The sequence below is a fragment of the Solea solea genome, chromosome 2 (assembly GCF_958295425.1).
Source record: "Solea solea chromosome 2, fSolSol10.1, whole genome shotgun sequence".
Lineage (NCBI taxonomy): Eukaryota > Metazoa > Chordata > Actinopteri > Pleuronectiformes > Soleidae > Solea > Solea solea.
In genome coordinates, this window is record NC_081135.1 from 19514390 (window position 1) to 19630608 (window position 116219).

Genomic DNA, 116219 nt, shown 5'->3' on the forward strand with positions numbered 1-116219 from the left:
TGTTGAGCTTTCTATTTCAGTCTAGTGGTAAGAAGGGACACAGCATTGCCACATGATGAATGGAAAATGCATATATCCAGCTCGAAACACACAAGTTAACATCTGACAAAGACATGTCACCATTGTGGATGAAGATTGTTCTCCCCACCACCTCAAACTAAATATCGTCGAGTGTAATTGTGCAGTATGTGGGCCTATAATACACACCAGACTATCATTAAAAGAAGAAAGGATTGAGTGTGTTATTAATTCTTAAGGGTGAGCATAAAATTCTCATTATCGTGACAAACTCAGCCATGGATGTTGAGGAAGCGCCATTCATTCACTCCTCACATACACATTTTTTACCTGCCAGCTGAGGGAAGTGAAGCAGTAACCTTTCAGAGTCAAAGCCACTATACCATAACCTCTATGCCACTGCTGCTCCAGACCTACTGCTAAGCAGGGTGTCAGAGAACCCGTGATTTAGAAGGGAAATTGATGAGCAAATAATTGAAGGGGAAAAAGAGAATGGATACATGGATTATCATACAGCAGTTGACTTATTAATCATTAGATCAAATAAGTATTCCAAGTCTACACAGATAAAACTATATGTATGGTGTATGTTCTCCCTGACGTCATGCAAGGAGTAATATGGTGAAATTAAAAAGTAAAAGTGAAAAAGTAATTTTGCACATATTTAACCTGTATTCTCTTGACTGTCCATTGGGGGTGACTACACTGGTTGCAAAACGTATGCTGTCTATAAGCAAGGCAATGAGAAAACTTAATAAGAATGAGAACAAGTTAGTTCATATTTTTCTGTTTATGGAGTAATATAAAACAAGGAATGCTTTGGCCCATGGCTATGGTTTGACTAACACAAAGGCCAAAACACAATTGACACACAATATCTGACAAAGCATGACAATACAACAAAACACTAATTTTGGGAAAAAAAAATAAAACAATGAATTTGACCTTCAGGGCCACCATAGATGGTCCTTTCCCAGCTCCACCCTCCTTGTTTCAAAACTCCAAGATGGCACTGGCCAAATTGCTAAACTAGAAACTTCACAATGGCTGTAGGTGATGTCACAGTCACAGGTGATGTTCCCTCACGTCGGTTCATTCTACGCAAACACAAGGTAAGCTTACCCAGTTTTATTTATACAAACAATTATAAATTAACACCTATAATTATTAAACGTTTAAACGTAGGTTAAAGGTTTATCCATTACAACTGTTGCTATGCACATTGCTAGCACAGGAACCATTTTGACAAACATAGCTGTATTTAGCTTGGGTGACATGCTGGTTTACTATCACACTGTACTGACTCACATGAACTGAATAGAGTCATCCTTTATGTGATAAATAACACCCGTGTTTTCCTGCTGAAACATGGCAAAATAGCTGCTGAGCAAAGAACCTAACGCATTTTCAAAGGCTAAAGTTAGCTTTAAAGCTAACTTTAAACATAAAAGGTGAAGGTAGCAGATTTTGGTGGCTAAAGCTAGCCTAATTTGTTATGACAGGATTAATATCGGATAAGGGTAGAGATGAGGTAACGGGACTTCAACATAAGCTCCTTCAACATCAAGGTAACTGGTTTCTGGGTTTAGGTAAAGTTTGTCTGCATGTGAGTGACAATAATAACCATATTGCACCTGCAAAACTGTTCATGGAAATGTAATTAACATGGGGCTAATGTTGAACTATGGACATGTGTATCATGGTAATAGTAGCTACAGTCTGTGTTTACCAAGTAGCCATGACATTTTAATCAGCACATATTACATGAGACTAGAACTTAAATTTATATTACAATTATATTAAGTAATATATACATTTAATATAATTAGTAACATTAGGTGAAGCAAAAATAACATTGCACATTAATGTGGCCATATGTGGACTTTAAGGAGCGACTTAAACATTTGCAGTCTGATTGAATTAAGCTGTGAGGAGGTGTGCAAAGCATTTAATGTTGATTTATAATTTTGATTTTATAGGTTATTTTTGGGTGACAATTTCCCATAAGGGGCTGCATGTTGAACAAAATACTAGTTACCTATGTTATGTTACGGACCTTAGAATGCTCAGGAAATTTAACTAAACGACTGTGAGTGATGTGGATAATTCTAACAACCTGATGTTGACAGTATGCTTTGATTTTACAGTTTTTGGAAATGTCCGAGCAAGTGGCTGCTACCCCATCCATCCATCCATCCATCCATCCTCTCTTTCTGGTTTGAGAATGTTGCCCCCTAAAATGATGCCATATCAACCCCAGGTCAAGGTAACTAATTGTCAGCAGATATGCATGCATTACCTATACTGTTCCGTTTGTTGCATACTATACTATGCAAAAATAAGACTTAGTCATGATAATTTTTATATTTACATTTACACTCAGCATGGAAAAGAGGTGAAAATACAGTTTAGGTGTCTGATTACTGGAAATATGGAGCTATCACTTTATAAACACACAGGGATCGGCTTACACACATTAACATGCACATGCAAAAACATGAATGCTTGCCCACATTTGCTACCAAAACTTTGAACAGTGAAGCTTGGTTAATATCACACACAGCATGAGTGTGGTTTTGTTTTCTGCTTAGTTTTCTCAGATCTACTGCACTTTATCTTTTCATAAAAAGTTGTTGGTTGTAATATTTACATTTGAACTCTGTTGTACAGTAACATTTAATGGTAGGAAGCAGATTTAATATTGTGTTCAGTACAGTTATTTAATCCCAGCTTGAGCTGTCATACACATGTAATGTTGTACAAATGATTAATCTTTGCCACTCCATTTATGACAAATAGTACAGCTCACAACAGTAAGGGTAGAAGCTGCTGCTAGGTTTGGGGAAAAGATGTGTGGACTGTGCCATCACATTAGTTTCAGATAGTGCTGGCTTCCTCCTGAACTCCATCATATCACTAGCCAGAATGAGGCCACTGTGTTGGCATAGCAGTTGAAATGTGAGGTTATCTTTACAGTGGAGCTGAACCTGGCCCTACTCTTGCTACAGTACAGTGTAACTTGAACAGGGTTATTCTAAAGTTTACCTTGGAATCAAGTTGTAAAATCCATCCTAATAACATGATAAACCACTGTGCATTGTTTTGGCATCTGATAAGCCTTCAAACATACAGTATTGATCTAATGTATTACTCACTTCAGGCCTCATTCTTTGTATTTCCTGTTTTTTTATAACAATTCTTTGGATGCCCACTTACTGTCGAACCAGATTATGTTTCACAACATTCCAGGAAGAATTTACAAAGTCCTACAATAAGCAAATCTTAATACAATTTTCTTTCAAGAAACACCTAAAACCAGCAGAAATCCTTGATCTTGTGTTAGCTGTTAATGTTGGTTGTTTTTCAGTGTCAGATTTTACAGACAGATTACAGACAGGCAGACCCATAAAGAGCTTGCTGATTACTCTATAACGCACTGTGGCATGTAATGTTACTATAATTATAGTGTCAGCAGTAACACATTAAAATAAAAAAGCATTTCATTTATTTATTCTGTTCTTGTTAAGTTTTCATGGCCAGGAAATTACTTTCTAGGTTGGTTAAAGATAAGGATTTTCTGATACCTTAACTTCATTTTACAACACACCTTAAATTCAATTTACTATTGAAAGGAGTGTTTTATATATTCATGTCATGAATGTTTAGCAATAAAAGTTAATTATTAATTGTAAAGGTTGATTATTCCCGCTCTCTTACAATTTGCCTACTATAATGGTGTTTGGGTAAATAAGACAAAATGAATTAAAACTCAAAGAAATCAAGTGCTTCAGGCATCTAAGTAAGATGGACTGAAACCTGCTCTTTTTTGGGACTGGGCAGCTCTGCTTTGGACAAATTAATCTCCAGTAAAGATGACTTAGATCAACTTTAAAAAACACTGAGATGAAAACCCATAAAATTATTATGAACGGCACCCAGAATGACAAGTATTATCAACAAAAATTAATCAGGTGCATCTTTTCATGAACTCAATTAATAATGTGCAACAACGGGGTCTTTTTTCCCTGGAATGAAAATTAATTAGCAGGGGAAGGTCACTCGGAGATGCTGACATCACTCATCAGGCTGCTGTGGCAGTTCTAATTATTTGTCTTCCAGGCTTGACTGATCAAAAATTATTGCCATACCTGAGCAACATTTAGAAAAAAAGCTTTGTTTAAAGCGCTTTTAATTAGACCTGCTATTTGATTAATGCCGTGTAAGCGCTCAGGATCGGCCCTCTTATCAGCATTTCTGACAAGTTTGCTGGGTATTGTTGTGTGAAAGACATTTTACTGACGCTAACCGACTGTTTAGTATCTAATTCGTTCATTTTAGTTGCAATTAAAAAGCTATTTACTGCTGCAGCACTTGTTGATATTAATATAGATGTTGTAAACTTTGACAAAGCACTCTGTATCGATACTTGAAATAAATGTGTCATTATGTGCTTATAAGTAACTAAGCCTGTATTAAATAGATTGAACTTAATAAAGAGTGTAGTTACCAACAATATCACACACAAAGTGTTGTTGTGAATTGTAATGTGATCCCTACAGGTTGCTCTCTGCACATTCTTAGAGAGAGCAAGCATAGCTTTAAGGTCCCACAATTTATTGCTATTTGTCAGCTATAATTAATTGCAAAAGACAAAGGTCGCTGTATAGGCCAACATTATTACCTAACCCCTGCCTGATAACATATCTAGCCACTACCAGGCTCCTTGGTCAAATAGAGCGAAGACATGTCACAGAGACCCGTTTTGATCAAGGCTTTATCAAGCTCATGCGCTTACCCCCCCCCCCCCCCCCCCCCCACACGCACACACACCCATACAGAATTATTATGTTGACTTGTTGCCTGAACTATCCTCAACCCTTACTACATCAATTCATATTACCTGCAAATTAGCAAAGTTCTACTTTCAAGCTCACAGTACATTTGATCCAAATAGACTCTAAATGCCATTTCTGTTCCTATTAACCTACGGATCGGTGTGGCAGATATTTTCATGAGGTTGCTGGGGAAAAAACACAAGGCTAATGGCTTGGTTGTGACAGCTCTATTCATGATGATTTATGATTCTGTGTTTAAGTTGATTACTCCACTGCTGACTCGGAATACTATTTCAATTAGTGCACTGAAGGTCACTCCACGAAATCCCTCCATAATCTATTCCTATTAACACTAATGCGGCGAGTATCCATATCTGTTCACCCTTGTTGATTCAAATCATCCCCACTCCTAACGGCCAGCTTGTTTACTAGTTTACTGGTTCGGACGTATCCTAGATGGTAATTTTCTCTCCTCCGTGTATCATTAATGTCTTCAGTTTTGACACATAGCTAGGAGGGACATCTCAATAGAGCTTGGGTGCATTTTTATGGCTTTTATTATTTCTAATTTGTTTTACAGATCAAGTGATATTTATGCTGAATGAAATTGATCCTGAAAGCCCTATAGGCAAACTTGGTAATATTGCGAGGATAGAAAGCAACAACGTCCTATTACTTGTCATCATGAGTACCAAAATAGCCTAGGCGTGATCAAAATTTTAGAGGTCTAAATTAATTTTACATCACTTTCATTCAAACTCCCACTCACCCATGCAGAGGAGGAAATTAGCTACCTGTATTTAATCTAATATGTTCCCTCTGTAAGCGCTGGTGGACATGATAGACTTAATCAGTTCACACTGAATCAAAAAGCTCACCAGACTGTGCTTAGTGAGGAACAATGTATGAAGTTTCAAAGACAGGATTTTCTGGGCTTACTGGCCAAAATGAAGGCTTAATCTTACGAGAAACATTATTACCACAATACATATTGGCCATGCATTCATTTTAGTTGTTTCTAATTTGCAAATAATTTTCTACCAAATGTTTGTTGCATATTTGTGCATTAGACTTTAAAGTCTCTAGCTTTGATTTGTGCTAAACCATACTTATTCATTTTAAAAGGGTAGACAGATATCTGTAACAAAAAAGGTCAAAGCTTTAACACCTCTTATCAGACACAACAGGCCCGTAGGCCTGAAGACAGGCAACATCCTTTTTTGAGTGAAGGGTAAAAGTGCTGACATTGTCACCAGTTGATGAGACTCTATCCAAGGGATAGGTGAAAACACTTGGGCACAGTGACATCAATTTTCAAGATGATTTAACTCCATGCTCCTGTGTTGGAGGGAAGAAACTTCAGACCCCTGATTTACCTCCGATGACAGCCACGCGGCCCCCGAAACAATGTTTCCAAGGCTACTAGCGAATGACGAGTGGTCACGTCTGTACAGCCATCCCCATTGGTTTGATTTATGTGACCGGGATCCAATAAAAATGGCAATCAAATCAACCCAGCCACTTTACAGGTAGAGGGCTGTCTGATTGAGTTGTCGAAGGCATGGCTGAGGCTCAGAATGATTATGCCAGGAAACGGAGAAGGGTCCATCTCTCTGCACCCAACAAGGACACCATACATCTCCCATGCAGCTTTCCTACTCCACTGTGAAATGTATCCAAAATAACTGCACACCTACTGCTTGCCTGCCTCCCCTCTCTGAAGGTTATTTGTCGTCTGAAGGACTCTCCCTGTCAGAGTATGATGAATACCATGTACACAGACAAGAGCAGCGTCAGGTCCAGGATTAGCTGGAAAACTCACTGATCTGTGAATAACCTAAAAAAGAGGAGCTGAAGATTAGCAATGATGCTTTTAGGAATGATCCATCAAACTCAACTACCTCAGTCACTCAAATGAATCATCTCACTTGATTCCTTAACCCAGGAGAAGTGCGAGTGACTGCTGCGTTACCCGCAGGTCACAGAGATCATTTTGAGGATGTTTATTAAATCAGTGCTATCAATTTTCTTACTGATCATCTTTTATCTGTTCTGTCCTTGGGGATGAGTCAAGCACACAATGATGTTAAAGGTTGAGGTATTCAACTTATGGCTTACCCATTCAACCTCCATAGCTCCGCTGGCAATATTGAATTACAGCCATTGCCATAACATACGAATTGATACCTGAAATACATCCCCTACTGCGAGGGCCTGTCACTTAAGTTAACTCAGTTCTGTTAACAGAGCCAGTGAACAAAGCAGAACAAAAAAATGAGCAAACAATAATCATGTGAACTATTTGCCTTAGCTTTGAACTAATGACAGTTTAGGCAGGCCTGTTTACTGTGCATGAGGAAGCACACATTCAGGAAGTAAATTGGATCAAAGTACAAGCAGCTGCTTAAGTACTTACTCGCTTCGATAAGCAGAGTGAAATCACCATCATTGTTGCATTAGAGTGACTTGCTTCAGTCACCGCCAGGAAAGCAGACAGGAAGAGGAGAGGGGAGCTGATAGTGTACCAGCTCCATGTGTCATGAAGGAGCCACTGGCTCACAGCCAGCCTGAATGAGAACAATTGAACATCACCGTTAAGTCCTTTTTGTGTTGGAAACACAATCACCTCTTTGGAGAACAGAATGCATTGTACAACAGGTACAAACACATCCTCTGATGTCTAGCACGTTAAACAAACCTATATCAGTCAACACAGTTAACATAGATTCATTTTTCTTTAGTTATGTCGCTATTATTTCACTGAAAAGTTTGCCACAGCAAAAGTCACCAGGATACACATTTAATTGAAAACACTGAATAAGCTTGTTATTCTTTTTATTAATCCAATAAGTAAATGTTGACCAAATGTGAAACAAAGGTCCCTTCAATATTTTCGTTTCAAGGGTCAAGGCATTGAGTGAAAAAACAACACCAACAAAAATGTCTCTGTTCTGAAGAATCTGAAAGGATCATCTCAAGTTTCCAATGAACTCTGAAGACCTTTCCTCTCCAGCAAAGAGGACACATGGAAAGTTCAAGGATTGAGCAAGTCAGTTGGAGAAACATGCCATGCAACAGGAAATAGCCATTCATTGATTTTGTGTGTGTCCAGAAAGATCAATTTTATTCTTCCTTTGTTTTCAGACTACAATGCACTAAAGCTCCTGCCGCAGCAGGATGTGTTTCGTACAAGCACGATCCAAATGAAGCTATAAATCACGTGTTGGAGCAGAAACACACAATGTCATCCCCCACAGACCATGTGCTGTACACTACCACACCTCAAACTCCTCTGTTATGCTTTCATTCTGCCTGTACAAACAGTCCGACAATGTCCGACAAACTAATCAGTATGAGTGACAAAATAGGAAAACAAGGAATATGGAAAACTGTTCATAGGACTTCAGATATTCTTGATTTTGGATGAACAGGTGTGATCTTATTATCAGTTCCTCAAGCACAACTTAGTCCGGGCTACACAGCACTGTGTTGCATTTACTTCTTTATGATCTTTCTGTCATGTAGTTTGCTGATTGAGTGTGCACGCGGACATTTGCGTGTGCGCACAAACTGACACTTCTTTAATTGTATTGCTCTCGTGTTATCTGGCGCTGGAGTTAACTCGTAAAAGTGAAGTCTCAAGCAGATTCCCAGCGTCTGCCTATTTAAGATTCATAGAAAAGACCATCCACCCCAATCAATATCTACTTGAGATTTAAGTTGCATTATGTGTCCCCTTCACAGGCATGATTTAAAACATCAGCACAAAGTATTCTTAATTTTATTGCCTGCCGTAAATTAAAATTAATGATGCTGACATCCACAATTAACAATGAAAAATGCAGATTCTTATAATTACTTTAGCAGTAATATTGTTTTCAGCCCAGACTCAAGGTGCTCCTCATGTGCTCCTCAACATTCAGTAAAACACAAAAAGACAGCTTCATTACATTTTATTTGCTATAGGAAACAAAAAAAGGTCTAACAAAAATCCACAGCTCATTTGGGAATATTTCGCCATGCATAATTAAGCAAATTTGATTGGAATTAAGCATGACTTCTTTTGGTTGGGTTTTAATGAATGCAAATCAGGCATCTACATCCCTAAGATTAATTTCAGCCAATTAAAAAACAAAGCTTGTTGGAAAGTGTAAAAGTGTTCAAAGCAGGGCAGCAAAGCAGTTTCTCTCTCTCTCTCTCTCTCTCTCTCTCTCTCTCTTCATCTCATCTTCATAACTTACACTCAGGAGAATCCCCCCCCCAACTTTGATCATTAGCATGAAGTTACAGGCAAACAGCACACATTCAAATGTGGCAGAACAGCATTGCCAAGATCCTCACACCTTTTTAATCCCAAACTTGTACGTCTTAATGGATTCTTTACACAATTTTTGTTTGACTACTTTAGTTGAAACGCTGACAGGATCGGGAGGATATTCTTGTATACGTACGTATATGTATACGTAAATTGACACACTACACTTGTTTCTCAAACTTTTAGCACGTTAAATATGTTATTGTTCTGGCTTTTGACAGGACAAAGTATGACAATTATTCTGCATTAGTCTGCCCGCAGTAATGTTAGCACAACCTGAAATCAACCTTTATCAGTGTTCAAGAGCATTCAATCCATCTGACTTAAGCACTCAGGAGATCTCATCGTGGTATTTTCCATGTGAAAGCACCGTTGCACACCAGACCAGTGACAAATAACAGCTCACACCAATAACAAATGTCAGTGTCAGGCAGTGTCTGTGGCTTATGTAGGTGTTAGTCTCATTATGACAGCCTTACATTACCCGCCATCTAAAATGTTAGGCTGTTTTTGCACCTATCAATACAGCACGCAACAGCACTGAGTAAATCCTGATTATTTAGAGAGTCAGACGTAAACGCTAATGATTGAGGGCGAGCAGGCACCTTCAGGCTAATGCTAATCTGCCTGCACATTGCTCGGAGAACGCTGTGCACATTGATTTGATCTCTCACATCAAAAGACAAACAGTGGTGCAAGTCAGCACTTCCCCAGTCAATGTCATTCCTTGAAGTGATTCCCCCACACGTGCATCAACATGGGGTTGGTGAGGGAGGGAGGGAAAAGAGAATTAGGCAATCAGATCTATTGGCATTTCTTTAAAGGAGATTCATGGTGGGAGGAAGGAGTAAGAGTGAGGAAAAGTGTTTCCCCATTCACCTGATAACCAGTGCCAGTTCTTTGCTGTCTGTGTTTAGATTGCATTAATCTCTCTGTCTCTACCTGTTACAGAGCTTTCATTAATGTTGTCTTTTAACATCAAGTCTCCTGCAGAGTGGGGAATAAGTTGAGAGCACTCAGAACTCTGCAGAAAGTTCAAAGCGCCACAAGAAACCCTTTATGTGTTCCCTTAATCATTCAAAAGCCCATCCTAGTATGCCACTTGCGTAGCTCCTCCATATGACGCAAAGAATTAATATTTGGCCTCTGATGCATTCCTTTTTGAAAGAATAAAGGAATGTGAAGGAAAAGCATTATCTATTCGAGGAGCGCGGGGGAATACTCTGTGTCTCAGTTCTGTTGTAGCTGCTGCGTCTCATTTTGTCTGTCACAGATCACAGGGCTGTAGACTGGTGTGTTTCTGAGGGAGAATGGAAAGTGGGAAATTGTACTGTTTTATTAGAGCCCTGTGGGAGAGTTTTGTAGAGGCAGGCATGCCAGTGAGCCTATTTGCATCATGCTAGTAGTGAATAGATATGATAATATTGTGATACTTTGGAATCACAAAAGTGGTTTATGTGATGTTTTTTTTGTGGCAAGAGCCTCTGGCTGTGGCAGGATGTCAGAAAGATAAGCCCACACTGCCATTTTATATTAATATTTTTTTTTATTTCCTTAATCATTACGGAGCTACACGTTTAGAATTGAACTGACAAATGCTGTCTCAGTGAGAAAGACTTGCATAACCATTATTTCTCCAGTGTTCTCTATCATTTGTTCTAGTTCATTTCTTAGTATTTCTTGTATGTTACTTTTCTGCGTTAATGTATTAACTTTGATGCCTTAGGCTTTTCATTTCATTCAGTTAAAGCCTCATCGCGGTGGAGTTGGCCTTATGCTTACTTTATGCACCAAGGACCACACATTCAAGTTCACTAGAGCAAGCCTATGTGCCTTTTGAAACATTTGGACCACGTTATTATGGAAGTATAGTGTTCGTACATTTGTAACTGCAATTGCGACTCAGCCATCAGTGTAAAATTTGCTATTCTAAGGTTCCTGAATGCAGCCAGACAGAGAGAGAGAGGGAAAATGTGTATACCTTTTATTTTCACACATAATAACACAACAGAGATTATTATTCAAGGGGGCAAAACCAGTGAAAGCCTTTTCAATACAATAGTTCCAGATTGTCCTTGTTGGGGAAAAAAAACACTGAGAACTGAAACATTTTACAGAAAGCCTTTAAACAGTATGTGCATTTAGAGGTGGCTTTAATTAATTTTCATTAAATTGCATTGAACTGTTGAAAAAGAGGGTACTGTGGAGAAAAAAAAAAAAAATCTTCTAGGTGTGGGGCTAAATTGTGTGGAGTGAAGAGATCTTAGTGAGAGATGGGAAACCCAAGGGACAAGCGGGAGGACAATGCTGTCTCCTGGGAGAATTTTTGTGCTGCTGAAGTGAATTTGAAAGGAGAACTCCGGTTAAAAAGAAAGCGGGGGCACGGCATAGCCTGCGTTCTTGAGGTCTCTTGTGTGGAACAAGAGGCAGATTGCTTCATGTTTTTTTTTTTCACTCTAGCCCTATTCTCGGTGACTAATTTTATACGGTAAGGTCTGTATTTGTGCCATGAGTGTATTCACTCATTAACTGCATTTTGTATCCCAAGTTCTCACACTTTAAAGTGTGAATTTTGTTTATCTTCAGAGTTCAATAATGTCTAATCATTAATCACCACAGCAAAAGTACGTTACAGTTGCATTATAATACGGTAAAGGTATTAAGATGTGTGAAGATTTATTGCTTCCACTAAAGAAGTTACGTCTCACTGACTGGTTAGTTTGTTTTATTGCCTCTCTCTCTCTCTCAGCTAGATATCTGGATAGATGTGTGTCATATGTCAGCTGTAAAACAAGAGATGTATGCACTATCTTTGTGTCTCATAGTTGTAAATATGCCCTGATATGTAAACTGTAAAAATACACAGCCAAGATTATATAACACAGAAATAAAACAACAAAAAATACAAAACATATTTGTATCGGCACATTTTCCTGCTCAGGCAGGCAACGCCCCACACATTCTCCCTTCTTAGTTTTCCTGTTTGGTCTGCCCTCTTTACTTTGTCCCTTATCTGAGCATCATTCATTCCTCCTCTGTGATCCTGCACTTGGCTGTGGTCTGCGTGGCTTGGCACCCTCCCATTCCTCCTCTATAACACTAAAGACACTGCTCTGCACTGTTCTTTGTCTTCAGTTAAAAGCAGAGGGGTTGGGGTGCATTTTTTTTTTAATATGCAGCAGCCTCACCTGTTTGCATTCCACCTTTCCATAATGCGTGTCTGCATCGCAATCTGTTGCTATATGTAGCTTAGAGTCTCACAGGTTGATGCTGCCACACCATACATATTTTCATATCAGTTGATATTGATAATTACTGAAACAAATCCCCCATAAATAAAGATTCATTTTTGCCTTTTAATGAAAGTTAAAGAAACCAGTACATTTTGGTTGTAAACAATCTTTTTTTGGCAGGAGAATTACAAAAATATTTTTAACTACATTGCATGAATCTGAGGTAAAAAAAACTGAAAGCAATTATGTGACTTGTCTCTTAAAGTATATTAAAACAATGCTTCGAGACATCGATATACTCTGTTGAATTGCTACTGAAAAAAATTAAATAAAAAGTGATTTGCACAACCCTGTTTCATTAAAACTGACATTAAAAACATACTTTAATGTAAAACAAGTATTATAATATTTGCTCAAACCAAAAGGTGTCTTAATTGTTTTTGAGTCAGATTCAAGGATCGCAACAGAAATCAAAAGCAACAGTAATGTTTTATAGCATTTATAAGAGCAACCTTCATGCTCTGTTTGTGTGATAACTCATAAATGAAGCAAAAATTCAACAGTGTAGCAGCAACACTGACTTCAAGGTTTTAATATGCACATTCAGGGTCTATAAACTGGAAATATGTTAGAGAATGACAGAATCAAGTAACGGTGTTAAAGTGAGCATGAATTTCAGTTGATGTGCTTTGTGTTCCTGCAGAGGTCACTGTTGTGTGGTGCCTCCGTGTCACATTGCTGTCAGCAGAACCCGGTGCCTTCCCTCATGGAGTCTGTAGTAAGCAGTGTGACATTGAAATGGTGTAAGAGAATGCGACCAAGAGAAGGATTACAAAGTTAATTTTGTTTGCCGAGCCACAATGTCTAGTACAAACAACGTTGTTATGAAAGGGGGGAAAGTTTGCTGGCGTTTAATCTGTACAGTGATGAGCAGTAATTATTCTCTATGCCAGACTTAATCATGCTGTAGGAGTGGTAAGTTAATTCGGACCAAATAAGAAATCTTATGTACATATGTCTGAAGTCATCTTAGAATTGTAGGATTATTTTCTCTCTGGAAGGAAACACTTCATGATAATCACAAAATCCCCATATTTGTGTATCTCCGAGACGATTGCGGGGAACAATTATGAGCTGGCTCTATTACCACAAACACAAATTAGATACTATGATTGAGTTCATCCCAAACATTTGTATGTGCCATTTAACTCTGAAATCCTTGTTTATTAAACTCCATTTGCACATATGAATCAAGTCTTTGGCATTAATCATGAAGTACAAGGGCCCAGATGGTACATTCTTAGCCAAGCTTGAATTAATACAAAAGGTTGAATCACTGCGGCATCGAGATCCTCTCAAGGATGTTTGAAGAATGACATGAATAATCATTGTTGTTGGATGCATAGTTGATGAAGTCACCAGAGCATAGTGACCTACTGCAAACTGAGAGATATTATAGCACATGGTGCTGCCCTGCCAAGACTTTTTGATGTATTGCAGCTTTGATACTAAAATGAAGAATGGCTTCTTATACTCACTCATAATATAAATTTTTAGTATCATATCATGCATCATAACATCAGTATCATACGGTGATAATCATAAATAAACATTAACATGACCATGTGACACCGTATAGGATCAGATGATGTGGCCATGCATCACTGGTTGCTTTCATTTTGACTGTCTGATGATGAGGTTGAACTGGTGAGCAGCTTGTGTTTAGCTTTGTTTGCCAAACCGTGGAATTATGTGAAGATTCTCTGTTAACGACACCAATGTTTACTAGTTTGGTTTTGGCCATATCTGAACAATCCATATGGTTCACACAGTGCTGCAATGGCTAACATTGTTGCCTCACGGCAAGAAGGTCGCCAGTTCGGCTCCTGGTTCAGCTGAGGGCCTAACTGTGTCACATTTGGATTTTTTTCCCGTGTATGCGTGGGTTTTTTCCGCAGTCCAAAAAAATACAGAGGTTAATTGGACACTCCAAACTGACTGTTGATGTGATAACGATTGAAGGGTGGTTCGTCTCTAGAGCGGCAATGTTTATTTGATTAATTGATTATTTATCAATTACTAAATTAATTGTCAAATTTTGATAATCAATTAATCAGTTCAAGGTTGTTTTTTTTTTTTTAAATAATTAAAACAAGCGCTCTGATTTGTCAGCTTCTTAAATGTGAATATTTTCTGGTTTCTATGCTCCATGAAACAAAATCATTAACACTGAATAATTTTGGTTTGTGGACAAAACAACACATTCAAGAACATGGGTTTTAGCTCACTCAAAGTTGTCTCTGTCAGAATGTGGTTTGTGCACCCAAAATCAGAAAAGACTTAACTTTGTCCAAGCACATTTTATTTATCCTGTAGAATGACCTCGTTTTGTTGACCCACTGATCCGTTCCAACCAACTCCTAACTTACAGTTTGCCAGTCTTTGTGCTACGTTATCTAACGTCCATCTTCCTGTCATAATTTTAACAGACGCTACAATTTGCATAATAATAAATGGTAAGTATGGGTCATTATAAGCTGCTGGCACAGACAACGTGAGGGATTGTTTTTCTCATATAACTCCACCATGTCCAATCCCATGTATCATATACAATCTAAGTTATAAACTAGAATAGTATAAGGATAAATACTTGTTAGACGAATATCTAAAATTGTTCTTGTGTCTTTTTGACATATAGCAGCTCCATTTGCTGTGTCACACAAAATCATTAACCAAACATAACAATCACATGAGAAAGCGAGAGAAATCCTTTCACCATGTAATTTACCTTGTTTTAAGCTTTTCATAGAGTTTAAGGATGGAAAACATGTTTCAGTGTGATCCTAATAAATTGCAGGACCCTATGTCTTACCAAACAAAAGGGAGAAAGTGTAAAAGTGACGTATGTTTTTTAATTAATCCAGTCCAGTACATATAATATATATAATATAATATAATATAATATAATATAATATAATTAATCCAGTCCAGTACAACAGGCTGGTGTGAAATCAATCTTGGAGATCATTCTCTATTGATGTATATACTTTTATTGATCCTGTTACATTTGTTCTTTTCTAAAACAGTCCTTGTCTGCTATGCTTCAGTCTGACACTTATACCAGCAGAATGGATTTTTTGATTCCAAAGTACATTTCATCTCATTTCATGTCACATGTCCTAAATTCCTAAAGGTACAATTAGCATTTTGTTTGATGAAATATTGAAAGGTTCCTAGATTGATATTTGGAAAAAAATGTAGGTTTTTTTTTTTCTCTTCCAAATGCAAATTTTGACATTTATTAACTTTTATTACAGATACCCTGTTTATGGATTGTAAAACTCTGCATAGATTTAATGGGAATAAAAGTAAAATTACAATGTTTAAACACAATCAGTATGGCAAACCAGCAAGTGTGTAATTTAGTGTTGTATGGCAATGAAATGTTTTACGGGCCTTGATTTATGTCCTGTGCATGGCATTTCTAATGAGAGAGACCAACATTGCAGTGCGCCTGTGTTCCAGGAAACTACATTTACAGCAGATCTTTTTTCTCAAGAGTGTTTTTCCCTTGTGAAATAATGTCAGCACTTTCCCACCTTCAAAGTCCTTTTGTTTCCAGATCTATTAAGAATTCTAATTGTACAGGAACACTTGTTAAGTAAGGCTGGTAAATAAAGCAGGAAACGCATTATTTCCTTTTAGTGCAGATTAAAGGTACAGCTATGCTGGGTTGAAACACATTAATGAGGTTTTAAATAAAAATGCTGGCAGGGAATTTACACCGCTGACTGGTTTAACTGCAGTAAGCAGTTGATTTTCCTTGATTTTAAAGGGGAACATTATTTCACCCACTAATGAAAAATACATCTTTCCACCCTCCTATCTGTTAATTAACATGTTTGTGTTAAAGGGTTTTCAAAAAGGAATACAATCGCTTTCAATCTGATTAAAGTAAGTGATACATAATAGGGAGGTTGTTTTCCTTGGGTCTTTCTGTTAATTGAATAGCTTTGTATGAGTCGGAATGTTTTTCCTAGTCATAACAATTCTCCTGGACCTAGCTGCTCGGGATGCCCCTATCTTAATTGCGGATCGTTTTCCAAATGTGGTTCAATTTCCTCTGCAGGACAGTTTCTGTTAACTGCTATTTTTAAGGCCAATAACAACGTCAAAGCTAGAGATGATTAAAGCAATTAAAGTTTCCCTTTGTTTTCTAAGCACAGTAAGATAGGCCTGCCTGTTTGTACAGCATTTATTAAACATTTACTAAATGGAATTGAATCTGTCATCGATGAAGTTTTCCGAGACAATTACCTTTTAGCATAGCAAACACTGTTTCGCTCAGCCAACGTCTCACAGCTTATGGCTGTGATTAGCCGTTTGATTTCATCAAGCCAAACTAAAATCCTCTTGCAGTGAGAGAGCACGGGAGAGAGAGAGCGAGAGACAGAAAGAGAGAGAAAGAGAGAGAGAGGTTTAAATATAATTTTACCATCGGAATTTCTCAATTAGCATACCACATTTTCTCCATTAGATAAACTGCCTTTAGAGAGCCGGCTGGTTTAATCTGTTTAATGTCCGTGTAAACTATAATCTCCTGATTCTAAAAAGAAATCCCTTAAGGACATCATTCGCATACACTCTTCATAAGACAGTTTTTTGAAAGGCGTGATCAAGTGCAGCTTTTAAAATGGGGCTGAATGATGAGGGGTTGTTATGCCTATCGTGTCTTCTTTTTTTTTCTCTTTTTGTGTTGCACGGAGAGCGCAAGTTGTGGTTTCACTCGCTGGAGTTTAGCTAATCATTAGTAATTACAGTTTTACAAGCTTGTCCTTGCTTTACTGTCACAAGAACTTACAGTGTTGCTGCCTTTGCATGGGTTTATGTAGGTACTCAGTCTTCCGCTTAGTAATTCTGCGACTGTCGCAATATGTTCCCGAAGTCACGTGATGTTTTTGTGGCAAAGTACCTGAATGAAACGTCGATCTCAGATTGAATCAGATGTGCGTCAGGCTGTTTGTACATGCACATCACTGCCAATCAGAGCAGTGTGCATTGGGCAGTTATGTGGTAATAAAAATTAGGATTTGTTGTTATCCTATTGAACGATGAGCAGAGAGAAATCAAAGTGTTTACACGCATATCATTGCCTTCCATCATACACTGCAGGCTGTATGAATTCTCCTTGCATCACGCCAAGAGTCACTCCATTGATTACCCTTCCCTGCACCCAGGAAATGGCTCATGCATCTCATGTACATTATAACAAATGTTCTCTTTGCATTACAATTGAATTGTGATTGTTATGTTCAATCAATGGGGAAAGGTCACAGGATCGCTCCTGCCAGCGCTTTAATGGAGAAGTCGATGAGGATTCATTTTAATCACTGCGGCTGTGGCAGAATGAGCACAACACTGAGAGACTGTCAATGGCCCGGTAATTACCGCTGTTTATACAGGTTTCTGCTTTAGCAATTTAGATATCCACAAATCTCTCTGTTTCCTGCACCCCAGTTATATTGGAAGCTGTGTGGCATCAAATGAAGTACTGAAGGATGTGGGCCGTGACTGCTGTAATTGTGGAACTTGGTGAGGCTGGCTCTTTGAAAAGGAAGTGAGCTCCATTTTCTCCCCTTTTGAGGTTACCAGGAGGCTGTAGAGGCAGAGAATTGTGCATGTACACCCATATTTACAGTTCACTCTCTGTTAAGGTTAACGTCACTGTGTATAAATCAGCTTGTTTGGGTGATATTTCCGATCATCTTTCCGATCATCTTATTGTGTCATCTTATTGAGATTAGCTAAATCTACACAAAATGATGTATCCACAAATTAACACCAGTTTTTGTTTTCCATTGTTGGTCACTTTTTTAATGTGTGCCCTTTAAAAAATGCTTTGCTTTGAGTTTACACGCAAAAGTCAGTGTAAGTTGGTGAAGTGTGTATGCTACAAAAAAGTATGCGCTACAAAAGCAGTTTCATGTCAACTGATAAATCTGCTTATTCAGTTTAAATGAAATGGTCAATAAAATGTCAGAACATGATCAAATGTGTTCAGATTCAAGGCTGATGCCTTATTCTGTCCAACAAGTAAAAAGGAAACGGATAGTCTAAGGAAGAGCCTGATGTGGTGGAAACATCAATAAACAATACATAAATAATTAAAATGGGAGCGCCAAGGTGTGAGTGTCTTTACCTTCCTTTTTTACTGCTACCAATTTTTTTGATTGATTTAGCACCCTTTTTACTGGATGTGGCTGTCCTTTCTATTATTTTTTAAAAATGTTCACTTTTTGTCCAAGTCCCAAATAAAGTCCACATCCCACATTGTTAGTCTAATCACCACATCAGCTGTTTCAGATATAATGTAGACTGTTACAGGATCACATCATCACACAATTCCAGAACATATGCTCCAGAGACTGTTAACTTTTCGTGTAACTCGGGTTCTTTTATTCATAATCGCAAAGAAAGGAAGGTGGTCAGTGTAGAATATTATCACACACCCTGCCACCATCACGGTGCTCTATGACACCGCCCCCTTTACCCCTAGTGGCATGTTTGTGTTGGACGGAGTCTAAGGATAGATGAGGTCAAGGAAGTGTAACCTTGGAGAAACAAATATTCATGATCAATAAGCGTTTAATTCCAAGCATCTAAATTATTCTTGCGTCCAAAGCTGCTTCTCTCCCCGCTTTATTTGGCAATGCAGGGAAAAACAGTTTATCAGAAGATTTATGCAGACTAGGTAAAAGGACATTATAAAAGACTACACAGTATCACTGCTTTCAAATGTCATGTAATCATAGGTTAGAGGAGAGTGCTGGGCACAGAGAGCTAAGTGATGTTACAGATAATGAATTGCCTCTGAAATATAATACATCGTGAGTATGATTCTTTGTTCCAAGCTCTGTACACTAACTCTGTACAATTAAAGTTATTTATCTCTCTCGTTTTTTAAGTTCATCAATTATATTGTGATACACTTAATGTCCATAAGAGGATGATGTATGATTGGTCTAATTATTTCTTATTCACTATGCTTTCTAAAGCATATCAATTTTGTTAATACCATGTAATTAAAACACGTCAGTGCGCTACAAGTTGCCAGCAGTATTAATGACTATGAAAATTATTTTAATTAAATAGCCAATTATAGAAAAATCCTAACCATGAGAATTGACATTTAAATGAATTCAATTTAAATTGCTTTTCAACATTGTTTTATCAAAGCTTTATGGGGTGAATAAATTATGACATCAAACAATATACTGTGTCATTGATCATACACAAGTCTTGTCCCATATCTATACGTTTTCAAAACACTTTCCTGATGCCATACATCATGCCGGGTGATTACATTTTGACATAGTCATTTGTTTACTTCAATCTCACATGTACTGTGCTTTAGTGTACTTTTAGCAAAACTCTTTAACTATTTATGTCACTTAGTTTGGTCACGCTGGAAACTTCATGCTGCTTATTTTTAACTACAGCAAAGAACATTTTTAAAGGAGCCACAATGACTGAAGGACATATAATGACCCATTTCCAGTTATAATTTCCCTGTATTTCCATCCAAGATACTGCAGGTTCCCACACTTGACTTTAGGTTATTGCACTGCATTAGATCAACAAAGGTTTGTTGTGTAAATCACTGTACCACTATAGTGACTTGTGTTTTTGTCTTAGACAGTGTTTTCATAAGTGGGGGCCAACACATTACAGCCCACCCAGTCTGTTGAAAGGCCTCTGTATCTAAAAACATCATACATATCCTGTGGAGCCTTTTAATACCTATCAGGCTCCTCATGCTCATATATTTCCCCCCGTTTTTATTTTCACCCACGTAGTGTTAATTTAAGTCATCTTTCAGGCATTACAGGCGCAATGATTTGCAGTTAACCCATGCAAACAAGAGAAATAGTGGGCAAACTGTTGTGACATTCATTGTATATAATGAAATCTTAATATGGTGCATATTTAAGTGAAAGGTTAGCAACATAAAGGGCAAATGGATTGCCTGGCAATGAATTTTAAGCAGCTATTGATTTTACACTACAAGCTACCTCTTTCCTTGAATGATAATTTTGAAATGGCACTCTGCTGCTTATCTTAAAGCTGATCGGACACAACAGGACAACAGGGATACACGGACTATAAAGGCAAATGTGCTGTTCTTAACGACTTACGCGCTTCCATCATGTGTTCCCACGTTCCAGGTTAATTGGAAATCTAAGGAAATGGGTGCCACCTATATAGGGTAGGAAAAGTTGAAACCTTAACATTTGTGCTTATGCAAGCAAATGTCGAAACACCACATTGATTTCTGTAAAAGTACACACACTCTGCCTGTAAATCAGTTTGCTGAGCCACTTGTAGTTTTCTGCCATACCAAAAAGATACATTTTTAGGTCATATTGTGTTAATGAATTGTCTGATTTGTTTTTTATTTCTCCTGCCTCTTTAGGATCCCGGAGTTGTCTAGTGTTGCACTGACTGATGGATTTGTGAGTAAATACTCTTGACTTTATGATGTAACACAGAGGTTAAATGCTACGTAAAGTGGCCCTTACTTTATATAAAGTCGACCGTTGGTACAGTGCTGCATTTCCTCCCTCTCTACCTTTGTCCCCTTTTTCCCCTCTGCACTGTCTGAAATTGAGATTGATGGAAAGTTTGAGAGTTCACGTTCCAGCTGGGTCAAGCTTTGTTCAGCAAGCTTTGTTCAGTGCTTGGCCTCATAAAATAGTACAATCCTAGAACAATATGATATTCTGTCTGGAGGTTGTGCAGTCGTTGACATCAACACTTAACCATTTTTATTACCAGTGTAAGTGTTTTGTTTTTGGAATATTTGGCGGTATTCTCACACCATCAAATTCTGAAATGCAGTTTTTGCAACTCCATCTCCAGCAAAGTCCAGCGATCACAAGGAAATTCAACAACATTGCTTGAGGACACTGGATAACTGGAATGTATGATGTAGCACCAGTAATGTATGACTTACATTAGATCACAAGTTTGCTAAGTAATGCACTTAATCTTTACTTATATATAAACACTTTGTACAATACAAAGTCTAGTTTGTGTTTAGTTTTTAAACTCTTAAAAACAACTACTACCTTGTGTTATGCCGTAGCCACTTTGGCTGTGTCAATACAACAACTAGAGAAGACTTATTGAAAGAAACAGTTTTCCCTCTCACAGATAGAACGTGCCTTGAACAGTGACTCATTATACAGCAGGGTCAGAGTATATGACATGAGAATTAAAGTTATAAAAACATTTTGAACAGTAATAAGGCCTGAGTGAAAACAAATGACAAGTTTGAAAAAAAAAAAAAAAAAAAACAACAACAACCAAAAACGCACAAAGAGTCGTTGGTTGTGCAAAGATTGTTCTGAACATTTTGGAGTTCGTAGGGAAAAGCTGTGGTGCAGTGGATTTGCATATCTGCTGTGGGACAGCAGGTGTAACCTGCATGGATGTGGAAGTGGAGTTAGGAGCATAAGCAACCAAACAAACAAACTACCATCTGAATTTCAGAGGTGTTTTTGACCAAAAACACCTCACGTGCGTGTTAGTTAAACGGTCATACCCGGATCCCGAAACAATGCAACGTCTTTACAGACGTTTCATTTCAGCAGTAGCCAGCAGCAGCAGCAGCCAGTGTATCTGTTCTTCAAAAGGCTTTCGCTGTCCCCTAGCTCCTCCCTCTCTGTACCGTGTGACAACAACAACTCATCCACAGAGCGGAGCTGCACTTTTCAGCTCATTTTCCTCCTGTCATTCCTCCTCCTATCTTTGATCATTGTCCCGCCGCTCAGCCCCCCCAAACCCTCACCCAGCACGCCCTTTTTTCGGCACAGCTCTTTTTACTTCCAAACTTATCTGAGGAGCTAAACTCTGGTGGATTCTTTCATTTCGGGGGTGTCTCGGCAGGCTGGGTTTTCTACTTTGAACTTCGGCTCCTCTCTTTCCCCTCCTGTAGGTGACCATGGCCGTACCGGCTGCTCTGATCCCACCAACTCCTCTGGTCCTACCGCCACCGATGTCGACTTCCTCCGCAACCACGTCCCCGCCGTCGACAACTTCATCGCCATCTCCATCCCTGGCTCCTCCATCCGGACCCGGACAGAACCTGTTCAGATCAGAGCTGCTCGCCACCAGCAGCCCGGGGATCCCGAACCCGAACGCGGCTCTTCCACCCGGCAAACCCGTGTACTCGACCCCGTCGCCAGTTGAGAACATACCGCAAAACAATGAGTGCAGGATGGTCGAGTTGCGCGGTGCCAAAGTAGCCTCTTTCACCGTGGACGGCTGCGAGCTCATCTGCCTTCCTCAGGCTTTCGACCTGTTCCTGAAGCACCTGGTCGGCGGACTGCACACCGTTTACACCAAGCTGAAGAGACTAGAGATCACGCCGGTGGTGTGCAACGTGGAGCAGGTCCGCATCCTCAGAGGGCTCGGCGCCATCCAGCCAGGGGTGAACCGCTGCAAACTCATCTCCAGAAAAGACTTCGAGACGCTGTACAACGACTGCACCAACGCGAGGTGAGTGGAGAGCTGTATTTGGCTTAGATGTCTTTAACCGAGAGCCGCGCGTAAAAGCGCAGCAGCAAGGAAGGGGGAGACCGTTTCCCCTGCATGAAACAAGTGCTTCAAGCGACACGATTAACCTAATCAGTCGAAATTTATAATCGATTGTTACAGTATGAATGTGCATAACTTCATCCAGACGCTCAAACACCGTGTGTGCGTGTGAGAGAGAGAGAGCTGGTGCGTCTCTGTCGGAGGGAGACGCGCGCAGCATCAGTGAAAAAGTTTCGTGAAAGTTTTCAACACGTGCAGGGCAAAGCTTAGCCCATGATGGATAGCCTGTCCGTCTCTGAACAAATGAATCGATAATGTAGGCTACACCTCTGCTGAGTTTCACAATGCTGTTGAACAAACTTGAGGTGTGTGAGGTGGTAGACCTGCTGCCACTGCAAAGACAATTTTAGAAACAGCAGCCTTGTCATTTTTTTATGAGCCACACTTACTTCAGTGTCACTGATTTTAAGGCAACTTCTTCCTCAAATGTATTTTTAAATAATTGAAATTAAACTGTAATCTGCCCACTATTTAAATATTTTAATAGCGATAAAAATAAACAAGACAATACCCAATTGTCAAAATTAGATGACAGGTAATATTTTGTATTTATTATATTATTATTACATTTCTTAAAAGTTATAATGGAATACTTTTTTTCACAGAAAATATTAAGATCCTATTTTTTTATGAACACACTCAAGTGTGTGCCTTTAACCAACAGCTTTAATTTCCTGACCTGGATGAGCAACTGCACATGTGTAAATCAGTGCATAATCATGAATCAAATATTTTGAGCTTTATATCATTTAATGGAATGATTTACATGGGGATCAATATTTGATTAAAAGCTATTTTTTACTGTTCTGCTTCTCCTTGCTTTGATGTATCACCTAGTCTCTGAGGATGGTTCAGCCTGGTCAAATTTACCATCTCACCTGTCACTATGATTGATTCCATATTGATCTTTTAGCCAGAAATGAGCTGGAAATGCAAATTTGATGGAAAGGCTCACATCAGTTTGGAATAACAATCAACACACAGGGACACTTTGAGTCACAGGTTAAAAGCATGTGTTCTTTTAAAAGAACCAAACAAACAAAACATCTGAGATTAAACTTGGTTCTGACTTTTAGATGCAGCATTACATTCGTACACATACAGCAACATGTTTGCTGATTATTTTGCGTTAATACATATTTATCCCAAAATTTGGTAAAAATATGCTAAACGATAAAATTAATTCCCAATATATTTTCGCATGTAGTTTATTTATTTATTTTTATGCTTTCCCTCTTTACTCTTTATGATTTAAGCTCCATTCCAGTAGCATTCGTCTGGACAGTTCACTTTGTTGCTTATAAGCACCATGTGCATAGATGGACACATATTGTATGGTGATGCTCCTCTGAAGCCTGATGTGGGGCTTCAGGTGACAAAGTATGTTGTTGAACTCTCCGGGTTGTCAATGGGGGATGGCCAGCTATGGGGTTAAAGGATAATGCAGTGCCTCGCGTCGCTTTAATGACGCTAAAGTGCTGGGCTATTACGGGCACATGGACAGGACTGTAATTGTCTCTGAAAGCAGCCAGGTTCTCCTGGTGCTGGGCTGAAATCAATCACTCAGACCTGGCCTGCTTGCCTGCCTGCCCCATTTGGAGAATTACATCATGGAACAGTGAGGCATCCGCTGGATAAAAGGCTTCTGTTACTTAGAATAAGTTGATTTTATTTGCTGGGATGTGTGCTTTGCTCTGTCTGCCGTTGAATTGCCGCTGACAAAATGATCAGAGTGACTATAGAGGATCGCCTGCAGGTGAAAAACGAGTTACCTCTCCAAAGCCAGCGTTCCGTTTTGTACTGACTTACTGTGAGATAACGAGTATCACCGGAGAGTCCGACGGTTAACCTGCTTGGGTTTCACAAACTGCTGTCTGAGATAGTTTAGTTTTCACCACAGTGTCACCGCTCTTTTTACACAGTGGCAGAGTCGTAACAATGAGGTGGATAATACTCCTGTACAATGGGTCTTACTATTTCACATGCTGGATTTTTTTTTCACTCACACCATCTATTGTCATAAAGCAGCACAACTCTCATTTTGCACACCGTGTCAATGTGAAAAGCATCACAGTGCTCAGCCGCTTCTCGCTGGTTTTGCTTTTCATATGGACGCAAACAACCTGCAACCAAATTGTGCCCATTTTAGCATTAATTTTATACAATCATTTCTCAGAACTGTAATGTTTTTATAAGGGGAATAAAAATGTACAAAGAAAAAATGCTTAAGTTACCTGTATTTTAAGAATTATTGCGTGTTTTTTTAAATGAAAAAATGACTATATTTTTTCTTTTCTTCACCCCCTCATTTTCATATAAGTACTCTTGTGCCACATTAGCAGTGTAGGCTCTTGCTCCCGTGCTGACCCAGGTACAGTAATCTCCCCTACATTATGACTCTGGCCCTCCAGGAGCCCTCTGTTCCTGCTACTTGTTTTCCTTTTCATTTTCCCTGCGGTGGGATGGAAAAGGTTCTTATTGCTGTGTGACACTTGAACTCTCTGAAAGGTTATTATAACACGGGGGGGGCGGTGCAGAGATATCGCATATCTCTCATTGGTCTGCTTTGTGGAGGCAGGCTATCCGATGCTGGGGCGCAGAAATACAGCAGTTAATTGACAATCATTGTCTACCCCTGAAGGTTAACCACACGCCCCAGACAATGTCCCACCACTGGGAATGGGACGGCTTTTCACTTACATGCCCTTCTTAAATAGATTTTCCCTGGCGCTGCTCAGTCAAACAGATCTGACTCTGAAATGTTACAAGTGACAGGTCACAGTGAAAAGAGTTTTTCTTTAATAAATATATCTAATTGATACTGATATGACAGCAAGTGTTATGAGAGCTATCACCTCTCTTGTTCTTACTTCAAGAGTGTTTATGCCTAAACACACATATTTGCAAATGATGGTAATTGTTTTGTTTAGCGCTCAGTGTGAGCTGCCACCGAGGGTGCCAGCTTGTCTCTCTCTCTCCCGCTCCCACCTCTCCTCGGCTGAGCTCTCTTATAATATATTTGTTTTCTACAAGGCACGGATGTGTTTACAGGTACTCAGGGGAGATTTCTGGATTCCATTCAAATCATTCCCAGTCAGAGTGGGTGCTAAGATACCCGTCACCCAGCAACCACATCCAAGAGGGAGCTTGGGCGATAATAACTTCAAAAACAGAGTGACAGATGCCTGATTAGAGAGAGGGAAAGGCAGAGAAAGAGAGGGAGAGATATATATAATGGCATACAAAGCTGTTTAAAATCCAAATCTATTCAAGTTCTTTCTTGAAAGTCAAATTGGACCCCATATTGTGTGTTGTTTCTTTATGACACACAAAAAACAAAGTTGTTTTGTTTTTTTTACACTTTTAATCCTTCAGTGGGGCTCTGCTGAATTTGATTAGGTACAGTACATGTGCTCAAGTCAACTGTGCAGTTGGCAGATGGCAGCAAGGTGTTTTTTGTTTTTTGCAAACAAATAGTCTCCTTGAAAATCAGATTTGCTTTATTGACTTGATATTCACGCAGCTGGAACTACTGCAAATTAAAACATATTTTCAAAATAAATAAAAAAAAGTGACAATGTAGATCAGTTGTAAAAAAAAAGAAAAAAGTATCATTTATTTTCCTTAAGACTTTTAGAATCATATTTTGTAGCTGACAATAAAGCTGAGCCCAGACTCATGAAGCTGCAGATTTCACTTGTTAAAGAGGCTTTGTGTGACACTGTCTAATGTCATTTGTGGATTTAGAGGCTATTTGCATGGCAAAGAGGCCTGTATTGTTAATTTGCCTGTCGGATGCATTAGTTGCCCATGCTCCTACCTTATTTGCATGCCTTTACTGGATCGACAACAGCAATTGAATTACCAATTAATTCTTCTACCAAAATGAAAAAATCAACAGCAGGTCTTTCCACACTGATCGTGTATATTGAAATGACCTATTTTTCCCTCACCATAGAGAGGTATTAGCTTTGATTTTTTTTCCTTTGTCTTTTTAAACAGACGTCCGACTAAAGCTGTTTAAAATATATCTGTCAATATGACTTATCCAGCATATTAAACTACATTTGTTAACACTGATTTTACCTGATGATTTTACACTTGAGACTGATTGCCTGGCAGAGCAGCAATAGATTTTGGGTCACTTTGATTTCTGCTCTCCTCTTTCCTCAGCCGGAGCTCTGCCGCTTGTCTTTACTCACAGGCTCCTTCACATTACAGCACATTTAGGGAGCACAGCAAAAGTCACTGACGCTCATAGCAGGATGTTAAATGCTACTGACAGAAGTTAGAGGGAGCAGATGAGATTTCCTGATTGTAGAAGGAATGCAAGCCCGTGCCTCGCTCTGTCTAATATGGTCACATAGAGAAATTGATTTTCTTCAGAAATTAATTAATTTTTCATATAGCCCAAAGCTGGAGTTTAAAAAAAGAGTGCACACTTGCTGGTTTCCTATTTTCCCCCTTTTTTAAAGAATTATTGCCTAATCATATTAATACTTTTGCCCCAAGGATGAAAAGATAATTGTACAAATGCATTTGGAAATATGTATCACTGAGTATTTATGATTAAATTATGCAAATAACTCAGCTCCCATCCTTCGTGGGCCCAGATTGTCTAATTAGGATTGATATGGCGAATAGATGTTGGGGAATCTGAATACAAGCATGTCCAACGAGCAGAAAATTGAAAATGACAAGGCTGGAATCCTTAAAAAGTGTGTAGGGTTTTTTTTTCTCCTTCCCTTTCTGTCTAATTCAGCGTAGCTGTATCAGGAGTTAATTTTCCCTGGCTTCATTTCTTGTCTGAGCTGACAGGAAAAGGAATCCATCAGGGAAGCAATCTCAGATGGGATTCCACAAATTTCCTTCACTTGTTTTTTTGTCTCCCTCTTCATTTTCATGAGGGCTATCAGGGATGAATCTTCTCCTGAGTAAACATGCAGATGTTATTTCTCCAGTGTCAATGTTTTTGGAGCTCTCTACTCAATACAAAGGACTCCTCCTCAATAATTGAAGTATATTAAGAAAGGAATGTCATGCAACAAAAAGCCCTTTGTACTTTTGGAATTTCAGTGAAGGAGCTCACCTCACGGAACAAACCCCTTTTTTTTTTATTAAATGCACTGAATGTTGGAAACACTATTTTCACATATGCACATGTTCATATAAATATGATATTAAATAATCTAAAAGACACCCTGTGTCAGGTTTAGTCAGACTGTTTTAAATGGCAGATGATTGCAGTGTAGAAAAATTCAAATGATCACAATAATGAAATTGATTTTAAGATTTCTTTCATTGACATGTTTTAATAAAGCCCACACTGAAAATGTACCATGTCAAATTTTAGTTAACAGGGGCAGTCGGGCAGATAGACACACAGTACACTGTCACCAGTTTGAGCTAATAGTTAAATGTAATTTAACAACAGCCGTGTTGCTGGGCTCAGTGGTACATTACAGAAAAGAAACCAGGGAGGAAATGACATCGGTTTTCACTCTCTCTTCTTCTGTTGTTAGCCTCAGATGAATGGCACAGCACAGGAACAACTCCAGTGCCTCCAAACAGTATCTATTAAAGGGCTGATTGTTATCTAATCTTTACCTGACGCTAGCTGGAAAAGCCCTGAAGCTAATGACACTTGAGACTTGCAGCATATTCTGTGGTGGTACAAAGCAGCTGTTCAGTCAATACCTTCTGATGAAAAACTAAGAAAATGGCCCCACAGCTATTTATGTGAAGTCTGAATTCTCTATAAGACACCAGAAACACCTTTTTTCAGCCAGTTTGTAGCACTGAATCATAACAATGTGTGTAAAGTGAGCTTCTGTTGAGCCAGCAGTCTAGACGCGGATATGCTCTTATTTTAAATTCAGGCAACACAGAGCAATGAATACAAATTGAATAAACAGTATAAGTGTTACTGAAACTAAATCAGCATTAGTGACTAATTATGTGATGCCAAAGTGAATGTCTTGATTTTATTTTACAATTTGTCCTGAGATGTGTGTGCTCTGATATCGATAGCAGCCACATATGGCACTTTACCAAGACAGACTTTTCTCTTATTACGTTTATAGGTCATATCATGATGAGTAGTTCTGGCAGTGCTGATCAGCAGATTGTTCCAGATCTGTCCTTCAAATTATGAAAAAAAAAAACCCTGCAATAAATCTGCTTAATCCTAAGGCTAATAACTACGGAAAATTAAGGAAAGAAATTATCAGGTCACCCCTTTTTATAATCATTTAACTTTACTCCCATATTTAAATGATAAATACCAAAAAATCCCAGTCTTAAAATATTATTTGTACAGTAGTTAAATATTCAGTAATTCAGCTTGTTTCATGTACTATAAAATGACAAGGTCTGCAATTCTGGCTTTTATCCACAGAGATAGATTGCCACACCCAGAGCTGCTTCCTGTCGGCGTGGTACACCTGTAGAGGTTATGAGTGGGGTATCAATATCACCAGGTCAACACATTTTCATCTAACACTGACATCTCTCTCTGCCTTTCATGCTGTCTCTCTGCTTCTATCTCTCTCGCTCTAAGCCAAGTGAGAATATCAGTGGGAGTCTTTATTGGTTGCAGCTCTTGGGTTTCTCTCCTCGTAGACTCAAATGTCACCGTCTCCCTGATGTTTCTTTAAAATCGCCTGTGCCACCACTTGCTGTGGCGCCCGGCTATTATTACCCTCCTCTTAAAGAGTGACAGTTGGGTCCTCAGAGATGTGACACAAACCTCTGTGGATGGAGCTGCGGTGCTGTGTCAAGTCGATGCTTCCAGCCAATCAGATAGCACAAAGTAGACCTCGCTGCACCTTTTATGCTATGAGGTTAGCGCGGAAGTCAGTGTAGTGTGCAGTGTCCACTTCTGTTTCACAGTTTTAAATGAATGCTGGTTGCCTCTTCTTAAAGAACACATACATCATGTTGTCAAATGGTAAAAAAAAAAACGGAAAAATCACTTTAACTGTGATTGTCAGACTGTGATGTGCATGTCCTAACGCCTTGAAAATAATATGTTCTAACAGTTATGTTGTATATAACACGAATGAGGAATACACAGGTTTTATGGGAACAAGCACAGTTATGACAATAAAGCAGCCCTTGGCTAAAAAATTGACCTTCTACATACATTAATCTCATGGATCCTTCACATTAGGAGCGCGCAAGTGTGTGCATGTGTGACTTCGATGATCAGTGAGAAAAAGAGTTTGTGAGAGAGAGAAGGAGAGGGAGAGTGTCACAGAGAGAGACTAAGAGAGAGAGAGTGAGAGGGAGAGAGCGAGAGGGGCTCTCGCACAACTTCACATGTGAATGGTCTTGTGTGAAAAGGAGGATGAATTGAGTCAAGCTGACATAGCATGCCAATAAGCTTTGTCTCATTTCCAATGCCGTATTCATTTGTGCCACAGAGAGATTTATTGCATGATTGACAATTATGAGAGGGTGACCTAGTTCTTTGTGATGGAACAAAAATGGTTTTCATCAGTTGCCTTTGCTGTCTTTTGCATTGTGTGAGTGTATGTGACGGTCCCTGGTAAAGAAAGGGGATCTTTTTTTTTCTTTCTTTTTTTTTACTCCATCCAACTATTGAAACTCATGCGTTTTTCTTGTAATGGCTTCATATATTTTGCATAGAATCACATCATCCACTGTGTCTGTTCCACAGCAGAAAAAAAAATGAATTTCTTACCCCATTAAGCAACGTGAGCTGTCCAAATGGATCACGTTAAGGAGACATTTTTACGAATACCCTTCAATCTCCAACTTTGCTGTGGAAATAAAAAGAAGTCATTTTGATATCTGTATGTGTGTGTGTGTGTGTGTGTATATATAGCACTACTGTTTTATCAGCTTCATCATTGCCATTACTTGACAACACTCACACTCATCTTTTTAACGTTGTGACTGTCAGCAAAGGGCTTCATTAGCCCCATACATTTCCTGATGCCTTCATTCCTTTATGGTTCATTCTACCTGTGTATTGTGTGTGTGTGTGTGTTTGTCAGTGTGTGTGAGTGAGTGTGTGAGAGATAGAGAGAGAGAGAGACTGTGTGCGTCCAGTCAAGCTTAGATTACTACGACTGTGAGGAGGAAGTCTCTGCTCCTCCTGGGACTCTTGCTTGACTGGCCCCACAAATGATACAAGCCAGGGTTTAGTTGGGAGTTAATATCCTGCAAAATTGTCCTGCACAGCCTCGGCAGAATGTGGATGATTAAATGACACAAGCATATCAAAAACATTTTTCTCAGACTAGTGGCTGTTAAGTGTCGCGCTGGTGCAGCCCGTCTCCCAAGGTTACCATTAAAAAGAAAGCAATATTCAGTGGGAAGTGGGTGTCATTGAGCTTGGATTGTATGTGTATGTGTGTGCATGCTTTGAATGTTTTGTATAACACCCTGTTTGAGTGGTAATAATATTTCAATAGGATTTCAGGGTCTCATTGAGAGGTTTGGTAGAAGGTTGAGAGGACATATGCTAATTGTGCTTGAGAAGGCTGGTCTCTCTCAGAAACATATCCCACTAGACTTTTCCTTGTACACTGGATGACTTCCCCAGTGACAAAAAATGCTTGAGGCTCCAAAGCGATTCATTTTATCCTTTCTTTTTCAAAGGATGCGATGCTTTGTTTTAACCTCCGCAGGAAAGGAGATGAAAGGCAGTGTAATAAAGCCAAAAGGTCTTTCTGTAGTTATCAAATGGCCTTTCACTCCTGACCTTTTAAGAAGCCACAGTAGGAACTGGAGACAATGCTAGAAATACAGATCAGATTTCAGACATCAAACACGTCTGTGTATAGTTTACTTGCATGGAGAAGAAAAAAAAAAAAAAAAAAAAAACCTTTTGCAGTCCATCGCCATCGTTTGAACATAGAAAAGTAAAACAAAAACAGAATTCTGAGGTGTGCCTTTATTTCATATTATACGTAATCTATACTACTCACAGCAGTGGGATCGTTCTGATTTATGCTGCCCACCAAAGGGTTTTGCTATGGATTTGAATAAGAAAGACCAAACCAACAGATGAAATGGATTTATGAGATGTCAAGTTCACTGCACTTCTATTAAAAGTACTTGGTTAACCCATTGAGTATAAGGCACCCTCTAAAAATCCTTCTTATACCTTCTTAAACTGCCTCCTAATACCTGAGGGTGTACTTAAAAAAAGACAAAAAAAACTGCTTTTTTTAAAATAAATAAACAAATAAATACATCTTTTTTTAAAGCTATTGATTAGCATCAGAGCAAAGGCAGGGATTTACAATAAAAGCCCAAGTTGTAACCTCTGAAATGGTGTTTTACGTTTCTATTTGCTTCAAAAGGCTGAGAAATAAAGGTTTTAGTGAGTCAGTAACAGTGTAACATTGTCGGGCAGGTCAATCTTTACCACTGCCTTGCAGTGATACTATTCTACCTCTCTGAATCCCACTCGTCTCTCATCCGTTAGCTGGCTAACGGCACTGCAGTCAAGCCAGGGTCTCAAATCAATTTTTAAAAACTTTTTTCTGCTGCCAAAAAACAAAATAATTACATTTCTCATAACTGTATGAGAATGTCATATCTGGCTCAGAGAGGTGAAGCATGCAGACATTACATCCGGTCTTAAAGACTGACACAGGCTTATATTGCTCATCCGCTCTTGGGTTCATGTAAAGTTTTTTGAGCTGGACTGCACTCTCAAGCCTTAAAGCCACAGTTTACACTTCTTGCATTATTATGTCTTCTGTTGCACAATTTACAGTTAATGGTTATACAGTACGTGTGACGTGGGAGGTTCAGGACTAGGTTGTTCAAAATGACAAGCTGCTGCACTGTCATGACAGGCCTACAATACCCAGCAGCTGATTTTTTCTGTCACATCCATGAACTGGCTGAAGACCAAGACAGCTAATAATGCTCTTAGATGTAGAACATTATCAGGATGCATGATGGCACCCAGCATTCTTGTCATTCTCCAGATTCTACAGCGCAGCACTTGCACTCTGTGCGTGGAGTGTTGGTGCCTGTGGCCCCCGAAGGGCTCGGTGTGAGAGGCCCAGTCGGGGCCTGCTGGGCCCGGCCTGTTGACAGTTCCTTGGCACTGTTGTCTCAGCAGGAAGACATCAGTTGGAGCAACACAGAGTCTGTGGATGAAGGCCGTCTGGTCAGCAGAAAGAAAGAAGTTGCAGAAGATTAGGCTTCACCCACAGGTCATTGTGTTCCCAGCGCAGGCCCAAGCCCTTCGGCCTCAGTATTGTTAAAGGGAAAGGTCGGGTCCAACAACCAGACTAAGCCTATTAAACAGCCCGCACAGCTTCTTCGCTGAAACCTGACTGTGCTGTCTCTTAACTACCGAGGAGGGGAAAAAATCAGCTTCGAACAGCTGAGGTCGGCCATATCCTGATGTGAATTGGAGACCGTAGCTAATTGAAAAGAATATTACTGTATACTCATATGAAAGCATTGCAATCATGCCTCCTTATAACACCAGACAGCGATTTCATAATGCATGTTTCCCCCTTTTTTTTTTTTAAGTACTTCTAATTGTTTTCCAAAGCCCTCCCGGTTGGTATGCTGTGCAGTATGTGCGCTAGGCTGCTCTGACAGATCCTACCAGTGTCGAACAAATCCTCACATTTATATCCTCTCAGTACTAAATGCTTGTGTGCCGCATTCATAAGGTCGTCTGAGCCCCAACACGCTCCCATAAGTCTCCTTTAGCTGTAGTGATGGCTGATGTCAGGGATGTCTGCTGAATGAAAGGAAACACAGGCAGATAGCGTTTGATCCGTGATGGAGATGAGTCCACATAGGAGTCGAGCTAGTGATTAATAATGGTGCATCTGGGTAAAAAGGATGTCATCCCCTGGACGTCTAATGAAAGCTCTTGAACGTATCTGGGAGAGGCGATATGTTGACAGTGGATGATGCAAATGAGGCTAAATGTGAGAGGAAACCTGAAATGAATCACCCCACTGTCTCTGTGGCGTTTGTGTGAGTGTGCGCGCAGCACACGCGCGTGTGTGTATGTGCCCCGACTAGCAGCCAGCCGTTTACGCTGTACAAAGCTCGGTGTGACACTCTCCCTCCTTTGTCTCAAACTGCTAACTGTATTTAATTTCACATCTTATCGGGCCGGGCTTTGTCTGTCTGTGAGTCTCTGCACAGTGGAGGCGACCCCCGGAGATAAACTCTGTCAGGCTCTGGGGTGATTTATTAAATTCTGATTTCTGTGAAGGACTTTAATGTCGAGGGGGTGGGAAGAGCGGGAGGGTGGATGTGGTGTTGGCGGGAGGGGGGGGGGGGGGGGGGGGTGGCAATAGAAAATATGTCGCAGGTGTCTCTGCCAGCTCCGGGCACTGTTCTCTCTCCATTACCAGCATTGTTAGGTAAAGAGAGGCAGGAGAAAAGAGAGAAGTAGGAATCTATGCTGGATTTCCTGTCTTTGTTGTGGCAGTGGGCTTGTTTTTTTTCCTCTGTTCCAGCCCAGAACAGCGGTATCAAATCTCACTTGTTTGGACTAGAGATAGTGAGTGGAGTGTGGAACGTGGGTCAGTTTCATTGAGGGCTCGACTGAGCTCAGGTTGGCGGTTATATTTTCATGCTAATCTTCCTCATGACACTTGAATACGTCTATCCAAATCTATTAGGTAAATCCTCTGACCCTATCGGCCTCCTTATCCCCAATGATATTTGAATAAAGCCCAATGTCAAGACTTGTGTGACATTTCTTTTCTGACAGGTTCAGCGGATTTTCTGGGCTGCTATTACAGTCTATCCGTTCTTCATTTCAAAATGTTCTCTTAAGCACACCTCGCAGGTCAATTGTGACAATGCCGCACTCACTGTGTTACATTTAATATAATTTTATTCATTCTTAAATCAGCTCCACACCCTTGAAATCTATTTTACATTTCTCTTTCATATCACTCTAATCTAAATTGATGTGTTTGCATACATGGATCTCAGAGGAAGGGATCAAATGGTGACTGTCATTGGCGGTTGGCGAACTGTTTTTTTGAACATAATTTGGTCCTCTGCATTATAAAATGCACTTTAAAGGCTTACGTCACAAGGTGCTCTTCATATGACCCTTCCCTTTTTGTGAGGATTGTTTTTAAACAGATAACAGAAAGTGATGTGTTGCTTCCACTGATATCTATGAAGCAGTTTGATCAAAGGTAATATTGGCGAGGGGCTTTGTCTCCTACACGTTACTTCCCAAGGGACTCCTTCCTCTGTGACACCTTGATTCGCAAAGGCGATGAGTGGCTGATAAAGAGTTGTGGATTCCATGTATGTATTTACTGCTCGCATTGAAGAAGTTAATAGAAGACTCTGGGCCGTGATGCGTGAAGGGCTGCAAGGGACAGGACTTTTTGTCTTAGATGCACAACTATAGAGTGCCAGGCTGAATGCATACATCAAACCACACAGATGTGCACGTACACAACTACCCACGCACTTATATAGTGATACTCTATATCAAATAGTTGACCCCCCCTCTTTCTTTCTTTGCCCATTTTCTTTTCAAACTAAGAATATGAAATCAAACCTACAGAAGATGATGACTTTACAAAGCCAGAAATTCTACACAATCCTGCTTCTATTCCTACAGAACTAAACTTAAAGACCCCCCCAACACACACTTGTGTCTTACTTAAAAAATAGCCTAGCAAGATCGGTTTAACTACACATTGTGTCTTACAGAAGCAGAATTTGTTTGACCTAGTACGCAAACCCTGGTTAGCAGGTTTGATTGAGTGGGGCCATGGATCCTAGGGCCGGCTCCTCTGATACCTATGTCTCCCTGTCTCTATTGTTCTCTGCAAGTCAGCATCTTTTGTCTTTGCCACTGATTTGTCTTTTGATCTGTGCAAGTGATTTATCTGCATGGAATCGTTTCTCTCCCCGTTCCCCCTCAGGAAATTTGGGATGAGGCTGGCCTAACCTTGCCAGGGCCAAACAAAGCCCGATAGCTGATCTCATGTATTTTGATGCCGTTTGTGAAAATGACACACACACACAAACACACACAAACATACACACACAGAGACGAGCACAGGGGTGTGAAAAAAGAGGGAAAAAAAGCATCCCAATGGTGTCCGCTGTTGTGTCTCTCTCTAACAGATGTGAGTACCTCGAGCACAATTTCACTGGAAGTGACGTATTTCAAACACACAATTATGAAATGGTAAGTGAGCGAAGTTAAGTGGAAAATGTTTCATGAAGGCTACTAGACAATACATACAGAGGCCCTCTGGGAGTGTGAACTCTGAGATCACCAGGTAGGGCTGATGGAAAGGGAACCCTGATGTCTTCCGACTGCAACAGTTTTTCCTCTGTTTGCCTGGTTAAAAACGCCAGAGGTTGGGGAGATCGGAGTTGACAACCCTGAGGGGATTGGAGCTGTTTGCCTTGTGTGCTTTTTTTTTTTCCACCCGCCCTCATGTGCAGCTGTTATAGCCTCCTCCCTCCTCCTACCAGCTGCCAGGGAGAGGGAAAGAGAGACACACACAGAAAGAAAGACAGAGAAAGGGAAAGAGAGCCTTGGTGAGAGGGACGGGTAGGAGGGAGGTGGTGGGGGGGAATAAACACAACCACTCAACACCTGCTGTCCGGTGAAGAGAAAAGGTGTGCACACGAGAGACAGGAGAGGGGGGAGACAGAGATAGGTGGTTAGGGAGAGGCGACGTGACTACAAAAGCCTGAGAATGTGTTAATGTGGGAGTGGGGATTGTGAAAAAACAAAGATTAGAGCAGAGACAGGTGGGGAATATGCAGGTAGGCTACAGTATCACACTCTAAACCCTCAGTGTTCTAAATGTTCCCTTCTGCTCAATGTCTGGGCTATCTTTAGTTGTAATCTTTGAGAAATATAAATAGAATATCTTTGTTCCAGAGGCAGACATCTCTTTGCTCCAGATGTTTACGTGCTTTGATCAACATTGTTTTGGGGTTGAGGCCCAGCATGTTTGTCTGAGATCTCTGTGAGAGAGAGGAAACTTTTTTCTAAGCAACACTAATTATTTTTCCATCACTGCTTCCATCACCAGTGAGAACCCTTTATGTCCACTTTGCCTCTCAGGCAGCAAACAGAGGACGTAGCACAGGGAAAGCATAAAGCTGTTGTGAGTGTGTTTGCTCAATTAATGCTGTGGAGATAGCTTTCTTTCTTTAACAGTTTGCTTGCGAATTTAACAAATACTACAGTGTGATACCATTCGGACATTAATGATAAGATCGGCAGTGAAGGTTTGTGCATGCTGAGGTATTTGATTCCTGTCCAAAATACACATACGTATTTAAATCAAATGAGGTAAGCAATCTTTCTAATCAGCCATTTTCTCTGTATCAGAGAAGTGCACAGTTCCCCCCTGTTCCGTTTGGGACCGAATTGTCAATTGGCTGACATTATCTAAACAAGAAATATTAAAACTAATTAAAGAAATGTCTCTGTAAAATCTTGATAAGGCTGAGGTTATTTTTCTCTCTCTCTTTCTGACTGCTGCTCTGTGCTCTGTTAGGAGACTTGCCACAGGCTTGTCTAAGCAGAGGAAGTTATGAAACTCCTACCGTCATATCATTTGCACAAGGAAGTTTCAGCCTGTTCCTCTGGCTCTGTTGACTGGAGTCCATAAAACAGCTTTATTAAAAATGACACCTTTCCATGTATTTGCTCAGTGGCTGCTCATCTAGATTAGGTCACATGTTGCTGTGTAGTGTGGCCAACAATAGCTGGGGTTTATGACAGATAGCAGCTGTCTGTGCAGACTGCGTTGTGATAATATATTGCATATTGTACATCTCTAAATCTGCAGCCTTCTCATTGAGATAATCTGCTTCTGTTTTCAACAGAAAGCTTCCTCGACCACAATTCAAAAGCAAGTCAGTGCCGTTCCAATTTCCTGTAACCAACTGCACATGACAGTAAATCATGAAGCTGAGGGGACACGGCAAACACTGCACCACCTTACCAGAATCTGGTTGTGCAGAATTTGATGTAACACTGGGACTTTGCATTGCACAAGACAAATTCTTGAGTTAAATGCTTCAATGAGGAAATCAGACCCTGTGTTTCTCAACCAAAGCCAGTCTCATCTTGATAAATGCTTACAATCTGTACCACCGAGATAACGCAAAGCATATCGAGTGTCTGCAACGTATGTTTGTGCACACTTGCGGGAGCGCCTGTGTGTGCATGCCCATGGATGTATAACACAACACCACAGAGGGAACACAGACAGGGAGGGGTGAGTGTTCAGAATTATGTTGCCTCCTGTTTAGCTTTTCCCCGAGCCCCAGGCGACTGGAAAGCATCAAGGACACCTGGGTGCGACTTTATTAAAGTATGAAATGAGAGGTCAGTGACGCGACGGTCCCACACATGACATCCTGCTGCTGGCCCTTTCTTCTCAGCCTCCTTCCCTCAACCCAGGGCTGTGATGGCTCCTCTATGAAAGCCTGTTTCATTAATCCCCCTGAGGGACCCCTCAACTGCTCTTTCTGCAGCTGATACAAATTTAATTCCTGATAGGTCTGTTAGATGGAAGCCGTGTCTATCAAGGCTTTTAATTAATGTGGCACTACTCTTGGTGTATCGCAGTGTTTATCTGAAATTCATGTCCAGGGCGAAGATGGACGGGACTGTTGGGCGATGGCTTGTTTTCCATTTTTGGTTGAAATGTGAATTTTAATTAGACACGGTTGTTACTCTGAGGGGTTGTAAAAAGGGGCTCTGTGCTTGTTACAAGGAGGCATGTGTGTGCATTGTATGTGTGCAAGGTAATGGCAGGCTTCATCTATTCACTTACTGTCACACCCTTTCCGAGGTGTTTATTTTTCCTTATTAATGTGCCAGTATTTTGGAGGATAACAATGTAGTGAAAAGGTTCAGGAAACTAACTACAAAAGTGCAGGTGACTAAATTCTTTGGGCTTCACTGTAAATCCACAGCTTTACAATGGGCTGGCCCCGACAACTGTTTGTATTGGCAGGCTATTTCCAGCCTCATAGTTGTACAGTATCATTGTCAGCCTCTTATCATGGCAGCAACAGCCCTTACTGACACCTCAGTTGTGGGTATGTGTTTGTGTATGTTTGCAGGCACTGGTCTAGTATGTTGGCGTACATTATTTCACACGCGCGGTTTTTGTTCATGTTCGTATGATTGAAATGACAAGGCTCAATAACTAAATTTATTTTTACTTTGTCCTCCTTGTTAGCGGGCTCACACCTCCAGTGTGTGTGAGAGAAAGTGTCACGGACAGAGCGGAGCACTCATGAAAAGCCCATCTCCAGCTGTATCTGCACTCTAATAGTGAGAACGGTGCCTTGAGATGGTTTTGATGGAAGATTATGATTTGCGCAGCACACTTGTTAGTGCCATCCTTATCCCTGAATTTCATTTGTGCTGGGGCTAATTTGTATGCGGTCCTTAATGGTCGTGTTTGGGGTAGTTCTGAGTAGCACAAAGCATTTAATTGTGAGGTTTAACATTTTGCAATTAAAATCTCCCCTCATTGCTCTGAGGAATGAATGAGCCGTCTTTGATGTGCTTTAATCAGCCAAGATGTATTGTAGTTCAAGATGCATAAAGATGCCAGATACATTTCTGATTTTAAATTGACACACTCTTCCACCTTTGAAGATGATAGTTTTTTTTCCCTCCTCCCCGCTGGCTTGAAGCAGCGAAAGCTCAGTCCCTTGAACCCCGCACTGTCAGATTCTGGGGAACAGATCTCTATCTCCCATTTTAAAGTGGCCAAACAGGATTAGGAAGAGGAGCGCTTCTATTTTACCACGACCAAGGAAGCATACACAATGATTCACCAGAGCTTGACTAAAGATCTTAGATGCACACTGTGACTGGATCAGCTATTATCTCACCTGTTACACGGGCTTGTAGAGACCCCTCTCTCTGTAAGACATGCTGGTGTGATCAAAGGACAATTTTTCAAAAGCAAAGATTCTTATTTATACGTTTTGATTTTTCTTTCTTTCTTTTTTTTGAGTGGTAATTTTGATTCCTCATTTATTAGTGCTTATTATTACACCTCTTTCCAAAAGTATTCTTTTTTTGCTGTATTATTCTTCCAAATTCTTATGGGAGATGAAGAGGTGGCAGTTTGATGAAAGCTGATTGGGAGCATCTGGAGGCTGTTTTCAGACGACGTATCCTGAGTGAGCAACCCTGGCATTTAAGTATGGCCCACTCCTAGAAACTAAAAATCTCCCAGCAAGCAAATTAATGGGAGCAGGGATTTGGTAATAATGGAGGTTCTCGGCTTTTGTTTCACCGTGACAGATGGACAGTGTGTGCTCAAATTGAATTTGGCTTTAATTGCATTGTGGCGTTTATAATTTATCTGCTCCACAGATTTTGTTTACAGGTTTATGGGGTCTTGAAATGCGTGTTTGTTCTCCTTCCCTCTCTTCTACTTTCCACCTCTCTTCCTCTCCCTCTGTCTGTGTGCGTGTGTGTGTGTGCGTCTGTGTGTGTGTGTGTGTGTGTGTGTGTGTGTGTGTGTGTGTCGGGCAGATCCTTTTTCATCCTCCACTACAGCAGGATAAAGGACACTGTAATTCTCTGAGAGTGTGGTGTTCATTACCGTAGCAGTTTGCCCTCCAGGGTGAATGTGTTCAATAAGCGAGATTGTCTTTTTTCCAATATACACTTAAACGGTATAAGATTGCAAATGTAAGCTCTGTAGTGCCCGTCTGCTCCAATGCTCAATGCTCAAATCATTTGGATCACTTGGATAGGTGAACACAATATAATCCAATATCTCTCCTTTTGAATAACTCTTGGAGATGCATGCAAGGACGTCAGCAGACATGAGGACACACTGACACACACACACACACACACACATTTACATGTACACAAACAGATCCATTTAGTTGTCTTGTACAAGAGAAGAGAGCCTACTTGAGTTATCCTGGGGGCCTGTATAATTCTGCATATGTTGAAGTGCTTCTGTGTCCAGGTGGGCTGGATGGTTGCATCTTTCCATTCATGCAAATAGAGGCAAATACTTGAGGAAGCAGGAAAAGCTTATTTGTATTTCTCCAGGAAAAAGACTAAGCATAAAATATCCAGTCTGACGTGCTAAGCTTGTCAAGATATAGCGATAGAGTGATTACTCAAATCTCATTCCGGACACGTATATAAACCCAGTGCTTTGTCTCATTAATTTGTGCAGTATTTTAGCTTTTTTTTTCTCCGTTGCTCAGACCTCCTGCAGCATCTCACAGTGGTGATAAAGATTATATGCTTGTCTCCTGCTCCATCTAGCTCTTCTCTCCTCTCCTTATCCTAGCCTCTGCCACCGTCTAATTGATGCACCCCTGCCAATTTACACTTCAGCCCTGGCTCTGACCCCTATTAACTACCTGGCCTCACTCTCCCAGGGAAAGCACAGTGTTCTGGGAGAAGCCTCCACCCCCCCAATCAACTTCTCTTAAGACTGCCGCTAAACACGTTTTCATACCCAGTGAAAGCGAGAGAACGCCACTTCTCAATCTGGCCAACTTTTATCAGGATGAGTGGAATGGTTTAAACCGAGCGGTGCCGTTTCCCTAAACACAGGGTGTCCCGCACCACAGCAGTTTATCACGGACGAGCCTCAGGGTCATTTGACAAAGGTTATATATTTATTTATTTTTTCCTTGTCCTCAGATTATTGTCCTAGTAACACTGCACCAGCCACTTGTCATTGTCTGTTTTTCACTTGTCCTAGATCGGGGGGTATTTTGAGGAATGTCCGCTGCGTTTTCTGTAAGTGGCCCAGAAGTCAGTCCATGTGGGTTTGCGAGAAAGGAAGAGAAAGTGATCACTGTGCTTCAAACTGTGTGTCTCTATCAGCTATGGCTTGTTTGCGATGGGCTTAGCCTGGCATTTCTACTCTGGGTTTCACTTGACCCGATATGTCATCATGAACGTTCTCCAGGGGGGTTCCAGACTCTGTGCTGATTAAAGGACAACAGATAATCATGAGTGTGTGTGTGTGTGTGATGCTGCCGTGTTTGTATTTAGATAACACGGCCAACCCAAGTGGACTTGTTTAAATTGCTGGGATAGGGACATTTCAGAGGGCTTATATAGTCACGCAGTAGTTACATTTTTGCAGCAGGCCATGTATATGTACATGGTAATGAAGCAGGGAATCATTCTGTGTTCTTTATTAACAGTAATCACAAAGCAATTGGAGCGTGAAGTATGAATTTGTTTCTTGCAATGCAGAACAGTTTCAGAACACACACAGCAAACTTGTTAATTATACAACGCTGTTGAGCAAGCAGAATAATATTTTTAAACGCTGTCATGTTTTGTCTGCTTAATTGTAAGCCATTGCACTTGGTTTCTTCCCATTAAAGTAAAAAAAAAAAGAAGAAAAAAAAAGACAGAATATGGTGGCGGTTGGTTTTAGCTTTTTCTCTCCAGCTCCAGTAAGTTACATTGTGGCTGTTTAGCCACTTTTCTCTGGGCAAATTGTTTTTGTGACCCATGGAATGTTAGAGGAAATGCTTCTTTCTCATTGGCGGTCCCCCGGGTGTGGAGGCCATGGCCCCTGTCATCGGCCCCAGTGCACACACAGACACACACGCACGCAGACAACACATGCACACGCAGGATCGCACTTTGATGGAGGAAAGCAATCCACCACAGGAGAGGGACCTCCAGGTCTTTTTATAGCACCAATACCACTGCCCCCCCAACTCCCAGACGTGACATCACAACAATCAGAGATCACTTTCAGCGGTATCACCATAAGCACACACTCACACTCGGAAAGATACTTACAATCTCTCTCTCCTGCATTAGTTACTCTCAACCTTTCCTTTTTGTTTAGCTTTCAATTTGTGTATGGAGTTATCATTAATTTATCCTTTGCTTTGCAGGAATAAACAGACACCAGATAGCGTTAATGTTTTTTCTCAGCTCCCCTTAAAGAGAAGTTAAAATGTAATCATGAACAGTCCCAATCCGAAAAGGATTTCCCTAGAATGTGCAGTGAAATATGCTCCTCAGATCAATTAAGTGTTTACAGCCTGTAAGAATAAGCAGCACAATAGAGAAGCTGTCTCTTCTGGACCCCGGAGCCTGCCCTAGCAATGTTTCATTAAGTGCACTCACTCCTGTGGCCTCCTATAAACACACATTAATTAAGGCACACAGAAACACAGTCTCTGAGCTTGCACTATGGTAATGATGATATGACCCCAAAAGGAGAGGTGCACCAGGGGTCAGGGAATAAAAGCAGGGAGCGTTTAATGCCAGGGCTTGGCTGATCTGCAGAAACACCATCTTAACTGGTCCAATTCAAATTAGGCCAAGATTTGCTTAATTGGCTAATTTAGATGTGCATGAATGTAGATTCATTTCCAGCAGTGAGTATGGCTGGGGTGTGTTTTCTTCTCCCATAAAAATAATGATGAGGGTCAAGATGACAATTTTCCCTATGTCAGCAGTCAACGCCTCATATACCAATTTATATACACTGACAAAACGAACTAATGATAAAAATGTGATCATCTGTGCTCTATTTATACAACATGGACTGCTCCATACAAAATAAACAATAATCCCATATAAACAAAACACATTTATGAACACAGGGCCTGGATATAATCTTCTACTTCAGGATTGAGAGAGTACTGTATTAAACCCTGAGGTCAGCCCTTGCCCATCCCTCAAATCAGCTTAGTTTCAGTAACAGTCACCACTTATAGTCACCACTTATAGTCAGTTTAGGTAGATTTGTTATTGGCAAATGGGTGTCATCAATATGACTCCAAACATTGACATTTTCTTTGGTGGGCTAAGTGGTAAATCTCGTCCCATCCTCTCAAGATCTGCAGCTTCAGGCCATGGGGCTGGTATCCATCTTCGTAACAGTGACTGTGTTGGAGGAGGAGGTGAAGGAAGAGGAGGCGAAGAGATGGAGGGGAGGGAGGCAGCATGTCAATGAGCCTGCCCAGTGTCACTGAGCACCACACAGAACAGCCATCTGGAGAATCAAAGACTCCTACCATCTGGCTGCCTCACCCACTCTCTACCCCCTCAGAATAAGAATCAAGCAGATAGTACTTTGCCGTAACACTCCTTGGCCTTACGCACAAAAAGTCAGGTAGAATTGCATTGAAGTTACTCTATATAGCCTGTAAACACAGCTGAACATACAGTATATGCTGTGTGTGTGTATGTACATCTTCATTTTTAGAGGGAAATCAAGGGCCAAGCAATTGAAATTGTGATTTGAAAAAAATAAATAAACAAATAAATTGCTTATTTGTTAGTGTTCAATGTTGGAAACAATGGATATCTTCACATTTTCATTCTTCCATAACTGTACATGAGTTAATGCCTGATGGTATATCTGGTGCAGTAATGCTCCATCTTGGTTTAAAGAATAGGTAGTTCAGATACAATCAGATATTTGACTCAAATCCTTCTGCCTCAGTAGAATCAGCTGCCATTCTCCAATCCATCATACGGTATGTTAATTCAGACTTTAAAACTAACATATGCTCGTTCTACTGCCAAACCTGAAATTTACTGACTCCATCTTTACACCTTGTGGTCTCACATCTTAAAAAGCATGTCTAGGTTTTAAGACCTATAGTGTATTTGGATTGAGCTGCACACAGAAGGTTTTGGAATAAATATTTAATAATGCCCTTGAGCTTTATAACAAAGATGGACATAATACTCTCATTTCATTTTCCTTGTTATTTGCTAATTTGCTGATTTTTTGACCAACACTTTGCAGGTGTGCAGAATTAGAGGCACACAGAACTGTAAATGAAAGTGTAATCTAACTTCTCACTTTATGATCTCCAAGGATCATTCGTCTTTAGATTATTTCCCCTTTTTTAAAGATGGTTTTGTCCTTGATTCTCAGCAGATATTAAAACTGTCCGTCTTTATTGATACCTGAACCTCTGCTTATGGAGAAGCTAGAAACTGAACCACAATTAAGACTCTAAGGAGTCCTTTAACATTGAACCATGTTCTTGCTGAGTGGGCCTTCAAAGTCTTGATTTAAATTATGCATGCTCTGTAAGTATGTGTTTGGCAGGAAAGAGAAGGATGGGGAGGAAGGATGAAGTTTGAAAAGTCATCAGCCATATTCCAAAATGCCATTTCCGTGTTGCTGAGGTACCATTGTTTACAGGGCTTTGATGGAGAGGTGCCCTGATCGCCACTAGCTGTTTCTTTGCCTCGCTCTTTTTCTTCCCACTCTTTTGAGTTTGAGAGAAATCTCCTGACGCTGTAAAATGGGCAATGATGACATATGTGGATGCAGGCCTGTTCATATCTTTGTGGGGCCTTTAGGGAAATAAATATCTGAGAACATTCAGTGAAATGAAGCTCACTCAATAAATCACCATGACACAATAAACACTTCTGGCACATGAGCACCCCCCTACCCAGCATCCCCTGGTACCCAGCCCCCTCACAAACACACACACACACACATACTCTCCTCTCAGACACCACCTACCTCTCCCCACCTCTTCTTGTGCTACCAAATGGTGCCTCCCCACAGGCCAGTAAATCAAATCCCAGCACAAATACAGTGGGAATTTATTTGGAATGGGCTTTTGTTCTCTTTAACGCCTGATTGTTAGCCTGACTAGGTCGCATGATAAATTTTGAGCAGGTTGTTTCAGTGCAATAGTGTGTGTTTGTTGCCCCTTGTACCAAACATGAATCACGCTGCCTTTAAACTCCACTTCTTTCACCATTTACACCTGGTGTAGGTAATAGCTATTTAATCATATACATTTGAAGGAAATATTATGTTTTGTGCTGGTGCTTTACGTAAGTCTTCAAGTGTCTTCCATACACCTGTTTTGATATACATTTCTAATTTGCACAGTAAAAAAAAAAAAAAGTTGAAGTGAGGAAGCTGAGTATTGATGCAAAATGCGTCAAATTTTGCCGCGGACCTGTACTTAGTAAACGAAGGACAATGTCCGTGAATTCCCTTTAATAAAGAGACAAATATGATGGCGGAACAAAAAAAACTGTAACCTTCACATTGTTCTTCTTTTAAAGTTTGGAGCGGTGTCACGTCGTTGCACCTTCTTCTTCAGCAGGTGTAACGGCACCCGGATGGGAAATTAGCGCCACCCTTCTGTGCCACCGTCTCCTAATGAGTGGATAATAGTAGAATATGAAAACGCATTTGTTCAACATTTCTTCAGACAATAAAACTTGTGGTAATGGCACAATGATTATACTATATAGTTTTTTTTTTTTCCCCCCCAAGTCAATTAGTCAATGGAAAATAGAAAACACTCTCTCAGCCTAACACCGAGTCTCACCCAGTCAGTCTCCTGTAGCAGTCGCTGTTTCTGCAGAGGTGATATACAAGCAGTAATATAACGGACTAATTAGTTTATCTGTGTTTGCTATGGTAACTCACATGGAAACACCCCCTTAAACAATTGCGTTTCTAAACTGCTGGCCAGGATATATTTTGCTTTATCTATGGACACCCTGGCTATGATTGTGCGCTATGTTATAAATGGCACATAGTTAGTACACGGAGAGAAAGACATTGTTTACACTAGACCTCATGCGGTGAATCTGTCCAGTGTAAGGTAATCTGCAGTAATAAGCTCCATTTGTTTTGTTTAGCTTTTAAGCTGAGGGAGAGAGGAAGGGAGAGGGGAGAGTGAAAAAAAAAAATCTCATTTCAAATCCGACCCACCTTCTTATCTCTATTTGTTCAGTTGTTTTTAATGCCACATACTGAAAGAATTTCAATGGCTGTTTTGCCATGAAGTCATTTGTTATCCTTCAGCGGGCTTTCGTCTCCCTATTGTGTGACAGCCCCCGAGTGCTCGAATCCTCCAGATGGAGCAGGTCAGGCACACACAGACTCTTACACGGAGAAGAATTCACACACACACACGCACACAGGCAGGTTCATACTCTTTCTTTTCTAACTGCTTGACATAGATCTACTTGCCTTGTGACATATACGGAAATGATAATGTCATTTTCGGCAATTTGTCTTTCCCCCACTTTTCTGTTAGTTGGACGTGTGGCTGTTAAGAGCTGCCTGGCAGTTCTACAGCTCATGTCATGTTTACAAACAGTCCAAATGACAATGTTTCACAACAGTGTTCTCATTTTACACATATTGTCAGTTGGCCTGTTATTCACTTACAAATTTTGCCTCCAAAAAATGTTGTGGTCGCCTCGCAGAACAGATGCATCTGCTTCGTCTTATTTGGCAGTTGCACTCGTCTTAGGAGTTATGCCCAAAAAACGAGAGAGTGTTTATTCTGGAGATGAAACACATTATGGTTCCTCTCGTTCATTTAGTAACAAAAATTAATAAGTGATACTCTCTAAAAATAGCTATAATTATACTGACTTTTTCCACTTGTTTGTTTCTCCTTTTTTTTCTCCATGTGGTGTCCTGCTCCTGTCCTGTTTGGATCCTCTGCTTTACAGGTTAGTACTTTTTATTCTCCAAAAATCTACACATAACTATACCTTATTCTCTAAAGCATTAGTATAAAATTGTTATGGACTGTAATTGATATTTACATGTTGGTTCTGATAAATATATATCAGCCTAATGATTTTTCACACATTTAAAAATAGCATCTATTCAACATGTGCTACTTTTTAATAAATCACCTCCTTTGTGATGTTAAATTCTCTGCAAGACACGGCCTAGTGAACAAGTGCGCCTTCAGTTTTTCTGCAAGGTTCCAGGAATATTTACAATTTAAATTTTATTCATCTTAACGTTAAAACAACAGGTGCAACTCAGCGATCATTCACTTTCACTTGTCAGCGATAGTAATAAAAGTAAGAGTAGGTTCTATAACAAGTGGTACATAATAACCCTAACAGCCATCCTTAAATGATTTGATTGACTCATGCTAGACCTCATTGCTCTATTTTAAACCTAATGGAGTCTGGGTATAATTTGACCAAGGCTTGATTGACAGCCCCTTTCTCTATCTCAACAGTAACCCCTGACGATGTACATTAGAGTCGGATTAAAGCAAGGTGGTAATGCATATTAAAAAATTAAGCCAAGTCAGTGGACTGGCAAAGCTCCTTTTTTTTTTCTCCTCCTCCTCTCCTTTTTTCTCTCTGCTCCCACGAACCTTCTTTTGGATGGTCTGGTATTAAAATTTCAATGCCATCAAGTAGTGATAGAGACTTGTTAATACAGCTGCAACTTGCCCTTGTGAGAGAAATCAAATGACACAGTGCAGCAGGCCACAGTGAAAGACTGATAGGACATTATACTGCTTACACAGAGCCTTGCAAAAAAGGGAGGCAAGGCTACAGCATCAAATACAATGATGTAGCCTTCATAACTAGGTGCTTAATTTGTCAAAATGCCTCACTTTTGTCTGGGGCATATTTTACTGTGCCTCGAGCCCTTGGCATATTTAAGAGGACCATGGTAGTTTTTCCTGCGGCAGGATACCAGGCTTATTGTACTGCTTCAGCTGCTGTAAATAGTAATAAATCTTTAGTGTTGCATTTATTCTAGCATGACACCAAAGCCTCCCACTCAGAATGATTTAATGCAACTTATTTGATTCTGCTTCCCTTCATTTGGGGATTTTGTGAAGAGTTTGGTTTGAAGACAATGAACTAACAAAAGATTGTTTTAACAGCTGCGCGTCTTTGATTACACGCCTTCTTTGAAGTATCACTTTAACTTAGCCTTTGAACTTGGATAGAGATCATAAATGAATCGAGCTTCTTTTTGATGTAAGAGGAGGGGATTTTATTGTTGAAATGTTCATAAACTGCTTCCAACCGTTTAGAGAACAAGCTCAGTGTTGATTTTTAAATTGAGGCAGGCGAAAAAGGGAGGGAGGCACAAGGCTTGAGGAGAGGAAAGGCGGGAGGTGCTGCTCTTGCGTTCATATGCACCCAATGACAAGGAAAGGAAAACAAAGGCTTCATTCCCCTCAGTAGAGGCGCATTCTTAGATGCAGTCCTCAAGTTATTCTAAAGTCTCAAGCTGTAGATTTGCTTGTGTGAGTCATTAGGACCATGTTCCATCCATGTATTTTGTATGTCAATTATTTTTCAATGTAAATTATACTATATGATCTACTTACTTTGTGCTAACACAGGATCTGAATAGCTTCCTGTTACAACCTGTACTTAATCTGCTTGTTGCCTTTGACAGCAGTACTAATGTGCTTTTTGAGGTACTTTGTTGTTTTGGAGAAAACTCAAATTGTACTAAAGGATTAAGTAATTGAACACTAATCTAAAGGACTTGAGGTTTCTGTTCCTTGGTAATGCCTTTAATCTTGGCACAGTTTTAGAAAAGGCAGTGAAGTACCGAGTCACTATGGGAAAAGCAGATTAGTTCAATTTCATGTATTTTAGGGGAGAAGTACACTAGCTTAGATGGATTACTGTTGAATCAGTAACATTAAATGTAGTGACGCAAAGTGTATGTCTTCATCAAAATGCACCTGTATCAACTCCGTCTGTGTTTACTTAACAGTAAAAAGTGAATCATGGGAATGATGTCAGGTGTCTGTACTCATAGGTTTATAATAGTAGCCACTGTAATGTAATATTCCCCACACGACTACGGACCAGTTTTAGAAATGTAACTTCAGCTGTGGGCCATTGTAGAATTATTTTTTTTTCCCCCTTCCTTTCCAAATTAATCATGCTCCAGATCCACTCCCATTGTTCAATTTCACTGTTACCAGTAACAAAAAAAGAAACAAAAGTTGAAGAAATTGCTTGCCCTACATTTGTCATTGTCATTGAGACACTGATCATAATACTTTATTTACAATCTGCTCTGGAGATACTGTATGTGGTTTCTCTTGTAAATGTTCATTGATCCAAGGGCAGACAGATATACCCCCAGCACCCTACATGACCCACATATGCTATTATTTAAGCTCACCATTCATTCAAATACATACAAACTATACTTTGTTCCCCTTATAGCTCTCTCAAATTGCATTTTGAATGTCGCCTATTCAGTGTCCTCTTGTCTTTTGTGCTTTCTTTGATATAAATAGACTGACAGTCAGGGGTCTAAAGAGTGGAAGTCAGAAGAATAAAAAAAAGGAAGAGGAAATTTAGATATTTTTAAATGATGTCCTACATTTTGTCAGCTAAAATCAGGATATTGCCTTAGCGGGGAGAAGCCATGTTCTTCAGTTGTCAAAAGGCAGTAAGTAATGATTAAAATAGCAGTGTGAAACGCGGGGAGATTAAAGTGATGCTAATGATAAGTGAGAGAAGAAAAGGGCAAGCTATATTTTAATTCCTGGGAGAATGGTTAATGACTTCTATTGCCTGAGATTAAACTAAACCTGTCTCATCAGCTTTTTCTGCTCGCTGAGGAAAAAAAGCCCCCTGCACTTTAATTTATTAAACTCTTTTAAGGAAGCACATTGATCTACATAGGTTAAACTTTCAAAATTTGGGCAAAAAGACGCCCCATAAAGCTGTCATGCAGGGCAAAGCTGTTGAGTTGCTCAAGGCACACTATAAAGAATTCATTATCTCCAAACTGCCACATTTAATCAGAAAATATCAATTATTTAAGAGGGGAGGTTTGCTCCTGTTTAGAACATCAGGTTTTACTGACACACTGGATTATACTGACACACTGAATATATTTTCCTCCTGTCACTGGAGTGATGTTGTAGACTTTTCCATTTTCCACACTTTTTTTGTACCTTTGCCCGAGTAAATGTGCATTTGGCCCCTTTAAATGGGCCCATATAATCACATCAACAGTATAATATCATCCAAGAAGTAAAATATTTATCTCCTGTTTTCAGCTTGCTCGAAGGACTACAAGACTTGTGCTGTGAAATTGTTTTTTCTTCACGTGGCATTAACACAGACGCAGTGGTGACCTCTGTAATGAAATGTATGGTATACTGTTGACATGGCATTACAGCGATTCAACACTCTTCATTAATCTTTGTTTTGCTAGAGCCCTTCTGGCATGTCCTTAGCCAAGGTGCGGAGCAATGCCAGAAATTGTAAGGCTCACCACATATTTCGGATGGCAATTAGCATGCATTCCAATCCACTGAGCCCCCCTCACATAACAGTCCGGTCCTTACAGCAGCCAGAGTCTTTATCGGCACCCGGGTGATAGGAGTCAATGAACATTCTGCTGACAGCAGATTATTTTTGTTTTTATACAGATGTCAGGCTTGAGTTGGTGGTGTTTTCCACTCTTTCTGTGGGACCATCGGCCCACTTACACTCTTCTTTTGCAAAGGACAGTGCATTTTATATTCTCTCTCTCCCAGTTGCCTCTCCTCGTGTATTTCCTTATCTTAACCTCTGTTTTTTCAGGTCTGGAAATAGGCCTGATATTTAAAGTGCAACTGTCATCCCTTAGAGAACAAATAACAACACTGCACCAGCGCTGAATCCTGTGTGCATCTAAATTCTCAGCGGATCTGTCGGCAGGAGGCAGGCATACGATTAATAGGCCCTTTACTTGTGATATAACTTCTGTCAAATGGGGATTTAAACAAAAAAAACAAATATACAGCTAAGAGAAATTTCCACAAGGAGAAGACTTTTTTTCAAAGCGCCACCTGATGGCCCGAGTATTTTCATCGTAGCCATGATTCTGATCCATATCATCAATGGTTACTGCTGCCGAGCATAATTTGTTCCAGGCGTCTCATGCTAATGTTAACACCTGTGTCAGGTACAATGTTATCTCTTCTTTTGAGTCAATGCAATTTTTTTTTTTTTAATGGTCTCATCACGTTCCCACTGAAGGTGGTAAGATATTCCCGACTCAAATTATCTGCCCAAGAAAAAGCCCATGACTGATAACACTTTAATCCTCATTTCAGTCGTACAAACTCATCCAGAGTCAGTTTTGTCAACAAGTCTTTTTTTTTTTTGGGGGGGGGGGGGGACGACAATCTCTAGATTTGCCTTGAATCTCTATATTTTTCTGCCCACCGCCCTTGTTGTGTGAAGCAAAATGTCTGTCTTTCTGGGGACACATTACAATTTTTCATCAAGAAATCACATTAATAATGCACATATTTTGTCATATATTTATAACTATCCCCCAGACATCAACATGTCACAGTTGTTGTTAGATCCCCTTTGGTTTCAATTAAAATCTCACTGAGGCAATAAAAATAGCCAATTAAATTGGAGCAGGCTCTTCAGTCGTACAATTGGTCTGATTAGATTAACCTTGAACATCAATTACGGTTAAAAATAAGCTTAAATGTACATTAATAACTGCCCACCATATTTGATGCGAACTTATGCTGCAGTTGTAGCACTCATTTCCCCTGTATTGATTCGGTAAGTGGCATTATTTTCACCTGATTAGCCTGCATTATAATTTATTTTCTCTCATTTGTATTTGTAGCTTAATTACTTAGACCAAAGTCTTTTTTTTAACAACACTCTTATTGTAAAACATTGAGATTTCATTATCTAATTACAGGAGTGTTTGCAAGTTATAATAAACAGTGGAGATATAATGATGTCTCGTTTTACATATCAATCAACACAAGTCTCTAAAGCACGTTCATGTTACTCTCTCCATTACTTATTCTCACTCATACACTCTTGCTTGTCTTCAGTAGCTGTCATGCTTTTTCTCACCAACATCGCTGCCTGGCTGCCTTCACTTATAATATCCCACCTGGTAACTATAAGAGCTTAGCAGCCAGACGCTAAAAATATGCCTAACGCTAGTGTCACACCCCTCTGCCATTTCCAGCACCCGGTTCCCAAAGCCCAGGCTGGTGTGAAGGGAGGGAGCAGAGCAGACATCTTTGTAATTCTTTTAATAACATGTGTAAATGGGCAAGGGGCCTATCGGTCTTTATCAGGCCTGGTGAGCAGAGCAGAGCAGCTGATACCACCTAGGGGCTGGGAAATGCCTGATTCATCTAACAGCCTGTGAAGCTGATTAATTTCACTCTTCATTAAGAATGTGTTGTGGCATCTTCTCTGGACTGAAGCATATACAACTCCTATACTTCTTCTCCAGCCTTTTCCCCCCCTTCTTCCCACTCTAGCCAAACTTTCCTCTTTCCTGACCAGTGGTCGCTGCAGTGGCCACCCTCCTCCTCCTCTCTTTGCGCCCTTGGCAAATGAAAGGTCAAAGACGCTGCAGTGATTAATGAGCAGTAGACTCTGGGATCTCTCTGTCAACCCCCCACCAGTCCCTACCTCTCCTGCCCTCCTTGCTCCATGCATTATTTTATCTACTAATCTCACACAACACTTCTTAGTTAGTATGTTGCGGAGAAGACGGTGTTGTCTCCTCAGTCGCATAGACGGAAACTTTGATGAACTTTTCTTTGAAGCATGAAAGCGAGGAAAGAGAAGAGTGGCTTGGAGGAGGAGGAGGAGGAGGAGGAGGAAAGTGCACACAGAATGTTCCTGAGCCAAAGAAAAGGTGCTGTTGTGTAAATGGTGGGCTCTCAACACAGCTTTTCATCTCAAGATGTCGCTACCACATCTAATGATTTTAGTAGTGTGCTCTCAGCAACAAAAACTCCACTTCAGGAGCTGGGTGGTTTTAAGGTGTAATTGAATGTGCACGTCACCACTCCTTTCACAGCACAGATGACACTTCATGGGCTCAGACCAACTGTTTATTTGAAAAAGTAATGAAATATTTACTCTCCATTGCAGCACAGATTAGCATCAGTAATTGACTGCGACAGAGGTCTATGCACAAGTATGTGCAAGTTTTATGGCGAGAGAGAGAAAAAGAGGGAGGGTGGGAGAAAGAGAAAGAGTTGGAGGGCCCCTCATGTTTGAATGCAGATCTTCAGCACACAATAGGCCTGTTAGTGAGGCTGAGTTTCTGCCTGTCACTTTCTCTCCACATGTTGCTTTTTCTTTCAGAGATAAGTGGGCCTAATGCTGAACAAATAGTGGAAATCAGAAGCCACTGAGAATCATTTGCCTCTCCTTTTCCCATGGCTCCCAAATAGACACCCGTACTAACAGACAGAGGGAGAGACGATGAGAGTGAGACAGAAAGGGGGAGTGGGGAGGGGGGAAAAAAAAACCCTCAATGAGCAAAACAATTTTGTCACCACAAGCAGATCCAATTGAAAAGTCTCCTGGATGGGGAAGAGCTGGAGTTGTCAGATCAGGCCATGGCAATGAATGGATCCAAGCAGGCTAAATTGGCATCAGGTGTGGGCTTCCCCTGGCTGGTGATAGGCTCTCACATTGTGCTGGCTAGACATTTGGCCATTTTCAAATATAATGGGAGAAATGAATGCAAATGAGTGAGTGGACTGAAATGTATTTAAATGCAGATTGAATGGGGGGCTCTGCGTACTGCCTGATAACAAGTTGCTTTAGGAGAAGGGCCACATTGTGTTGGATCATCCCTCCAACCCCCTCCACTCTGATCCCCACACCAGCAGTCCTGTTCTCTCTCCCTCTGTCACACTTGTGTCTCATAAGGGGCCATTGTTCACTGGGTAAACTCTCTGAAAACTATTTACATTACTCATTTATTTGAATTTCAAATATTTTGGGTTCTTTCTCTTTCCCATATATAGCCGACACAAGCAGCCGGCCGCCTTGGGGCTAGCCAGTAAAACAATAATTGCAAAAGGACAGGGGGCTGGATGGGGGGGGGGGGGGGGGGGGCAACATGAAGAAAGAGCAGGAAAAGGAGGGGTTCAATCATTAATGATAATGCTGCCTATGTCCATAGCCTCATTAGACGCAGTATAGCAGCTCATAGCATGTGTTTCACAAACAAGTTCCCCCTGCCCACTACCGGTCGACCGCTAGCCCATGGCGATCCATCTTCTGAAACGTCTCCTTCCCATATTTAAGGAGCTCTCGTTACAGCCTTTCCCAGACCTGTGAATTTATGGTGCACTCCACAAGCGGTTAGCATAATCGCTGGGAATGCAGTAATTTCAGTGAGAATGTGGGAATTAGGGCAGGAGAGAAAACGAAAGCTGTCTCTGTGTTAATTGAATTTCAAAACAATCCTTTGCAGTGGCTTTGCCTCATTCACAGGCCAGTGTGGACATGTCGCACACTGAATGGAATTCTCTATTTTTTTTTTTATCCTTGTTTTTCCAAGAAACTATATCATTGAAAATAATTATCTCACCATAGAAAACAGCTTGTGACAAAGTTTACTTTTACAAAGTAAGAGAAAGCTCCCCACATTTCCTCTCGAAAATTGCTTTTTATTTTTTCCTCATTTGCATTTCAAGTACAGTTTACATGCAATTAAAGCTGATTAATTAAATACACTAACCTCTGCCCGTCCTGTGTGCACATAATAATACACTGTGCATTTCAGTGTCAAAGAACTACTATTTACTTAAAGCGTTTGTTAATCAGGAACTATCATTGTTTAGTTTCCATAAATACATCATTTCTGACATTGAAAAAAACAGATAGATTTTCTACTAGTTGACACATTGAACTGTTTCAAAATAAAGCCAGCCTTGGCTGTAGGGAGTTCACTTGAACAAACAACTCACTAATAGCTTTAACAAATTCCAAGATAATATTCAGAATGCCAGTTATTTCAAGTTGGCCCTGTTATCACAGGGGGCAGCTGGGGCAGCAACTGCAGAGATGTTTCAGTGTCCAGAAGTTTCCATGCAGTGATTAATAGGAGGGGTAATGTAGTGGGGAAATGAGTAAACACTCCCTTGCTCTTGGCTTTGTGCTTCAGCGGCTTGATGACAAGGGCAGAGCAAGGTGAGAATTAAACAGACCTGCAGAAGAAGAGAAAAAGAAAAAAAAAGAAGAAGTGAGCAACGGACTGGGGGGAGGAGTGAAGCGCATGACAGACCTGGGCAGTGAGTGGGAGTGAGGAAAGGGCAGCTGGGAAGAAAGAAGGCCGCTCTGACAAAAGTGTAAGTGGAAGTTTCTCCTCAAGAAGAATAATTAAAAGCGCTCAAGGGAGGGCAGTTTTAATTTCACATGTAAGGGGCTAAAGATTTCATTTAAAGGCGCGGTGAGTGGAGAGGAGGTTAATAAGACGAACAAAGCAGGGAATGTGAGAACATACAGTGTGAGGAAGCACGCTGGACTTTCACCTGACTCGTTTTTAATTATTGAACCTCTGATATTTCTCTGTTAAAAAGAAGGGGTAAAAAAAAAAGAGAGAAGATTAACTGATTAATGGTCATGGAAACCTATTATTCACTCATGGGGAAATAGATGTAACTTCGCCACAGTAACACTTCTTTTCGGCGCGAAACATCACAGAGTGTAGCATCACTTCCAACACCAAAGCTAAAAGCGTACTCTTGGTTGTGCTGGCGGTCTGAGCAGCTGCCTACTGGGAACACAACCAGAGCATTGCATAATGTCTCCTTCTAAAAAAAAAAAAAAAAAAAAAAAGTGAACTTGCTTCTACAGTTGAATATGTGCTCTTGATCACTGAAATCTCACTCCATTAGTGCTATCTGAAGTTGATGTATTCCAATTATCATAATAAGATCAGCTTGGTTCCATACTCCATGGGACTCCAAACTCTCTTACTGCCACAAAATGATCAAAAGGACTTTGTGAACTAGACCCAGAGTCCCAGCTGTGGGCTGATTTGTTCAGTAGTGGTGAAAAAAGAGCTTTAATTGAATATGATGTATTTCTTTTGCTTGTACTTTTGGACCCAGGCTGGTAGAAAAGAACAACAGAAATCGGCCAGCTTGTCTTATCTTTGCTTCACATTCTCTCAGTTGATATACTGTTTTACTAGCTATAGATGTTGTCCCTGTGATGCCAGCAGCAGGCTCTATATTCCTGACGTGTCCCCCGCACTTCTCCCTCTCTATGAAATCATTTATGTAGTCACTGTAGAGCATGGGAATGACTGTTACATTGCAATCCCAAAATCAACCCCCCCCCCCTCCCCCGCGCGCACCGCTTGGCACTGCTCAAACACTGTAAACACACTGTGTTTGACACTTATGTATTATATGTTTATCAGTCTCTAATGAAACACTGACAAGTTCCCTGCACAAGGGATACTGTGTTCCATTAATAGCCCTTAACGAACCTTGGGCACTCACAAAAAGGCTGGTCCTATTGCAGCTGACAGCAGAGGGGCCCTCAGTCCCGGCCCCCTGGAGAGGGAAGATATTAAGCGTTAGCGGCGTCTGCACTCCCTCCCTCAGTCTCCCTGTCATTCCTTCTCTCTCTCTCCCTGTATGCATCCGTCTCCCATGGAAGTAAAAGGTGTCTCTTTCTATTTCTTCAGGCACACATTACTTGACCACAGTGTTTAGTGCGGAGCCTGACAAACAGAACAGTGTCAGTTAATTTATCAGAAAATCTTTGGGATTGATTTATTCATCTAGGGCTCAACAAATGTTTGTACTAATCCCCCGAACTGTAAATTAGCAGAATAAACTCAGACTTCTAATGACACATCCATGAGACGTGTGCACAATCTCACTCAAGGACTGAATTTATTTCACTTATTTGATCACACCTAATCATTGCTCAGGTCAAAGGTCACATCCAAAATCCTGGAGGATATATTTTAGAACAGGTTGAACCTGTTAGACTCACAGTTTTAGTCAGATGTTAAATACTAAATACTTGTATGGCTTTTAAGGCAAACATTGCATGTTTACTTGCTTACTGCAGAGATTTACACAATAACATACTGGATTTGTGGCCTCACTATTTAGTTTATAGTTTGTTTGTTTTTGAAATTTGAGAAATTGCTTTCCAGTGAAAAGCTGCATCTCCCACATGAGACCCGCTGTCTCTCTATTAGGATGTGACAAAACATTTGTTCTCACTAGAAATAATGGTCTGTAACATCCTCTAATGTGATTCACAGTTTATTTGCAAGTCCGTTGCCGTGTTGAACAAGGGGCTATGGATGCGTCACACGTATGGATAATTTTAAGCAGATGCATCTGGCATGGCAACCGCGCTATGATTAGTTTTCAGAGCGTTTGTGAGTGTGTAAACCATTGCCGACATGGATGAAATATAGCCTAGGTTCACTGGGAGTGCAGCGAGAAGAAATGTACCCCATCTGTAATACACTGTGTAGACTAATATCAGCTCCTTTTCTCTGATATTGCAGTGAGATATCGATCTGGTAAAATTGTCCCATATTGGAGCTGTCTGTTGTGATATTCATCATGCTGTCACCTCTCCCCAGCACCTACGCGTTATTAGAAACCCGGGTTTGAAGAGGTTGAAGGGTTTTAGTCTCTGAGATGTAGCAAACAATTCATCATGAGAGGGAGAGAGAGAGACAGAGGGAGATAGAGAGAGAAGGATTCAGGTGAGGTGATGCTTGGGTAAGATTTATGTCTAGTCAGGCTGTACATTAAGAATTATATCATCAAGCGAGAAGACACCAGCAGCTTCACCGCTATCTGCTGAGTAGGCCTATTTGCTTTCCTGCCAGCCTTAAATGGAGTTTTTTTCTATCTCTTATGAAGCATTTAAGAGAAAACTGAAGTCTAAAGGAGCATAGTATCTCACCCAAAGAGAATTATTTGTGGAACATGCGGCAGCTTGTCAAAAGTGGCTGTTGTGTATTGCGGGGGGGGCGGGGGGGCGGGGGGGGCGGGGATTCAGTGAACCTGACATTATGTTTTGCCTTCAATGCCAGTCACTCATCAGCAGTAAAGCCAGTAACTGGTACGTGCCACTTTCAATTTGGCCCACTTCAGGGTGGGACTCCAGTTTGAGCTCTTGTTATTTCCTCTCTTTGCTTGCATTCAGAGATTCTTCCGGAAGGATCACAGAGATGTACACAGACGGAATCCAATTCTTCCGCCTCTCGCTGAGGAGTCGGGCTTTGATTTGTCTTTAACTCAGTACAAATGCTCGTCTGGGAATGTGCAGACTGGGGGCTCCCTCTGAAGTTCTCTCTCTCTCTCTCTCTCTCTCTCTCTCTCTCTCTCTCGTGCTCTGCATGCACGCCAAACTCCGCTCTGTTAGCCACGGTGTTATTGTTGTAAACAGCATTTAAAGCACAGCTGGCCAAATTGATCAGGGCTCGCGTTGGAGTGAACTTGAGCAGCCGAGAGTGGGGCTGCATAAACAGGGCTGCGTGTATCTAAATATGCAAACACTCGCACAGCAGTCAGCACTCGGGGGAACAGACACTGTTACTTCTGATGGGGAAACAGTGAGAAAGACTGAGAAACAGGCTCCAGCTTTAACCTCTCTGTGAATACACAGAGAAAAAAAAAAAACAGCGAAGACGGGAATTTTTTTTTCTGATTATGTAAACATTTCTTTTCCTCCCTAGACCATTTCTGGACTCCTCCATGTATTTACTTTTCATTAATTATTGAAAAAAAGAGAATCAGGGAAAAAAAAGAGAATAAACACTAGATAATTTTTGTTTAATGTTTCACACAGGATTCCAATCCTCAGTGCAATTAATGCTAATCACTATGGTCTTCCTGTTTAGCTTGAACTCGGCGTGTTTGTGAGTCGCTGCTGTTTCTCTCTACATGTTTTGCTCCATCTCTCCTCCCTTAACCTCTCCCTCTTTCTTTCTTCCTCCTCCATCTCTGCTGTTAGTCACCGTGTCTCCTCATGTTATGATTACATCACCCTTTTCTGTCTGTTGTGTCCATTTAGACCTGAAATTAATCACATCCGACAATCTGGTGGTGCTATTCCCTAAGTTCAAAAGCTTTAGTGGTGAGAGAGTGATATATGGAGAGAGAGAGAGAGAGAGAGATGGAGCGCATAAAGCATGTTGGAGGTACTTACCATTTGTAGAGTACAGTATATTAATTGCTTATCGGTTTTTGATTTCAGAGTCATTTAGAGTCAATCGAACGCATCATTTTCACAGCTATTGTTCTTTGGGGTTTGTTAATTGTCACCCCACTGGCGGAATTAAAAGCAAATTAAAAGCCTTAACTATTGACTCTATCTGAAGTCACTCTCAACAACAATTTCACAAAACAATGGGGAGGATTAATGAAAATGCAGCTTGATTTCTGTTCTCCAAAGCTTTTGCTATGGGGAACCAATTAACTACCCTTCAGGATGACTTTCACTTCTAACTGCTGGTCTGTTCCACTGCCAGAAACTGGGATTAATTCTCAATTAATCCCTCCACCAGAACAACTCTGCCTTTGTCTGCAAGGGAGGACATGAGCATACAACACTGAGGTTACCCTAAGTCTGTTTGGTGGAGGAACTCCACCCCTGCTAAGATTGATACACCCTGTAGCCCAGCTCTTCTCAAGCTGAAAATAAGAGCCATTAAAAGGGAATGGTTGACAATGATTTTTGTTTTAGGATTTTGAGCTTTATTAGCCATGCATATTAATGAGTCAATTAATTCCATTCGTCCTGACGAGTGGTCTGTTTGTTTTTGCCTGACCTTTTATCTTAGATGTGTTCACGCTCTGCTTGGTTTAAGAACTTACTCCATACTGTGTTTCCCAGAGCCTTACGTCCAAAAGGGGAGTTTTTATGTGTTTAGCACTATGATTCTCCACATCTCTTTTGTTTTCTCTCTCTCTCTCTCTCTCTCTTCCTCTCATCCGTCCACCCTCCCCCTTTGTCTTTTTTCCACTCTGTCAGAATGCCTGCTGGATGTGTTCCTCTCTAAATGTGACAGGAAACATGCTATTATAGCATGCAGAATATTTGCCTGATGGGATTTGCAATAAAAATTACTACATTTCCTTTCCATTAGGATCACTAAAACCCCTCTCTCTAATTTATGATTATCCTGGCAAAAAGACATGTTATATACATAAAGACTAAAGTAGCCCCCAGTCCACATTTAGCCCGCCCTGCTTTCAAAGTTAGTTGAGAGGACAGGAGAAATAATTGAAAAGTGCAGCTGGACTGTGTACAATCTTGTAAGGGATGCCTAGAAAATGAGATTAATCAGTGCACAGACATTGTGGGGAAAAGTTTGCAGTGAATGCCTGACAGTCGTGCTCTTTCTCTCATTTCAAATGTTGGCAGGCTAGCAGGCAGCTCCAAGGGAAATGCGCTCCTTTCATACTTGAGTAATTGATGAATTGTATGCAATATGCAAATGAGAATCCATAAATCTTATGAATGACAGCTTAATTTATGTGAGCCTTAATGAATGCAGGATTAGATTTTAATTAAATATCCTCAAAGGCACCCTGACTGGGTAAGTTTTTAAAGCCTTGTTTTGAAGACTTGTTTCATATGCATCGCAGTTCATGAAAAAGAGAGATCAGTGAAAGTGGTTAGATGAAATTTCCTCACAGTTTTAAGATAAGACCTGTTCTGTTTTACTAACCAAAGGCACTCGCAATTAATAAATATTGGAGCAAAATCATATCTACCAATCTCATTTAGGCTTTCCTGGAACTGCTCATTCTCATACATTTGATTAACTACATTTACTTTAAGCACTATCTGATTTCTAACATTTGGTACAGTATCTTTTTAATTAAGAGAATCATCCATTAGGCATGGAAAAGTCAACCAATTAGGCTTTCCCCATCAGTTCCCGTGATGTAGAAAGTCTGCTTACTCATTATCAGAGTCTGTTGATGTGATACTAAACAATCTTAGACTCTGTAGTTATGGGACATACAATTATGAAATCAGCTTTTAACATTAATGATGCATGGGAATAATCAGCAATTTATCGTGTTTTAGATCTTTCTTAGATTCTATTTCACAGCTGAGAAGCTTCAAATGGCGCTAATAGAATGTGATTACAAGAGTAAGCTCTTTGGAGCTACTGTACCAGTGGTTTTACCATCAAGACCGGCAGTGGTTTGATGACACAGGCTTAAGGGCAGAGGAAAGAGATTTTTTTCTCCCTCAGATGCTGTGATGGTCTCATTCACTGTGGGTCTAATCAGGTCTGAACTCAGATGGAGACAACAAGAATGGCACCCACTTTCCCAACTTTACTACTGATCTCAACACTGCGCATTAGTCCACACAGGGATCAGAGCACAGACAGAACTTTAAAGGGGGTTTTAGTGGGATTGATGCTAACTCTCTCCCTGCTTTGATTTCACACCATTTGATCTGTGATGTATTGTTCTTTAACAAAGGTTCACATTTCCAGGCAGATGCAGCTGTTCCTGCCCTTAATAAATAAAAACTGTGTTGTTGTTTTTTCCCCCTATCTTCACCACTCACAAAATCACTGTAATCCACCTATCTAGATCAGATAAATGCGACGTTGCTACCTGTGCGAGGCGGTGTTTGACAGGTGCAAGGGGAAGCAGATTGAGATAATCCAAGAATAGGTTCAATGCAAATACAGATACAAGATGGGGGTGAGGATAGATGGATGCATGAAAGAGATGGATGAGTGAATACATTCCCATGTATCACACTGTGATGACTCTGTGATCATGATCATCACAACCAATAGACTGTCAAGGTCAGCAGTAAATATAAATCATCTTTTTTTTTCCTGTTTTCATGAAAGCAACATATGTTCATGTCATCTTTGACTGGTTTGGTTTTGTCAAAATATTATGATTATTGCAACATTATATAGATTATTATTACACGTTTATGTTCATTTAGCTGATGTAGATTATTCTTTTTTATTTTGTTTTATTAGTTTGGTCTCAAAATGTCAGAAAAAAAGTGTCTTTCTTAGGGCTCAGTATCATACATACATTACCCATGTACTATGTGTCAATGATATAAAATCAGGAAAAGCCCTAAATATACCCAAGAAGCTGAAACCACAGACTGAGCTGTCATTTTAATGTTAAATACTGATAAATGTTTATAAAGGTATATAGGAAAGGAAAGATGTGAATAATTAATGAACAGTGATTTGTAATCTGTCCTGTTGTCTCCTCCACAGCAGACAGACAGCTGATCAAGCAGATCAACCCTAACCCTGTCTGTGATTACATTTAGATCAGATGATAATTAAATACACACACAGGTCCAAGTATTATGTGATAGTTTTCACTGTATTGTTTGAGGCGCCTTCTTCCTCATGACAGAGAAGAGCCTGGTTTCCTTAAATTTCTGTCGTTAAAAATATAATATTTTCCTCTCAACCCATGCTGTTGTCTCTTCTGTGGAGATTTAAAGTTGACACTGCAGCCATATTAGCCCTGTTTTGCAACAGCGTTAACCTCTCGGAGGATTTGTGCACATATTGTAAAACAGTTTGATGAAACCAAACAAAAACAAAAACTATAAACGCAGCATATTCAAGCCCCTAATGGTCTGAGGCCTCTGAATTTCTGCCTGACCTGGCACTTAAAAGGTAAGGAGCTGCTTTGTTTTATCAATAAGACCTTGTTTTCATGGCTGGTCACCACCCCGGCAAACCAATCAATGGGGCATGCTCTGCTATCGCTGTGAGAGAAATGAAAAATAAACCCCAGATAATCCTTCAGTTAAAAGGTTACTCAGGGCGATAAAAGCTATTTTGTTAATTTATTTACTCTCTGCAGTGGAGAGATAAAGAAAAGGAACAATTAGGGAATTCTAGGTGAGAGATTTTAAAAGGGCAATGACATTGGGTTAATATTTTATAAGGCCTGATTGGCAGAGACCTGAAGAGGCCTTTTGTTTACAGAAGCCCCAGACGGAATGATTCACTCGCTTGTTTTGGCCGACTGGGCGGAAATGGAATAAATATCTTCATCCTTACCTTTTAGAAACGTCAAACAAAAGCCTGAGATAAAAGGTTAATGGCTCAATCACACCCGGCAGGAAATAATATTGTGCTCTTTTTCTGCAAACTGGAATCGCTGTTGATATAATCGGCTTGAATTCCTAAAGATATCCGAAGACGGGAGGAGCAGACGATTTTTGTGTGTAACTCAATCCACTAAGGGAGTGCGCTCACTTGGGCTAAACATTACATTTGTGGTTTCAATTGATTTATAACAGATCATAATCACTGCATTAACGTCGTTCTGGGTAATAAGATCTCAGTCAGTGCTTCCGTCGACAGAAAAGAGTGTGATAGTGAGATGTCAGAATTTTACAGTGAGATCTAAAACCCTCCTGATATCTCATGCGATATTATAGCTCTTATACCTATCACCTTGTGTTGGCTTCCTGTAAACGGGGTGAGAACGCGAATTTAATTATTTTGCTTTTATTGCATTGTAGCACTGAAACTGGACTCGTGTGTAGTGTATTGTTGGGCCCCGTGTAATCTGATTGCCTGTGTAGCATAGTGTGTTGGATAGTATCAGGTTCCAGCCGACTCTGCTGGGTCAACACACGGCCGGGCCATTAAAGGAAGTCTGGTTCAGGGAAAGTTCACCACTATTTTCTTTTCAGCAAGGCAGCAAAACAAGAAAGAGAGAATAGATGTGTAACATATTTGTGGCCCCAGCCCGAAGCTGGTGGGGCCTATTTTGTTTCCTTAATTGAAGCCAGAGATATCAGGGTCCTGAATATCTTTAGTATAAATATAAATAAAGCAGGGAATAAGATTCTCTCATGATTGACCTCCATTAGTGTCCAAATAAGTCCCCGTTAAGAGATTGTTTTTAACTGTCTGAAACATTACAACTAAGAGGGAAAAAGAGAATAAGGTGAAAAAAATAAACACCAGATAAGGAATGAAAAGTACCAGAATTCCAGACATAAAATCCAGTTGTTCTGTGTGTTTTTTTTGTCCTGCAATAATGGCCTAGTTTGGAGCAGTTTCTGTGCCAGGCTATTTAGGGAATCAGCATCTGCTGCTTGATAAATAGCCTGGCTCTTTTGTTTGAGGCCAGGTTGAGTTCCTCTCTGGACTCAGCTTATTAGCCTGGATGGCTCTGACCATCGCAGATCTGTTTGGGTGTTAGCATTGTGCCGCAGCTGTGGCCATTTCAAGGAACTAAATTACACATTGTTTCGGGACATTGCGCCAGAAACACATGAATCGCACGGCTTTGAGGAAAAGAAAGAAACAGGAGCAAGATAATCCCTTTATAGTGAAGTGTATGCCATCTTTGTAAATGTAGACACATATATACTCTGCTGTGAGGAAAGGAAGAAATAAGATGAGAGGCTTTCCTGTTGCTTGGAGGTTCCTCGGTTCAAAGCTCTTCTTCAGTTGGTGTATTGCTTTCATGGTTAGCCAGTGTTATTTGTGTGCTGAGTGGCTGAAATGTGATCGCTTTAAACACACAGACAGATTCTCTTGCAGTCGATCTGAACTTTACCTTTACTTAACTGGGTCTTTGTACCTGGGTTCACATCCTTTGACATTATCCAAGGTTGATGTGCCATTTTTTTTTTGGCCATTTGAAGGCCTTTTTTTGCTTTTAGTATTGTTGGTTAAAAACCCCTTTTACCCATCATATACCCTCTATTGAGGTCTTTCATAAATAATTCAGCCAGAGCACAAGTGAAAGTGATGACAGCAAAACTGTCTGCGATCTCTCCCTCTCATAAGATCAAAGAGGTGCTTCTATAGAAATAGGAATTACATTTCCAGACGTTTGTGTGTCGACCGGGCACTCGTTTCTCTCTCTGCCCCTCTCTCTCTCCTCCTCTCCCTCTATCACACACTCTCACTGCCCTCCTCTTACCTTCTGCCATTCCCCTCTCTCTCTCTCTCTCTCTCTCTCCCTCGCCACTTCTTTCTATCACTTGTGTTTTCCCTCCAAAGGGACACAGTTGAGTGAAGGTTTGCTTTTAGTCGCTAAAACCTCCAGAGCTTGTATATGAGAGAGTCAGCACATTCAGACAGATAGAGCGGGTGCACTCTATTAGCAGAACTGAGGTAAATAAACCTCACAAGACACGGCTGAATAAATTCAACCACTAAAGGCTGCGTGGTGTCTGAACTAAAACACTGCATCACCCCGTAGATACCGCCTTTGGGAAATGTTGTGAAATGTACTGTAACACAAAGAGTCTCTTAAACTGATAAAGTGCAGAAGGAGAAATCGCTGTTTAGAGATGATTATTAGGCGTCATTTACGAATTTAATTCTCAGCCTAGCTCCTTTGTTGACCTGTGCAGCATATAAGGTTTTTGCTGATTAGTTTTAAAGCCTCAAGTCTGCGATTGTGCTCAAATGTAACTTGAGAAATGAAAACGCATGCACTTATTATTGAAAATAAAGTGACAATATAGTTTTTAATGCTGTAATTCACCACAGTAAAAGCATCATGGCAAAGGTATGACCATCACTGATAGAGATGTTTGACAGTGACATCATTTAATAATATTGTTAGCACATGCTATAAAGCCTTACAGCACAATAAGTTACCTGAATTCAATCTTCTAAGAGGGAGACAAGTAGCAGTTCAACAAACATGTCCCCAGGTTTGATTTCAGGTCCTGTCGCTTTTATTATCTGTTCAGGTTTCATGCCATAATTACACAACGCTAATCCTTTGATGTTTTATATGTGGAGAACTTAGTGTTTAGTGATTATTATTAGTTGTAGTTGTTTTTTTTTCCCATTAATTTAATTATGAGCCTTTTGGTGACATGATCAGGTTCTGAAAGGTTTTGTTTATTTGTTTTAAACACGAGTCAGAGATTGTGTAAAAAAAAAAAAAACACTTGACAAATTAAACTCATGCTGCTATTAGTGAAAATAAAGTCTTTATATTTTATGATTCAAGGCACCACAGTAAAGCGGCAAAAGTGTTACCATTACTGATAGAGATATTTTTATGGAGAGAATTTATCCAGGATTTATTCAAAAAGATTAGACTTTATAACAAAGTTGACAGTGATATTACTCAATAATATCGCTCGCACACTCTTTGAAACCGTAAAGAATAATAAGTAACTTAAATGCAATCCTCTTATAAGGGAGAAAAAGCAGCGCTTCAACAAATATGTCCCCGGGTTTGATTTCAGGTCCTGCTCGTGTAAAACGTGCCCATATTTGTTCAGATTTCCTGCCATAATTACACCACGGAAACCCTTTGGTGTTTTAAAGATGGATTAAACTTCTAGGATTGAGCTTCATACTGGAGAGAACTCAGTGTCCTGGTTAAGCTTGAAATGGACTATTGTATGAGAAATAATGTATGAAGCCAATATGTCACCTGTGTCAAGTCACCATAATTCATCTTCAGCTGAGACACCCAGCTCCTTGTTCATAAAGAATGTGCCTCTATAGGATCTTGGCCCCCTCATTATGTGCTCATTGCATTTTTTTTTTCAGCCTGTGGGCTTTTCGTTGTAACTATAAGCCAGCAAAGTAGGTATTGATTGCAACTCGAAGCTGTATTAATAAGTGAATGAGTAAGATGTGTGGAAAGTCAGGGGTGTATCTGCTTTGGAGGCCTTTTCTCCTCCACACTAAGGTGGCACAGTCATTTATCATGGCTGGATCTGTGCCCCTCGTTTGGTGTAATAAAACTCCCCCATCAGAACCGTCCAACAGGTCTGAATCACTCTGTCACACCACCTTCCAGCTAAGGCACGCATTAAATCAAGCAAGCAGAACATTTCCTAAGGCAGCCATTGCCTTTTAATTTCCTGAAGAACCTTAAAATATCATTCATTACCAGAACTACACATATTTGGTTTTTAAAAGTCTCATAAATCAATAGTGGCCTGACTGCAATAATTATAACAAGTTAACATGTAATTTCCAGGCCGAGGGCCGCGCACTGGATTTTAGCATATGCAAACGAGGCAATTCAAATAGTGTGGGGATATTAATACGGAGGAACAGGTAACGAGGTACAGGTTATGAATTATGCATCAAAAAGTGGTTGATCTTCAATAAAGGAAATGAATTCACCGTGTAATCTAATTAGTTATGGAAGTCTATTATGTTGAGCTGCAGAAAGCAACTGTCCTTGAAAAGAAATTTATTTACAGTACATGTTAGCTCTTTGGAATGAAATTGCATTCTGGAGAGCTCCAAATGTTAACACCCCCCCCACACCACCACCAAACGCCCTCACAACCCCTCCTCCCTCCCTCCAGTCTCCCCCACGCCTCTCACCCACATTCTCTTTTTTCTCCTCTGCCCGTGGTTGCAGCTCCAGACCTGGCCGGCCCCCGAAGAGGACCCAGAGCGTGACATCACCAGAGAACTCCCACATCATGCCCCACTCAGTCCCAGGCCTTATGTCCCCTGGCATGATGCCACCCACAGGTATGGTTTGGTCTTAGTCTGTCGTGCTCTGTCACTATTGCTAACACTCACTCAGTCTGCATTCCCGCTTTGTTTATTTCTGTGTGTCTCTCACGCACTCACACGAAACCTCTTCACGAGTGGCCTCCCAACAGCTTATCCTCAAAATGGCAACCAGTCCAAAGTGACACATGCACCCAACCACCAGACACCAGCAGCTCCCTCGTTTACCAAAAACAGATCCTCAGCTCAACCCCCGCAAAACAAAAGGGGGAGAATAAATTGAAATGGAGATCTTTTCTCTCAGATTATTCCAGTAGATGTTGCATTTTGCCTTGAGTGCATTCTAATTAGTGCGATTAAATCCACTCCACTGGTATATGTACATAGGCAGTGGTGATGCTAAAGCAGGCTTATCGCCACAAGAATCAACAACAGCCATTTGTGCCCTAACTTGCCCCGAGGCCACGTCTTATTGCAACTAATGCTTTTGTTCTATTTGTGGCTGGCCTTATTGTGAATCCTTTGATGTTGGTGGCTGTAAGTGGTCTGATTTGCATATTTTGCTCACCATTTTGATATGTGTTTAATGATATTGCTCCGTCAAAAAGGAGCTCTTTGATTGCATATCTTGCCCACAGTACATTGTATTTAAACAACTATTAAATGTAGTACATCATAACTGGTTCAACATTATTTTACTTGGAACACATACAAAAAAAAAGTCTGGATTATTTTTTTGTTCTACAGCAAAGCAATGATGGTGAAATGCTTGAAAATTCACTATTAAACCCAGATCGGTCCATCCTTGTGATTCAGTATAAGTTCACAGGCTACTGCTTTGAAGTCAGAGAATAGCGTGAGGTCAGTGGCTGTCCGTGCTGCAGTATGGAAGGAGAAGTGAAAGGCCGCAGTGAACACAGAGGACAAAGTTGAGAAAGATCCGTGTTATTTAGTGGAACATAAAGCAACAGAGAAGCCTTTTGATATCATCCCCTTTAAGCCCAGAGGGACTCTATGATCTTGACATTTAGTCAGGGTATTCAGGGGGCAGAGATAAAGTAATTGAGGTTTTTGGTCCGCTCATAACCGCCTTAAGATTCCTAACTGTGGCGAGACAGAACTTCTCCATTAATTTATGTGTTATAATTAAACCATTTATTGTTTTGATGATAGTATTAAGCATTAAACGTCAAGGAAGTCACAGATTTTGACAGATTAATAATTACATATAAATGACCACACAGAAGTTAGCATTTAAGGAGGCGACTAATTGATTGTCCTGTCATGTCCAAATGTATTGATTGATGATAAAGACCCAACACTGAGGAACTGTCTTAATCGTTACACTTTCATGTCATGTCACATTAGTTCATTTTTCAGATGAACACACGGAATATGGGCTGACGGCTTTTACCGTATAGCTTCACCCATTCACGCCACACACAAAAAGCCGTTGCACGGATTAAAATTGCACTGCAGAGAATTGTGAAATGTCCCTTCTCTCCTGGTGGGTGTTACATGTATAAAAGTCCACCTCGATGCACAATCCTGAAGCTTCTCTGCCAGCCTTTTATCACCCTGGAGTGGTAAAGTACGACATTTATTGTAGGAGATTTTGTTTGCTGTAATTTCATAATGCAAACAACCGTCAGTAAATGTTTTTTATGGGTATTAGACATGGACATTAAACATGCCGCAGACTCGGAATCAGATTAAACTCTAAGACCATATTCAGCACAGTGAAAAGATGTCGTCTTCATACTCTTAACAGGTCCAGAGAAGCCTATGTGAAACACAATGTTAACATATGTATCTTTGCCCTTGACACCAGTTCCATTTAGAAAAGGACATCTTAATATGCTTAGCTTTCCATTTAAAGAAATACCCTCATCTGTGTGTGAAAGCACACGTGTGTATGTGTGAGCATCTGAGTGCGTGCAGGCTTGCGCTCATGCCCGGGGGTGGGGGGGGGGGGGGGGGGGGTGCGCGGTGGGCTGCGCTGGAGCCTTTCCAGTTTCTGATGCATTACAGGCAGATTGGCCCTCAAATCGGATTATTTGCTGTGGACTGACACCACACTGAGATGACATCTCCTTTAAAGTGGAGAGGCCCTCCACTCACACTCTGGCCACAACTTAAGCAGCAGCTTCAATATAATTCATTTATGTCCTGGATATGGCTTCAACCTTTTGAATAACACAAGAGTACTGCATTTACCATTAGAGAAATGAATGTCACCTACATCCATCCTTACCATGGAACATCCTGTATTTAAAAACAATATTTGCTAATGGAAGATGGCTCTGCCTTACTGTACCAGTATGTGTGTGGGTGCCAGCGCCTGCTAGTTCTTCTCCCAAGTACAGTAGGTGGAGACGTATTGTAATATTTATGTTCTGTTAATGTACAATTAGCACGTCAGCTCCAAGAGTGGATCATCTAATCTGGTGCCACTTGAAGCTGCTTTAAAATAGATCTGGTATGCACCAGGTAATTTAGCGTCACTTCTTTGTGCTTCTACCCCTCCTCTATCAGTCTGCTGCTTGTCATAAGGTTAGCACACTCTGTAATTGAAACTAAATTTGTCATGATGTGGATAGCACAGTTCAAGTGGTGCAGTGTACCTAAGAAGTCACGTTGTTCCCAACCCCAGTTTGTCATTGCTGTGCTGCCACCAGTCCATGCATTAAATGAGGCGGCCCTGCTCATTGACATGGAGTGTCTCTTCTCTACTTATCCTGCTCGCCTGATAAATAAAGTGTGTTTTCATTGTTGCCCATGGTGCAGTCCCAAAACAGAGACAGAACAGAAACACAACAGATAAGCTCTGGTTATTTTTTTTTTATTCGCTGCTAGAGAAAATCATAAAAGTCTGTCTTTTGTGTGCTGATGTGAAGTTAATCTGATTTTAATTTAATTATACGAGTTAGTTGCAGAGGGCACGTGCATTGGGCTGTTTGTTGTAAGAATGTTCTGACATTGGCGCAGGTATGGGGCAGCTAGCATGTTAATTAATGATGAAGATCCTGACAATATGCAGAGGCATGACAGCGTTAAGCCAGTCGGCTGCTGCTTCCTTTGCATATTAATAGATCCTTCATTATTATTTAATATGACAGCTGCTCCAAGGGCTACCATCAGACCTTGTCTCTGTTATTTGCTGTTTTGTGCTCCCCATGTGACACTGCCATGCTATTCTCTATGTGTTGAAATGTTCGCTGTTCTCTGGCTGGTGTTGCTCTCAACATGCGGCTGGGGTGCGCTGTTTGTTTTTTGCTCTGGAGGATTCTGACTCGCCCCTGCTTCTATATGAGAAAAGTGTCGGAATCTAAAGGTGACTTTGAAAGAATATATGCGGCTGGATTGTTTTGTTTGCATAGTAATGAATGCAGATTAGCGTTGAGTGGTACTGGTCTTGTTGACGTTTAGACTTCTAGTGGCTTAATAGACTTGTTGCTGGGCGGCGCCATCTCCCAGGCTTTCTCATTACATGCACTGTACGACGGTGTGTGATCTGTTGAAATGGAACAATTATCAGAATAAAGATTTCAATATATTTGTGTCAAGCACGAGGTGGATGATGCAGCACAGTAATACAAATGTAAAAGTGCATCATTTAATCTCAGCTCCAAAAAGTTTTATTTACTAAGATAAAAGTCAATTTATTTCATTTTATTTTTTTACAGTTTAGTCCAGTCCAAAAGAAATATGGTGGACGGGCTGCAGTGCCATAAACAGCAGTGCTCACAAAGCCAGAGTTAGAGAGCGTCGGGGGAGCACCACTGCAGCACTTTGAGCGGCACCTGATTTGTGGGGGGAATTTATCACACAAACAGCCCAGAGGTGATTTCAATATTTACTCGGCAGTCTGTTCTGCATACGTCTCATTTGGAAAACAGTTGACTCTTGCCCATTATACACAAATGAAGGCTGACCTTCAGACTGGGCAGAGGCCACATTCATTATGTGGAAAAGTATCATCTTCTTATGAGGCGATGACTTTTTTTTCTTCTCCTGTTCGGCCTATGCATATGGAACAGCAGCCAGTGCCCATTGCAAACGAGAGGCCCCTTGCTGACATGATGTATACTGTACGTCAATATGGTACTGATGTATTTTAAGATGCAAACAAGGCTTTAAATCATATGCACCTCCATGTCAGTGGCTCAGAGTGACTCTCGCCATCTGCCTATCAGCTGGGGATGAGAGGAGAGGGTGTCCAGGCCGGTATGTCCTCGTGTGTGTGTTGTGTTGGTGTGTGCGCTCCCGCTTGCATGTGTCTATTAAAGCCACATGTTTGTTGTTTCTACCTCTCCTTGTACGTGCGTCTTCCTGCAACTGCCTGGCTAATAGATGCTCTTGAGTCCCATCACACGGACGTGACAGCGTAGTGATGATAAACGCAGATGTTGCCTTGTTCTCCGTCAAACGTAAGGGAAACCTGCATATCAAGTGTTAGCTGCCTCTGTAAAAGGGCAGGTGATGTTGTATACCTTATTGTGGATATGAGTGATTCCACTAATAGGTACATATTGTTTGTCTTTTCATGCATCTACACATTTGTTGCTAGGATTGGCAAGAAGAGTTGCAGGGCTCTCCTGAGACGCACCAGGCATTCAGGAGATTTAGCACTATCTGTCCCCGCTGTTTGAGACCGGCCTCATGAATAAAGATTTCAGTCACGTTCAATACACCAGAACCCTGGAACTACCACAGTGACAAACCAATGCTTTATGATCTCTGCAGTGTGCTCAGCATATGTATGTCTATAATCTCAGACTTACTATATCAATCATACAAAGCCCATGTTGATCGAGTCGGACAACCAAGTGAAATATTGCTATTGCAGCACTTATTCGGAGATGGCAGTGGAAATGTGAATGATTATTTAGAATGCCATGTCAATAGTCATTTAGTGTGCTCAAGAAAACAGCAGAATGAAAAGAAGAACATTTCAGTTCACTTTCTGACGGAAGCTGTCAGAAAGTCAGAAACTTCTGAACTTCTGAATAATTTCAGCATTTTATAAAGCAGTCTAAATATGTTTATAATCTAAAAGATTGGTCTTAAAGATTCTTAAAGTTTCTTTGATTTTGTTTTTTTAGAATTAAGGTGATGAAACTGAATTTCACACACGTTTTTCATGAATTGTCTTACCTTACCCATTTTTCCCACACAATGCCCTAAGTTTTGAAATAAACCCAAAGCCCTTCACAAGTTGCAAAGAATAGATTGCTTGTGGTACATTGTTTATAGTTTTCCATTCAATGTGGCCTTGACTCTCCGACGAAGCGTCTTAATATGAAGCGCACACAGTTGTTGAAAAATTTAGAATTTGAACACCACTATCGTGCATTATTTTGGGTTGTTTGATCTGATGAGGGTGAAGGTGAATAAACGTGCTGTCATTTTATTTGAAATGTCGACCGTGCTTTGCGTTTGTTCACGTGTTGTGTCACACCCACCCGATTATTATACTTCGGTGCTGTATATAATACATACACAAAAAATGCGTCTACCTTGACAGCATCTGTTCCCATCAAGGTACACATTTATCAGTATAGTGAGGAGGAATTACTAGAATTTGTGTAACATTTGTAAAAATCAGGTTTACACAAACACACACACACACACACACACACACACACACACACACACACACACAGTGATTTATCATGTCGGCATGATGACCTGCTGTGAAAATATCCCCTGTCAGAAGATGAAAAACTCACAGGAGCTTACTCTGCATAGTATATAAAATTATTCATTGTTTTACTTTTTCAAAATTCTTTTATTCAGTGTTGTTTTTTATTCACCAGGTACCTGAAAAGCTTTTGCAGGTGGCAGTGGCTCAGCCCCCGTAGACATGTAGCCGTCTGTAAGTGCTCTGTCTCCTCTGCCTCCTCCTTCCAGGCCTGACAGCAGCAGCGGCAGCAGCTGCCAACGCAGCCATCGCAGAGGCCATGAAGGTCAAGAAGATCAAGCTGGAGGCGATGAGCGGCTACCACAGCAACGCCAACCACCACGGGGCCGACGGAGAGAACGGAGACCTCAGCTCCAGCGTCGGTGAGGGTGCCCTTCACATGCAGCACTCGCACACATGCAAACACACACACGTTTGCAGAAACACAAAAACACATAGTCACACAAAAGGAAGACAAATGCTTTTTTACAAATACTTGTCACACACCAACTTCAATTTCAGTAGTTAGAGGGAATTTTCTTTTTTACATTATATCAGAATACATAAACAGACGACAGATGCTTTGAGGAACTCTCATTACTATTGAATTACAACCATTTAATAAATTCATCACGTTTATTTTGAGCCACGTGTGATTTGAAGAGTTATAGTTATACTGTCAACCAGTTGTAACAAAATAGGTTTTTGTTTTAAGGGCTTACACACGTATTGAATGGTTAACATTAAATGTGCATATCAATTGCATATGAATCAAAATATAAAGAATAAGTGAAAACAATATAGACTGATCCATAGCTTTGGTTTTCTTGAGAAATTGATGTATGCATAGGGAATAAATAGGTTAAAACTGTCATTAATAACTATTAAAGTATTAAAATATTATTTATGACATTCTGTATATGTGGACTAAGTGACCCTGTTGTACATATTCCCTGGGGTCTGCCGTGAGCACACCTTTAATGCACATTGACATTGATTCTATAGGATTCTTCCACTGACTGTTTAATTGGGTTGAGATCTGGTGATCTCATTACAGGGGGTTACTGTGAGTTTATTCATGCACTGTTGCACTAGATCCACAACAAAAGCTTCACAACCACGGCCTGACTGTATGCCAAGTTTAATTGAAACCTGTAGTCTTTGCAAAGCTGCTTTATTAACAGCCCCGCAAATATACAAGACCAAAATGCCAGGGCTAATAAAATGTCTTATATATATAGTATAGTTTGTCCTATACCAAATATGTGTGTGAAACTATCTCAACTGAGCAGCTATTTTAAAATGAACTTTGTCTTTATTCAGGTTTCATGCACTGTAAATACGGTAAGTCTTGTTTTGTCTTTTGTGATGAAAGGAGGAAAAAACAACTTTTAATAGCCAAGTAAAACTGTGAACATTGTTTCACAAAGCTATCAGCTTTTAACAAGGTCTAATTGAATTGCTGTGAAAGCGTTGGGGTTTTTTTTTTTCACCATGTGCCATTTCAATTAATTATTCGTCCTAAAAATGCAGAAGGATTTCCGTAATATCACACAGAACCACTTAGTGTATTAAAGAGAATGATAATGTATGTTAGCACGGATTCATGAGCCCATTCCAAATTATAGACCAAATGTAATCCCCGTGGCTTTTGTTGCTAAATGGAGGTTTTGATTCACTTACAGTAATAAATGGCTCAAGTCCTGAATACATTTCAACAGAAAGACTTGACACGGCAGCGCTTGCGGTGTGCGAGATGAAAACAGGATGTGTTTCTGAGCGGATTTAACAATGCAAAATGCATAAAGTGTGAGGTCATCACTCTGAGAGAATGGAGTGTGTAAAAAGGAGAATATGAGCCTGCGAGGTCACGGAAATAAAGATAAATGTGAGTACCAACTGCAAGGCTATGGCAATGGAGCTAATAAGAATCTGTTTTATCTTTTTACAATTTAAATTGTAACCTTGAGCCCACAGCCAGCTACATAGGCTCCCAGTAGAATCATAATTCTGGCAAGGGGGAGCCGCTCTAGGTACGGGTGCATGGGCCACAGCATTAGCTCTCTGAGTGAAATATATGGCAGTGACGCCTCTCGGCCCCATCCACAATCAATTGGATTCTTTTCCTTTAATATTTACTTGCAGCGATGAGATGCTCGTCTGCATGGTGATGAACAGTCTGCCACTGGCGTTTGAAGGTGACCTGTCAGTGAGTATGGACAAATCTCTCGCTCGCAGAAATGTAGAAAATAAATCATTAGGGGCAGGCAGTCAGACAGGGGCCTCTCTCTCTCCCTCACTCTCCTCGGATTTAAATCAGCCTAGATTTATGATTTGAATTAATGCTTCGTTTGGTCAAAGGAATGGTCGCCGAGACAAATGATGTTTGGTACTGAAACCATCCTAATATTGATTACTGGTTGTCGCAGCAATCTCTTGTTTATATCAAGCACTCTCCTGTGACAGGGTGGCCACCAGGAGTCATCCTGATAATACGCTGGAGAAATATGGCCCGCTCTGCACTGCAGGGCCATGAAACACAGCGAGCTGTACGCTGTCTTCTTCATCTTGCCCCCTGGCTTCGACTCACATGTTTATTTTTAATGGAAGTATTTTGCAATTTTCGCAAAAAAAAAAAAGGAAAAACAAAGAACCGACGTAAAAGAAAACATGATTACATTCCAAAAGTGTCCAGCTCTGGCTTGTTTTCACAGACTTATTTTGGACTGTGAATGCCTAATATGTCCAGCTCTCAAGCCTATTATCCTGTGCAATCTAAACTTATAAATCACTTGACTGATATAGCATGGAGTGGGCAGGAAGAGAACTGTATTTGGCTGTCAGAACCAGGCCGACTGCTCATAGCACAGACTGGGGTATGATTTCATGCTGCTTTTTAACTGACTCACACCACAGCTGCTCTGAGGAAATGGACTGGAGTTTTTTGTAATCATCCAGCTTAAACAAAGACTAACACAAACGGATGTGTTTACTTATACAAATTATGTTACCAACCTTGATGGGAATTGATATGATAATGTACCTGCCTTTGATAATACCGCAAAGGACATAGATCCATTTAATCAAAAAGAGCTACTACAAAAACCCTTTGGGGAAAAGAAAATCCTGCTCAGGCTAAAATACAGGTGCCTCGTCTTGTATTGTAAAGAGCTTAAAGGGAAGCACCACAGAGACAGCCAGTGAAGGACACTCTGTTCTGTTTGTAGAGTTGGATTGCTCGTCGCTGTCTTTGTGTTGATGTAAACTGAACAGGCTAATGTTTCTCCCTGGCATTAAATATTCATCACAATTAGATCTTCCTGTTTGCATCAATGTTATTAATTATAAGGGAAAAAACAGCCACTTCAACCCTCAGCCAAAATAACCAGACATCCTGAGTGAGAAGGGAAGTAGGTATGTTTGTATGAGCATATGTGGGAGAAACAAATAAAAGAGGATGACGATGTAGTGACATAAAAAATTTAAAAGCGACAGGATGAGAGGAGTGTGTGGGTGTCTGTCTTTGATTTTTGCTTACACTCTTTAGTTGGGCAGACAGAGCCGTCTCAAAGCACAATGTGGATTGTTCCTGCGTCTCTCAGGAAATGCCACAATTACAGATCACAGACCAAGCAAAACACGTGTGGTGCAGGGCCTTGAGGGGGATAAACAGCCCGCCATTCCCTCCCAGTGCAATGACCCCAGCCACAACCTTCATTACTGGGAAAGAAAATATTGTCAGCTGCCCACTAACAAACACCTGCCAATTTCAAGAGGAGGAATTGCTTTTCTCAGCTGCACAAGGAAAATAAAGTGTTTCTCCAACCCTCAGAAAAGCAGTGAGAAGAAGGGATAATGCAGCATTCACCCTTGTCCTCTTTTCTCTGTCTTGTTTTTACTCTGTCCCACTAATTTGCTGTGTTTCACCCTCTGTCTCTCTTTGGCCACTGGGTGCTGCCCTGCCACTCATCTGACTCCTCACCATTCACGTCTAATGGAGCTGAAATCTTGTTTGTAATTAGATATGGGAATTCCATTGTCATCAGCCAGATGATGCCACGACGTGCCAACCAAACGACTTGCTTACAGTCAGCGCAGCAGGAAAAATAAAAATCAACAGTGACAACTTTCACACTTAACATCCAAAACCTGTAACAGCACAGCTAAGCTGTATAACCAGTTATATTCTGCGGCACTACTTTACAAAACCTAAAAGCTCTTTGTCTTGCATCAGTGGCTTCAGTCCAGGCTGTCTGTGCCCAACAGGGAGTGGGGAGCCACATGCTAGGCTGAAGCTGGACGGGTGCTGACAGGTACCTGGAGTGCTGCCTGAGTGAGAGTTGAGAGGAAGAGGTTCTGGGTGAGATGATGAGGAAGCATCATACTCTCTTCCCAGGGTCATCAGGCTAATTTCTTCAAGCTCCACCCTCACGCTTGCATGTCTGCTTGTCTGTGTGTGCGCGCGTGTGTGTTTGTGTTTGCATGTGTGCTTGCGTGAGAGAGAAAGAGGGGGCCCTGGCCCCTGAGAGCGTTCTGTGAGGAGACCACAGCTGTACACTCCCAGCAGCTAATTGGTCCTTATCTAGCTGTCCCATTCATCTTAATTTTTTACCAATTACTGAGCATTATCTGTGTTCTCAGTTGGGTATGGGACTTAATCCTTTTTGGTTAAGCTGGTGCTACAGCTTGCAAATTTCAAACAGAGGAAGGAGGGGGCGGGGTTGGGGAGGTGGAGAAAGGAGGGAAAGGTGGAAGATGAGGGGAGGGGAGTGGGGTAAAAGTCATAGCAAAAACAAACTGTGAAACTTCCCATCATCCCTCACTGGCAGGAGGCAATCAATAAACAATGACATCACACAAAGGGGAGAGGAAAAAATGGAAGAGATCAATTATTGGCGTTATAATTCAAGTCCTTGTTTGCAAACGTTGCAGCCTCATTGATTAGCCTGGTCTTGTGGCACTCACCATTATTGACTTGTTAAAACCATATTTTCTCATCATCAGTGGTTTTGCGTTGGCGGTCACACAAATAACAACGCTTTAAGGGGCACCATTAATTATTCAAGATGTATTCATTTTAAAGCACAGCAAGTCCAAATCATCTTGTTTACTCAACAAACAATACATGTATAGTACATTGCTCAGCCAGAAGGTACATCAAGATGCTGCAATCTGGGACAGTTAGCCTTAATTTTCTGAGATCAATGCATAACTAGGCTCCTCTCTATATGGGGTCCACACTTGGCCATGCTGCAGAGCTGAGTGGAGTCAGCCTGGAGACCATGCACTAATTACTGGAGTGTTTACTGCTCTGCTGGATAGCATTTGTACCATTTTGGATCATATCACTGAGTAAATGTGCTTTGCACTAGACCGATAAATAAGACATTAAGATGACAGTGTGTATGAATGAAATTACTGTGGAAAAAAAAAAAATGTAGTCATCAATTATAGAATAAACACAAGTCCAAAATGGGTAAAATTAACAGCCCCACACATATGTGTACTTATAGAACACAGAGGCATGCTTGTCAGGCGATAGACAGTCATGAACATAAAAGCAGGACACATAGAGACAGTGCTTCTGTACTCTGATAGGGATCTGTTTGGTCACACTCTCTGCGCCAGCTGTCAGCCCAGCTCCACTGCTGCGATTTAATTAGTCTGTTTATGTCCTTTCTAATAATAAAGCTCTCTGGGTGGAAGGACACATCCAACTGGCTAGCTGCGCTCTACAACCTGCTAGCTGCACTGTAGTGCTGGTGGCCCAGCACAGCTAAATGTGGGCCATAATGGAGGATGGTGGCTACTTCCTGCTCCTCTAGACAGAACAATGGCCCTCAGGCCCAGATCTAGTATCACCCCCTACTCAATCCTAACCTTAACCATTAGGGGATAAAGCACATACTGACCTGATATGAGTGTCTAGGGGCAACTTCATCCATCTTCCTCTCTAGCTCTCTTGTGGGAGCCTTTGTCAGTCGAAGCTCTTGAGAGAGACTAGATTGTAGCCATAGGCTGAATAGAATTCATTTCACGAACATATCATAACACTTATCTCACTATAAAAGATTATTGTCCTTCACGACTTATGCCATTACAATGTGCTTTGTTTTGATTTTCTTTATTCTAAAGTGGACAAAATAGGGTCAGTTTACGCTGCTAGTGTTTGGGATAAAGGGGAGCAGTGGTGGTAACTGAGTCAAACACACTTGAGGTAGACAGAGAGTAGCAGAGCAGACAGACAGCCTTCCAGCCCGAGTGAAGAGCTTGATGGGTCTCGGTCTCTCTCTTGGGATTTCGCCCTCACCATCTCTCTATTAGTCTGCCAGGCTCATGGGAGCCAGGTGACAGATAAGTGAAGAAAGACACACACATTTTAATAGACATTTCAAAAGATAAACCTGATAATGATTTCTCTTGTTAATGAAGTCTAATGTCCTTGTTCTAATTCTACTAGGGTCGCCTGTTAAGCATCCGCGTAACACTTGAATATGCATGATTGGGAAAACGTGTGTCACATTGATGTAGCTACACACAAAATACACAAATGCAGACAACTACAGAAATAGATTACAATAAGTGGGAGAATTGATTAAACATTATTTCCGTAATGATCCATATCAAGTTCTATCATCTTTGAGTGGCAGTGAGGTTGCGCCGTATAGAGAGGAGGAGACAAAAGGAGAGACAAACGTGCGAGACAAACCTCATGTCACGGAAATCTTACTGTGATTGTCTCTTGTGGTTAGTGGCAGAGCTATAAAAAACAACTGACCAGTTGAGTTGTCATCCCTCATCAGCATTAGGCCTCATTCTTCATTAATTGGAAAGATTAATTTGGAGCGCTTTGATGGCGGGGTGATGCATGCGTACGGCTGTCCCCTCCTCACTATTCTCTGTCACGTTGAATTTAGCCAGGGAAGGGGCTGACCTTTGAAAGTGAAGAGATCAACACAATTTGAAAAGACAATGTCACTTGGTGTAAATGTGATATGTGTAATAAATGACATTCAACCTTTCAGTGATGATGAGCTTTCACAGGTTGGGAGAATTGTGAAATATACACAGCATGCAATTGCGTAGATTATGGAGCAGTTTTCACATACACAGCTAAGATGGTGCCGCATTAGAGGCTGGATATCATGTGCTCTCATTTGACTATGATTACGTCTGAGAGGACACATTATCATAGAGTAACAATATTACTGCTTACACAGTAACAGTAATGACAACAGGAAAATGGCAGTCTCTGTAATCAGTTTGATTACATGAGAAAATACATGTAAATGTATTTGGTTGTGTTCCACACAACCTGAAACAAAAAGGTGTTTCTTTTCAATTATATTATGGGAACCCTCCTCTAAATAGAGCTATCAGCCTGCACTAAAGACCGGGCATCTTGGTCACCACACAGCCTCTGAGACCATGAAAAAAGGGGGAGTGAGAAATCAGGTTTAAACACTCTTGTGGTATTTCACGATCAATGCACCCTCATTCTGTGGTGTGAATAAGCAAATAAACAAAATTTATTCCAACAAAATAATTCAAATATTTGAAAAAGTAACCACATCCAAACCAAGTGCCATTGCCTGGATCGTTGCAATATAAAATTTGACATTACAGTCAGATACATAACACACTACCTTGAACTCATTAGCTCTGCTACACTGAACTGTTCACCGTATTACGGATTTCTCTCATGAGGTGATCGTAACAGAGGAAGTGAGAGTGCAGGAGGTAGTGATGCTAATTTTGTAATTAAATCGCATGATCTGATGACCACATGCAAACTGATCACCCCCACCCCCCCCCATCCACCAAAGTGATATGACGACTGAGTGGGCCGTGATTGATAACACTAGTCAATATATTTCATTTCAGAGGCCTTAGTCAAATGACAACTGGTTGTCATTGACTGAAAGCAATCTTTTTAAAAGGGGAGCCTTTGCTAAGTATCAGATGAAAATGATTCCTCTGTCTGCTTGGGTGTCACTGTCTGTAGGAGCTTTATTGATTGGGCTTGAATATATTGCACCCGCAGAAGTAACAGCTGCTGGTAATATCTCTCCTCTCCCTCTTCTCTCCTCCTCTGTTCGCAGTACTTTCGGTGCCACAGCTTATTGTCAGTGAGTGGATGCTGGTGCTCTCACGCCGATGTTGTGTATTTATCAAGAGTGATGTGTGACAAATGTGAAGTGAGCCTGGTTCTGACCCAAATTACAGAGGCAAATGCTGTTTGTTAATGTGTCTTGAAGGCCTGGCTAAACTGGCTACCCTCAGCCATGTGGATGATTGCATTAACTAAACCCACCATTGTCTCCGCGGCACTATACACTCACTGTTGTCAGGCACAAGGATGTTGGCATGGGTTGGTAAAGGTCATTTACTGTAATGAGATTTGCCACATGCAAGCATATGGCTTGATTATTGCCCTGTTCGTTAACATTTTCAGCAAAGAGACAAATAGACAGCTAAAAGTGGGGCTAGTGCGAGTGGGGCTATGGCGGAACGTGTTTAGCATTTTCTCCTCACAGATAAGAAGAAGAACTTTTTTTTTTTTTTTACAACACATCTGTCACAGAGATGATTGATCTTTCAATTTCATAAGGAATGCGTGCCATTAGAGCCAAGGATTTAAATTATCCTATAAAAGTTGCCTGCCTTAGGTTTTATACACTTAAAGGACAAACACCTCTGTCTGTCTCCTTGATAATTTCTACCACATGTTACACTCCAGTGGTTTGGGCAGAAAAGCAATTATGTTACCTCATCAAACCAGAAATGTTTTCTTATCATTTTTTTTTCTTACATTACATTACATTACATTAGGCATCTTGGCAGGAAATCTTTGCACACCTGAATCATTGGAATGTGCATCTCTTTATCCTGGCATGCGAAACACATTTTGTTTGTTCATGTGAATGAGCTTGAAATGTATCCAATCATCTTGTCTCGTGGAATGAAAAGCATATTGTTTGCATGTGTTTTTATGTCTGGTCGGCTCCATGTGTGCACGTACCTACACACAATTATCTATACTGCATCACTGTCTGAGTTTGTGCCCATATGTTTTCATGTTTACCTCTCCCTTTTAATGCGAGATGTATGCTTTTTTATGTGTCAGCTTGTGTGTGTGCGTGTGTGCGTATACGTGAGTGTTCAGCAGGTATTTAACAAAGGCAAGATGTTTGCTTTATTATCAACATTAACTGCGTATACACAAAAAGCTTCAAAGTTTCATTCAATGACACTGAGCGGCTGTGGGTGGCTACATCAAAGCTCAATACCTTCCTCTCTCCCCCTTTTTTAATGAGAAACAGGAACTCTCCAGCCTTGACTGAACCTGCCATCTGTGTGTGTGTGTGTGTGTGTGTGTTTTCTTGTTTGTGTGTGTACGAATGTAAGCGCAGTTGTGTCGCTGTGTATATGTAAGTGTGCACTTGAGTTGTATAGAGTGGCACCACCATGCCAGACAGCATACTTATGGAGGCTGAGTCTTATGTTTGATCTAATGGCTATAAGGCTCCCCCCAGCTCTCATGACAGGGCTTCTGATTTTGGAGGAGATTAACAGTTATAGTAAAGATGAATAGCTGACTAGTGCAAGGGAGAGACCTCTAAATGTCTCGCTGCATGACAGACACTTTTTCATGAGCCGTTCATTTCCTTTTGGGAGCGGTGTGCAAACCCTTGATATGACCACAACAAAGACTCCATGTGTGTGCACCAGCGTCTCACCTTTGTTGGAGAAATACATACACGACATGGGGGCATTTTTACAAGCGCAATTAGGGGGGAAACTGAGATTGTTTTGCAGCAGCAGTCTGCATATGCATATGTATTGTGTAGTGAGTCAGTCCATTTTAGCTGCTTGACTGGAATGGCCCTGTTCAGTTTGACAGATCAGAGGAGAAAAAAAAATTATCTCAACACCACGAAAACCAGAGGCTTAGCACTGAGCAAATCACCCTTTTGTCTTGTTCAATTCAAATCAAAGGATAACCAGGAATGTTTGTTTGACAACAGCATTTACAATGCATTGTTCTGAAGCCCAGAGCCTCCCAAACAAAGACAGATAGGCTTTAAACAAGTCATTTAATTAGCACCGGATCCACAGCTTTGGCTGCGCCAACCAATTATACATTCCTGAGGCATGTGCAGGTCCTATTTCACGGGAGCGAGAGGCAGATCCTCTCCAGCCCTGTCTCTTACAGTACATCTCTCCTTTTCCATTTAAGAGAAGGTAAATAGCCCAGACAGACAGCTTCATTAGCCGGCATATGAAGAGAGCGGGGCCGATTGTCGCTTAAATAGTGCGCTTTTACTGCAGGCCCAGCCGGCGACCTCCGATCAATTACAGCTGACATTATTGTTTGTCGGAAGCTTTTTTTCCTGGACAGAGGGAGTAAAAAACGAGATCAGGCCTGAGCTTTGGCTGGAAATGTAATCTTCCCCCTCTCTTTGGTTCTTTCACTCCACAAACAATAAATCATTCAGTTGAAGAGATAATAAAGTGCCAAGTAGGAGCTAGTTTAATTTTTGTCAGGGGAAATCTGTCCACAACAGAGTTAAGGGTAAGGGGCTGGCTGCTACCTCCATACTACTTTCAATGACAATGGCTTAGTTCCTTTTTTCCTTATTTCCCTCCGTAGGGTTAGATGGCCACAAAGGCTGAAGTCCCGTTTAGATGAAGATTAACTGCAGCACAAATCACTGTAGGTTATCATTTCTGTCATCAAAATAAATTACTACTCTCTGTTTAATCATTTTAAAACATTCAACATTCAATCTTTTTTTTTCAGCGTGATTCTTTTAAGTATCGGACCTGTCGTCGGCCGTGCTGCTTGGTCCTGATGTAACAGCTTTTTAATCATGTTGTTACCGAGGGCTGTTTTAATTCATTCAATTCATCCTCCGTGATTCAAATCTTTGCTTATCCATGCGTGAACTCCCGAGCATTGCACAACATAATAGCTGAGCTGTTTATATTGGTATTAAGTGATTTGTAGTTTTAATGATGGTAAATAGGAGTTCACCTTTGCAGGTCCCTGAGGCTTACTTCAGGTAAATTACTCCAAATGTATTGTTTATGCCCTTCAGGAGCGAGGGTGGGGTGGGGGGTGGGGGGGTGTGGCGGTTGGCTTGTGGGAATTCACCTCTCATCAGGCCTGAACTTCTGTATTAGAGATAAACAGAAACTGACAAATATGTTTCTGATGGAACAACTACACCATATCCAAGTGATTAATGAGTCTGACTAATGTTTGTTGAGTTTGTTTTTGTAAAAGATATACAGAAAATGTTCGGCACATTGTTACCAGTACAAACTGTTCTGCATAATGTACTGCAGTAATTCTTAATCCTGTCATTTAACATGAAAAGCTTGAGCAAACACTAAGAAGTTGCATATGAAGGAAACTAAAACTCTTAATTGTCTGGCAAAAATGCCAGATTCAATGAATAATCCAGTATCCCCCTCACCTGGCCTCTTTCAGCTGCAAATAAAAGGATTTGGTCGACCCTCGTTGGTCTGTGGCACATTCCCCTACAGTGTCCTGAATGGGCTTTTATGAGAGAAACAGCACTTTAAAATGGGGTGACATGAAAGGGGCTGGACAGGCACTGAAAGCGAGACTAATACCCACTAGAGAGAACAGAGGTCCAGTGTTTCCCCACCAGGCTGTCTTTCAGGTGGCAACACATCTCTGAAATTCATCATACAATCCACTTCCACATGGGTTGATTTGTGGATTGAGGTGATTCTCCACCTCTTTTCATACTTTCGTGAATATGCAGAAATGTTGCTTGTGTCTGTATGCATGTAGCTGTATTTGACTGAAGGTGCATAACGTATCCACCTCTGTGAGAGAATAGGTCCCTTCACTCTGGACCTCGAGTGGCCTTGAATGGCTGATAGGTAGCCTAGACCTCTTCATGTTGTCCTATAGTAAATACCCCCACAATCAGGCCCTCTGTGGTGTTTTTTAATTGAGCTTAGCCTGCTGAGTAGTAATTGATTCAGTCTGAGGTACAGCAGAGGCGCTGATACAAGGTGCTGCTTGGCTTCCGTCTTTCTTTAATCTCCCCTGTTTTATATTGTTTGGGAATACTCGCTTTTGAGAAAGCTGCACACAATCTTTCTTATGGAAATCAATGCTTCTTTAAAAGAAAGAGGGGAAAGACAGAGACGAGTGCTTCTCATGTCCTTTCATTTTTCAACCACTGTCCTTCTCTTTAGAGGCCTCGCCATGCAGATCTCCTTGCCCTTTGGCTACTGATGTTTTGTCAGAAAAGAGGAGCGGAGTTGTTTTGTGGATCAGCTTTCTGTAGTGCAGTATCGCTTCACTCCCATCTTTCTTTTACGCAGCTTTTTTACCTTGAATCAGGCTGCCAGGAAAGAGAGAAAAAAAAGGAGTGGAAAATCAACACAGGCTCAATCAGATCCAATAGTGTCTATGAGGTTTTTTTCTTTCAAGCATTTGTGTAAAGCATCTGAGTGGCGGAGGAATGAGACCAAACTGTTCCCAGTCACTTTTGATCCTGCCAGTTCAAAGTCCCCATGGAGCAGAGCAGGGGGGAGGCGGTGTTGTGGTTGGTGGGGGTACAGACACCTAGCTTTGACCTTCTGTCTGCGCTCATGTCCTTTGAAAGTTGGCTTGTTTTCATTAAGCCATTCAGAAGCACAGTGCAGGGCCACTGTCTGACAAACTACGAACCCCCCATGGTATCTTTATTAGACATTCTTTACATTTTCAGACTACTAATGTCTTCAGTTTTCCCAATTAGGCCTCTATTGCCAGACAGCAATTGAATAATTTAGAACATTTGTAAGATATCTCTGATGTTGTAATGGAATAATTTGTGTGCATATAAAAGAGAAAGAAATGAAAATCCCATTATTGTGCGAGCTGAGAGTGACTCTTTTTGGTCTCTCTCTCTCTCTCTCTCTCTCCCTCTTCTCTCTCTCACACACACTGGTCTGGAATATAGTCTGCCATAATTAGCCTAAAGTAATGCCACACTGTAGTCTGACGGTACTTGTTTGGCATTAGCACATTTAACTAGTCATTTGGGTAATGGCTTTCAAGATTGCCTTTGTTTTTACCGTGGTATTTTTTATATGTAAATATTGAGACAATTTCCATAATGTTCCCTTTTTATTCATCATAGAATAATTGATGCAACTTTACTGCTGTGTAAACTTTGGTCTTTGAATGAGTGTATATACTCTAGTTATCGTCCCCATTTTTTCTTTATTATTATTGCAGTATAATCTATTATTAACATGTATTGTAAAACATTTATGTGTATTGTGTTAGCATGGAAGAATACCCAAGAAGCAGTCAACTTGAATTATTTAACTTTTACTGATTTTGTGTTTGTGTTATTGGATGTCAATTTTAAAGGGGGGGATCTCAGTGGTGAACATTTGAGATTATGGAATGAACAGGTTTTGAGTTTTCATCCAGAGCCTCTGAAGTTCCATCTGTGATATGCATCATTGAGTAACTAACAACCTCTTCATTTGTCTCAGGCCTGGAACTCCCCTTCATGATGATGCCACACCCCCTGATCCCAGTCAGCCTGCCTCCAGCCTCTGTCACCATGGCGATGAGCCAGATGAACCACCTCAGCACCATCGCAAACATGGCAGCTGCAGCACAGGGCCAGAGTCTGCCCTCTAGAATGGTTACCTCTGTTATAAAAGTAAATTTTTACAACAGGTGGCAGCAATGACACAATACTAGAAGGTTCAGATAATCTTTCAGCCTATACTGGGTGTTCATTTTGTGGATGTGTGTTTTTGTGGCTGTTGGGGTTTCAGGAACGTGTGCCGGACAGTCCATCACCTGTTCCTTCCTTAGAAGACCACAGGAGGCCAGGCAGTCACCCATCGTCCCACCGCAGCAGCAGTGTGTCCAGCTCCCCAGCCCACACAGAAAGCTCCTCAGACAGGATACGTACGTACCTCAATGTGCAGCCAGACACACAGATGAAAAGCCTTGTTGTTTTGTCTGATTTACAAAGGTGTAGTAGAAATGCATCTTCTGAGTAATGTCACTCTTTTTCTTCTTTCCACTCTCTAGCAGCACACCACAATGGGCTGTCCATGAACCATGCCCTGCTAGGCTTGTCCCCCAACATTCCACCTGGACCTAAAGAGGGAGACCTGGCCCACGACATGAGCCATGAAGTAAAGAGGATGCATGCTGACAAAGGTGAGTCAAGTTTTTTTTTTTTTTAAATATAAGATAGAGTAGTTTCTACAGGATTGATATAGTGTATAGTATGTCTATGTCATATGTTTTCATCGTTGCTGCTCCAAAACAGCGGTATTAATGTTTCTTTTTTAAAACTGGAGTGCACAACTTAAAAATATAACCACATGTCCATCACATTCACGTTCATTTTACTGCTCAAAAATCCGATCCGTTTGATGGGATAAGCGTTTCTTGTCCCTGCTCACCCCTGCACTGCTTGTGTATGCACAGAAATGCTCCCTCAGACAGGTCTGATAGTACCATACAATGCACCATATAAATAATGTGACATCTTTCCTGATCACAAAGACCAAATAGAGGAATAATAATAATAATAATAATCATAATAGTAATTAAAAAATGCCAAAATGTTACGTCCAATAGCTTGTGAGACTTTTATCTCTTAGCTTTTAGTTCATGTTGTTCAATTATCCCAATTAATAAAAAATTAGACTCCAGTCAAGTGACTGAATGCTGTGATGAACAGTCTCTTTTCTCTGAGCCCATAATGAAAGATGTAATTCTGGGAACTAAGTGCGCTGACAAAGATGAACGCTCACAGTTGAGGGAGGGCAGAGCAGGTTTGTCAGTCTCCAAAAAAAGTGTGGACCAAGTTAAAATCAGGAGAGACAGGAGACAAAAAGCCCACGTTTGGTCAATGTGTCACCAAAGGCAGATCTCAGTCCATTGTTCATCACACTGCATGAAAGTTTAATCAACTTCCATTTTTTTTTACAGAATATGTTAAAGAAATAAATCACTGAAACTCCAAAAGAAAGCAGTTTTTAATCAAATGAAATTGGGTCTGGTCTTAAATATTGATAATACCAGTTTGAGAACTGCAAATGCTTTTGCAGAATTAACTTTCACATTCACTCTCAATTTTTTTTTTCAAACGTATAATCCAAATCAAATCAAAAATGCCATTAAGAAAGTATAACCTTCATAGATATGTGTGCAGTTGCGAAGATGACGTGTCACACAGATTGTTTGGTCAACACAGTTAATGTTAGAGAACATTTACATTTACAGCGTATGTCAGCTAAAGCTATAATCACATTTCATTGCCTTCATAGAATAAAAGTGAACACATAAAGTGCCTTGTTTTTATTTCATTTTACACGTCACCTCCATTTCTTTATAGGCTCTCATCACAAATTGTCACTCAGACGTTATGTTCCCCAGGACACTGTTCGCAGAAATTACAGAACAGATGTGTATGAACCAAAATGTTTCTACATCAATAAAAAAGGGGAGAAAGGGAAAGTACGAGCTGCTGTTCAGTCCCGTTTTATTTCTCGAAGTAATTAAAGAAACAGTAAACACTGCTGTGAGTGAGATTTTTCAAAACTGCATTTTGCTTTTTATGTACACCAAATTAATTATTATGTATTTACATACTATATATATGGTAAATAATGAACCTTTGCATGTGTTGCTCACATGTGCTATGCTTGTCATTATCAGTATCGCTCATCTGGAGGGAGGAATGTTCAAAATGTTAACCTCAATCACACTCCAGAATAAATGTTATTTTTTATTATTAGTTGCTGGGCTTATTCAATTTTAGATTTCCGTGGGTTTAAAAAAAAAGAAAAAGAAAATGAAAATGAAAGAAAGACAAAAATCTTCCAAGCGTGGTGGATTAAATACAAAATGGAGCAAATAATAGATTTCAGTATTCTCTGTTGGTTTTAGCAGGGCTGTGCTGTGCTGCACTGTACTGGGTGATTCAGGGTGGGGTGAGGCTGATAATGATATTAAAACCACTATGGAAATCATTGGACTGAATGTTCCCTGTTGGCAGGCTGATGTGAAGATCAGTGTTAGACCTTCGCTCACTGGGTGTGAAGCAGTGAATAGTAATAATTAGCAGGATCATGAGCTGAATTTATGGGTCGCACACTGTCTGTCTGTCTTTGTCTGTGTATGTGTGTGTGTGTGTGTGTGTGGAAAACGAATTGTGATTTAAGCAAACAGCGCAACACAAACAGAGATTTAATCAAATATCTACATAGTAAATCAGCTGGTTATTTCCTCAGTCGCAGCGATCTTGCATCTTAACTGAAGTGCCTCCTCCATACTCACGTAATCAACACAAATTGACTGTAATTTCTTTGCAATATTTGAGGAGAAAGCAAATGACCACAAATTCAAGATAGTTGACCCACACACATCTACTCACAAAACACACACAACTGTATTATCTTTGAGATTTCCAATTCCTAATATGTCACTGGACTTGATTAGGATTCTGGGCTCTCCAGTGTGTGCACCAGAGGTCTCAGGCTGTGGAAAACATTTTTATAAAATAACCCATTAATGCAGAGGAGTGCAACTAAATTAGTTACCAATTTGCTGAGCATGAATTAATGAAGAGAGCTTCTCCCGGCTCCCACAGTTGTAATTTTCATAATAACCCCAGACCTTTATTTGGCAGGTTGTTTAGTTTTTTCGTTTGAAGGTTTTCATTAGTCTAATGAGGACTGTGCAAGGGCGAGCAGTCAGCACAATTTACATGAGGAAGCTATCATAATAAATGAGGCAATTTGAATAACATGCACAGGTTTATGCAGCGAGATAAGAGAGATTGTAGCAGCCAGATTCAGCGGTAACCAATACATTAGAACCAACTAATAACCAAAGTAATTCCAATAAAAGCTTTAAGTGAAGGGAATAAAATTAATGATAGATATATTGAACTGTAATGATATGATACATGATGCATTAGATTAATAAAATAAATGTGTTTCATTGTTTAAGAGTGGAGAGATAGACCTCACCATCCGAAGCTTTGTTTATGGTGAGTTTTTTAATTAGGCTTGTTCATCGCATCAGTTTGTTTAGATAAATGAGATAACATTCCAATGGTTTAATGATATCTCTCCACTTGTTTGATCTTTATGATCTTGGCAGAGCATTAAATTAATCTCTCACAATGCAACAGAAGAGAGCAGAGTAGGTGCAGAGGCAGGATGCTGTGCCTCGGCTCATATGGAGGCTATTTAAATAGCCAGACGCCTCAGAGACAGCCACTATAATGTCACATCACTCACATCCTATGAACATGTCTCATCTTTTTCATGTAATCTCTGGTGATGAAGGACAAAGACTGTTTGTTTGTGTCTAAAAGAGAACATTTCCAAAGTTGTGTCAACCAGTGCATCTCAACCAGATGGTAGTTTTTTCCCCCTTTTTCTTTTTTTGGGAGGGGAGGGGGGGGGGGGGGGGGGGTGTTGTTTGAACTTGATTATTTTTTGTCCAAATTTTTTCCTGTGAAAAAAAACTGAGATTTGATGATGTGTGAGTGGGGAAAAAAAACAGAAAGCAAAGTAGAAAGCTAAGTGTTATCTCACATGTGACTAATTGAATTGCTTCAAAAAGAAAGTCTGTGGCGATAGCTTCCGACAAGGCTCTGTCTCATGAAACAGCAGGTAGCTGACAAACAAGGGGGAATTTGAAAGGTACGAAAGCCTTTGGCTGTAAACTCACTTTGGACATCAAACACTTTGACATCTTTTTTTTTTCCTCTTTCCTTGGGGAAAGGTGCTTAAAACACAAGCCATATGCATGTACGTTGAAGTCTAAGAGTTTCTTTAAATACCATGTGGCAGCTGAAACATTTTGCCAACAACACATTTCCCCCCTTTTGCTCACTCTCCCCACTGCAGTTAAGCATGCCACTTCTCTTTTAGGCTGAGCTAAAACGTCTGACAGCAGAGTCAGAGACCACTACGGTATGTAAACTGATTCTGTAAACCATATTTTAAAAGCGAGTGAATCACTGGTAATATGATATTGGCACTTCCCTGGTAAACATCATATATCCTTGTTGACACAACAGGAGATGCACTCATAATATCCTTCCAAGCACAAATGGAAGCTTGTGGTGTATTATGTCACCTAGAGCTGCATCCTTCCATACCTGCTATCATGTGAGCAACGGCTGATGCATCATGCAACTAGTGTGACCACAATGGAAAAAGCCGATTAGCCACGCCTTTTCTTTGTCAGGGCACAGCCTACGTGTTTAGCTGCTGTGCACTGTGCATCGTCTGCAGTCCCAGTTTACACTCTGAATGATGAAGTGAAGCAGGTACCACTGTCACAGTCAATTACTACTACAGCTGCTTTGGGCAAGGGACTGCGGACGCTGCTGGTGTCATGTAGAGAGTGGGGATATAGGTTTTAAAAAAAAAAGATGAAAAAGACAAAAAACAAAGTGATTTCTAGCCTTTGTAGTCTTTGTTCTGGGCCTTTCTGCACATGTATGCATTCGCAATGATAAAAAGGAAGTTAGGGGACTTTGGGTCGGACAAAAGTTTTCAGCATCAGCTGTGTGCTCTTTTTTGCATCGTAAATATTTCACTGACATTGATGGTATCTCCATACTGTATCATTAAAAGTTCGATACATTCCACGTAAGCGCCTTCTCTTCATCTTTCTGACTTTAATGCAGAGTGTTTTGTTCAGTCCTCTCGATGTCCTTGGCGTTGCGAGCTTCAAACACATGCTGACTACCTGACTTTCCCCAAGTCAGGAGGCAAGATCATTAGCCATCACAACCCTGAAATGTGACTTGGCAGACAATAATGCTTTATGATCAAACAACTTGTCAGTGCGTCCTGTTGAAATGAAAGAGTGCAAAAAAATAATTCAATAGAGGATCAATCAAATTTCCTCAGCCCATGTGAGTGAGATTGCTGATGGTGCAGAGAGGGGCTATTCCTCCAGGACATGGGAGTTCATTTGGATATTTGTTCTCCCCCTCATGAATGTTCCATTGCGTGACACCATCTCCTACTAATCACATTTCACTGAAAAGGGGGGATGCTTTTAGGGACGTTGAAAAGAGAGAGGTTCTTTTTAATCTTTGAAATGCCTCAAAAGTGACAGAATGCTTTCTCCTGCCAAGACGTGAGCCTCGGATGGGGAGATAAATATGCTGTGGTCAGCTAAGTGTATCTAGTGAGCAGAGAGGCAAATTTAATAATGCATTATCATTCACTGGCGAAGGTGAAATCTCCCTGTCCATCAGAAGGCTGAGGCCTGTTTCATGTTACCCTTCACTGCAGATGAACAAGTGCTTTACTCAGCCATACCAGAGATGCACAGTAGGCACCAGTGCTCCACTATATATGCTGCTCCGGACGGTGAGGACCGTAATCAAAGCAGTCATCTGTTGGCCACGACGGTGGTTGTCTTAATGATCACAGTCCTTTCTCCTGATAAAACTGTTGTGAACAATAACCTTCTTTATGTGTGTGTGTGTGTGTGTGTTTTTTTTTTTTTCCTCCCTGAGAACACAAGGTGCGTTTTACATATCTGAGCATCTGCTATTATGCAGATTACGGGAGCATATTTACCCGAATGCCCTTGGACAACAGCATTTAACAATTATGAAGATTATGTACAATGCAGGAAATTTGTGATTCAAAACAATTCGTATCTAAGCAGTGGCAACTGTTGCGGACAGATAAGGTTGACCCTGACTGTGTATTTCTGTACTTTTTGGAGACATTCTGTGGGGATGTTTGTATAATTTAATATTTACATGTAAACAGTAATTAAGTGATGCTACCGACATGCCAGGGCCAGGCTCTGCCAAGGTAAACACCAGCCCTGGTAGTTTGCCACAGTCCATCATGTTTACAGACTTGCAGAGCCGAGTGCTGTTTGTGTGCTCTTCCTTGGCAAAGCCCATAAAACACAACCAATTGGATGCCGAGTGTTGAACACAGTCACTCTTATCATCTGGCAGTCTGCTCGCTGACTTGAGGACATTGTGAGTCAAACCTTTAAATTTTCACTCTGCGATAATTACGCTGCTATACTTGAGCTTTTATATCCTTTCACTGAGAAAGTAAATCATTCCTAATAAAGAGAGAAAGAATAGGGGCGGAGGGAAAAGTGCTTGAGGACTAATTCTCTTCACTCCCTCCCTCTCTGCTCTCTATTCTGCTTTTTGAAAGCCTTTCTCTGAGTATTCCAGTCACCTTGACTTTGCAGCTGCAGTCGTATAGTCTGTTGCTTATCCTGCCTAACCCTAGCTTGTCAATTAGGTGTTTAAAAATTAATCTCTTTAACTGGAAATACCATGCCAGCTTTCTTCCGTCTGTAAATGAAGTGTTATTAATTCACACAGCGCAAAGCCAGTGTTATGAATAATGTTATCAAAACAGATTTCCACATGTTTAACACGTTGCTCCTAATAAAACCCCTTAAGTATTTTTATAACTGTGAAACCAGGACTACAAATGGATTTGCATCCATTTTGAGCTTCTACACCAGGCTGCCACGGTGCAAGTTCTCCTAAGCCGGGCCTTTTCAAAGTTTGCTTTTCCCATTTTCTCTTTTGTTCTCTCATCGTCGATTTAAAAGCAGCTCAGTATGTGCAGCCGCTGTCAACGCCCGCTCAGCACTGACAGAATGGCACAGGCTCTCCCTATAGGATTGCAATGCCAGGCAATGACACCGAAGTGTGTCTCTGTCCCTCCCCTTTCCAAACCCAGTGAAACTATGATCTAACAGCAGGCTATCTGGCCAACCACACCAAGCTAATACTTGTTCCATTAAAACCTGGTGATTATGGGGGATTTCCTCTCTGTTTGTTTGTTTGAATGCTTAATTATCAATATGTAATTGGTGTGTGTGTTGTGATGCTGGGTGCATATTCGGTGGCATATTTCACTGGAATGCACACTGCTATCGGGAAGAAACAGGACTCCCCAGTCACTGTCTAAGTTAAGCTGCATGAGAAGTTGCTCTAATGAATTAATAAATGCTAAACAAAGGAGAACTCAACAAAGAGAGGAAAATAAATGGCTTGATGATTAGTGGGTCAGAGAGATTAGTGGCGTATACAGTACAAATGATCCCCATGTGAAATGGGAACCATTCACGCAAAATACCCCATCAATAGCTGAGTCAATTTTAATCTCTGGGATTCTTCTGTCAATAGATGGATCTGGTCAACAGAAGTCAATATGCAAAGACAATCTAAACACCTTCAAAGTGACTCCCTATAATGTCCTTCCCCGAGTATTATCTTCTTGACAGTTTGCGCTCATATTGTCAATATGTGAATTACACAAATCTATTGAAGTCTGTGCCGCTGTCATTTCCTCTTTTGAGCTTTGAAGTATTTTTTTACCCTCCAGCCTGAACCTTACCCTCCTTGTTAATCTAAAAACTAAGGTTGTGGATTTAGCGCTGTGATCTCTGACCTTTAATCACCTTGTCCAATTCAGTTTGGACCACACTAACTGTGATCGTCTGTCCACAAAATGCCATTTTGTCTCCACTACTGTTCACTTTAAGAGCTCATTTGAAGGTGCGCTGGCAGAAACAAAAGTCCTGTGTGCTTTTATGCAGTCATCACAGTCAGCCAAGCCTGTAATCCTCAGAGGTCCGATAATGACATAGCCTCTGCATTTATTACATGGAGGAGAGGAGAGAGGGAAAACGCTGACTTTGAACAAATGAACACTCTGACCTTTATGCAATAAATATGACATGGGCCGCATAAAAAGACAAGATATCTTCCTCCTGAATGGAAGTCAACATGGATTCTGGTCCCATGCCTCTTGCTCTCAGTTTCTTTTTATTTCTCTCTCTCTCTTTCTCGCAGCTTTTCTTTTTTTGTCTCCCTCCCTTTTCCTCCAGCTCACAGTTTAACACATGATGAAATCTATTTTAACTCTTTGCCAAATATCATAGTAAAGCACAAGTGCAATTTATAGTTCATAATTTTCCACGCTGTGTTATTGTTATACAAAAACTGTATGTTGCAGAACATTACGGACGTCATCTGTCAGCATTTCTATTCTCCATGCATGATTTGATTCTTCAATGTAATCATTAGCTTTTTTCTGAGCAATGAAAGTAATAAGAATTATTCTTTATCTGTGCCAGGAAAAGCTGGTTTTAACAGAGATTCAACATTTCATCGTGTCTTTTCTAATCTCAGTGAGATCCCAATTGAGCATTGTGATGGTCTTTTGTCACCTCAGACTGCCTCTCTGACAGTAAAGGATTTATGGTTATTTCCTCCACACAGCCTGTCCATCTGTGGCTCTATCTTCATATGGCCTTGAGAATACGATTCAATTTATTAAGGCAAAGCAATGGACTCATTACTTTAAAAAGGTGGCAAGAGAGAGAGTGTGTGTGAGAGAGTGGGAGAAGTGACACACTGAATTGGTTATTAATGGAAAGGCACAGCCATAGGGCAGTTGAAATTTAATGATATCCTACAAGAAAATATGAGGGTGTCACTCTCCAAAAAGTCATGCTAAATGTCAACATTTTAAGGTCCTGGTGCTAATTTTATGCCTGTGCACAGTAATGTTTTGGAGAGCATTTAGGAAACACGGCCCAGTGGCCAGCCTGATTATCCCGCTCACCTTCTCTCCTTTCTCCAAATGGGTTTGTGCATCAAGCGATTTCATCTCTAAGTGAAGGGAACATTAGGGAGGGGAGAAAGAGAGAGCGATAGAGGAAAACATGCGGTTTGATTTTCATGCTGTGATAAGAGAGTGGGAGCCAAATGTTACCTGTTAATCTAGCCCAAACCGACCGGGGCTCTTGACTTTGTCCCCCAGCAGGGATGGGGCAAACACTCATTTTCCTCTCTCCGTGATGAAAAGGAAATTAGCTTAAATGTGATGAGGGCACATTAGTGTGTGTGTGTGTGTGTGTGTGTGTGTGTGTGTGTGTGTCATGCATGTGTGCAATGGGTGTGTTTGTGTTTGAAGGTTTTTGTTTGCATAAATCTGCATGCATGTGTGTTTCCTCTTCCTTTAGTGTATACACTACATTACACACACACACACAAATACATGGCACATATGCAAGTGTCACTCCAAAGAAATCCGTCTTGTACGGTTCATCACACACATTCACTTTGCATCTTACCCTCCACTAGTGTGATTACATATTATTGTGCACATTGTTTCTCTTTGTGCATCACACACACACACACACACACACACATTTTTATAACTCGGAAAGCTGCTTTCACAACTGTGCAGATAGTTTGATTTAAAAATACTAAATAATATGTTCAATTATATCAAAAAAATAAGCCTGTGACATAGGCCACAGACAGTTGAAATTGAATTTGTTTTAGTTTTGAATTCCGAGTGCAGACATCATTTGCAAGATAAGCCAGACAAGCTCATGTATTTTTAAGTGCTCAAATTGCATACAGCTACTTTTTTTTTTGCCCACCTCTGCATCACTGCATTTGTACCAGAAGACAGATATTTCCCTTGACAAGATTTTCCAAATCCAGTGCTTTTAAGTGCAGGTGAAATAATGCTGTGTTAGCTGCTAATGGCTGTCCGAGAGGTCATAACTACTCCATTTGAAGGAGGCTGGTTTCGCCGCATCCCTGGCAGGTCAAATCAAATGTAATTGTGCAGTGAAAAGCAATGCACTGCTTTGTGTTGGCTGTGCTGACAACCGCCAGGTTTAGCATTCAGTTCTCCTGCTGGGAGGAACAGAGGTTTGCAAGGACAAAGGCTTCACCTGTCAATATATCACAGTGACTGGCCGGCCAAATGTACCTCTGCATTCCCTCTCTCTTCCCCTCGCTCCTATTTTTCTTCCTCTCTGTCAGCCGTTCATTCTATACACACCCATTTTATTCCAACATCCTTTTCCTTAGACTTTACCTCACCTATCTGTCCATCCATCTTCTGTCTTCAACCATCTATCTCTCAGTCCTGGCGTCCTTCTCATTCTCCTCTCTCTTTCCCTGCATGTCTTTCTGTATCTTCCTCTCCTCCCGCTCACGCTGCCTTCGTGTGAGGACTCTGCTGAAATGTCCTGAGGGACCCAGTTTCAAACACAGGAACCAGAAACATATGGCACATTTTCAACTCCCAAGGTCAATTACAGCTATTTATCCAGAGATTGCAGCTAAATTTCCCAAGGTTTCTTCTAGATTTACCACAGATTGCAATGTGTGTCTGTCACATTTTAAATCAGGCCAGTTTCCTCTGCTTCTCCCCACTCCCTGTGACTTTCCATCAAATATTTCAAAGCCTTTCAAGTGGGTTTTAGACATGTTTTATCTCTGGTTATCATGTGCCCCATCTTTTTTGCCTCAGCTTTGCTAGGTCCAAGTGCCGCTTGCAACACAAATCTAATAACATGTAAATTGGAGATAAGCCCAGATCCCTCCAAGTGATATTTTTTACATTCATAGTTTGTCAAGTCAATTCCTGGGCCCCTGTTTTAGCAGCACAACACATGAGGAGTGAGAAAATTAACTGGATAGGTGATTCATCATTGCTAGCACACTGTCAAGGACTCCCTCTGCAGCTATTGAGAGCAGGGTGGAGGAGGAGGATGGAGAGAGGAGGGGGACTTTGTTTTAAATTATGGCATTTCATTCAGAATGCATTGTATTTACAGCGTCCCATTTTTATTTGTGGCTCCTATTATCCGCCGAAACAGTTGTGCATGAAATGTTATTTGTGACAGGGGTGACCTGCGAGTGTTTTTCCACGCAGTATTTCATAGGCTGGGCCTTAACTGTACCTTTACCGTACGGTAAGCACAAGAGGCTGTCACAGCTGCTGTTGGCAGCCTTGCTAGCGGAGAAATATCACCTGGAAACAGAGTACTCCATTCCACTGGCCCCCATCACTCCAACGCCTGTCGCTGTAATTAAGTTGAAGTCAATGATTCTGGAGTGATGGTGAGAAATAAACACGCAAACACATGCCAGCATTTGCAGCCAAGCACCGGAAAAATGGAGGGGGGGTGTGGTGAGGTGATAACATTAAAAGCACAGAAAGTACAGATCTAGATCATGTTTGCTAGAATTTACATTTGAGTTCCATTAAGCCAGCTTTGATTATATTGATTGAATTAGTCACTTATTAGCTTCCCATTTCTTTTTTACTTTTTTTATTTTTTTGAAAGTGCCACTATTTATGCATGGCTCCTGGTGGAAATGTTATCTGACAAGAGGTGCTGTACGGTAGTTGGAGTCTGTCGAACAAAACATGCTGTTTGCTTTTCCCAGAGCATGACAGGTTGTTTCCCCTGCAACAAAGCCATCAAATATTCTGTGTGATCCAACATTGTGTTGGAGGGGAGGCCTGCTGAGTGGGAAGCCGGAGTTTGTTAAAGCAATGATTTATGATTAATGCCAACACTAAATAAGGGACAAAGTGCCTACAGTACAAATCAATTACAAAGCTACAACAGCAGACCTTTCCCCGAGGTCTACTAACGTCTCTAGTTGTTATGGTGATTTTATTGGAGGTGGGTGATGCCTGCATATAATGCATGCAATACATCTATATCAACCTGAGCTGGAGCCAACTGTAATGCTTTTGATCTTTGATTAGTTATTTTATTGAGATAAAATGGGACTTTCATGTTTTGCCACTGCGTAAGGAGAGTGCAGTTTATATCGCCACCCAGACGCCCACCTCAAAACGCGGACAGGACTGCACCAGACAAAACAAATTACCACAGGAGTGGCTTCTTAAAAGTAGGCAATTCATTATTTTTATGAAGTCAAATTATAAACAAATTTTAATCCATTAGGCAACCATCCATTCTAATTAATCAACAGGAGTGAACTCCATCTGAAAAAGGAGAAAGGTTGTTTACTCTCTCCACGGACCAGCGGTGCATATTTCACCGTCTTCCCCTCTCAGAGAGGGGGAAAAAAAACATTCTCCAAATTACAAACCTAAACTGTGAATCCTAACACTCGACTTTTGGCGCAGAGATGTTTCCAGGGCATTTGCAGATGCTTGAAATAATCTCCAATGTTTTTGCTCAATCTGCTCTGAGGATGGGTGAAATAAATACTTTAAACTAATTAATGTAAGACCAGCTGTTCCCAGCACTTGGCTGGCGTCGGTGAATATTGATGGGAGGGAGAGGCAGGGCTGTTCAGCTCCACTCGCTGTATGTACAAGATTCAGGCTGCCACATAAACAGATATGAATAGTGGATGAGAGCAGAGCGAGGTGCTGTGCTCAACACAGCCGGGGTTCCACATTACAAATAAAACTTTTTTCTCCTACTTTGATTAAATTAACAATTAAACAGCTGATGCTGCAGACTTCCTATGGAGACCATTTTAGACTGGATGTGTTTAATAAACTGTCCGTCTGCAAGATGATAGCACTTAACAAACTGTTGGCTTGACAAAGGCTCACTGGACAAAAACATGTGTCGGATCTGATGGGACAACGAACGGGCAGTGTGTGTGACACACTGTTTTAGTTTTGCCAGGCTGTATCTGTGTTTGCTGCTTTGCCTCCTGCTTTCTCTCTATCCACCTCCCTCCCCTCCCTCCCTTTCTGCTCCTCTTTCCTCCTCTGAGGCCTGGTGAGGAGGCTGGACAGCAGATGGCAGGGCCCTACCCCTCTGCCGGTGATGAATGGAGTATGATGTCATCTTAGGTTTGACAGGCAGTCGTGCGTGCGTACACAAAGGAAAGCCCAAACCTCTGGGGTCAAACTGCGGGCCTGCTTCTGATTTTGAAGTCCGCATGACATGTTTTAAATGAAGCTGGATTTATGTCGTGGTTGATATTGTTTAACCCCACAGTCAGACCCTGACAAGAAGAAGCAATAAAGGAATCTCTAAAATGCTAGCCGCTATATTTCCAAGAAGAGGTGAGAGCAGGGATTGGCTGCTAGAGATCAATACACTGATACCAGTTGTTGCTACTGGTTCACGTTAGGGTCAGCATGTGTCAGCATGGCTAAAGACTGCTCACATGTTCTCCTCTTAGCCTATTGTGTCGTTGCATTAGTTTGTATTGTTGTGCGATTAATCAATTGCTACTGTTTTTTTTTTTTCTTGCAGATGAAAACCTGATGTGCACCCCGACAGCAAGAGACAGCTACGAGAGGTTGTCGTTTGCTGGTCAGGCTCTACCCCCTGGCTTTCCCTCACCATTTCTTTTCCCAGATGGCTTGTCATCAATAGAGACTCTCCTCACAAACATACAGGTACTGTGTTGTTGGGCCCCATAAAAAGACACAGTGTTCACATTCTTATACGACTTCCACCATCTTGTCATCCTCATGGATGTCTGGGGAAAAAAAAAACATGTATTGTATACCTAAGGCCAGTCTTGGACAGTAATAACTATTTGTCCAACTGTCAATAAGGGCATTTAAGTTTTCACCTTAGAAATTTGACCTTACAAAAACAGCCCGGTGTTTGAAAACGGTTTTCTTTAACCAGAATTTTGAGTTACCTCACTGTCAGCATTGCTGTGGCAGCGCCAACAAAGCAAAGATTATTCAGAAATGTAATGATTATCCATCTTGTCATCAGTAATTATGGGGGAAAAAAAGAACACCAAGCAGGTGTCTTTAATTGCATGTATGCATAGTGATTTCAGAATAAAATCATTAAATCTCAAAACCTTTATTTAATGTTTTTAACCACCAAAGCTCCATAAGGTTAATGATCCAGTCTGGCTACTAAATAATGAACAACTATGCAGCTTTTTATGCTAAAATAAAGTAGGTTAAAGTCATTTTTGCCAGAATTAAGTGACCATTGCCCATGTTCTCGACACAACAATAGTGTCGATGAGCACATTTAAGACAAATACACTCAGTTTGTGAATATACACGTATCCCAATTATACCCAATTATTCAGATTGCCATTCAAATATCGGTGGTGCAGGCCGGTATCTTTACATCAGTATTTGTCATCATTCTGTGTGCAACAATGATCTGATTTTATGCTGCACGCTGCAGGAGTGAGCAAACAGCAGGTTACCTCACTGAGAAGTTAGAGGTGTGCAGTCTGTTGCCTGCAGCTCTTCCCCTTACTGCCCACTATGGCTTTTCCCTCTAGTTCCATTACTCCGTGCAACTATATAAATATTGCAATACTTCCCTGTGCAAGTCATAGGCTTAGTGACCACTGTATTACCTCATTTGGCGAAAGATAGTGACTGAACAGACATTTATTCAGATGAATCATATCAAGAGTGCCACTTAAAGGCTTCAGCTCCGACATCCTCAGTCAGAAAGATGAATGTATTTGCCGTCTGCCTGAGTTTAATGGTGTGTGTACACTGCTGCCCTGCTCATTGCACTTGTACCATTGGCATCAGAGTCCTGCGTCTCCTTTTGCTCTGCGTGGTAATTAGAGAGCCACAAGTAAACCCGTCACTAGCTCCCACCACCCCAGTAAGTCATTTTTGATAATGATCTTTGCCTTGAATATTTATATACATATCAACCAAATGAAACCAAGCAGAAAATTAAGATAAAGCAACTTAGTCTAAATTGGGGTCAGAAGAATCAACAATTAGTAAGATATAGCCCAGTGCATTTGATATAATTGCACGTGTGTCGGGAATAATTGTAATGAAAATGGCCGCCGTATTGTAAAGCGCACACGCGATAACAAAGCGTCTTTCTGTTTAGGGCTGTCAGGAGTACATTTGAAATGGCAGCAATGTAATTGATACATGATGAGATACTTGTCATTCATATTATTCATTCCTGCCTCGGTGAGGAGCTTGAAAATGCCACAGAGACAGAGACTGTGATTTTCTACTCGCCCGGTTACAGCTGTCAACTGTGGAGTTGAAAGGGATGAGTATGACATATAAGGAGTTAAAATGCAGTGTGGAGAAGCTGACCTAGCCCATATAAACTCTTTACCCTCTACTTAACAGACTGGGGCTTTGTCCGAGAGCTACTTCATCTTACATCTCCCAATAAAGCAAGGCTTATTTTAGAGCTGGTTCCCATAGCTCCAGCATGTGGTGTTTCACAGCTTTGACCAAAAGGGGTCAGAATCATCCAGCACTCTCACGTCATAGCTCTTCTTCTTCTTCTTCATCGTTATTTAAAGAAACGTATTTTACTGATTAAATGTGCTAATACATTTTAACAGGAGTAAAGGTCGACCAATATGGGTTTTTCCTTGACTGATGCCAATGCAGAACTTTAAAAGTCAGTGCAGCCTTTGGCTGAAAATTATTTGGGCAGATGTTTTTTCCACCGTTGCTTTACTTAAATATACATTAATTGAACAATACTTAAGTGTACTTATATACTGTATTTTAAGTGAAAATAATGTTAAATATAAATCATATCAAACAGGTAAAAAGTATTTAAAGTTTGAGTGATTTAGTTGTATTTATTAGGTTTCTGAGACCAGAGATGTGTACGTGTGTCTACAATCTACAAAAAAGTCATGCAGCAGTTTTCAGCTCGGCCTTCTCTTCTGCTTCACTTGTGTGGGCAGTCCAAAGAAACGCTGTGACACACTTTCAGTCTGGTTTGCTGTCACTTCATCCTAAAGCCCTTAAATAGCTCACATCTCCTCTCTTACCCTGCTCCCCCCACCCTCCCTTTTTTTTTTTCTATATCTCTTTGTGTATACAGTATATACATATATTCATGTGTGTTTGTGTGTGTGTGTGTGTACAGGGCCTGCTCAAAGTGGCAATTGACAACGCACGGGCTCAGGAGAAGCAGGTGCAGCTGGAGAAGACGGAGCTGAAGATGGAGCTGTTTAGAGAGAAGGAGCTCAGGGAGACTCTGGAGAAGCAGCTCGCCATGGAGCAGAAGAACAGAGGTACTGCCTGATGATTACCTGGCACTGAAACCTACCTGCAGGCAGCTGTGTGTGTGTGTGTGTGTGTGTGTACACTGCAGCTCCTCATAGGTCTTTGTACATGTAGATGCAATGGTTCCTGAACACACACATGCACAGTTCTGCATGTTAAATGTTATTTAAACCGTGACAGCAGTTGCTGTCTATTTCCTTGGTTGTACATAATCTGCTTAGCACCAGTTTTCTTTCTAATAGTCAGTTAACATAATTGGAAATACACATTAACTTAGAGAAATTCACTCTCATGTTAAATGCATCAGCTTCGTATGCTAACTGTGCCGTTTATGTTTAATGAGAAAAATTCATGAAAAATATCCCAATAAATTTTTCAATTTGCTTTAATTCCCTCCAGCAGTTTGCAAAGCCACAGTCAGTATTTGCTAAGATTTTGTGTTATGGGGAAGATCTTTATATATTATAAAATATTTAGCTTTAATTGATTTGGCTTTTTTTTTTTATTACCGCTTGCTAGATTTGCTTCTATTTTTAATGAGGCGATCATCGTCGTTTTCCCACCACAATGTGATAGCTACATTAATCAGTCAAAATAAGTCTGGTCTAATTAAAACTGTGCTCTTTGTGCCCCTCGTAGCAATCATTCAGAAGCGTCTCAAGAAGGAGAAGAAGGCCAAGAGGAAACTCCAAGAAGCTCTGGAGTACGAATCCAAGAGGAGAGAGCAGGCTGAGCAGACACTGAAGCAGCCCTCACCCTCTGACAGCATGCGTTCACTCAACGGTCAGAAGCTCCACAGTGAGACACTATTGCTTATTTTTTTTTAACCGTCCAAGTCTTTGAAATGTTTTGTGGGACAAATGTCCAATATGATTTTTCAGAAGACACTTAAACAACTGTAGCCGTGCACTATAGTAGTGTTACATCTGTACAGGACAGTGAAACAAAATCCTAATATAACTGTGAATATTTCATACAAATGTTACCTTTGACACCTTTTACTAGCAGCACGTTGCTGCCTTTATGTCGGCAAACAATAGAATTCACGGTTGAGCACTTTTAATGGATAATTATCCCGAAGTGTAACATCAAGGATTTGAGTATCTTGTTAATCACACAATTCACCCAATGCACACACGCGAGGAAGAGCTATAGCTTGAAGGCTCAGCGCCTTGTTTTGAATGAACGATGCTGTGGAGCGGCCGTCGTGATAGGTGGATGTCAGGGATGTTTAACGGTGGTGATCCCTCTCTTCTCTCAGACTCCCTGACCCCTGAGATGGAGAGTGACCGCAGCAGTGGAAGAACAGATGCTGAAAGGACAATACAAGGTACAGGGGCTCAGATGAGACAATAAATCTCTCTCTCTCTTTCTCTGGCTCTCACTCTTGCTCTCTTTCTCTCTGCCCCCTCCTTCCTGTTCTCTCTCTTCTTGCTCACCATTACACACACACGCACATGCACACACACACACACACACACACACACACACACACACACACACACACACACACACGCACACTGCTTCAGTTTATGAACATTAGTGTTTCTGTGCCTGCTGTTCAGGCATACAGCTCACCATCTGGGCCACAGCACTGGGTCAAGATCATTGGTTTTCTGTAGGAATAATATTGTTCTTTTACTTGACTTTAAGTGGCCATGATTCCTTTAGGAAACAGATCTCTCTCGTTTTTCTTTTTTTTTTATTTAGAAAAAAATGTGCACAGTCTGTGCAAGTGAAACAGTAACAACATGTAAGCCGTAAGGATGCAGAGAAAGAGTAAAAGAAGTGGTTTGTTTACAGCCCAGGAAGCATTAATGAGTCATAAAACCACAAAAAGCAGTGGAATCCCCCCTTTGATAGTAATAAACGGTGCAAATCAATCCATTTTATGAATAAGCCTTGTACATTTTTAATGGTTTGTTTGTTTGTTAGCCTTGGGGGTGCAGTATGTGTTTGGGGAAGGGTGCGCTAGTGATAACCTCTGTAGACTGTCTGCTATCTGTGTTTACCCAGATACAAGACACCTTGCAGAGGTTGAATATCCTCATTATTGCTCGAACGTCTTCCTTTAATGCGCCTCAGCTGCGCCCGCTCAGAACCCACCTTATCAGCAGGAGAGGTCCCACTTTATCTGGGGAAAATGCTCCGTGTAATTTGCTGTGAAAAGTGGGGAAAATATTCATCTCTGTGTGCGTGAATAACTTTGTCCCCTTTTAGTTCTTTGATGTTTGATGAATCTACTCGTGTTATTATTATTATTATTATTATTATTACTACATACTACCGGTATTTTGTGAAAGGCCAATAAAGACAGAAAAGGTGCCAATTGAACCAACGACTCCTCCCTAATTAAATGTCATCCGGTCACTGCAGGGGACTGAAACAGTTTGATGTCCAAAAAAAAAAAAATCCATGTCATCATTTAAAAAGAAAGATAAATTCCAGATACAGCATAATTATAGCCCCCTCTTTAATGCCAAATGAGTATATTTAGCCGTTTTATATCGGAACATTTTACACTTAAATGAAGAGCCTCTTTGTAGTCTAATTGTATCAAATTAAACGTGTTAAAGCTTTACATCACGCCGCCTTTGTCCTGCTTAAACGTATCGTTTAGGTTGGCGTGAAGCAAAATTTGATTCGTTTTTCTTAAATCAATCGCTGCGTATAGGACAGATCATATTTGAGGTCTTTCCATCACCCTGATCATTGCCTCGAAGAGCAGAATGAAGGAGGAAACCCGAATAACGCACAGCACTTTGTGTTTTTGTTCAATTAGAGAAGCATTTGTCTGCCACCCATGTCTCCTCTGCTCTACTCTGCAAGCCTCGCTGTATAATTAACCTCAAATGGCAAAAAATGATGTTGATAAATTACACAAGCAGAAGGGGGGAAAAAAACAAGCCTATCACTCGCATGAAAGCCGAGAGAAATGTGTGGGTATATTCACAACTCCAAACTCAGGGAGGCGAATGGAGAGAGAGTGGGAAAAAAAAAATAATGAGGGCATAATTTTAGAGAACTAATTATTTCTATTTGTCTTTTGTCACACTTCTCTAATTCTGCGATATTAACACAGTCTGTGTTTATTAATTGCTTTTACAGTGTTTTGAATCAGGTCCAAGTGGGAACGTGGCTCTTTTCACAGGCAGGCGAGTAGAGCGACTGGGACTGTACCTCGCCAGTTACTGCCTGGCAACGGTGCACATGCGAATATCTTCCCCCAGTATCTTCTCTGCTTGCCTGCCGCTTCGCACTCGATGTGTTCGGCAAGTTTACACGACCCTGTGCACAGAGATAAAGTTCTTTGTTGCAAGATTAAACATCAAAACAGTTAAAGTGAAATTAAAATTAAATGAATGAATGTCACTGAAGCAAAAAAGACTGTAATTAATGGATCCCTTAATTGTCTTCATAAAATATTTGCATGGGCATAATTTGCATAATTTACATGTATTAATTAATCTTTCAAAGGAATTTTATGCTGAGAGAAGCCAAAAATTCCCTTTGTTTTATTTAGCATCTAATGAAATATTTATTCTCTTTAATGAACTTTTCATCTTGATTTGAATATGAAAATAGTAAAGTTTTAACATATTTTAATGAGACGGCCTTTCACAAAACACTGAATGAAGATGTCACGGGTTTCTCTTGTCCTGTCCACAAAGTAGACGCTTGACAATATTATCGCGCGCTGACGTGAAAATGGATTTGACGTGCGACTCGGTCATCAATCCTCCCTCCGCCGTCTTGTCCGTGATAAATGTATTGTCTTGCGAGTGAAATGCTGCGAAATCTAACATCCTCTCCGCGGCTTATTAAGTATCGCCATAATCAGACTGTGTTTGTTATCATTAACACCCCTTACAAAGTGGTCCAACTGTGAGGTGAGCGTGTGACGTGTCTGAGCACATGCGTGTCGCCAGTGGCGTATCCCCGGCCTCCGCCGTCACCGCGGCATCCGCGCTGTAATGACTTTTACACAGAACTCAGTAGTTGTTGCTTGAATAGAAGCAGCCGGAGTGCAATGCCTTTGAGACCGACGGCAGTGCTGGGTAATTAGTCTGTGTATTTGTACACCCCCCCTCCCCCCTTCTCCTCCACATATATATATATATATATGTACATACACACACACACACAAGCCTTTGTTGTTTCCACCATGCAGTACATAAAATACAGGCAAAAGGGGAAAAAGACACTACTTGTTAATATATTAATAAGTGATTTAGATGATGGAGTACTGGCAAAAAAAGAAGTTTAAATATTGGCTAGTAAAATAAGAATCTTTTATTGTCCTGTTGCTCCCCACCTCTGAAGAACAGAGACCCTAACCACGTTCTCTGATGTCATACACCGCTCGTGTCATGTCCGACAACGTTTAGCGCCGCTAAATGTCTCTGTGTGCGCGCTTCTCTTCAACAGTGAATTATTTAGGCGCACAGCCATGGAGAGGTGTTCTCCTTAAAGGCATTACTGTAGCATTCTCCGGCAGAGGAAATGTGAAGGTAATAAACGTCAAACATGCTCCTGAGCTGTGCCTAACAGATGCTTTTACCAGCTCAGCGGCGGTGCAGCGCTGCTCGCTCGGGCGAACACTCAGACGAGAGCGCTGCAAATGGACAAAGCTCGTTAGGTGTTAGGAGGTGTGTGGAGATAGCGCTGCGGAGGAATGTCTGCTGTTTTCAATAAACACTATTCCCATGCAGGAAATGTCACTCTGAGAGCACTTTACATCATGACTGCAGTAATATGTTCAAACAAGCGTATCAATAGAGATGTCTTAAACACTTGCAGTACGCTGATCGCTTACCTTATCATGGCATAGCTGCTTTTACAGAGTGTGTTCAGCGGGTGATAAAATGTATGTATGCATGTAATAGTGTAATAACATTTGTACGTCCTGACTGATGCACTGAAAATAAGCTTAAATACAGACGAGGGAGCAGTTTTCAATTTCACTATTAGGCAACACTTTAAATGACAGGACGGTAACAATGTGGTAAGAGTTTTGAAATAGGAAATAGGAAAGTAACACTATGACAATTACCCACTATGTCTTTTTTATATAAACACATAGAATTTCACATGAACGTATTGCACTGATTTCCAACCTAGTTGTGACTATGAAAATACCACATTGTCTCCTTATTGCCGCACTATTATCACTTTTATGATATTATTATTACTGAATGTAAGATGTTACCAAATATGAAGTCACATTTTATACATACTTTTTTGGTTCTAAATGTTGCAATTTAGAAAATGAAGCACAAGCAACTGCAGATGATTTTTAATCTTATCGCCACGGTTGCTAACTTTAGCTTATTCTTAAACGGTTTATGAAAACCATAGTAATGTTGCTGAAATTGAAAGCACGGGGGCAATATTTCCAAAGTGAAGTGGCGCCAACGTCACGTTCTGACTGCTATGTTTGTTTGTTTTGTCAGCTGTTGGCTAATCTTTGGCTCCTGTGTGTTTGTCCTCTGTTGCAGATGGAAGACTCTTCCTGAAAACCACCGTGATGTACTGATAAGGCCGCGAGGAGCCGGAGGAAATCAAAATTTCAGAGAGAAAAAAAAAATGAGAGAGAGAAAAAAAAAAGATGTAGAACGAGAGAAAGAAAAGAAAACCCATGAAGATTCTCAAGAGCCCTTATCCAGGCTGATTTAATTGTGGAAAGAAGTCAAGCTGCTTGTAGGAGTTCAGTGGAAATGCTGTGTTCACCCAAAGGCTGGAGGAGAGATTGTGTGTGAATGTAGAATAAGATCGTCACAGCGGCCAACGTGACGTAGTTTGATGAAGCACGTTTTGACATTAGCGCATTGGCCAACGTGAAGGATAAACGTATATATTGAGCACAGTAAAAACGTACCCGTGGTACACTGTTGGTAATAAACGCATAAATTCACAGCACTGAAGATTTTTTATACTGTATCTCAGCCAGCGAGAAAAGCTTCGAAAAAGAAATTCGAAATGAAGTTTTCTGTTTTTGTTTTGGTTCTTTTTGTATTTCAAATTGAATTTTGAGAAGCTAAAAATGACGCGTGGAGATGAAGCACGTGGAAAAAAAAAATGTGAATCCATCCACGCGTTCGTCAAAAGAGAAGACTGACGCTTTGATTTTAATGTTTTCTAAATTAGATGACAATACAATCAAGTTTCCTTTTTACCATTGTTGTACATACAAGATTGGATGATAATGATAGGAAAACTCCCTCTGTCGAACCCCAGTGGATTGATAAGGTATGTGTATATAACGTTAAGAGGTATTGTGTATGCAGTAGAGCTATTAGGCAAACAATACCACAATTTATATAAACCTACAGTTTTGTTTTGTTCTATTTCTGAGCCATCATTCTTTCCTATAGCTGCCATTTTTGGTGAGAAAGCATGCAGGCATGTAAATGTTTGTCCTGGAATTATGATATTTAATAAATCCTATATTGTGCTGAACAAATACTAGGGTTGACTCACCCAAGCCCAGTTGGTTTTGAAAACATAACTTCTCAAACATTTCACTTTCAAAAATGAAGAAATGACTCTTTTTTCTTTTTTTTTTTTGCTGTTGATAGTACTGTAATCTTTGTAACAGAGGTAATATTTCTTGGAATTTACTGTACATTTGTCATGAGACACACTCGAAAAATCGACACCTCTCCATACTTTAAAAAAAAGAAAAGACAAAAAAAAAAGGATGATCACGTGTCAGCTTAAGAAACAATCAGTCGTGACACGGTGTTTCCAGATCTCCACGCCGTTTAATTACAAGGCTCAATTCCCTGTTGAGCCTACACACACACACACACACACACACACAGACTTTTTTTAGAGTGTGTCACACGATATCCTGATGAGAAGAAAAACTTATAATAACTTCTAATTTTCTTGTTACTTTCCCTAAAGACTTTTGAATTTCAGTGCTGAAACACCTGTGTATATTCTCTAGACATGAGCTGATGTCAGTCGTTTAACTGCAAACCGGTTTAGACCTTATGTGTTACAATCAGGAGAGGAGGAAGACGAGGAGGAGGAGGAGGAGGTGGAGTGTCCCATGTTCACAATGTGTTTGTTCTTTTTGTTCTCTATGGAGTGTCTAGGTCTGTTGTCACTGATAACTTATATAGCTTCTCGAATCATCTCTTCATTGTATTTCAAATTCAAATAAAGTTAACATGTTGATGATACAGCTGTGAGTTTAACTGTCTTACTCCACCCCTTAACGTACGTCTCTGTTGGACACCACTGCGAGGTCCGGGCTGGGGGGGGCGGGGGTATGTGGGGGTGGGGGGGCGGCGTCAAGCGTCCCTCGTGACGCCGACTTCACATTTCACACGCGGCCGCTAACACACAAACAAGGAGGTCATCACCAGTGAGACGGGCCGGCGAGTGATGGGGGGCAGCTGGTCTTTCTCTGCAGACCAGAATCCTGGTGTGAACATGTTTGTTTTGGAGACCTTTACAATCAGCCCTCAGTTTTCTTTTTACTCATTTCTGTGTATTATACAAGGGCCTATAAATACACTGTAGGGAAATAAATGAGTACATTGTTCCTCCTGTTATACTGCAGTGAAACGGAGTGTGTGCGTCATCAGTGATGAGAGTTCCTTGTGTAAGTCTTTCCTTTCCTGTGTGTGTGGTAGTTGGCTGTGAGGTCACACCTATATTTGGAGGACATTTTGGACAACTTTAAAGTACTCGTTGTGGATTAAGACTTGAACTGGTCTGAATTAGGGTTAGGCATTTAGCTGTGATGGTTAAAGTTAGGGTAAGGGATTAGTGTTCTCACTGAGAATGCTGTACAAAATGTGTGTGTGTGTGTGTGTGTTTGACCAGCAGGTGTAAGGTTTTTATGGTTATTTTAACCATAAAAAGGGCGAGAAAATATCCTGTAACTAAGTGTTTTTGACCATTTTTCCATAACAACGTCCCTTTATCTGGCAGTTATTTACAATTCACTGAATGATAAATATACTGTTTCAACAATATAAAATGAAGAAAACAAACAAAAAAAAACAGATTTTGCATGTTAAATTTAAAATTGGAACGGTATGAATCCTATTTACGATAACATCTTTTAAGTTCTTGTCTCTCAATGTGCAAAAACAGGCCAAAAAATGTCTCCTCTCTGGTGACAAAGACGCCGATTCGCCGGCTTCCTGCAACAGCGCGTGTGAAATTACCGTAATGACCACACGTCACTGGCTTTGACGTGCAACTTCTCAGCTTTCACAAACCATTGGAATTGTTTCCGATAGCACAAATTACGGTAAAATGGTACGTTTGGTGTTAAGGGGTTTTAATCCTGGGGAAATAAAAAAAGAAAATGGTAAATGAGTGTGTGCTCAAGCTGACTGTAAAAAAATAATTACATATACTTTCAAGTGGCACTCATGTATATCATGAAATGAGCTAAATTGAAAAAAACAAACAGTTGTACATCCTGTAGGGCCGTGCATCATCATATTTATAAACACTGCAGTTTCAGGAAGTTATTACATCCTCTTTTTCTTTTTTTTTGTAATATCAAATGCCCGTTTCATTTTCTTGCCTTGCGGTGATTATTTCCTCACTGTCGTTGAGTGACACTGTTTAAAAGACACAATAGTTGATCCGCTGGGATCATTTCACATACAGCACAGCTGTAACAGGTTCAGCTCACGAAACACATGTAAAATACAAAATCGACACAGGGAGACAAATTTCTCTCGTAAGCAATTCTGAGGGAAATGTGTTGACACAGCACGCTCGGCCCATTCCCACTCTGCATGCTTTTTAAAGCACAGCCATAACACAGCCACAGACATGAATAATTGACTGATTGCTGCATAATTCAATGCTGCATTGTGAAATTCCAAGGCCTGATATATCCCAAGCCTTTTTTTTCTTCCTTTTATTAAAAAATTAGGCTTAGTTTGCAATCAACCTTGAAAGAAGTGTGTGACTCGCTGGGCAATCAATCATGAAACCGTGTTCGGACTCGTACACACACACGACTGTCGCGGCTCGTCCCGCAGTTGAAGCAAGAGAAACTCTGACATCACGTTCACTTTATCCATTTAATGACTCGCTCGTTCCCCCCTCTTCTCACCGCAGTGAAAGATTCACTCCACTCGTTGCCAATGAGCTCGTGAGACGTGAGCTGTTCACAGCTATTACTCCAGATATTCTGTTTATTTCTCTATCTGATGCCTTTTCGCCCCCCCCCCCCCCCCCCTGCGCTGGCATCTGAGAGAAAAAGGCCCTGCAGCTACATGTTTCATATCACTGCACATTTTGTAATAAATTCAATTCAGTACAAATATGACCATGAGGCACAAAGACTTTAAATACCAAATGTGCATTATAGCTGTGTTGTTGCATTTCACTTTCCGCTGAAAGCGCGCCACTGATTGCATATTCAGAGCAGTGTAGACCGTGTGTGTGTGTGTGCGTTATTGACTTGGCATGTCGTGGACATGTGCTCACAGAGACATCGTCCACATGTGATCATTCCGCATGATCCCGTCTCCTCACGCTGTGCTTGCTTGACCCTTTCTTCGTCGTGACGCTGTTAAGCGTAAAAAGAGAAAAGTTTCACCCAAGTGAAATGAAGTTGTATTTATACTTGGGCATAGTGTCAAATGCAAGCGTTAACCCCGACCCTGCTAATTCCTTGCTCGTCGTCGCAAGCGGGAGATGGCCATTTAGTGAAAACAGTAATTTTGCATGTCCCTTGATAAGTCAGTGGTGCCCTGAGTCTGTGGAGAGACATTAGGAAGGTGCAGGCTGATGGACTGAAAGATAGGACTAATGTCACCTAATCAGATAGACCATTATGTATTAGCGAAACTACAAAACAGTTTTATCTGACAAGGGCCAGGCCACATTACCTAAATTAACATTTTGCAAGCGTGAACATGGAAGACCACAGAGGCGAGGGGAGGGCTATAGGACTGCGGCCTGCGCTTAGACATTCGGCAGTAATTATTAATTTATGATTGTCTCTGGTCTTAATGAAAATGAAAGCCAGGAAAGAGAACAGGGAGGGATAATGTGGCGTGAAATTGAGTTTCATTTGTACAGGGGCCACCTTTTAACTTTGCGCTTCTTAGGCGGAAATGGAGCTGAGCCCCCCTCCTCCCTCCCCCCCACCCTCTCGCACCCTCTCTCGCTCTCTCTCTAGAGAATGTATCTCAGTGTTATTTCTTTTTTCTTTTTTTTTTATCACCATGCTCTTTCTTTTAGTCTTTCACTCAAAGCTTGTTCATATCCTCTGTCCCTTTTGTGATATTTGGGGCCAACACGCCCTTTAACATCTCCATTACTCGTGTAAGGCCTTTTCAAAATGACACAAGGCGCTTTGATGTCTGATAACTATGTCAACAAGTTTCCTTGAATGGGAATGTCTCGACTCTGTGCTTCTTTAATGTCAGCGAGGCGGCGCAGAAAACTAAAGGTTTTGAGGGTGGTCAGAGAGAAAGGTAGATTGATTTGTATGGACTATAATATCCTGTTGACGTAACATAAGGCACGAGTATGTTTCATGTTTTGTTTTAATTTAATGTGCAATAAGGTGACAATTCCAAGCTTACACATAAGTAGGTGAAGATCTATCTTGGGTATGTGTGTACTTGTGTTTGTGACCTTTTCTAGCATAAACACTGACCTTGTCAGGACCAGTAGGCCTCATGGAGACCAACACCTGGTCCCAATGACTTGTTTAGGGCTAAGATTATGATCAGGTGAAGGTTTGGGTTAGGCAATGTGTAGGGTGTCCTAGGGTTAGGGTTAGGTTTATGTGTGGTTAGGGTGACCGGATGAATCAAATTCCAGTATTCACTGTCTTGTTTCACTCTGACTTTGTCCTCCACCTCTTAAGCCGCTTAATGTCCCAGTATGCTCAACATCAGGTGTAGCATATCAAAAATGCCTCTTGAATGAATGAGGTTGTAACGTGTTGAATTCTGCATTATTAATTCACATTTTCTCATCATTTTATACATATTTTTTACGACTGTTTTTAAATGATACTAAAAACCTTCCAGAGTTATATGACGGTACCATAATTCAGCACAATGTCAAAAAACTACTCATGATTTGTTTCCACTCATTCCGCAGTAAACATCAGAAAAAAGGTGAACTCAGATCAAATAACAAAAAAATATATATAATTGTTTCATTATCATTTATTGAAATTGCTCTAATAATTATAAGAATAACAATAATAATGATATATTTTTTAAATTAACTTTGCTCTAAGCAGCTAGTGTTTGTCAGGATACACCGGCACAATATTAGCTTTTGAAGTTGCCTCATGTGAAGTGGGTTTTGCAAAATTACTCACAGCCAGAGAATCCAAATCACCAGGGTTGGTTATATTAAGTCAATTACATTTTTACAATTGTGAGCGAGGGATGGTTAATTTAGTTTGACCCAGGAGCCTCCGACACTCCCCCAGATAGCAGATGGATGAGACGAGTGACCACAGGCGTGAGGATGTGTGTGTGTGAGCCCGTTGGATTAGTCTTCATTTGGGCTTCTGTCATAAGGGAGGGCAAGAATGAACACTGTGGCGGCACAAGGAAAACACAACGGGTCAGACAAACACACACACACACACACACACACAGAGCGTGTGCTATTAACCCCCCGCCCCCCCTTCAGCTCATCAACTTTATTTTGCAATCTTCCCTCAGAACCATTAGAATACCCTGAAGAAATGACTTTCCAATTAAAGGGGATCTACAAGGAGAAGGTTTTTCTTTTTCCTTTTTTTTTTTTTTATCTCTGACTCCTGGAGTTCTTTATTCCAATAATTTAAATTGGAATTGATTTTTCAATTTACCCGCTGACTGATATGGACACAGAGCACGGGGCCAAATAGAGCTATGAATGTCCCCAGAATATTTGTCACGACGACACATCTACATGTAGATTTTCTGTGTGGGAAAATCCTGGTGTTTTTGCAACGACTAGTCAGGTGCATCAGGTATTTATCACTGACTTTACATCATCATTCCTTACCAGGGTTGCACTTATTAACCCAAGGCACATTTCTTTTTTTTTAATTGAATACAAACAAGGCTCTATGTATAATCGTAGTACTGTTTAAGTGTTTATGAAGATTCCTGTTCTCACAGCCGTCACACTGGCCAAACGTCCCTATTACACAGGATTCCCACATGTTCTCAGAGCAGGAGGAAACAGTAGTCAGTCCCAGACAGGGAGCCTGAGCCTCACATGTTTGACAAACTGTACCTATGAACTCTGCAACAACAGCAGTTCCAGCTGCGTTCTAATGAGCATTTATTACGTCTCTACTACAGTGAGCGCTTTGCCGAGGCTGCTTCAAAGCCAACCGGATTCATCCCGGGCTGTTTTACAGATGCGTCTGGAAATCCGAGGCTGTTCTTTTGTGGACGAATGGCTCTGTCTTTTGCTCCTGACAGCTGCGCGGGCTTGTTGTTCACTCTCTCCTGAGTTGTTTTAATAAAGTTGTGCTGCAGGAGTAGTGAGAGAAGATTAATGGACGCACAGGAAGTGTGGCAGTTGTGAGAGGATGCAGGACAGAGCGGGCCAGCAGCCATCTGTTCCCTCTCCTTTACAGCTCTCTTAATG

General features: G+C 40.8%; 1 protein-coding gene across 7 annotated transcripts; it reads left to right on the forward strand.

The window, feature by feature from the left end:
* The first annotated feature begins 22034 nt into the window (after positions 1-22034).
* On the forward strand, positions 22035-110806 carry dachd (dachshund d). 7 transcript variants are annotated; one of them, XM_058622410.1, is made up of 11 exons: positions 22035-22961; positions 67986-68101; positions 73997-74149; positions 87303-87475; positions 87579-87729; positions 87859-87987; positions 100876-101021; positions 103477-103624; positions 104256-104414; positions 104878-104946; positions 109115-110806. In XM_058622410.1, exons 1-11 carry the CDS (start codon positions 22405-22407, stop codon positions 109150-109152), a joined length of 1839 nt encoding a protein of 612 aa, XP_058478393.1. In that variant the 5' UTR covers positions 22035-22404; the 3' UTR covers positions 109153-110806. The 7 variants fall into 7 exon arrangements, with proteins under 7 accessions (XP_058478393.1, XP_058478397.1, XP_058478392.1 ...); XM_058622414.1 differs by having other exon boundaries at positions 87594-87729; XM_058622409.1 differs by having other exon boundaries at positions 22042-22961; positions 87856-87987.
* Positions 110807-116219: the final 5413 nt, after the last annotated feature.

Bases quoted from the DNA above. Each gene is read 5' to 3' on its own strand.
- dachd (XM_058622409.1), top strand. From the start codon at position 22,405: ATGGCCGTACCGGCTGCTCTGATCCCACCAACTCCTCTGGTCCTACCG. The intron at 68,102-73,996 runs GTATGGTTTGGT...TCCTCCTTCCAG, and splicing joins TGGCATGATGCCACCCACAG to GCCTGACAGCAGCAGCGGCA. The intron at 104,947-109,114 runs GTACAGGGGCTC...CCTCTGTTGCAG, and splicing joins TGCTGAAAGGACAATACAAG to ATGGAAGACTCTTCCTGAAA.